General features: G+C 43.4%; 2 protein-coding genes across 10 annotated transcripts; one reads left to right on the top strand and one right to left on the bottom strand.

The window, feature by feature from the left end:
• The first annotated feature begins 2,809 nt into the window (after positions 1-2,809).
• Positions 2,810-30,345, top strand: CNN3 (calponin 3). Of its 2 annotated transcripts, XM_069478248.1 has the most exons (7): positions 2,810-3,122; positions 23,684-23,805; positions 24,018-24,084; positions 25,045-25,182; positions 25,532-25,648; positions 27,399-27,545; positions 29,225-30,345. In XM_069478248.1, exons 1-7 carry the CDS (start codon positions 3,066-3,068, stop codon positions 29,564-29,566), a joined length of 990 nt encoding a protein of 329 aa, XP_069334349.1. In that variant the 5' UTR covers positions 2,810-3,065; the 3' UTR covers positions 29,567-30,345. The 2 variants fall into 2 exon arrangements, with proteins under 2 accessions (XP_069334349.1, XP_069334350.1); XM_069478249.1 differs by lacking the exon at positions 25,045-25,182.
• Positions 30,346-32,131: 1,786 nt separating this feature from the next.
• On the bottom strand, positions 32,132-105,652 carry SLC44A3 (solute carrier family 44 member 3). Of its 8 annotated transcripts, none has more exons than XM_069478241.1 (15): positions 105,589-105,652; positions 105,022-105,129; positions 101,588-101,730; positions 98,788-98,924; positions 97,792-97,885; positions 87,927-88,087; positions 85,993-86,082; positions 84,330-84,454; positions 79,628-79,814; positions 67,503-67,668; positions 60,882-61,038; positions 58,027-58,110; positions 36,168-36,305; positions 33,848-34,084; positions 32,132-32,323 (listed from the first exon to the last, which is right to left on the bottom strand). In XM_069478241.1, the coding sequence occupies exons 1-15, from the start codon at positions 105,613-105,615 to the stop codon at positions 32,219-32,221; spliced, it is 1,959 nt and encodes a 652-aa protein (XP_069334342.1). In that variant the 5' UTR covers positions 105,616-105,652; the 3' UTR covers positions 32,132-32,218. The 8 variants fall into 8 exon arrangements, with proteins under 8 accessions (XP_069334342.1, XP_069334345.1, XP_069334346.1 ...); XM_069478244.1 differs by having other exon boundaries at positions 97,792-97,907; positions 98,882-98,924; XM_069478242.1 differs by lacking the exon at positions 32,132-32,323 and adding an exon at positions 32,680-32,822.
• Between the last annotated feature and the right edge of the window lie 18,409 nt (positions 105,653-124,061).

Genomic DNA, 124,061 nt, shown 5'->3' with positions numbered 1-124,061 from the left:
CGTCATCACTTATTAGGGAAATTCAAATTAAAACCATAATGAGATACCATACTTCACACTTATTAGAATGACTAAATTTAAAAAGATTTACCATACCAACTGTTGGCAAGAATGCAGAGGAACTGGAACTCTCATACACACTGGTGGGAATGTAAAATGGTAAAATCATTTTGGAAAAAGTTTGGCAGTTAAAAAGTTGAACATATACATTTTACATGATCCAGCCATTCTACTTGTAGGCATTTATTGGAGAGAAAAGACTTGTGCATGAATATTCATTGCAGCTTTATTTGTAATAGCCCAAAACTGGAAACAACTAAAATGTTCATTGATAAGGGAATGGATAAACACACTGATGTATCCCTACAATGGAATACTACTAGATAATAAAAAGGAATGGACTAAAGAACCAATGAATTTCATAATAATTTTGTTAAGTGAAAGCAGCCAGAGTATACAATATATGATTCTATTTATATAAAATTCTAGGAATATAAACTAATATATAATGACATAAAGCATATTAGTGGTTGCCTGGTAAGGGGGGTGGGGAGAGACAGGTTATATGAGGAAACTTTTGGGTGTGATGGATAGGTCCATTGTCTGGTTATAGCGATGGGTTTTAAAGGTGTATATATGTATTTATGTGTATGCATTAAAATGTACACTTTAAATATATATAATTTGCTGTATGTCGATTATACCTCAAAGCTGTTCAAAATTATCCAGAATTTTAAAAGTTTTTCTCATTTTATTTTTGAACATAGAATTGCTTATTCCTGCTCAATGAGTTAAATTAGAAATGAAGGAAGCCTCTGCAGTACTGATGGAATCCATAGGACCAACGATACTTTAGTAAGTTCCAGTGGCAATGTCAGAAAGAACTTCAAGTACCTTGGGGAAGGTAACAGTTGACCAAACAGAGTAAAAGTTAATGTTTACTTTAAAGCCATATAAGTGTCCAGTGGCATTAAGTACATTTACATTGTTGTACAGCCATTGCCGCTATCCATCTTCAGAACTTTTTCATTATCCCGACTGAAACTGTGTACTCCTTACATAGTAACTCCGTTAAACAATAAAATTTACGTTTTTCATGACAAAATTGAATAGAAACATTGAACGTTCTACCAAGCATGACCTTTAAGTAGATAAAATGATTTTGACCACGTTTTCCACCGCAAAACGGGAGCAGTCAGGCTTAGAATGCTACAGGAAAGCTGTGCAGGTTGCGCACTATGATTTGTACCTGGAATCTGGCAGCCAATTCTCACGCTAGTAGGTTCCAAAGAAAATTGAGTGAGGTCTTGTGGATGCCACACCGCCACTGTCGCGCTACTGGAAAAACAGCCCAAACAGCTTGCTCCACTAATAGTGGGCCAATTGTGTCATCTTTGTGTGGGAAGAATGCCCTAATTATCATCATTACCTCCGGAATAAATTAGCAAATCATTTAAAAATCATTTCACTTTCCTATTTTCCTCTTCCCCTTTCCTTCAAGCTCCACCCCCAATGTCATTGGGAAAATCCTTGAAAAGTTAAATTTAATAGCAGTTCTGTTCGTTTCCTTTTCAAGGCACTTTATTCACTTCTATTCCAGGACGGAAGCAGGTGGCCACACCTGGTTCCACGATCTCTTCAGGCACAGTAGCTGGTAGTTGGCAAAGAAAGCTCTCACACTAGGATCTCAGAGATTGAAACCCGTCCCAGGTGTGTGCAAGAAAGTAGTGGCAAGGGTGAAGCTTTGGAGAAGGCAGACCTCAGACGGGATACTTGGGTCTGTGAGTTTCTAAAACGGACATGAAGTCTACCTAGCAGTCTTCTAGGGGGAAGTAAATGAGATAACGTTTGGAAAACATCTAGTACAGCACTAGGTGCGCAGGCTGGTTCCCTTCCTCCTATCAAATGATCTGAAGAAAGAAAGAAAGTGGTGAGTAGGAAAAGGGACCAAAGAATGGAGGCCGCTTCTGGTCTAGAGGATACTTTACTCTAGACAAAGGACTCCTGATTCAAAGAGGCCCCTGGATTCAAACAAACAAGTAGAGCAATAGCCACCTGGGGTTTTGGACTAGCTGAATTCCGGATAAAGGTGCTTGTAAAGAGGAGCTGGTGCGAATCCAGAAAAGAACTTGAAATGCCCCAGGCTTTGCCATGGCACATTCCCCAGTTTTTTCCGCACTGCATTTAGAGGTTTAGGCAGAGAGAGTTCGAATTTGGCCAAAAGCCTCGACTGTTCCGTGGCGGCAGCGGGGTAGAGGTCAGGCCAACAGGTGTGGGAGGCTGCGAGGTGAGGGAGGAAGGAGCAGGTGTCGGTGGAGGCCCCCCTTGCTCTGGCACAGGGCCTCCAGGTTGCTCCTGGTGTTTCCAGCAGCGGGTGGAGGGGCCCTGTCCTCCATCTGGCCGTGTTGGGCCTCGCTCCGGGAAGGGGCAGACGGAGGCGGCGGGTCAGCGGCGGGCCAGCCCCGGTGGGCTTCCTCTCCCCTCCGCCGGCCCGAGCGCCGCGGAGGATGCCTGGAGGCTGACGTGAACCCCGGCGGCTGGGAAGCCCTCAGGCGCCGGGCGCGGGCTCGGGGCGGGGCTGGCTGCCAGTCCGCGGGGCCCGGCCCGGAGGAGGGGCCGCCTCGCCGCGGGCCTCGGTGGCGTGAGGGCTGGGGCGGGGGCCCGGGACCCGCGCGGGGAGGGAGCGCGGCCCTTCAATTGGCCACACCGGCCCCTCGCCGGAGAGGCGGGAGGAGGCGGCCCTCCATTGGTCGGGCTCGTCGGCCAATCCCCGAAGGCCTCGAGGAGGAGGTGGGGGCAGTTTGTGGGGAGCCGCGGTGTGGGCAGGGAGCGAGGCAGCCAGCGGGATTCCGGAGCGGACCGGGAGGCTCTGCGGGACCCAGTCGGACCGAGTCGCCGAGGGAGGCACTGCCAGCGCCCCGCCGCCGCGACGGTGTCCTGCGCCGCCCAGAGGAGCCAGCTCCGAGCATCTCCCGCAGCGGTCACTCTTCGGGGCCAGGAGCGGGAAGCCAAGTGCCATAGACCCCCAGACCCGAGCGCAGCCTCTTCCCGCCGCCCGAACCACCATGACCCACTTCAACAAGGGCCCTTCCTACGGGCTCTCGGCCGAGGTCAAGAACAAGGTGCGCCCGGGCTCGGGCGGGCGGGGGTCCCTGGGCGAGGGGTGTGAGACGCGGCCCGGGGGGCGCTGAGACTGGGATGGCGCTGGGCCGTGCTTTCGCCCCTCGCGCCTTGGCTGACTGTCTTCGCGGCGCGATGTGGAGGCGGCGCGAGTGTCGCTGCACGCTCCCGTCGCGTCCCGTCCTGGGCTCGGGGCCCCGGCTCCGGGGCGCTCTCCTGGCTTTGTTCCCGCTCGGTGGGCCGGGACTGGCGGCGGGCGGTGGGTTCCCGGCGCCCGGAATCCCGCAGCGTCGAGCTCTGTCTGCGGGGACTGTTCGGTGTCTGCAGGACGGGTCCCTCCGGGAAGGGGGCGCTCCCGCGTAGTCATTCGCCCTCAGGCGGGGCGAGTCCGCGCGCCTGGGGACCCAGCGAGCAGCTGCCGCGGCCCCCGCCATCCGCCCCGGCCCAGGCTGCCGGCCCCGCGCCTCCTCCCACCTCAACCCCCGGCCAAATTCAGCGGCGAACGAAGTTAGGCGGTTACGTGGCTAACTCGGGCCCCTCATTGTTCCTAGCCTCCTTCAAAGGAGGGAGACCGCTGAGAGCCCCTTCGACCCCAGGGTCCTCGAGAGGAACGAGGGCCGGTCCCGGACCCTTCAGGGTTCGAGAGGCTCAGGGCGTTGAGGCGAATTGCTGCTGCTTCTGCGGAAAACGGAAACAAAGCCTGAGCGCGCCGCTGTGGGACTTCTATCTGCTGTAGACTTGAGACTTTTCATAAAACACTGAGAAGTTTGTAGTACATTAGACTTTAACCATATCAAGGAGTATTTTTGTTGGGTTGCTTTTGTTTAGGGTTTATTTGCTGAGGCGGGTTGTAGTTTGGAGCGATTGGGATTTGGTGACGCTCAGCTTTGCCACTGAGCCTAAGAATGCGTTGGGTTTATCTTTGGGACTTTTGACCTGGGAAAGAGATGAGAGGCGTCCCCCTCCCCAAATCCTCTCCTTCCTTCCTCCCTCCCTGCATTCCAAGCCCATGACATCAGGGGTTTCTGGGGGGAGAGACCAGCCAATCGGCGCGGAACTGCGCACAGAACGCTCATTGTCTCCTTTCTGCTGTTCTGGCCAAAGCTCCACAAAGGAGGGCTGCTGTGGTTTAATTCCCATTAACCTCCCGGGAGCCGAGGCATGTCAGGATTGCCACCGCGCCGTCCGACCGCTGGAAGAATGCGCTGGCATTGTCAGATCTGTAACATCCCAGTGCTGCGGGTGTAGGCGGTGTGACGTGAACTATGTAGAGGTAACGAAGCGCACCATGGTCAAACCCCAAAGGAGAGTCGTGGCTCTTGTATAGTCTACGCATCATATTATAATTCAGTTGTTAATAGATTTTGAAGAATCTTTGAAACAAGGAGTTGATTTTAGTCTTTGTATCTAAAATTGGAATGTTTAGATCCTTTGCCTTTTCAAATGTGCTACCCATATTAGAAAACAGTGTCCTAAACATTTTTAAAAAGAACAGAAAGGTGAGTGGTTTGTGTATGATTTAGTACAAACTTCACCAACTGAAAATGTGTAACAAAATATTTTTCCCTTCCTTCCAAGGTTTACAAAATGAGCTTTCGGAAGCCTTTCAGAGGAATCAGTAATACTCTGGCCTGGCTTGTGCACATTAATTATAATTCGCTCCAGTGATTCTTGGCTACTGCTGAATCTATTTACTACCTTTTGCATTGTAAATGAGGTACTGATAACTTTGGCAGTCCTTCAAGTGACTCACTTTTTTTGGATGCTAATATCCACGCTAATTTTCTTTTTGCTGACTAATGTAGCAGTTCTGCCCTTTTCCTCCTTAATATATTGAACACACCCAAGGAAATGTAGAGATTGAGGCTTAATCACTGTAATTATTATAAATATTTAAAAACAGTAAAACCGTAGTTTTCAGAACCTTTGGAAAGACTGTAGGTTTATCCCTTTAAGCACCAAACCCATTTTTTAATAACCCATTTAATTTATGTGGTCCTTTCTTATACTGCCCTTTCATAGGAAGTCTTTTGATCTTAACAGCAGAGCAGTCCTGCAAGGTGGGGAGGATTGCTGGGATTATCCAACATCATTTACAGATCAGTACACTGAGGCTCAGAAAGGGTGTAATTTGCTCAAGGTCACAGAAGTTGGAATATTCTAAGATTTTTAACTCTAAAAGTGATGTCTTAGCTTAATGAAGTACTTAGAGATGTTCTTCTACACAAGTCACTATTGTCTGTCCCCTTCCCCCCATTTTTGCTATCCACCTGTCACTTGACATTGTGATTATTCATGTAATACTGTTTCTGATCTGTTCTGGGTTTGGAAATCAAATGTTACTAGGTCTTTGTATGAGATTTTTGCAGACAGGGTCTCACTCTGTCACCCAGGGCTATAGTGCAGTGGCATCATCATAGCTCACTGCAACCTCGAATTCCTGGGCTTAAGGGATCCTCCTGTCTCAGCTTTCCAAATAGCTGGGACTATAGGTGTATGCCACCACGCCCAGCTTATTTTTCTATTTTTTGTAGAGACAGGGTCTCATTCTTGCTCAGGCTGGTGTCGAACTCCTGGCCTCAAGCAGTCTTACTGCCTGGGCCTCCCAAAGTGCTAGGATTACAGGTATGAGCCACCATGCCTGGCTGAGATAGTGAATTTTGACTAAGGCTCAGGACTGCAGAGTGAAGAGTGGGTATATGGAAATGTGAACTTCAACTTTGCTTGGTTTGACACTTTTTGTTTCCTTCCTGTTTTTTTCTTTATGTGTTGCATAATTGATATTGATATGTTGCTTGAATGCTAGATTCCCCTGTCCCCCCTTAAACCTCATTTACCAAGTGAGAGAAGTATAAACGTCCTGGGGAGGCATTATGGAGTAGACCTGGGGGTCTAGCATATGTGGTTTCTAGTTCCCCTCTGCCACTTACAGCCTTGTATAATGCTGGGAAAGTTATTTGACATGGTTTCCTACTCTGCAAAATGGGGGAAAATGATAGTTACCATCTCCAAACACTGTTGCGGAGATGTGTCTGGCTTACAGTAAGTACTCGATGACTTGGTGTTATATTTCTTTGATTTGTATGTCCCTGCCTCTTTAAGTATTCAGTTTGTACTAATAGTTTTTGGTCTTTTTATACTCTAGCTATGAAAGCAGTTCATCAATGAATTGAGGAAGTCTTTGACCTTAAATACTTTTAATCAGTGAAATTTCCGGGAAAAATCTTTAAGACATTAAGGAGATTATAATACATGGCCAAACACACGAACTTACTGTTTTTAAAATAGGCAAGAAGATGTTTGAAAACAGCCTAAAAAATTAGAATCAGCCTGGAACCTATGAACAAAGTCTCTTTAATAATAATAAAAGAAAAAAATGACCCCAAAGGATCAATAACTTGCAGTCTACCAAAAAACGTAAGAAAGTAGAAGGGCCAGGGAAAACACAGACACTGGTGTAGATGGTTCAGTGGAGGATGGAAACACTCATGAGGTAATGGGCCTGCAGGTATTCACAGGGTGAGCCAGGCCCTTGAATCCATCTTGGGAATGCAAATGAGAAGTGAAACAGCTCTGTGCCTCATACGCCCTGAAAAAACATAACAGGTCCTCAAGGGAAGCACAGCATTTCCTTGACTCTGAACAAAATGCTGGAGTCAGGGTAGTTTCCCCTGAAGTTGAGGATACAATGAAGCATGTCCTCACCAGACTTAGAGCAAATGCTTCAGGGAACTTTTGTATAGGTCTCAGGGAAAGTAGAAGAAATAAGTTGACAGGTGGGATAGGGAGGCAGAGAACTGAAATAATCTTACCTTGGTATGTTTTTTGGGAGGAAGCTAATTGAAATATTAAGAAGAATGGAATTGGAATGCACATTCTTACAGTCTTCTGCTCTCATGGAATGTCTGATTTGAGCAAATTAGCTTCTCACAGAGTCTTTTTGGTTAGAAAAATGGTCTTCCTCAACACCTAAAAACCATTTTGGAAAACTTATTACTAAAATCTTTGAAGAGTAAATGAAACAATCATATAGTAATAATTAGATAGGACCCAGTACCTCATGAGGTCCTCCTAGCTTGTCTGCCTAGTGTCCTTTGGACAAGCAGCTGCTCTAAGGGCACCTCTGATAAGAGTAACCTACAAGTTATACCCTAGGTGGTCTGCTTTGTCTTGCTGCTAGGGCACCAGAATCTTGGTAAAAATGTGTAGGTGGGTTTAGATTCTTTTTTTTACCTTTGATATTTAGAAATAAGTTTTTAATTAAAAACTTTTGGTTTATTATCTCTCTCTTCCTACCAGAGATAAGGATCGCTATCTTATTCACTGATGTATCTCAAGATCTAATTTTAGAATACAGTTTGGCACATAGTAGATGCTCAGTAAATATTTGTTGATTTAATGAATGTATCCATCAGAAATAGACTTTGCTATCTCTAGAAATTAGAGATTGGAAATTAACCCTGTTAAAGTACTTTATATAAGAGAATTCTGTAGTGCAAGTGTGATATTTTTTAAGGATGAGGTGATTATTATAGTTCCTTTTTCTTAAGCAGTTTGTTTTATTAATGTTACATTGAAAACTTTCACTAAGGTAATTCCTGCTTTGCTGCTGATTTGGGGATTATCTGTTAAGGAATACATTTGGGCTACATTTTTTCTTTAGACTCCCAAGTTAGGAAGGAATGGTAGAGGTGCCCCCTGCAAGGCTTTGTCCAATGCCTGCGTTTCCCTGAACAGCATTGGAGAAGTGGCCATTCAGCTGGACCAGGGGCCTTGCTCCTGGTAGCAACTGGCCATTACTGTTTGTTTGCTTTAGTTTTTGTTTTCATGTCTTGATCAAAACAGATAAAGAAGATACACTTTGCTGAAATGAAAAGAGGTACCATGCTTCCTCTTTAAAATGCTAAGCTTTATTTACTCCGGATTTTTTTGTTTGTTTATTTTTTTGAGACAGGGTTCCGCTCTGTCGCCCAGGCTAGAGTGCAGTGGTGTCATCATAGTTCACTGCAAACTCAAACTCCTGGGCTCAAGTGATCCTCTTGACTCACCCTCCCAAGTAGCTGAGACTAGAGGCGCACACCACCAAAGCCGGCTGATTTTTTTTCTATTTTTGGTAGAGACGGGGTCTTGCTCTTGCTCTTGCTCAGGCGTACGCCTCAGTTTTAATGAGGATCATTATCAGCTCACTGTCCCATGACCTACAGCTTTTTACACTCCTCCACTTGTGGAAATTGTACTATCTGTCTCTAGCCAGATTTAGATTTAGATTTCAAAAATTAGTGTGACAGTGATGACATTGCTAAGACTGTCATCAACCAGAGGTATATCCTTTTTTTCCCTATGTCTGTTTCCCTTCCAGTTTGAGACATGAGAGTTAGTGTTTCCTGCCCCTGCTGCCCGCAACAATGAAGTGCATCCTGAGCCATGATTAATATGTTCTGTGACATAAGAAAAGGAAACACAATTGGGTGGTCTTGGTTTTTCAGCCTGTCACTGCCAATATATCCAGGAGAGTGAGGAGGTGCTCTATCTTCCTTCTCATTTTGACCAGGTGGTGGTGGGAGGAAGCTTGTCTTTAGAATTTTTTGGCAAGTTCTGTTTTATTCTAGGCATTAGCCTCCAATAGTATATACCGTGTGCATTGGTTCTCCTTAACTCTGAACTCGTTTTATAGCCATCAGTGGGCTCCTAACTGTTACTCATATGTACTTGTACCCTCAGATTTTTGTTAAGGATTTCTAGAGCCCGTGGATAAATCCAGTTTGTTTTGGAGACTGAAGCTTATACAATTTTGGGGTCCTCATTACTAAAAACACAAAAATACCTTGCTAGCTTTATAAAAACATATGACCATGTGAACCCTTGTGAACTTGAAGGTGTCCCGGTAGCTGTCATCCAAGGTTCTTGTCAGGGAGAAAGTAGAACCTAGTGGTTAAGAACGTGGACCGTGGAGACTGGGTTGGAATCTTAATTCTGGTTCCAAACAGACTCTAATCTATAGAATCTTAAATTTTACCGTGGACTTCAGCAAGTGACTTAACCTGTCTGCCTCGTTTGTAAAATGAGGATATTGTAACACCTTTCCAAGGTTGTTGGAAGAAAGAATTAAGATAGATAATCCATGTAAAGTGTTTAGAATAATACCTGGAACCAAAAGTCCATGTCATACAAATATTAGCCATTGTGCCGTATTGCTGGCTGGTTCTCTGCTGATTAGGCTCAGTTTTGTGTTGTGAGCTTTCTTCACAAAGCAGTTGTGCCCTGTTTAGTTCCTGTGTCGAGTGTGATCTGTAATACGCCCCAGAGTCTCTACCCCAGACTGAAGTCCCAGGTCGCTGTCCCCACTCTGTTCTGTCCATGTTGCCCTCAGGGGCCAGGCCTTTCTTTCCAGTCATGGTGGTATTCTGCTTTTTCTGCCTACGAGGTAGATTCCTTTTAAATAAGATACATCTTTTGGTTTCAGATAGAGCTCCTATTTCTCCATAGCTGACTGGTTAACATATTTACCTTCAGGTGTTTGAATTTTGCTTGTCACGAGAGGCCTTCAGTGTAAGTCTCCTTATGAAGGCACTACCGAGACCTGTGTGAGGCAAGTCTGTGAGCAGAGAAGAGTAATTCTTAGTTTTCCCCCACAAGGTAGGCAGGGAACTTCCTCAATGTCTTCCCTACGCCAGGACCAGGAAGCTTCAGGGTGTGGGTATTGTATCTGCAGTGGAGGGCCAGGGATTGGGGACATGAATTTGGAGAAAAGAGGGGGTCTTTTGTGCTTGGAATGACTCTTCTGGGTACCTCATAAACTAAACATTTATGATTATTTCCCCTTTCTCTCCCCAAGAATTTTCCAGCAGACACTAGTGGTGGAGTGGCTGCACTGGACGGGTTATGGCTCCAGCATTGTTTCTTCCCCTCTCCCCTCCCAAATGCTTGGACACTGATCTTTCTCCGTTATCCCCAGCTTCTCAGCCCTCCTTAGTGAAACGCAGGCTCCACGCATGGATAGAGAGTGTGTGTGCTTTATTATTGCACTTTTCTCTCTCTTCCTTTTGTTTCTTGTGGGAGGAAATAGGAGAGAAAATAATCAATACCATGTGTGGCAAGTCTCCCTCATGCTGTTGGTTAATTCAAACATGTGATTCTACTTTGAATGCAAAAATAGCAACAGCAATCATATTATACTTCTAATCCAGTATAGAAATTATATGTACATTCAGCATCATATTGCAGGCTTGCTGGGGTCCCTGGACCTTGGCAGCTGAGCCGGAACCCTAGGGCTGCTCTTCAGAGTCCACATATGGCCAGATGCCTTCCCCTGAATGGTCTCATTCTCTGCTCTGAAGACTGGGGTGTATTTGTTCCTGGTTTTTCCTTATCTTTCTTTGGAGACCTGGATGTTATATTTTAAAACCCCACATCCCCGACCTCGCCCTGCTCATACACACACACACACACACACACACACGCACAAACACACGCACACACGGATGTGTACTTTGCCAGCCAGGTTTTCATTTCTAATTTTCTTCTTCTCTGGGCTTGACTTTTTCCCCCTTCTTTTTCTTCTTTTCACCGTTTCCTGCAGTCGATCTTACAGCTCCTTCCGAAACACCCATGTGGCAGAAGACTACTCTTTATAGAGGCCAGTGGAAGAGTTAAAGTGTTTTTAGTCAGAGACATCTCTGCCAAATATCTTGTTATGAACTTTTGAACCATGCCGGCAACGCCCTTTGAGGCTACAGATTCCCGTGGGCTGGTTTGGATCAGTGCTCTCTTTGCTGGGCAGTATATTCATGTACGTCAGTCTGACACAGTGATATTGGTGATGGGTACTTTTGGATATATTCCCACTTCTCTGTGAGTTAAGAGGACTTTATGTTAAGCCAGAGCTAAGCACTTGCAGGAAGGTAGCATAGTTGCCGTGCTAAGACTGTGTATGGTATAGAGAGTTCCTATCTCTCAGCTTGGTCAGAGTATGGGAGGCGCGGGGGAGGACCATCCAGTGGTGTGAAAGGCTTCAGCTTTGTAGCCAGATTTGAGTCCAAATCCGTGCTGAACCCACAAGTCATCTCTGCATGAAGTCAGTGCATCTACCTTAGGGTGCCATCTTCCTTGCTTAGGAGAACCTCTTCTCTTTATGCAAACAGTCTCCAAATAAAAGTAAAGAAGTGAAAGTATCCTGGATCCCTTACCCCTACCCCAACCACTTGCACTGCTTTGAATATCATTCAGCCATTTTAGAAACTGGATTATAGTCTATTGTATGCATTTCCATTATTTACTCACTGTTTCCCTACTGGCATATATTTCCTTTAAAGCACTTGTGTGGAAAAGTGCATAACTTTTGACCTAACATCTAAATGTATGTTAGGTATTGCCAAATTGCTCTCTAAAAACATTAGTTCCTACCAGTGATATGAAAGAGAAGGAGGAGCTCCTTGATGTTACAGAAGTCACTTGCTTTAGTTCTTCATACCAAGTCATGCATGGCCGACACCTGCGGTCCCTCCTCCGTCTCTCACCCCCACCAGCCGCAGGTGGGAGTTGGCCATGGGATGAGGCTCTGGTGTGGGGAGAGGGTATCTCTTTCACACATTATTTGGTAAGTAGTTTTTTAAATAGAAAGCTTAGGCAGCATCAAAATGATCTCTTACAAAATGGCAATCAAATCACATCAAATAATTGGTTTTTAATGATATATTGAATTTAAAAGAGGAAATCCTTCCAGTATCTGGATAGGAATGGCCAGCAAAGCATAGACAGAAGGATATGGGTTGACATTTATTGAGTTCTTAATTTACATGAATTAACTCATTGATTCTTCCCAGCAACCCTCTGATGTAAGTGCTATTAATGATCTTTGGTTTACAGGTAAAGAAACTGAAGCAGAGGAAACTTGAGGCTTGGTGGAGGTGGGATTCTAACCCAAGCCTCCAGTTTCCAGAGCCCATGCTCCTAATCATTTTACTCTGAGGCCAGAGCTCAGGGAGAATTGGCGTCTTTCAAGGGGAAGAGGAGAAGGGTGCCAAGAGGGCAGGCCAGAGCAAAAAGTCCCAGGACGATATCCTTTAACAAGAAGCTGGAGGAGGAGGGATTGCCGGGGGCCTCCAGGAAAATGCTGCAGAAAGGCCAGGACGAGGACTGGAAACCGGCCACTGGATTTGGCCACTGAGAGGTTACTGGTGACCTTTTGAGAGATCGTCTTCAGTAGAGCAAATTTCCAGGGCTTAGAAGGGAGTACTAAGTGAGGAAATGGAGAGGCTTGGCGTGAAATAAAAGAGAAACAGGGCAGTGTTTGAGGCTGGCAGCAGGTTCAATCAAAGGTTTGCTTGTTTCAGAAAAGATGGGGTAGCCTGTGCCACTGAAGGGCCGAACAAAGGGGAGGGCTCAGGACAGGTGGTGGGTGGGAGCAGAGCTGCAGAGCGGGGAGGGTTCCTGTGAAAGAAGGGGCCAGGCTGGGAAGGGGAAAGGCGGAGAACTGTGAAAGCAGAGCACTGGTGTGGGTCAGACGGCTTCTTTTCCCTTGCTGCTGCTGTTCCTCTTCTCATGTGAATAGGAGTGTTACTTTGTTCCTGACCTTGTTCTGGAGCCACTGACGTCTGATAGTGAAGGGCACAGGAATAGGAATAGGAAGAGGTGGTCCAGGCTAAGGCCTGTGTATAGAACACACACTGTTGATTCCTGCTTCTCTCTGCTGCTGCTTGCTGAGGCCTCTTTGCAGCCCGGGCATGTGTTTGCTCTCCTCATTCCCTTGGCCCTGGATCTGGAAGAGATGGAAGGTTGGGTTTATTTTGTTCATGCCTGGTCATCTATAGCAAACCTTTACTATGTAATCTCAAGTCACCTTTGTGTTGGGGCATAGCACTCTGGTGGAAGATGCAATGCTTCCAGGGGAATTTATTTTCTCTTTCATGCTCTCAGATTGCACTGCAATCATGTAAAATATGGAGTAACCTTGACCATGACTGTGGAGATCCCCTGTGCCCTCATCACAAGGTCCTCTCAGGCTTCAAGACAGGAAAGGGGAACCATGTTTAGATTGACTTTCTTTTAAGGAGCTCTGCATCTTGTAGTTGATTATTTCCCTTTTTGTCTTGGTACAGAAGAAGCTTGGGCTCCAGTTTGCATATAGCCGTCTTTGGTGGCATTTGTGTAGGACTTGGTGGCATGCAGGTGTTTGAACCTTACTTACCTCTGACTTCATCATTTTTCATACTTCCCCATTAAAGCAAAGTGAACCAAATGCCTCAAAGGGACTCAAAAGGTATCATATATTTTTGTATGCAATTTCATGAGGCACAGTAAATTTTTTAAAAAAAAAGAAATGGGAAATTCCATCCTACTTTTTAATGGCAATGTCATATCCTCTCATTTTCATGGGGGAACGAAAGTGGTGCTGTCTTACACAGTTAATATATCTGTAAGACTCCTATGAAATCTCACTAACCCAGCATCTATCCCACATTTAAAATGAGGTGCTTCAGCTATGTTTGTAGCTGGTTGTGAAAAGCCATCCCTCTCAAATGGACAGACTCCACTGTAGTGAGCAAAAAAGGCACTCACAATCCAAGATCTAGCTCTGGGTGTCTGAGAGGAGCTCCAGGTTTACCGTGGGCAGACTGGAGTGCTGGGATCCCATTTCCCTTGGGCTCCTTTCCCGCCGTGTCCCTCCGGTGCTCACAGTAGGGGAGCGTGTGGTGTTTGACTCTTTCGGGATTGGCAGGTGGGAGCCCTGGATGAATGCGGTCAGCACTCTGGGAGTGAGGACGGTTTCCCACGTTGGTGGAGGCCAGTTCCTTCTTGGAGCAATACCTTTAACTTCTGGGCCAGTAATGTTGAGGTGGATTCCATGCCTTCCTCAGCTGCAACGCATGCCGTGAAGCGAACTTGCTGAAGAGTTGATAGTGGGTATACGTCCCAAAACTACAGAAAAGTTGCTGCCACAACATCCCTGTGATTATGGAAAAGATAATTTTTTAGTGTTACCATGTGACCGACTCAGAGGTTATTTTGGAGGCATCTAGAGTCCTGATGAAGAGACAAGTGCTTGAAAATCTGGGCAGCGGCAGAGAGCTGATACCTGCCAGTGCTCTGACGAGTTTGGTAGGCTCTTAAATATTCTGGTGGTGAGACAAAGAAAACAAAAACTTGAAAAACATATAGGTTTTCATCTCTTTTACCTATGGGGCTTCAGCTAAGATCCCCTTCCAGAATAATCTCTACAGATCTCTAAAATTCAAGACCCAGTGAGAGAACGTTCCCCAGCAAGACCTCTTGTGGGCCATCTTCCTGCCCGGCTTCCTTGGCACTCACGTGGTACCTTTCCACTACTGTTTGCTTTAGTCCATCTCCCTGGAATTTCTATGTATGTATCCTGGTCTGCCCTCAGTGTGTCACCCAGGGTAATCCACTCCCTCTTCTATGTGACTTCCATCTAAGTATTCAGGCGGTAGCCAGACTGTTTCTCCTAAACCCCAGTGTCCCTTCTAGGTCATACAAAGCCACCCCTGGCTAGCCAGTTTCTCCTAATAGGCAGTGTATGATTTTTCTGATCCTTTCACCATTCAGTTTGCTCCTTCTACAAACTGCTGTCAGTTTGTCAGTGTCCCCTTTCAGAATGCATCACTCAGAATTGATCATAGTAATGCCACAAATACATTTAGCCTACCAGACTACAGGGGATTATTAACTAACTTCCTTTGTTTAGCTACAAAGCATTAACTCCTGTTTTAATCAATGTAATAACCTGGTGAGGTAGACGAGGCATCTCCATGTAGAAGGATTCTAATCCTTGCTTTGGCAAGTTGATTTCCCCCTCTATAAATTAGGTGATAATTGTGGAAGGTTTGGGGGCTCACATACTCCTTTCATACCCGTTTCTTGGAAATAATGCTTTCTGTGGCTACCTTACGGGGTTGTTGTGATTCAAACCAATAAGCTAAACAATACTATTTCATAAAGAATTGTAGATCTATGCAGACCAAGATAGCATTGCCTTTGTAGGCAGAGAATTTTTTAGTTTTGACTTACTCAACTCATTGAATATGTAAGTAAGTGCTCGTTCTAGAATTTTGGGGCAGGATTTTACATATATCTTGAATATTTATTAAACTAAGTAAGATCTTTCTGACTCCCAATTTCTTTAATAAGTACACTTAATAGTTTCCAAATTATTAATGACCAAAACAGAAGAGAACAAATCTAAATCTAAGCCTTGAGGTACACATCACTACAGGCTCCTTCTGCCTTAATGGTAGATAAGCACAGTGAGCATGGTGTTCCTTCTGACTGGACCCTACTTCTTGGATTACTAAACTGGACTTAAGGAGTGCCATAGACATAGGGACTTTGTTTTCTTTTTCTGAGACAAAGTCTTGCTCTGTCACCTGGGCTAGAGTGCCGTGGCATCAGCCTAGCTCCCAGCAACCTCAAACTCTTGGGCTCAAGCAATCCTCCTGCCTCAGCTCCTGAGTAGCTGGGACTACAGGCATGCACCACCATGCCCAGCTAATTTTTTTTTATTTTTAGTAGAGACAGCATCTCACTTGTGCTCAGGGTGGTCTCAAACTCCTGAGCTCAAGTGATCCTCACGCTTCAGCCTCTCAGAGTGCTAGGATTACAGGTGTGAGCCACCACGCCCAGCCTCACATAGGGACTTTTATCAGAAAGTAAAGCAAGTATGTCCCTAGTGGTCCATCTAAGATTACCAGATTGGAAGATCAAGGAGATCAAGGAGATGTGACATCATGAAAACCAGCAGCATTCAGATGCAGATGTCTCTCTGTAACAAGACCGATCTTTAGATCTGAGGCAGTTCCCTAGTCTGGTAATACTATCAGTGGGTGAAAAATCACTTGTCAAGTACCCACTGTGCGCCAGGGGTGGGTGTTAGGGGTATAAAGATGAACAAGAGTGTGTCCTGCCCTCAAGGATAGTATGTGGGCAGGTGTTCTTGGACATGCCTTGTTTACTGCTCGGCTCCCAGTGGTGACTGCCCTTCCCCCCAAGTGCTTGCACACTGTCACTCGGAGTCCACTCTAAGAGGACAGCTTCAGCCAGTAGTAGAGAGACCCTTGCTTTTTGAGTGGAGGTGAGGAGGGAATGGGCCTGTCTCTAGGTTCCTGTTACTACTGTTAGCCAAGGTTTCTCTCACAAGAGCTGTTCACTATGCACATCGTTGTTATTTCTGAGTCTAGATTCTTCTGGGAATCTAGCTTCCATATTTATGCCCTCTGTGTTTAAATTTGAACTTTCAAAATCCACTTTTAACTATGTATGTGCTAAACTTTACAGTATGAAGGTCATTTTCTAGACAGAGAAGACAGGATTGACATTGTTCTGCATTTTTCCTACCATTTGCTGCATTTGTACTATTTGCTTTTGGCACTGGACCAACTCCTCTTTAGTTGTTTTTGTGTTTGTTTGTTTTGAGACAGGGTTTCACTCTGTTATCTTGGCTAGAGTGCAGCAGTCTCACCATGCCCAGCTAATTTTTCTAACTTTTATAGAAAAGAAGTCTCACTCTTCCTCAGGCTGGTCTCCAACTCCTGAGCTCAAGCAATCCTCCCACCTCAGCCTCCCAGAGTGCTAGGATTACAGACCTGAGCCACCGAGCCTGGCCCTCTTTAGTTATTTTTAAAGCTTTAATTCTTGTCAGTTTCACAGCATTTGTACACTGAGTCATATGTCTTTGTATTTATCTGACTATACGTATTTGGAGGGAAAAAATTGTGCTGGTGCCACATGCTGATACCTTGATTTGAAGATCCGGCCATGTCTCTGAGGGAAGGGCCCGGCTTTAAAATGCTCTTAGACTTCACTCCTGTTTACCTGAGGTGAGCATGATTTTCCTTGGCTTTTGAATGTCTAGTCATTCCCCATCAAATCTTTAGCAAGTTCACATCATAGAATGAGTCTGATATTCCGTAGTGACCTTGAGGAAGGCATGCAATCTATCTTGACATCATTGTCCCAAATGTAAAGCGATTTTCTCTAGGATTCCCCTGCCTGCCTCCCATAAGATGCTAACCTGCTTTGTAAACAATAGTTATTAATACTTTATCCTTTTCATCAACAAACTGAAAAGGAATGAGAATTTGGGATGCAATGCCATTCTAAGTAGAGACAAGAGGTTTTGCAGACAGGCAGGAGTAAGCATGGGGAAGAGCAGAGATGGGTGTGGGCAGTGGTGAAGGCCAGCATCCCAGACGCGCCTGTCTGCAGTGGGCTTTCCGTCCCATTGCAGTGAGGTTTGGTTAACAGAGAGTTCTGGTACCCTGTACAGAAATAACCCCTCATATAAATGGAGGGCGTTCATTCTGTGATGGGCCACTTTCCTGTGGAACAGGCTTTGCCCTAACAGTGGTCCTGGAAGGAAGGAGACCACCTGCAAAAAATGGGGTGACCTGGGTTAGGTTCGTTACCTAGGTCACACTAGAATTGGGAGTTCAATGTTTTGAAGTTTTTGAAGTTTGATTTCAAAGTATGTGATCTTTAGTACATATATTTAGGATCCATTGGGGGGAGATTTCAGGTAGGTGAAAAATGTTGCAGCCTATTCCTTGTCCTTGCATGAGGTATCAAGAATGGCAAGTGATAACGGAAAGGAAGGGAAGGAGGCATCTTGACATTTAAGGCGGAAATCTGGTTTGTATTTTAAGGCTGTGGTAGCCCCTATTGTTCTATTCTCCCTTTATTTTAAACACCCTGTGTGTGTGTGTGTGTGTGTGTGTGTGTGTCTATTTTTGCAAACATCTTTAACGCACCTTACTTGACATTTGTCTCTTTCCTCTAGAATGTAAACTGTTAGGGCAGGAACTTTGCCTCTGAACTGTGCGTGGTATACACTAGCAATCTGAGTGAAGGACAGAAAGGAGTAAGGGAGAAAGAAGTTGAAAGAAGAACACTTGAGGCCGGGCGCGGTGGCTCACGCCTGTAATCCTAGCACTCTGGGAGGCCGAGGTGGGCGGATCGTTTGAGCTCAGGAGTTCGAGACCAGCCTGAGCAAGAGCGAGACCCCATCTCTACTAAAAATACAAAGAAATTATATGGACAGCTAAAAATATATATAGAAAAAAAATTAGCCGGGCATGGTGGCGCATGCCTGTAGTCCCAACTACTTGGGAGGCTGAGACAGGAGGATCCCTTGAGCTCAGGAGTTTGAGGTTGCTGTGAGCTAGGCTGACGCCATGGCACTCACTGTAGCCTGGGCAACAAAGTGAGACTCTGTCTCAAAAAAAAAAAAAAAAAAAGAAGAACACTTGAAAGAGAAGCTGACATTGAATATGATTTTACTTAGAGAATTTGGGGTAGTGCTGGATTATTCTAGTGGTTTGAAACAGGGAGCCAGTGAGAATTCAAGCATAGCTGAAATTTGGGAGACCATTGTGACCACCAGGGACAGTATTCTGGAATTGTCTGCTTCCAGGTTTTCACAAGCTCTGTGATCAGAATGTATTTTGAGAGGGAATATATTTGAAAGACAAGTCTTCATTCTTCAGTGGACTCTAGAATATCCCTGGGTGTGATTGGGGCCACCAGACAGTTCTTGTACATGACTGTCATCCCTCTACCTCATGACAAGTACACTCTTATCTTTTTTCCAAATTGTATTTGGGCTCCCTGTTACACTGAGAAGCACCATAAATAAAACAGTGCAGGGATCATGCTCTTGGGTCAGTTGGGATGTTTTTGAAGCTCAGTCTCCCTTTTTTGAGGATTCTGTAGAAAGTTTCTCAGACTTCAGAGCCAGGAAGGGCTTGGCTGTTTCTGCAGCTGGTGGGCTTCTGTCTGATCTGTGAGGAAGTGTGGGCCCTCGGGGCCGGTGCTTCTGCAGGGAAGCTTGGTCTAGTGCTGCTGTAGACGTGACTAGCTGTGATACTCACGCATGGGGTCTGAAAGAAGAATTGGCTGGAGGGTAGGTGCTCACCCCTGGTAAGGGAGTGATTTGGGGGAGAGAGGTGAAGAGAGACTTGAACATTTTAGTTTATCTCAGTGTTTCTTATCCTTGTTTTCATTGTCATGTTCCCCAATAGTCAATTTAGGCATTTTCCCCAATTGCCTCCTGTCCCCTGTAAGAGTTAATACAAATGAATAAGATTTTATTAGGTAGGGTTGAACTTTGGAGGTCCTAAGTTTTTGTAATGTCTAAGATATTTTTCACCATCCCCCCCAAGAAGAGGTTTTCACCCCTTTGGGGGCAGTATATCACCCCTGTTGAGAATGCATGCCCTACATACTAATATACCGTTGAATTAAAAATAAAAGTATTATTTTAGAACTACAAAAGAAAGTGAAGACTAAAGAAAGGTCATGCAACTAGAAAGGATTGGTTTGCATTTGAACTTTAGGGTGACTCCAAACTGGTGCTCTTAGTAATTCTGAGAGAGCCCCGGGGATGAGACCTGACCCAGGCACAGGAAGATGAAGAGGAGCATTTGAAGCCGCCCCGAGGAAGGAGGAATGAGAGCAGAGCAGGCACAGCACTGAATGGGAGGGAGGATGATCAACCATATCAAATGCCCTGGAAAGTTTTTTTCTTAGCTGTCATTTTCTCAGCATTTTGATTGTATTTGGTAAGAGCGATGTTGGTGAGCTTTGGTGAGCAGCCTCCGGTAGTTGTGCCCGGACACCTTGGCCCCTGGCTCGCTTGCACGTGTACTTGGACGTGGACAGGGTTGTGAGCACTGCTTGGGGGGATGTGTGTGTGTTTAGGAAAGGAAGGGTGGGCATGTGAGGAGAGGGGCTGCTATGGATTATAAGGAACCAGACAGAAAGTCTGCAGAAGGTCAAGTAAAATACATCTTGAAGAACAAAGAAAATGATGTTTATAAACAACTTGGAAGAGTGATTTTTAAGTAAATTAGAGTGAAATTTCCATGAGGAAGAAAACGTCAGGATTTTCTGCCTGGTGTTCAGAAATTAAAGCTTCTTAGATGAAAATAGTAAATCATATTTATTGGTCAAAGGTGACTTTTTTAAATTGCTCTCCATCCCCTGATTGTAAAAGATAATATTGTTTAGCTGGCTTGACTGCAAAAAGCTCACTTATTAGAAAAATATTAGCAGTATTTGTTTAGAAAAGAAAAACCCTAAGTCAAAACCAACACTTATTTGATGTGGAGGCATACCTAGTTTTAATTTTTAGTTGATCTTGTGGGGGCCTTGAGTTTTGTATGTAATGTATTCTTATGCATTTCTTCTGTGCACATGGTAGTATGGTAAGACCCAGACAACATCACCTGTCCAGAGCCCTACCCTACAACCATTCCTTGCTAGAGCCAGGATTTGAACCCAGGTCCATCTGACTCCAGTGTTTAATTCTTCTGTCTCATCACTTCCTTGATGAGAACTGTCAAAGGAGAAGATGAAAACTCCTTACTGGGATCTACTAGGATATTTCACGTTAGTGATATTTGCAGCCACTTTGTGGTTTGAGGGATGGTGCTGAATCTGTTTGACACATATCGAACAAAGGAAACGTAAATATGCTTTTATGTTTTTCTGGTTAAATAATAATTCGTCTCATTCATTATAAGAATTACCATCACCATCCTGCAAAAATCCCCCAACTCCCTCCAATATAATTTCATCTCTGTATCTGAAAAAACAAAGAGAAAATATGTCTTCACGTTTTTTGATGATTGACCAAAATTATGTCGGAAGGGACCTGGTGCATTCGTTCAATCCTGCCTTCCTCTTGTGTAGACAGGAGTTGGGTCAGGAGAAGTTAGATGAATTAACCTGGGACCCATAGCGAAGATAGGTGAACAGGCTTGGAGCCAAGGCTGAACTCGTCTTACCCTCACATAGTACATTTTTCTTCAGATTCATCAAAATGCATCTCCTAGTTGACAGTGCCTTCACTTGTGAAAAAAATATAACTCACAATTAGAATTTACTTCCCATAGCTAATGCTTAAGGACTACTATTTTTTCCTCTTCTTTTTTCCTATCCTCTTCTGTATCCCCACCTCCAATTTATAGAGAATTTTTCTAGCCACCTAGAATAAGACTCCAGTGTGAAAATATAATCAAAACTTTAAAAGCCTGTCTACCAATTTAATATTTATTCCATTTTCTAATGGTGCCATATATAAATGGATTTGTGTGATATGTTGGAGGAGACACATTATCCGAGAATATTTGAGTTATAATAGGAGTAATGATGGCTTCCTGCTTTCCAGGGACAAGCTGTGTCTCTGTGGCGAAATCTTCCAGCATCTTTATCTCCTCCCTCCCTCTTCCCCTATCCAGAAACTCATAGAACCGAAACTGGCAGGAAATAAAAATAGACGTGTGTTTTTCAGGGAGTGGGAGTCCAAGGGGGTAGTAATCACTGTGCATTAGGTAGCTTTACATTGTACCTAAAATTGTCTTTTATAAACTAACCTCCAGACCAAATATGATCTATGAAACATTGCACAGTGTTAGTTATCTTAATATAAAAATATAAGCTCGTTGGATTTCCTTTTGTAATTCTGGTAAATCTATAGTTTAAGTACATTATCTACTATTCTGTGAAAGCTGTAGCCATTTCTCTAACTTGGGGCAGGGGGTGCAAAGGACCAAGAATTGTGCTCACCCTAAATGGCAGAATAATTAGTGAAATCATTTGCCTTCTCTCAGTCAAAGCAGAAGCCTCACCCCTTGGTGGTGGGCAGCAGGAGGGGGTCACTGAAAGTAGTATAAGGAAGGAGTGGTCTAATCATGAACTGCGATAGCTCAGCCTCAGGTCAGGTCATGGTGAGCCTGCAAGAGGGGAACATGGAATGTAGACTTTTCCACTTATTTGAGCTGGGAAATGGAATCTTTTTGCCACCTTGGAAAGTATAAAAGGCTGTTGACAGATGCAAAAAGGATCAAGTGCGACAGTTTGTGTGTTTAAGACTCAGCACAGGTTTTCACTGTTGGGTGCCTTAAAGGTGAGCTGGCCAGTTTCTCCCTTGTCTGTCCAGATCCTGCTGACCCACAGTTCTCTCTTGGAAAGGACCTGGATGCAGCCCAAGCTCCTGTGCTCTGCACCAGGAACCCAGGGAATTCCGCACAGTTGTGCTTGGTTCCTCCATGACCAGTGCAGACTAGAACTTGAAGGACCTCCTTGTGACTGAAATGTCATGATGCCATTTCATTTCTTGCAGTAACTAATCCTAATTATGTCTTATGGACAGCAAATGTTTTTACTGTTCATTTCCATTTCTAGCAATGCTGTCTGTAGTTGTTTCCCAAGCTCATGGTCTCTATCCCCTGGGCATTGCCTATGTAGACCTGGCATTTTCACATGTGCTGAATGAGAAGACAGATGGTGCATTAGCTTTCCTTGTTCCCAGCTGTGCTCGTCCTGATACCTCTGACTGACCAGACCCTTTACAGACTCCAGGACAAGGAATAGCTTAAGAACTTGAACATGTGATTTTTAACAACATTTTGTTTAATTTTTATTTGAATTCTTTAAAAAATTGAGGCCTGTGAAGCACCACATGTACTCACCATCTAATTGGTATTAACTGATCAACACTTAAGTGCACATATAGTAATAACATTCATCAGGTGTTGGGCAGATGGGAGGGGGGAGGGGATGGGTATATTCACACCTAATGGGTGTGGTGCGCACCGTCTGGGGAATGGACACGCTTGAAGCCCTGACTTGGGTGCGGCAAAGGCAATATATGTAGCCTAAATATTTGTACCCCTATAATATGCTGAAATAAATTTTTAAAAAATTGAGGCCTGTGGTCTTCTTATGAAGAGGTCTCTCAAAACCTACGTATAGCGATTAGTTTTAGCATGTTTAACACCATAGCATGTTTGTAAGTTGCCTTTATTGTAGAATTCTGCAAGTAAAAAGTTAATGGATTTTTTTTTTTTTTTTTTTAGTTTTAATAAATGTTTGAGTGTCAGACACAATGCTAGGTACTAAGAATCCAAAAGTAAATTAAATGTTTTTTCTTCCTGTAAGGAGTCTAATAAGATATAGACCATGTAAACAGAATTTCAATATTGTACTGTAAGTACAACAGTTAGTACTGAGGAAAGTGTGTGGGTGTTTGTGTTTAATATATAGTATGTATTTGGCTGAATAGAAGGCAAACACCAGAACTTTCCAGGCAACAAAACTACTGGAATGATATGTCTTGGCCAGATGAGATACTTTGTGAAATAGTTTTTCATGTGTCAGAATCCTCTCCCCATCTCTTTTGGAATAGGGTGATTAATGACTTGATCTTTAAAGTCTCAGCTGGTGCCATATTATAATACACTATTAAATCCTTGTCATACTTCCTGTGTGTCACGAATGGGAGTCTATCTTTTCTTGATGGTTATTTTCTCTTTCTTAGTCTCACCTTTTCTCCATGTGCTGTTCAAAATTTCGTATGATCCTGTCTTCACCAAAAATGTGTTAGTACTGAAGTAGTAACAGTTGATTAAGTTCCCCATCAACCCCATTGAGTGTAATTTACTGCCTGTCACAGCTGTGGCCTTCATGGATAATGAAAGCAGAGCATGTTGTGAGTCAGCAGTTTTTAATGCTTTAGTGAAATCCTTCTAAAGTTAGTTAACTTGTATTTCAGATTGCTTCCAAGTATGATCATCAGGCTGAAGAAGATCTTCGCAATTGGATAGAGGAGGTGACAGGCATGAGCATCGGCACCAACTTCCAGCTGGGCCTGAAGGATGGCATCATCCTCTGCGAGTGAGTAGCAGCCCCAGGTGTCTGCCTCTGCCCTTCCGTCCTGTCCACGGGCTTCTGTCTTACTCCCCTTCCTGTTCCAGGGAGTCAGACCTTGATATTCTGCATATGTGTTTAATGCTTTCCTTTACTGATGTTCAGGAACCAACTTTGTATTCCATTCCTTGTTTTTGTGTGACCAGTAAATAAGGCATCTCTCATATTTTTCTTTTCAGACTCATAAACAAGCTGCAGCCAGGCTCAGTGAAGAAGGTCAATGAGTCCTCGTTAAACTGGCCTCAGGTAACAGCCAAACCAACAACCTCTGGTTCTAGTTGGTTACTTTTTATGTCGTGAAAACTTGATTTCAGGTTTTTTTTTTTATTTTTTGACTGCAGTTTTAAAGTGGACATTTGAGCAGAAATTTGTTCACATGGCTATGTTTAATTTTTTGGTCAGTTTTTTTAAATGGTTCCATGATTACTTATTGAACTAGTTCTGTAATTATTAGGTGTTTAGCTTAGAAGTTTCCTATATTTAGTCTGTCTACTTTGAGAAAGGATTTAACGCAGCTTACACAGAGAAATACAACCCAGACCATAAGGATAAACAAGGGGAAAAGCAAGGCACTTAACAACTAATGGCCGACTTTGAATGCTGTGTCAGATAGACTCTTACTCATGAATGTGTATGATTAAGTAAAATTGGGTATTTATTTGGTCTTGAGTATATGTTTTGAGCTACGAGAGAATGAGCATTTAGTAACCATACATTTATTTTAAAATTAAAACACATTTATTTATTTTAAAGGAAAAATATAATTATTAAAACTGATTAAGTTAAACACTATATTTTTCTATCAGATCATAAAAGAAATACAAGCCAGAAGTATACAGTTACATATTTTCTTACTATGAATTATTTATTAACATAAGTAATTATGTACCTTTTGACAAAGAAAATTCCAGGCCTGGATAGCTTTGACACAGAATTCTTAAAAGTTGTATAAGGAAGATCTTGCCCTTAGAAAGCTGAAAAAACTTAACTGCTTAAAAATATGAAGACCATTACGTGACCTACATTTAGAAGTACACTCTCTCCTTTTCCAGAGAGAGCTGTGCATAGTATGTATTTGGTTAAGAATCTCTGCCAGGTAGCTTTCTGTCTGGCATCTTGTAACTAGTCATGAAGACTTAGAATCCTTAAATATTATGAATGTCAATATTTAGCTTCAAAAGTTATATTACTCATTTTTCTTTATAGTTGGAGAATATTGGCAACTTTATTAAAGCTATTCAGGCTTATGGGATGAAGCCACATGACATATTTGAAGCAAATGATCTTTTTGAGAATGGAAACATGACCCAGGTTCAGACTACTCTAGTGGCTCTCGCAGGTCTGGTACGTATGTGTCTTTAATGGCTGGTTAAAAAGTCCCTACCACGTTGGTGATGAATTGCGTCATTGCTCTCCCATGGGGGGGCTGTCATTTCTGTAATTATCAGCTTTGTGGAAAGGCTGCTGACATCACCACCTCACACTAGATAGCTTAATTAGAACACTCACATTTCAAAGGGTACGGTGTATTACTGAATAGCCGTAAATATTTTTCACCTCTTATTTGGGTCTTAACCTAATGAAGCCTTCGTCTTTAGACACAGCATTTCTTTGTTGTTTCTTCTGTGAAACTCTGTTGGCAAGATATCTATTTAAATGTTCCTTTTCATTTAGTGTGCATGTTTCTGTCTAGGCTAAAACAAAAGGATTCCATACAACCATTGACATTGGGGTTAAGTATGCAGAAAAACAAACAAGACGTTTTGATGAAGGAAAATTAAAAGCTGGCCAAAGTGTAATTGGTTTGCAGGTAAGTAATGTGCTGTTGCTTATTCAATACTTATGTAATATCATTACTTTTCTCCATGCAAAATGTTAAGTCTCTCTTAAGTAAAGAATAAATAGAAGTACTATAATGTAGATTTTTAGGATAAATATGTGGTTTATACAGTTTATATCTAGTTAAAGCTCGAGAGATGCTGCTGCTGCTGATGATGATGATGGCTTTAGAAGAAACCTCAGATATGCCACCTGACTTGACAATTGTTTCTCCAGGAAATGAAAAAAATTTTTTTAATCATATTGTCTTTTTTTTTTTTTTTAAGAAAATGCACTTTATAAATTCCTAAATGTTATTGACCAAATGAGGCAATTTTACAAAACCTTAATGCCAAAGTCATTTATTTACACTAGTAAAGCATGACATAGCACCACGCCCTATTAGAATTTGTCAGTTTAATTCTTCAGAAATACATAATTCAGATGTTTTCTTTCTCTTCACACTGTTCCCCTGGAGAATGTCACAAAAACATCTTTGCTAAAAGTTCTATGAACTTTCCTCTCCGATACCAGCTTGATACAGTGCCCCTCTCAACTGTGAGGTAGATTTATTTTTATGCAGTATAAAATTGTATCAGTGGTGAGAAATTGGAAACCAGAATTTCCAAACAGTAGACAGTTGGCTAAATTATAACGCCATAAAAGGAACATGTGATGTAAAAATGATACACTAGAGTTTGAAAAGATAGGTTAAGGGGGAAAAAAATCAGGTATCAGGTCATAAAATACTGTAGTCAGTGTGTGTGGGTTTTTTTTTTAATTAAAAAATGCACATTTTTGTATGTATATGTATTTATCTGTATGTGCATCCATTGATGTACACAGACATAAGGTAAAAACTCTGGTGGGATATTCACAAATGTTGACAGCAAATGTCTAGATGGTAGTATTGCAGGGACCCCCCCCCCTTGTTATTGCTTATATATGTTTTCTAAGTCTTCTTAATGAACAGGTTTTACTTTTAGTAATAAAGGTTTTCATTAATAAGTCATATTTTTAACAGAAAAGATCCAGCAGTGGAAACATGCCCCTAACCAGTAGAACAGGGTGTACTGGTTGGGCCTGAAGCCATATTGTTCTCAACAGGGAAGAGAAGTTAATTATTGTTCCTCTGAATGTGGCTGAGTTCAGATTCCCTATTCTGCCTTTCTCCGGCTCTGTCCAGTCATGAGAGAGTTGGAGGAATAAAATGTGGTTCTGTTCCCATGAAAATGTTGGTGATTTTGAAACTTAAGCCCTTATTAAGCTCCCAGAGACACACCTGGCATTTGCTTTCACATTTTATATAAAACATACCTAGAGTAGAATGGCACATTGCCTGGCCTAAGATTGCTTCTGGCCATTTAAATGACTGAAGTGAGTACCTTTTAATTTGGTTATCTGTGCTATAGAGGGTAAGGGGAAAGAGTAGTGGAGGAAGTTATTCATAATTCTGCCACTGTAATAACTTAGTGTGTCCACCCATCTGTCCATGTGTGCATGTATATGTATGATTAATTGTGCTGTGAGGTTTTATGTACAGTGAATTTTTTGAAAATGTTTTTAAGTTAGCACTTGAAATTTGTTTGTAAACGCGTAAAGTTTGTAGTTGACCGGAGTTTCGGCGCCTGTCAGTTTCACCCCTTCTGTCTTTAGTAGCACAGAAAGTTTTGTTTTGTGTTGTGTTGTGTATATGGTTGATATCTGATAATTAATGCTGATTTTATTTTTTAACTTAAAAGATGGGAACCAACAAATGTGCCAGCCAGGCAGGTATGACAGCCTATGGGACTAGGAGGCATCTTTATGATCCCAAAATGCAAACTGACAAACCTTTCGACCAGACCACGATTAGTCTGCAGATGGGCACTAACAAAGGAGCCAGCCAGGTAAGCAATACCTTTTTATACTTGCAGCAAAGGGTACAAAAGGGCTGTTTTAAGTTAGCACTTACTAACTAAAAGTTTAAAGAGGGTATTTTTTGTATAGTTTATTTAGAGTATATTCCTTCAGGAAAGTAGATTTTTCCAGGAAAGCAAAAGAATCAAAGGACCTTTTCTGTAGCAACAAAAGTATGGTGTGGGCTGGGTGCGGTGGCTCACCCCTGTGATCCTAGCACTGTGTTATCCTAGCACTCTGGGAGGCTGAGGCAGAAGGATTGCTTGAGGCCAGGAGTTCAAGACCAGCCTGAGCAAGAGCAAGATTCTGTCTCTGCAAAAAATGGAAAAATTAGCCTGGTGTGGTGGTGCACACCTGTAGCTATTCATGAGGCTGAGGCAGGAGATTGTGCCCAGGAGTTTGAGTTGCAGTGAGCTAGGATGATGCCCCTGCACTCTAGCTGGGGCCACAGAGGAAGACTATCTCCAAAAAAGAAAAGAAGAAAAGAAAAGAAAGAAAGAAAGAGAGAGAGAGAGAGAGAAAGAAAGAAAGAAAAAGAGAAAGAAAGAAAAAAGGTGTGGCTTGTGGGTTTTCTTTTGGCAGTTAGAATAGCTGACCTTTCTACCTAACCTGAAGGAAAAAAGATAATGTTTATGACAGTGTTCTTGCTCCAAAATCCAAGTAAAAGAGTGCTCAATTAAATACTGACTGTTTTTAAAGGAGACCTTAATTAAGTTGGTAGGCAAAATTATCTGTGTTCTACTAAGAACTGTTTAGCATTCCTATTAAACATGTCAATAAAAGTAGATGGAAATGCAACACGATGAAAATACCAGTATTCCAACACCATATCTAAGATAGAATTTCCTAGATAACCAGCACCTTGGAAAGGTGGTTTCTGTATCCATTTGAGAGCAGACAGGTCTCACATCCAATAAGAGTAGGGATAAGGTTTGAAAAACATTTTCTTAATGCCCCCAAGGTGAGATTTATTGTTTGTCTTTTATGAACATGTCCTGCCAGGTGTGGCATCGTATCTCTCATAGCTGCCACTCAAGTTTGCTTTTTTGCCCACTTTTAATCTCTAAGTATGTACTTAAGTGGAGAAATGAAGTATGAGCTACTGTACTCTGAAAAAGAGGGGAGTAGCTGTTCTTAAGGGGCTGGCTCTTCTGTATCTCAGAGCCTTTTAAAAAGACTCAAGTCTTTAAGTTTTGCTTAGCATACTTTTTGTTGAATATATTAAAAGCTTTTGAAATTGGTAACCTGGATAGTGTATATGGTCATAATGGGCATTCAAATGTAACTTTCAGGTATGCCAGCATTATGCTTTGTTTTTACATTTTTTTATGTCTCAACCTTTCCTAAATCCAAAGTAGCCAGCATTGTCTCCATTCTGCATATGAGAAACTCAAAACTAACAGTAAGTTAGCTTGTTTGAGGCTACATAGCAATTTTATAGCAGAACAAGGATTTGAAGGAAGGCCTGACTATCTTGAAAGCCAATGAATATCGCTTCATACAAGTGATTCCGTATCAGGATATTTTGGTTAAACTGTTTTTACCCCTGAACGAAATGAAAGTTATTGTATTAGTGTTTGTATTCAATGTGAGTTTTATAATTTATAAAATATTAACAAGAGTAGATTCCAGCTAGTGTTTTAACTTTTATACTATGTTTTAATACCAGGCAGGGATGTTGGCACCAGGTACCAGAAGAGACATCTATGACCAGAAGCTCACATTACAACCAGTGGACAACTCGACGATTTCTCTACAGATGGGAACCAACAAAGTTGCTTCCCAGAAAGGAATGAGTGTATACGGGCTTGGGCGGCAAGTATATGATCCCAAATACTGTGCTGCTCCGACAGAACCTGTCATTCACAATGGAAGCCAAGGAACAGGAACGAATGGGTCGGAAATCAGTGATAGCGATTATCAGGCAGAATACCCAGATGAATATCATGGCGAGTACCCCGATGACTACCCCAGAGAATACCAGTATGGCGACCAAGGCATTGATTATTAGATGCAGGCAGAGGAGCCCAGTATTTAGTCCATTGTTTTTATTCAGTGAGAACCAAGCTAGCCTTGAGTAATTTTTATCTTGTCTTCCTAAAACACTATTATGCTTATTGTACCTAATAAAAGAAATTGCCTTACATACATTCCTTTTTCCTTTTTCTGCCTCTTCCCTAAATAGTTGCCTTTTAGTGCTGTAACAGTTAAATCCTACAGCATAACCAATAATTCGCATATGAAGTAAAAAGTAATACTGTGAAAGGGGAGTACTCTTGTACAGCCAATTCTTTTATTAAAGATCTATGCATTTTTACAATCTTAAACTGGTATTTTCAAACAATAGGAAACTTTTTTTTTTTTTTTTTTTTACAGTTTAGCGTATCTGGTTCGTACATGGAAGACTAAACTCATGCTTATTGCTAAATGCGGTCTTTGCCAATTAAATATAAGATGCAGCATTTTTTAGAAATTTACATATGGATGTTTCTACAGTATTGTTTGCTAATTTTTAAATAAAGTCATGATCAGTGTGCATTTGTGATTATACGTGTACTCATTCTCTTACCTAAGCTGACAAGGTCTTTTCAGAGTGGTGTTTCTAAAGGAGCATGTACAAAAATGGCCTGCAGACATTTAGGTCTGGGTGGTGCGTTTGCTCTTCGTGTTTGTGCCAATGTATCGATGTAGAGTTGCTCTGTTTTCTTCAACTGTATTTATTGCTGCATTTCTCAGCATAAACTTATCCCATTGTATTTTTTATAAATAAATATTTTTTTTGAACATTCATATGAACCACAGGCTGATTATTTTCTGACTAGCTTCTAGATAGGAAGAGTCAGATTTTTTTTAAAAACTATTTCCTCACGTACTGTTATAAAGTAACGTCATGTTACTTAATCCACACAACCTGCAATCCACTTAAGAGAGTGAGGCTTAGAAAAACGAAGGGCGTTGCCCAATGCACGTAATACGTGCCAGCCAGGATTCAAGTCAGTATCTGACCCTTGTTTATTTCACTGTGACTTGGCTGCCTCAGCTTCATCTTTAATTCAACTTAGAATAATCTTAAAAATCGTCTTCAGGGATATTGATAGGAACAGTAGGGAATTTTATACACATATCCTAGGGTGAATAAATATGAGTAGGAAACATACTGGATCAAGAATAGGATGTGCTGTTTGATAATAAGCTAGGGTGTGTAGTAAAAACCTTCAGTCATGACAGAAAAAGTCAGTTAAATGTAATGGAAAAAAATGCAGTCAGTAAAATAAAATTGGTAATTCACACAATGACATTGTCTCAGCCAAAAGATTTCTTCTGATAGGATTGGCTCTATTAGATTTGGGGGTGAAAATGTGCCTGTTTGTTTCTTTGCTAAGACAGATAAGAGGGATACATGTGGTTTGAAAAAACCTGTAACAGTGAAGTTTACTTGCTCATCATTCCACAGGGACTAAGTTTAATGCTTCTGAGGAACTGCTCTGTAAATCTCTTTTCTAAAGGAAACTGCTGGGCCTAACCTAATTCAATGGTGCTGTTTAAGAAAAAAGTAATTTGCATTTAAAGTAGACCTGGGCTGTCAGGCTGTTTCTTGTCATCTTTGAAGAGGTGTTTAGGGAAGGGAAGCCTTATGTCTTCCTACCTTCCCTGCCAAATAAAGCAGATTGATCCTCCTGTTAGGAGAGTAGGTAATCTATTTATTGCCCATGTAACAGACACAGGGCTGCCAGTCAACATGTTAATGTTCTCTTTGTTTAAAGCTTTAAAAAGGGAAAGCTCCCACTCCTGCCCCCCACCATCTAAATAAGTGTCTGGGGGTGGGGTCCAGGTATAAGTGTTTTTAAAAATCTTTCTCCAGGCAATTCTCAGGTGGAGCGGTAGTTGGAAACCACTTCTTCAGAATGTCTGCTAATTTATAAAAGAGACTGGTGCTTTTACCAACTAAGTCACAGCTGGTTAAACTCCTGCCCCTCTCCTGCACATGCCCAGTTCAGGTGGTAGTTCTGGTTAGAGTTTAAACCTTTGGTTTTTATTGTCACTAAGAATTATACTTGGAAAGTTAATATATTGAGCATATTTCCAGGATTGGATGAGTAGGGAAATGTCCTACCCTATATAAGAGCAACATTCCAGGCTGGGCATAGTGGTGCATACTGTAGTCCCAGCTACTTAGGACACTGAGGCGAGAGGATTTCTTGAGCCCGGGAGTTCAAGACCAGCTTGGCAGCCTGGACAATAGCAAGACCTCTCTACTGAAAAACAAAACAGAACATAACAAAACAAAAACCACCACAATAATGCTCACAATATTCCAGAGATTTCTGCTAACAAAATCTTTTTCTTAAAAAGGTTTATTGGTTGTACCCTTAAAAACAAATCTCAGTTTTTACATATTGTGCTTTTTAATTGATACATATAAACATGGTTTTAAAAGTCTGTCCTAATTGGTACAAAAATAGGTTGTAAACTTTTATGGCTCCAGTTTGTAATCTGGTCAAACATTAACGACAAAAACAATGAGGAAGAAGAATAGGGTCTATCAAGTCTTGCTTTTTTTTTTTTTGTTGTTCTAACTTTTCTCTAATAGTTTTGTCTTTTATTCTGTAAATGGCTCCTAGAAAGAGGAAACTTTTTCCAGGTACAAATATCTACTGGGCACCTATCTCACGATGGGCCGGAGCTCTGTTCCCTCTTCATTCCTTAAAGAATTCTTGTCTTGCTGTGCACTCGTACTGTTTAGTTTGTTGCTCCTTTTTACAAAACTCTGAAAAACGAAAGAATGAGTTGGATCAGTGTTATGCATCTGCACTGTTCATAATATAATGGCTGAGGGCAAACTTCTCCTTTGCCCTCTGAAGTTTTACTGAAAACTTACAAAAAGCAGATTAATAGAAAAGGCATATAGGTTTATTAGCATGTAGAGGGGAGAATCACAGAGTGATTGTCTAACCATGCAATGGGCTTTTTAGGGGAAAGGGAGATGAGGAAGTGTGAGTGATTTTACGGAAGTAGTAAGTGATTTTCAGGGGAATTTAGTGAACATTAAGAGCATATAATGGCCTAGGACAAAGCCTACTAGGCAGAGCAGACAATGATTTCTGACAAAAGTTTGTCCAGGCATATAGGTAAACTTTAGTCTTTGTTCCTGCAATATGAGTTCAGTTAATGAAAACTCCGGGAAGTGACCAGAGGTAATTGTTTTCTTCTTTGGTGGGTCGGGACTTTAGGCAGACAAGAGGACTTCAGGGAACAACTTCATCCTGCTTAGGGAGAGACAAAGAATTGAGAGGAGACGGGAGGAAGGTCAGACCTCAAAGCTGCTTCAAGTCAGCATGTCAAAGCACTGTATTTTGGGGTATTGGTTTCTCAGCCCCAACAATAACCATTTATATAATTTTGGAGAACTGAATCCTAAAGAATATTTTCCCTATTAAATATTTTGAGGGGTAGATTTCAAAGTGGATTTTTAACTGGAAAAGTGTGAATCAGGGAATGAAGACCTAGCTGGCTTCATACCACCATCATAAACACTTTCTTTAGAGTACTACAAATAAGTCAAAATAAATAAGTAAAAAAGTAAAAATTGCAGTTTTCTATTTTATATGGAGAAGGATAGTTGTGCTTGTTAAACTTCAGTGCCTGAAGAGAGCTTTGAATGCTCTGCTTAAAACAAAAAGGGCTTTCACACTTAAGTTTAATGGTAACAGCATAAAAGAAAATTATTGAAATATCAGCATAAAATATCAAGTGGCTCAGACAACGCAGATGAGACATGTTTCAGCTGTTAAAATATCCCTGTCTACCCAGGATAAGGCAAATGAGCAACAACTGTGTTGCAAAAGCTGTTAGAAACAGCTGCCTGCTATTTCCAGATATAAGCAGTATGGGGGCTGTGCTCACACTGGGTACAAGGTGTGGCTTTTCTCGTGAATAAAGGGCCTGAGAATTGCAGATCTGTCAATACTGGCACAGAAGGTGATTAGTCTACATTAGAGCGTGCTCTCCCTAAAATACCGTGGGCATGACATGATGCTTGGGGATACAGAAATGCTTTAGAAAAAGATCAACCGTTACATTTCCACCCAGGGTAGAAGTGCTGCTCCTACTAAGGAATCCAATTCCAATTGTTCGTGGGACATTCAGGCCATGGGGTAGTAGAAGCCTACACTAGAGCCCTCTGAAAGAGAAAGTGAGGCTGGGTACAGAACCTCCTTTGTCCATGAATCTTTTCAAAACTTTTGAGATTGTCAGGATGGAGACTGCAACAGGAAAGGAAATGTCTGCTTACCAAAAACTCCTGGTCCATAAAGTAGGGCTTCTCCGATGATCCATCATTTGTTTCCAGATCAACAGCAAAACACAGGAAAAGTGCGTCCAGCACAGTTTCAAACACAGATAAAAAACTATGGGCTACTAAGTATGCAAAAAAAGCTACCAGTAACAGAGGGATTGCCCACACCTGGAGTGCACGGTTGTAGTTAAATGCCATCAGTCCTCCAAAAACAGTGAAACACACCACCAACACCTGTCCAAAACAAGAGGGTGTTGAAAATCTTTATAAATTGGTTCGTTAGAATATTTTTTAAAAGATTTTTTGTCAGTTACAAGTAATAATTTCATATATGTGCACGTGTGTGTGCACAATATTGCAAAGAATGCTTGTCAGAAAATTTGGCAGAATGAAATAGAAGAAAAAATGAAAAGCTATGATATCAATAGAAAACCCAGTTAATAGGTGGGAAGGGCATATGTACTTTCATTTTATCTGTGCCTAGCTTTTGTATTAACACAGATGTAATAATACCTCAAAATTTTTATTGTCTTTTCACTTAATATTAATCCCACAACAAACATTTTCACTTAAAAACTTTTTTTTATAAACACCATTTTTTAACAACAGTGCAACAATCCATTGAGTGGCTATACTGTAGTTTAACAGGTGATTAGTTTTACCCTGGGGATTGAGGTGAGAAGGCTTTCCAATGGTGGTGTGAGGAGATAATAGGTTTGGTCCAGGCTTTTGCTGTATGTAATTATTATTTCTATGCACAGGATTATAGGCCATGATGTACCAAGTTCTTTAACAGATGTAATGGAGTCCATCTGGGGTCCCCGTTGCCCCTGAATGTCCACAAAGATGAACATGGAAATCTGAATGCTACTTCATTAAAAAAATCAAAGACTCACTGGTTATCACAAAATCATTAAAAGCTCATTAGCCATTATATATTCCTTTTGGGAAACACAGGAAAATGAGTTGATCTAAAGTAAAATAAAAAATAACTCTATTAAAAAGATGAAACATCATTTGAAACATTTTTGGAAGCAGTTATTATTATAGAAACTATATCATCCACAATCCTACCAAGCTAATGGAAACAACATTAGCCATTTAAATACAGCTACAACTTAAGATTATTCAGGCTATTTTGAAAGGCATAATTATTTTGTATTTCTGTCGCTACCGGCTACATGAAATGTGTTGGGCCCAGCTGAGACTTAAATGTGTGTGTGATTAACACAGACCTGTGAAATCCAAGCATGTTGTAACATTACCGACACCACCTGTGATAGTAATGCACCAGAGACCTACACCAAATACCACAGAGGCACAAAGATTTAAATGAGCAAAAAGTCCCCACATTTAGCACTGGCCAGGTCACAACTGGAGACTAAGAGCTTGTTCACTTTTGGGCACTGCTGAAGGCTGCGGTGTTCGCGTCAGATATGGAGGAGGGGTTGAAAGAATTGAGGAATGTTCAGCTTGGAATGCAGAAGGCATGGTGTGAAGGGCAGGGTGTCTGTGGTCAGGCATTTGAAGGGCAGTCAAGGGGAAGCAGGATCAGGCAAACTGAGATTGCAGAATTAGTCCCAGAGGGTGACTGTGGCCCAGTGTAGACAGACTTCTGACTTGAGCATGGTCAGATAGGGACAGGGTGGGAGCTGGTCACCACTTTGAGCAACATTTCAGTTACTCTTCCCTACAACCTAGAAAGGGCATGGGGTCATCTTTATTTTACAGCTATGAAAACTAAAGTTTGAAACTGTGCAAGGATCCAGGGTCAGGGCTCTGTCCTTTATACCATGTAATGTTGTGGGAGCTCTGAGGTGTTCCTTCGCTACACAAGACGACATGCAATTTCTTAAAAATTATTCAGATGACGGGACAAATGTCATTTTGGCTCCATTTAGGATATTAAGAATTCTGTCTTACTTAAAGTCTTAATGCACTTAAATAATATACAAGTTTCATCAAGTTTCAATACTATTTCTATCTATTTTTAATGAAAAAACCCTATAAACATTTATGTTCTAAGGTTTGTAGCATTTTCGTTTTAGACATGAAGAAGTGGGAATCAGAATGATTGAACTGATCACAGGTAAGAGAGTAAGACTAAGATTAAAATCCTGGCTACACCTATTGTGGAACTCTGGACAAGTTATTAAATCTTAGTTATAACCCAGGGATTGAGGATTTGAAGGGGCAGTGAAGCGCGGCATCTACTACAGAGTAAGTACTCTAGAAATATTAGTTCCCTTTCAAACTAATTGTTGCAGAGCTTGATTTTCTGAATGCTAGCCTCCTTTGTTTAGTCAAGGCATCTTACCTTTCCTAGAAAAATGACGAAGTCTCCAAACCAGTTAACAGATGTAAAATGACTTGAATTCTTGGACAAGATTTTGAATGCATCTTTTGCTGATGTACAAAAATCTGTCCCATTAATGGCAGTTGCAGTATATGCATTCTGAAACAAAAGACAAGATTTTGAAAATGATTTGTATAATTATTATTTAAACAAAATATGACCACAGAGAATATTTGCAGAATAGAGAATGATATTTACTCTACCACTATCTCTACCCATAAAAAATAATATCGTTTTCAAAGACCCTCCAGTCTCTGATTATATTCACATATGTTTTCATACAATTGCAGTAAAAGAAAAGATAAATAAGTATTTCTGGTCAATATGGTGGATTGAACATCCCACTGCAAACATATGGAAATGATGGGTAAAGCATAAATTATTTATTTTTATTATTTTTTTTAATTTAAATTTTTTTAAAAGTAGAGATGGGGTCTCGCTCTTTCTCAGGCTGGTCTCAAACTCCTGAGCTCAAGCAATCCTCCTGCCTCAGCCTCCCAGAGTGCTAGGACTACAGGCGTGAGCTACCTTGCCCGGCCTAAATTATTTCGTAATGCACAACAGAGTCTGAGCACAGAAAGGAAGTTTAGGTACCAGAAAGAAAGCAGGCCCTAGTAATTTGTGAGAGCTGAACCCAAAGGTCCAACAGGCATGGAATTAGGCCCTTGCTAGAGAACTGAACTCCCTGAACAAATTCAGGATTCCTAAGCAATTTAAATGCAACCAACCATCCCCAGAAAGAGATAAAGAAATGCACCATCTGCCTGGGACCATTAAAATTACTAAGGTCTGGGAAAAGACAAAGAAAAACCACCTTCCCTCAGCCAGGGAATAGTGGAGTCCTACGGACAACTCTTGCAGAAGATGAAGGATGCTCACAGGAAGAATTTACAGATGACCTAAGGAAATGAACAGTGCAACAAACAAAAACTGGAAAGAACAATCTGGAAAAAAGTATTCAGGAACATATGTTTAATATGGTGAGGAGATAATGGAAGGAACGATAACCATAAGGAACAAACAGGATGGTATAAAAAATGAAAAGGTAGAGTAGAAAACAAATTGAATAGAAATTCTAGAAATGGGGCTGAGTGAGGTAGCTCTCTCCTATCATCCTGGTACTTTGGAAGGCTGAGGCAGGAGGATTGCCTGAGGCCAGGAGTTTGAGACCAGCCTGAGCAAGAATGAGACCCCTGTCTCCACAAAAACCAGAAAAATTAGCCAGACGTGGTGGTGCACACCTGTGGTCCCACCTACTTGGGAGTCTGAGGCAGGAAGATCACTTAAGCCCAGGAGTTTGAGGTGGCAGTGAGCTATGATGGCACCACTGCACTCTACCTGGGGCAACAGAGTGAGACTCTATCTCACCAAAATAAAAAAAGAAATTGTAGAAATGAAAAATATACAATTTAAATGGGACAGTGTCATGATTATATGTATGACTTTCTTCTTTTATATAATCAGCATTTTCATGTTACTACATGGCCTTTATAATTTTAATTTTCAATAAATATTCTGTCGGGGTGCATGCATGTATACACACACGTAGCTGGAACATTTTGACTGTTTCATATATTTTGCTATTATAAATAACTATGAAATGAATATCTTAATTTCCCAATTTTGGATAATTTTTTCAGGATAAATTTGCAGAAACAGGGCTACTAAGTCAAAGACAACAACTCTGTGTGTGCGTGTGTTCATATGAGAAGATTTCTTAGGTCATTTTTCTGAAATATCTTCTCCTTATAACTATATGATAATTTCAAGACCATCTATTTCTCATATGTCTCTTGAAATCTTTAAAAATGCTACTTGCACTGATGTTTACAATGAAGAATTTATAACTTTCTTGGGAAAATACACTGGAATACTACCTGCTTGGGTTGTTGTCATTCTTTTTGGCCTGGATAAAGGATGAAAGTTTTGTATCCCATGATGTACATATTAACCCTTCCGTACACTCCTTCAGAAACATCATAAGGGAACCAGTGTGGCGTCTAGGAAGTGAGCCAGACCCAATGGCACAGGTCCCAATGGAGTAAGTGGAAGGGGTGATGAAGGGGACTAACAAGATTAGGGAGTAGAATGAATTCCATTTATCAAACTCCCTTTTCACCAAGGCCAACTGGAGAGGAATGTTGGGTTCTCAAAGACGAAAGGCTGGTAATCATCCCCCCAACAGGGTACCACGCTTGCCTCAGAGGGGATTCTCAGTAAAGTCCCTGCAAAAATGCCTTAACTGTATTTCACAAAAAACTTCTGGCCTCTCCCTTACAGAGACCAGAATGCATGTGAAATTCGCTTTCAAAATCCCAAGCCAGCTGTAGGCGGAAAGCTGCTCCAGTCCGGGGAGTTGGGTCTTACGTAGGGAAGTGGAAACTCACTTGCTCACACTATTTAACTAGGCATCTTCAGTCACCTAAGGTTCTCGGAGGCCTGATGACCAATCCATTCATCCTCAAAACACAGCTGTGTGGGTGGGTGAAGAATAGCATAATCATTCTTTTATAGACTGGAAACCAAGATCAAGGGCATTTTCCCCAGGTCCCCTGGTGAATCTGTGAGACAGAGACCTTTTTTAAAAAAAAAGTCCTAACCTTCTGGACATTACACCATCAATTTTCATTAGGGCAAAATGCTATTTAAAAGCAGTGTGGTTAAGGTAAGCACAGGCTCCATAGCCAGACTGTCTCTGGGTTCAAATTCCAGTCCTACCACTGACTAGCTGTTGGTCTTGGGCAAATGATCTAAACTAAGAACTCAATTTCCTCATCTATAAAGTGCGTTAGAGCACGACCGCAAAGGGATGTCGGGAGGATTAAAGAACATTTTCCCTATAAAGCATTCGGCAAAGCGCCGGCACATGGGAAGTGTGCAATAAAGGGCAGTTGTTATCATCCAGCCCTCATGGAAGACGGTCTCATTTACAACTGGGAACACAGAGGCAACCTTTGAGCACCCGTTGACGTACATACAGAAAGGACCCGTGGTTTTTTTATCCATAGGCTTTAAACCCTCACACCCTCAGGGACGCAGGAAAGGGCAGGTCTTGCTTCTCACACCACGTTCTGGTCCCCAGCGTGGTCTTGTTTTGCAGCCACAGCCCACCGCGTGCCACTCTGCCTTCAGCCCCTCACCCCTGCATCTCTTCCCCCTCTAAACATCTCAGTGGGCTTTCTGGGTCATATGGGGAAATACAGTTTTCGTGGGGACTTCTTTTCCCTGCACAGCACCGCCTCACAGTCAATTTAGCACCATTGCTCATAAGCAATAAAAATAGATTTTGCTCTTTGGCTGAAATGATTAAAGGTTAAAATGGTACTTTCTCATGCATGTGTTGACTCCACAGATTTTTCTGGGCCCATAACCATTTATCTTTTCTTTAATGTACGAAGCCCACTGAAAGAGGGCATTAAAACCACACTGACAGGGAAATTACATATGCCTTCCCGCAGTTACTACGCCGCTAGCATTTTACCGCAAGACTCAGGCCTGAGTGCAGCAGGGAGACCTAGAATTAATGTCTGAATGAATAGGTGGAGGAGGGAAGAATCACTCGACCCAGGACCTGGAGTGAACATTTCTGCAGTTTCAGCATTAGCTAATTCATACTTATTCTGAGCAGCAGCTGCTTCCCTGTCAGGCAGCTGGAAGATAGATTGTGCTAAATTTTCAATACTGTAAGTCCTTGCTCGGAGCATTTGCACTTGCCTGGGCTGACAGAACTTGGAGTTACCGTGCAAAGGCAATCTGCAGATCCTAACAATATGTGGAAAGGATTGGCTGTAATAAGGATTAGGAAATACGTTTTGTTGGTTGTGAAAGTTAATCAGGAAATCCTGAAGGCTAATATTGAAGCAAGCAAGAGGTAGTGGCATTTGGCTTTTGTTTTAATACCAGACAATATTCAGTGTGTGTGTTTTTTTAGCACCACAAAACAGGTAGGTATTTCTATGTCTTGAAATGGTCATAAAACACAAAATAGAGGCCAGGCATGACGGCTCATGCCTGTAATCCTAGCACTCTGGGAGGCCAAGGAGGGAGGACTGCTTGAGCTCAGGAGTTCGAGACCAGCCTGAGCAAGAGCAAGACACCATCTCTACTAAAAATAGAACAAAAATTAGCCGGGCGTGGTGATGTGCGCCTGTAGTCCCAACTACTCGGGAGGCTGATGCAGCAGGATCACTTGAGCCCAGGAGTTTGAGGTTGCTGTGAGCTAGGCTGATGCCACGGCACTCTAGCCTGGACCACAGAGCAAGACTGTCTCAAAACACACACACACACACACACTAGAAACAAGGAAGAATGCCCAAATTGACAATGGCAGCACCTCAATATTAGGTCCCAATTCTCACTGCCTTACCTGGGAGTAAAGACTCCTTCTAGGTCCAGTTGATTAGTTCTCAGACTTTCATGGAATGTCTACCTGGGACTGTCCCAAGCTGCCAGGGAGCACAAGAGAAAGGACACAAACAAGGATGGTCTTGTGTGGCTGAGGGGACATATGTCATTATATGTAAATAATGACATACAATACCAGTGCAAATGTGAGAGTGACAAGAAGCAGAGCCACAGCTGGGGTGAAGTGAGGAGCATGGGGGGAATTGGGAGGACTTCATGGAAGTGGCGTTTGAGCTGGTCCGGATGTTGTGTCTCCAGCAGGGTACGAGGTGGCCGCAGGTGTGACTGTGAGTGCACCTGTGCAGGCACTGGTGGGCCACGCAGGGAAGTGCGGTGGGAAATGGGGCCGGAGGAGTCGGGAGCCAGACCTCTGTGGAGCGAGGGGAGCAACAGGACGCTTTAGGAGGACTCGTAATCTCCAGCCTGTGCTTCTGACAGGGCCCCCAGGCGGCCCTGGGGAAGTTCGGGACAGATCTCCCTCATCACTGCCATCTGCTGAGCCACAAAGCCCTGTACTCCCAAGGCTTATTGCTACCCAGATCTAGGGGAACCCCTAAGTACCCCCACAATGCCTGCTGGGCTCGCTGGAGCTGTGCATAAATGCTGTGTGACCAGTCGTCCACTGAGCACACACCCCACTAGCAGTCACAGCTGGGAGCCAGGCCCAGGGAGCTCCTCTCTGGGGGGAAGGCAGGAGTGTTAGGAATTGTCACTCTTCCCCAGCACTCTGGCTCCCCCTCCCCCCCACCTCAGAGATACCCCAGTGATAGGTCCCAAATGGCTTGGCACAGACTTAACAGTAGCTTCCTAATTTATATCTGTGGCCTTTTTTCCCCCTAGTCAGTAAGCAGATACGTATTACATAACTTCTGTTTGTAAATAAATAAAAATGACAATAAAAATAATGGCAAACAGTCATGGAGCGCATACTATGTACTCTATACTTTATCTCCCTGAAAGCATTAACTCATTTAATCCTCTTAACTCCAACCCGGTGAGGTAGCTGAGGACACTCAGGCACAGAGAGGTTAAGTAGCTCTGACGGACATTGTGTCACTCGCACACAAAGTGGACCTCTGACTCATTTGGGCCCATCTGCAGAAAAACATTTACTTTCAGCTGTACTTTGTGCTTTTCCTTCGGAAAGGTTCAAACTAATAAAGTGGTGCTCTCATGAGATCTACCGTTAAAAAGAGACAGGAATGTGGCCGGTTGGTTTAGCAGAAAGAGACTGGGTTCCAATCCCGTCGCCTCCAGAGACGTGCTGAGTGGCTTCCGCTAAGTCACGTCACTTCTCAAGTGCCCGTTTAGTTGCTTGGAAAAGGTGCCCAGCAAGCCTAAGAGTCTACGTCAGGGATGCTCGTGTGTGCAGCGCTTCACAGCGGCCCAGGCGCCCTCACGGTTACCCTCTCATCGGCTCTCCTCTGCTTTTCCCCACAAGGCAGCCAAATAATCACCCTGGGTATTATTCTTCCCATTTTGCAGAAAATTCTAATTATTGAAGAAAAATGAAAGAGATTTAAGTGTACTTTTAGGTACAGAAAAGCTGAGTACCTCTTTACTTTGAGTTATCTGAGAATGGTAATTGCAGCTTTTACACAGAAAGAACATTTTTTGCTCCTTAAGTCAAGACCAAAGCCTGCACAGCCCGGCCCTCCGCCCACGCTCCGCTGAGAGCAGCGGCTGTCCTCCCACTGCACTCAAGTGGCTGCTTTTGGTGGCACAACTGTGAACCTGAGTTTCTGTTGACTCTTCCAAAAGGTAAACAGAGTTTCCCTCCATAGAGGAGGGAAGGTGTTTGCCAAAAATCATGCCATGAATAGCCAGCTTTATTTCTGGAATGCTTTCCTCACAGAGTTCTGATATTTATTAACTCAAAGCAAGAACTACTAAAACAAACTTGAGGAACAGGATGATGAATAAATAACACCGGCATTCATACTTCCCTCAGAACTGAAAGGAATACAGTGAAATCTGAGTCCAGCTACATCCCCACACATCCAGGGTCCTTCCGTGGACCTACAGTAAAACCCGCAGGAAACATCCCAAACCAGTTTCGTCTCGGGCTCTGTTTTTATCACAAACACATGTGGAGTGAGGCAGGGCACAACAGCCACTGGGCCTTCCAGGGCCTCGCATTCACCATTCAGATCCCTTCAGGAACTCTCTGGTCACCAGGTTGCAAACAAATGTCCAGTGAGATGGTGAGGGAGGAAGCTGGGCAGCCCCTCAGGGCCGGGCCAGGTGGGAGGCAGGGTGGAGGGGGGACAGGAGAGCTGCGCTGCCTGGAAAGCCAGGCCCGGGACAGTGCTGTTCGGTTTGCTCTTTTTAAATTGATTCGCTTTTTGCTTGATTTTTAGGATAATGGCTTTATTATTTTCATGCTCATCATAAAAAATCAAGCAACACAGAAGAAAGCAAGAAAATCACTCCAATCCTACTTCTCAAAAATAACCACTGCTAACATGCCCCGGACCTCACCCCAACATTCCTCTGCGAACACACACAGACAGAAGGAAGGAAAGAGGGGTGGACACATGAGCATGTTATAAAAATGGATCCGTGCTCCACATGGCATTTTAAATAAACATACAAATGTTAATTTGACTTCCATAAAGGAAAATGAAACTGAACTAAAACTGAAGGAATATTTCAATTTCAGACAAATTGTATGTTCCCATGCAAGACTTAGGTCTTCTAAAAAAAAATCTTTCTGGTTTTTTTTTTTTTGACAGTGTCTCACTCTGTCACCCAGGCTGGAGTGCAATGGTGTGATCGTGGCCTACTGTAGCCTTGAACTCCTGGGTTCAAGTGATCCTCCTGCCTCAGCCTCCCAAGTAGCTGGGACTACAGACACACACCATCATGCCTAGCTAATTTTTCTATTATTTTGTAGAGATGGGGTCTCACTAAGTTGCTCAAACTCCTGGCCTCAAGCAATCTTCCCACCTGAGCCTCCCAAAGTGCTAGGATAACAGGCATGAACCAGCATGCCCAGTCTAAGAAAAATCTTTCTAAAACGATTATGAAAAATGTTAAAAGGTTACTTATTTTTTTAACACTGGGTTTGTCAATGAGAAAGATGAGTCCTCTCACACTTTCTCTCCCATCCTGACTTTAGTGAGTTATTTTTCAGACTTTGTCAGGGTTTTGAACATTTATAGCCTCTTTGATGATGAATCTCCATGTCTGAGCAGTCTTCATTTGTTAATGAGGTGTGCCCAGCACTGCCACCTCACACACCTGTTCTGCACCACCTGCATTTCCCATCTATACCATCCTGGAGGGCCCTTGCAGTTCCTCTGCTTGTAGATGCTGTTCCCTCTGCTCAAATGCTCTTCCAGATCCCTGCCCTCTCTGTGGGGCTACTGTTTGTTGAATAGACAAAGGAAGATGCTTTTGGCAAACCAAAAATGTCTTCCAAATGATATTTCTTCAAAAAAAAGACTCAAATTCAGTTAATTTGTTTCTTTGTTCCTTCAGTAGAATGTTAGGGTTAAAAGGCACCCCAGATATCACCTGCGAAACCTTCTCACTTTACTGGTAGAAATGGCAATCTCAGCAGGCTAAGTGACCACCAGAGGTGATGAAGATGGGACAGAAATCAGGTGCGCCCAGCCAGCTCTTTGTGTTAGGCCCTGCCCCTTGCACAAATCCAGAAAGAGCCAAATTAGGCAACCGCATCTTGCTTAATGTGACCCTTCATTGATCTGCTAGCAAAGCTCTGCACTCTGCAGTGAAACCCACCAGGACAATGACATGAGTCTTCATGCCGAGCATGTCCAGGATCCAGGACCGTGTGGAAGTGCTGTCTTCATCCAACAGGCTCTTTCCCATTACAGGCCGCTGTCCCATCCGTTAATCGCATTTGACCTGCATAACCAGTGGAGGAAATGAGCAAACCAGAGGGAGGCCTGGTGTTCTGCAAGGCAAAATTAAACTGTGGTCCTGTGAGATGGGAAATGGGGCATGCTTGTACTGCTACTGACTTCAGGTTTTCTTAGAGAGAAGATTAAATAGATGCACTTGTCCCTGGTTAGTGAGAACCGTTCACTGGTTTCCTCCTCTTTGCCTGTATCCTTGACACGGAACTCCAGGCAGCACGATGAAGCCAGCAGGCCACAGCTTTTGGAGCCATATGGATTAGCACACAGTAGTGCTGCCATCCTAGATAAGCTCTTCAGCCTCGGGGCCTCAGTTTCCTCATTTACACAATGAGGGAAATACCTGCTACACAGAGTCCTCGAGAGGACAAACTCAGTGTATGCCAAAGGTTTGCCGTGGTGCCTGTCATACTGTACAAAAGAAATGACTGTGGGATTTATAGACTTTAGAGGATTGGTTCTTTAGTTAAGAGAATGCCAAACATCTCTGATTTGAAGCTCAGAGCTGAGGAAATGGCAAGAGGGAGATGGAGAGCAGAGATGGGGATGTTCATATATTGTACGTTTTGGGAAAATAATTTTAAGTCAGGCATCTGTTCACGTGCACACCGTTGGTGGGCACGGGGCCGTGGAGGCTGCGTGAGGAAGGCTGCTGACACAGAGCCTGGCAAGAAACCAAAAGGTCGCTGATCACCGCCGGGAATAATTATTGCTCGGTACCACGGTATGGTCCACCTTGCATGAAAACCTCTTATAAGAAAAATGCATTTGCTTAAAAGACATTCACTATAATAGCATCTTTCTTTTCTTTTTATCGTGGTAAAAAACATATAACATTCAATTTACCATCTTAATCATTTTTAAGTGTAGAGATCAGTAGTGTTAAGTCTATTCACGTGGTTGTACAATAGATCTCTAGTACTTTTTCATCTTGCAACACTGAAACTCTACCCCCACTAACCACTAATTCCCCTCCACCTCCCCCTCCAGCCCCAGTAACCATCTTTCTACTTTCTGCCTCTATGATTTTTGACTACTCTAGATACTTCATGTGAGTGAATCATACGGTATTTGTCCTTCTGTGACTGGCTTATGTAATTTAGCACAAGGTCCTTGAGGTTCATCCACATAGTAGCAAATGACAGGATCTCCTTTTTAAAGGCTACACAATATGACGCTGTAGGTCTGTATCACATTTCCTTAACCATTCATCTTGGGTTGCTTCCACATCTTGGCTATCGTGAATAATGCTGTGATGAACCTGAGTGTACAAATATCTTTGCAATCCTACTTTGAATTCTTTTAAATATATACCTAGAAGTGGGACTGCTGGATCATATGGTAGTCCTATTTTTAATTTTTTGAGGAACCTCCATATTGTCTTCCACAATAGCTACAACATTTTAGATTTCCACCAACAGTGCACAAGGGTTCCAACTTCTCCACATCCTCACCAACATTTGCTATTTTCTGTTCTTTTGATAGTGGACACCCTCATGGGTATGAGGTGATGTCTTGTGGTTTTGATTCACATTTTCCTGATGATCAGATATGTGGAGTATCTTTTCATGCGCTTACTGGCTGTTTGTATAGCTTCCACGGAGAAATGTCTCAAGTCCTTTGCCCATTTTTTAATTAGGTTGTTTTGTTGTTGTTGAGTTGTAGAAGTTCCTTACGTATTTTGGATCTTAGCCCCTTATCATATATGATTTGCAATTATTTTCTCCCATTCTATAGGATGACTTTTGACTCTGTTGTTTCCTTTGATGTGTAGAAGTTTTAAAGTTTGATGTAGTTCCATTTGTCTATTTTTCATTCTGTTGCCTGCGCTTTTGGTGTCACATTCAAGAAATCCCTGCCTATTCCAATATCCTGACACTTTTCTCCTGTGTCTTCTTCTAGGAGTTTTATAGTTTTAGGTCTCACTTTTAGATCTTTAAATTATTTTGAGTTAATTTTTGTAAATGGTGTAAAGTAAGAGTCCAACTTCATTACTTTGCCTGTGCATAACCAGTTTTTCCAGGACCATTTGCTGAAGAGACTGTCCTTTGCCCATTGCATAGTCTTGGCATCTTCCTCTAAAGTCATTTGGCTATTTTCGCAATGTTTTATTTCTGGGCTCTCTATCCTGTTCCAATGGTCTATGTGTCAATCTAGCATAGCACATCTATGTTTATGCCAGTACCACACCATCTTAACGACCGTGGCTTTGTCGTATGACAGATGTTTTCTTTCTGAACCTCCATTTTCGCCTCCTCTCTCCACTGGCAGTTCTGCTCAGATGGCAGTTTCCCCTGCAGTCAGTTCTAGGCGTGGTTAGGGCAGCTCCGACAAGAAAGGGCAGCTCTTTTTGAGCTAGTATTTCTTTTTTCTGTCTTGCCTCCCCACTATTCTTAGCAGACGTTAAAGACTGTGTGAAGGCAGCGGGAGCCCAGCACTAGTGCTGAGGCAGTCGGCTCCTCATAGTCATCCTTCCATCCAAGGACACGTATGGAAGGTCTGCATCGGCCACGCGCCAGGCTGGGGCCTGGGGACTGGGCACTAAGTGAGGTCAGTAGCCTCATGTTCTCTGGATCTCACCAAGTTTCCTTGTTGTTGCCTTGATGGCAGACATGCCGGAGAGCCCTTCTCTACCCCCACCGAGACGTGTCCCGATGAGGTCATTCAGCCTCAGCTGTCTCATTCCACCGATGAATGCGAGTCTAGCAAATGCTCTCTTTACCCCACCCTGTGCCCACTACCGAGCCATTCTATAAAAGGCAAGAGAAGGGGGAAGATGAAACCACTTGAAAAATTGTCAAGGCCTAGATCCACTTGCTAAAACTTTTAGGAACTTTCTAGCCCCACCCAGATAAGAAAGCTAAATGAACCAAAATTCTTTTCATTGCTGCTTCTGCTACTTTTCATAGAACTTGTTTCTCAAATGTCCATGGAGATAAGACTCTGAATGGAAGGACTGGCCAGCTCTCCCTAATACATTTATGATGGTTTCCTTTGCTCTCTTGACTCTCATCCCTCATGTATTTTCTCCTTCCTTCCTCTCACATTCTCCATTCCAGCAGGACTCAGGCTCTGGCTCCTTCCCCCAGGTGAGGTCAGGGGGCCGTTGGGGAGTGGGGGTAGGAAGACATCCAGTCTGCAACTCTCACTGGCTTTTGTTTTCCAAAATTTTAGACTCTAAAATTTTAAGCCCTTACCTAGCAGTGGAAAAGGTGAAGGAAGGGGATTCCCAATAGGAACCGACTATCTTGGAGCAGCGAGTAAAAGTGCAGGTCTTCCTCCAACCCCAGATTAGAAGATGAGACTCCCTTGGGCTGGGGGAGGAAACAGAGGTCTGTGCATGCTGACCAGGGGTTCAGGTCCGCTTTATCTTTAGCAGAGCATGGAGAAGCGGCAAGACTCTTCCATGGGCCCCAGGGTCCTGGTTTGCCCAGGTTGTGAGAGGGTTCCAGAGATGGGGGGCCTTTAGGTGACCAGGACAATTAGTCGCCTGCTGCTAGCTCATCCAGGCAGACAGGACCATAGCTGGCCTTGTAAGATATTTCTGCTTCCCAGGCAGAGCCTGAGGAGCCACGTGGATGGGAAGATGGATGTGTCAAGGGCAACCTTTGTCTACTAATGCCTGGGGACACCTGAAACTCAGATAACCCCATGGGGTACAGCCCAAGAATAACAGTTTAAATTTTCGGCCAGTTCAGTGGAATGGGAGCTCAAAGTCAGAAATTAGGTTGAGACATGACACAGTCCTTCCTGCACATCTGAGTTTGTGGCTAGAGTCACACCCCGGTGGAAGTAGTTCAAAGACGAGACTCTGGTGGCAGCAGCCTGGAGCACTGAGGGATCCTGGCTTGACACGAATCCGCGACTGCTAAATCCAAGCGGCTTTTATCCCCTCAGCCGCCAAGACTCGCACCTCCTTTCGTGTTTTTTTCTTTTTATGAACGCCTTCTCTAGTCTCTGGCCAACAATCGCTTCCTTCTCCCAACACACCTCAATGTCTAGGACAAAGATAACTGGAGAATGACAGCTGAGGAACGTACCCCACAGTCAGTGCCTTGCTTGGAAGGGTATGGGAGGGGGTGGGCGCGGGTGGGCTTCAGGGTGAGCAGTCAGCGCCCTCCGACAACAACTGTTCCAGAAGAACTAGACACAAAGAAATGACAATGAAGAAACCTGCCCTCCACCATGAGGAAGATTAGACTTGGGGTAGGAGCTACTCGGTGGTTTATTTTCATTTTCCACACGAAGTCAACTTGGGAAATGTAGAAACTAATCTATAATCTTTACATTTCTCAAGCCCCTGGGGTAAAGCTGACAACTTGGGCCGTGAACATTCCCTCCTCCATCCTGAGCCACCTCCCCCAGCGTCCCAGCCCAGCCTGGGTCGCCAGCAGCCACTGACCTGTCCTGGGACGACACGGGAGGAGCCAGTCTGCGGCTGCCAGACCCCCACATCCAACACTGCTCACCACAGGACAGTGTTTGCACATGTCACCTGCTTCCTTATTTAGGAGGAAATTAGATTTTGCTGACTCCAAAGTGGTTTTCTCAGATCAAAGTTAAAAACACAGCAGTCTCCCTCAGTATTTTCCAGTGTACCTAGAACGTGTCATGACAGGAAGGTACAAAGAGCATAAAGGGTTGCTCCCTGCCCTACATGGAGCTCAGGCTTGTGAAAGGAGTCTTATTAGAGTGATGCAACGGCGACTCCTTGGATCGGATGACCTTTTAAACCAGCGTTGTTGGAAACAGTCCCCGTTGCTCTTGCGAGACAGACACGACTGCTCTTGACTACTGAAAAATGGGAGCAAAGAGAGAAAATGAGCACTAGATGCAGAAAGAGAGGTCAGAGGCCAGCCTGCTGAGAACATGTGCTACGCGGGGCATGTTTTCTCAATCTGCAGACCACGGTTATTCTCTTTCTTCAGGACTTGAGTGCTGAACTTTTTCACATCACCACCCTTCATGGTGGGGGAAACTTGGGCATTTTTCTGGACTGCAAGGACCAGATGGGCAGCTCTTAGCAATTCAACTCCCCCCAACAAGTGATTTGTGTAGTGGTCTGGCTTGAGGTGGGGTGGGGAGAGAAGGGTGCATTGGGAAGAGAACTCCCCATGGATGCTGATATATCCCTAACTGAGCACTATCCTAAGTACCATGGGATATAACCAGGAGCTCATACACTAAGTGCATTGATAATAATGGTAATAACTTCCATTTATTCAGCAAGTACCTCTACATGTGAGGCACAAAACTAAGAGCTTTGCAAATATTCTCTGTTATAATCCTAGGAGATAGGTATTTTCATACCCAATTTACCTGGCACATAGGCTTCTAATATTTGGTGAGCAAATGAGTAAACTAATTAAACTCACCACTTCCCTCCCAAAGAAACTAACATTACAGTGCCTGTACTTAGAGCCAGACACCATGCTCTAATGTTTATATGTATCAGTTTATTCAACCCTCTCATAATACCTCTATGAGGGAGATACTAAAAATTTTGCTTTATATATTCCATATCTATCTTTCTATCTGGAAACAGAGGTGAAGTAACCTATGTAAGGGCATAAGAAATGGAGGAGCTATGATTCAAACCCAGATCTGTCTGCCTCAAAGTCTGCACTCTTCTCACTCTGTCACACTGCTGGGAAAAGGGGTATGTGGACCAGATCCAAGCAGGGGGACAGCATGGGAAGAAGGAGCTCTTGTAAGATGTGGGCAATTGTCCCCTGGAAGAAGGGGAGGGCTGAAATGTGAGGAGAGTAGGGGAGGCTTGGAGAAGGAAGCTGCGGGCTTGGTACCATTAAGAAAAGGTGAGACCCCAATCTTCCTAGGACCCAAATGTTCCTCAACCTCCTGTCCCTGTGAGCACAGCTCTGTCTTCCATGTCACCCAAAAGATGGGGAGATCTACATAGAGCTCTGCTCAAAAGGTAAGTTCAGGGCAGCTCATATTGACACGTTGGGTAATGCGACATATCTGTCTGTCCTCAGTAGCTAAGTGAAGCTCAGAAGGAAAGAGGAAGAGAAGACACAGGATAGAGAAGAGGGAAATCCTGTCACCCCGTAACCGTGCAACGCTGGCTCAGGCCTTCAAGTACTCTAGACCCCAGATGCTGAGGGAGCGTGTTCCACGATCTCTCGAGTTCTGGGGCTCCGAGTCCCTGCCCTGTGGAAGGAGTGCCCTGATGGACTGGTGGAAACCTGGGTTTAAATCCTGGTGTGGGGGTGACCCTGATTGCCCTGGCTTTGTGTTCCCATGGTCAGGGGCTTCCTTTAGGGTAATGCCTGTCATTCATTCCCAGGGTAGGAGGCTGACTGAAGGGATGGGGGAGTTTGGAAGGAGAAGCAGAGCACAGGCTGGCTCAGTCCCTTCTGCACTCTCTTTGGGGATCCACCTGTCACCAAGAACACCCCTCGTTGGCTGGGTCTGGGAGAGGGTGGGCTGGTCTTTCTGATTCACTGGTAAAACCTTAACAAATCTATTTTCCCACAGCTGTTCCTGTAGCACATTTTCCAATCAGATGATTTGGTATTCAAGGTGATTTTTTTTTTTTTTTTTTAAGACAGAGTCTCACTTTGTTGCCCTGGCTAGAGTGAGTGCCGTGGCGTCAGCCTAGCTCACAGCAACCTCAAACTTCTGCCTTAAGCGATCCTACTGCCTCAGCCTCCCGAGTAGCTGGGACTACAGGCATGCGCCACCATGCCCAGCTAATATTTTTCTAAATATATTTTTAGTTGTCCATATAATTTCTTTCTATTTTTAGGAGAGACGGGGTCTCGCTCTTGCTCAGGCTGGTCTCGAACTCCTGACCTTAAGCAATCCACCCGCCTCGGCCTCCCAGAGTGCTAGGATTACAGGCGTGAGCCACCGGGCCCGGCCTCAAGGTGATATTTTTAATCTTCACCTGCCTGACTCTTGCATCTCGATTGTTCAGAATTTGGACAAGGGAAGAGGGAATGGCGTACTGGGTCTTCCGAATCTCAACAGTCAGCTCTTACTTTCCTCCTCTCTAACCTAGGGCAGGCTATTACTTAACTGCTCTGAACCTAAGCATTATCATCTGTTTTTTAAAAAGATAATAGTATAGCTCTCACAGGATGGTTTGTGAAGATATAGGTAGATAATACACATAAAGTAGCACAGAACCTGGCATATATTATTTTATATATATATAAAGTAAGTGCCCAATAAATGGTAGGTATTCTTGTCTTCAGGAGCTGCACCCTTTGGAGGAAGTCAAGGCAATTAATGCCAAACACTTGGTAGCCTCACAGGAGTTTCCTGATTATCTGAGCAGGATAATCCTTTCCTATAGCTATGCAGTCATTCAACAAAAATTAATTTCCTCTCCCAGGAGCTATAGCAATTTCAAGTCAGGAAGGACTCCAGAGTCCAACCTAAGATGGCAGCTGCTCACGGGGCCTCACCCCGGAGGACTGAGAGGGCGTTAAGGCCCACTTGGAGAAGAGGGCTCGGGGCCTCGCCCTCCAAGCCCTGACCCTGTGACATGCTCACAGCAGGTGGGAGCTGGGCTCCAGAGAGGCTGCTCCCAGGAAATCCACACAAAGCCATGGCCATATGCCTGACAGCTTTTGAACCATACACCAGGAAACATGAGGATTCAGTTTGTTTTCTCCCAGACAGTCTGGGGCCTCTACGAATAGGTGTCTCAATTCCTTTCTATTTAAAGCCAGGATAGTAGCATTTGCCATGAGACAGCTGGGTGGGGGGATTACCGCTGTCTATAAATGAGCCTTAATGCAAACTATCATATGGACACACGTGTGAGTTTCTTTCTAACACATGCACACGAGGCATCCCTCTAGTGCTCTCCCCATCAGCCGCATGCCCAGAGTAGCTCTGAACAGTCAGTGGGGACGCAGGGGTCAGAACCACTGCTGTCACTGAGACAAGGGCTGGCTGGCTGCTCCGTGGCGAGGTTACCTCTCATGGCAATGTCAGATACTGAAAGAATTGTTTCTCCTTAAGAACATTTACATCATTTTTGTAACTGAGTTAGAGAAACTGCACAATGTCCATTATTTTTCCGAGATGCACATGCTGCCCTGGGAGAGGAGTCACTGGAGATCTGCCATTTGGCTTGGGATGAACCAAAACCTGCCATGGAAAAGTCACCAAGTGCTTTTGCTATTGATGGTCTACAAGAAAGAGTATCATTGAAACAGAGCTAACTTCAAGGAAAGGGGGCGGGGGGAAGAGAAGTCTTTGAGATATTACAAAGTCAAGTCTGCCACAAAGGCTTAGGAGACAGAGACCAACATTATGTTCACTGAAAAAAAAGTACTGGCAGGCAGGGCAGGGTGGGGAGGGGTGTGTGGGGTGGGGAGGGGAGAGAGGTGCACATTTCCCAAGCAGCAGCAAGTTTGTCTCTGCACTGGACTCCACAAAGGTATCCAGGAGCTTTGTGACCAGTGCATGTGTCAGGAAGACAGGAAGCTGCCAACATTTCCAATTAAGTGGTGATCTGTGCATTTGCATTCATCCAGACGGATGCCAAGGGAAGGTGGGCTGCGCGCCTTACAGACTGCATCCAGGTGCAGCGGGCTCCCCTCACCCCTCCTTGAGTGGATGCAGTGCAGATTCATCAGGTACCCAGCCACCCCTGCGCACTTGACCTTGGCAGAAATGGGGTGTGACAGTGGTGGACATTACAGTACTCTCCCACCGCTCAGACTGACCAAGGCACTGGCGACTACCAGAATCCCATCGCCAGTTACTTTGCTTATCACTGCATGGCCGCACGGCTGGGAGAACTCCCGAGAGTGAGCACAGGTGGCCCCTCCTGGCCCACTCACGTTCTCAGGCCCCTCTGCAAGATTCTGGCAGCTCTGAAGGGGGGCAACATAAAACATCGCTGATGGTTGTGATACCAGGGTAAGCCCTGGTGAAGAGGTACAGCAGGAAAAAATGAGCCTGTCATTTTAGAACACAACAGGAAAACAAACAGTTCGGATTTTTCACATTCTCCCCCATTTCCCACACCAAGCATCTCACAGCTCCAATGGAGCAGGGTGGCACCTGTGTGCCCCAGCTTGGGCTGGACACCACAGCAAGGCTCTGAAAGCTGCACAAGAACCTTGGAGGTCACTTAACCCAACCCCCTCATTTTGCAGAAGCTCAGTAAGGGGAAGAGGCTCGCCCAGGTTACACAAAGAAGGGAGAGGCAGAGGCAACTGCTGCTCCACTTGACTAGCAAGTTGCCTTTACCCAGGAGCTTCTCCCAGGAGACTGGTATAGAAATGATGGTTCTCACACTTTTGCGACATCAGCCCGGAGCTACTGCCTACACCCCTTCCCACTTCTGCTGGAAGAACAAAGGATTGAAGAGGAATGCAATGCTTAAAATGATAAACATATAATGAATTAAATAAGAACCAAATAATCAACAGAAGTAAAATGTTAAAAACGCCTGCAGCTGGACAACACAGTCAACTCAAGGCAACACTGGTGTTAGCAAAGAGTTCTTTCCCCAGTTTGCAAAATCCCAACTCCCTGCATACGCACACTCACAGACTTTTCAGGGTTGCCAGGCATTGCTTCGGCAGCTAGATGGTTAACTGAATAATGAATCTGTGTAAAACCCCAGTTTCGGTTCATAAAGAACATATTTTAGTAAGCTTTAATAACACATGGTCTACTTTACTGATTGGTAAATAACCACTTGTATGCAAAAATGAAAATCTGAGAAATTCGGCTATTTGCCTATAAAAATTGAAAAAAGGGATTTTCTGGCATGTTCAGATCAGTTTGAACCATCAGGATGAGTCCCCAGGTGGTGGTTGTGAGTCCTCCTCTGTCTGTTTAAAAAATGCACAGTCACTAAGGGATTGGGTCCCGGGGTTCAAACAGACTTGGATTCAAATCCTAGTTCTGCCACTAACTATATGCCTTCTCTAAGCCTCAGTTTCCTTATCTGTAAATTGGAGACACTATCTCAAAGACTACCAAGTAACATAATGCACAAAAAGTACTTAGCATAGAACTGGCAACACAGTTACTCCAACCCACAGCTATTGTTGTTGTTACTGTCATCAGCTGGTGATCTCCTGGGGGTGCTCTACACTTAGGTCCACCTCTTCTATGACATTTTCCCTAACTGCCTAGTCAAATCACCTCCTCCAATTAGCAAGATTCCCCTTTTCCGAACGTCTGCAGCCCTCATTCCTGTACTTAAACACGAACTTTTCTGTAGTGTTACATAAATGTTTCACGCTTATGCCTCTTACTGCTTCACCCATCCCACCCTACCCCTGCCCCAAACTAGCTTGTCAATTCCCTAAAGGCCTGGCTTATACCTTTTCTTTCTTTTCTTTTTTACAGATGGCGTCTTGCTCTGTCACCCAGGCTGGAATTGCAGTGGCACAACCATAGCTCATTGCAGCCCTGAACTCTTGGGCTTAAGTGATGCCCCCGCCTCAGCCTCCCGAGTAGCTGGGATTCTAGGCACACACCTTTACAATCTTTTTTAGAGACAGGATATTGCTATGTTACCCAGGCTGGTCTTGAACTCCTGGCCTCAAGCAATCTTTCTGCCTCAGCCTCCTAAGTAGCTGCTTATGCTTTATACAGACTGTGTACCGCCATGGTCTCTGCTCCCATTATGCCCAGGTTGAAATGGCTTGCATACAGCATAAATAAACAAATGGTTGTTGGATAAATGCATGTGTAAGGTGAACACACAGTTTTTTTCAAGAATACACACATCTGGGATGTATGATGTAGAGAGACAAGTAAATGAGAAGTGATGAGACTAGGGGTTGTATCCCCCACTCTGCAGGGGAACGACTGTGCAGCCTGAGGCGGGATATCTGCAAAACGCAGTAACTGCCACCTGCCTCCCTACTAGGACTTGGTGAAGATGGATTAGGCTTTTAAAAATCAATGGTAAAACACAACCAGCTCCTTGATGTTAAATAAAGAAGAGCATCTGGGCTTTGATGGTAACAAATGGATCACATTCTCTTTTAGCATTTCCCAGCTCCTATTCAACAAGGAAAAAATAGGCCTCCGTTCTTTTAAATCTGATTTCTAGAGACAGAGATGCCAAAACTTCCCCTAGTAACTCATTCCAATGCCAGGAAATTTCTCAAAAGGCCAATCTAAATTCCCGTTCTCACTTTACCCTTACTTTCCTCCATCCGCTGCCAAATGAGATCAGCAAAGCTCTGATCACCATTATACAATCATTGTCTTTATTCTTAAAAATCTTTATTTCACTTGTTTTCCAGTAGTCGATTTAGACAACTGGAGACCTTTAGATTCACAGATGAATTCCATTAATGTGAATTCATTAATATTCACATCAATTCTTTCTCTTTCTTTTCCGTTCTTCCTCCTCTTCTTTCTCAATCTTATAACCTTAGGCCTCTGAGCATGCCCTCATCAGCAGGCACTGCCCAGTTTTGTAGGAGTCACCCCCAGGTAAAGATGCTATGTCAGCTAGGTTAGCCACAGCCTCCCGCACAGGCACCATGATTAGAATCTGAAAGACCCATCCCTGTTTGCAGTGCTGAGTCATTACAGGAGCTGGATCAAGGCTAACTTAGTCTTTTTGTGAATCAAGGATAATTATTCCCATTGTACACGCCTGTTATAAGGGTTCATCACCTTTACAATGGTAATTATAGTGTGGTTAACATTAACATTAATTGTGATCTTGGAAACATTTGGAAATCCCAAGGGAAAAAGGTCCTGGGTTAATATAACATGGTGAAATTTCAAAAGGCAGAAAATACATCTCAGGATAATAAGGCAGAGAAAACAAACGTGAAAATGGTATACAAGTGGTTTTCAGATGTGTTTTAGCAGCAGAGTCCTGTCTTCAGATGAAACATTCAGTGGACTCCTCCCCTACACCACACACAGTGGAGCTGTTCTGTTGCAAGGCAGGGCCAGCGGGGAGTGGTACAGAGCCAGAGCCCACCCTTCCTCCTCCTCACCCATTTCTCTCCCCTGGTGGTCCCTGCAGCATCCCCAAGGAGCCTCTAGGCTTCCATGGGGGCAGTATGAAATCCAGGAGTGAAAGAGGGATACAAAAAGAACCTTAATTTCCATAATACAGTGAGGGCGGGGGTTAAAAGTCAACCTTGGGGCTTGTAGGACCCTAAAACCAACATATTTGTATATCAGTGGTCCCATTCCTGGCTTTTGTCTTTCTAGTCTGTTTCTTAGCATTGATTTTTCATGCACATATATTTTATCATAGTTAATACATTTTTGTAATGCAACCCAAACTCTTTACAGAGTTTAAGTTGGTGTATGGATACATGCACACAGCTCTAAAGAGAGAGAGAGAGAGAGAAAGAGAGAGAGCATCTTACACTATACAACAAGAGTATTCACAGGGCTTGGCTTGATTTGTTATATGACATGGCATTATGAAAGGTCCTATGGTATTTTATTGTGTCTTATATACACTAGCCTGTAGCAATCCAAATGAAAACTAAATACACTCTAAAATATACTTCAAGATTCTTAACAGCCTTAAAAATAGAGCTTTACTATAAGAAGGCTACACTTTTCCCTGAATAATGAGAGGTGTTATGAACACCCATTATAAGACATTAAACGTGGATGGTCTAATTAGTCCCTTTACTTCTAATGGTACATTTATTAGGAAGAGGGGAAATAATATGAAGCACTTTTCTAAGTGAGATTTCTGTGAATATTTAAATTAAAAAACTGCCTGCTAACTTACAAAAATACTGCTTTGTGTAAATTTGACTAAGGGCTATTAAAATTTCCTAAATGCTCTACAGAAAAATAAAACATTTAAATTTCTATCAACTTGAAAAACTCAGGAAAGATAAAACAAAAATCCCTGAAATTCAAACAATTGCAGGATATAATTTTTATGATTTGTAAAGGAATATTTATAGCTTGAAAAGGAAAGGCTGGTGACATATATAAAAATTAGGGAGGCAATTCTTTTCCTAGTTCAGGAAAATTATAGTTCTTAGAGAAGACACTGAAAATTAGCTCTTGGTTGATATATATTCATTATGCTAGGGTTTCTAAAGACTTCCTCCCCTTTTTATTTCTGAAAAGAGAAATATATTTCTTTTAGAATGTGAAGCATAGCGTTCATGGCCCAAGGTTCTAGGGTAGGGGTCTGCAGACTGCAGCGCGGGGCCCAGCTCCATCATCCCTGCTGCTTTCCTCTCGTGGGAACCAAGAATGACTTTTACAGTTTTAAAATGGGGAAAAAAATATAAGAAAGAAAAATATTTCCTGATATGTGAAAATTGTATGAAATTCAAATTTCAGCATCCATAAATAAAGTTTTATTGGAACCCAGCCATGGCCATTCATTTACATTTTGTCTATGGCCGCTTTCTTGCCATGATGGCAGAGGGGCGGGGTTGTGACAGAGACTGTTGGGCCCGAAAGCCTAGGATATTTACCCAATTTGGCCTTTTACAGAAGAATTGGCCAAACTCTGACCTAAGAGCTGGAACCCACCTTTGGACCCTGGTGTGTTCCTGGGCACACAGTAGGAGGCGTACCTGGTTGAGATGGTGCAGGTATTTGTCAAGACACCAGAAACAGCAGTTGCAGCATCTGAACATGCACTGTGATGATGCTCTGCGCTGTTGGGATCAGGTTGAGACAAAGGAATAGAGTCAAAAACAACACAGGAAAGAAAGTAAGCAGGAGCTTCTGAGGAAACACTGTTTCCACTTGCAGACTCTATACCTAGGGAAACACTAGTGCAATTCTCATTTGGTGTGGGAGAAGTTCTTCTATTTTGTGCATACTGCTCCTACCACTAATTATTATTCTTATCAGTACTGATGAACAGAGTTTCTCTCCTGCGGGCTTACCGGTTATGGTTGCTGGTAACCTCAACAGAAGGGGGTTAGTCCATGTTGAACGGCGAAGGAAAAGTAGGCCTTCCGGCTCCAGTACACAGAATCTCTCTCCCCCACTCACGTGTCCCTGAGTGTCTTAAATGGCACATTTTGCTTTTTCAAACTAAAATTTATATTCATGAAAAATTCACATGCCAGAGACAAAAACACAAATAATACATTGTTGATACTAGATATGTGCCCACATAAACAAAGAATCACGTTTAACTTTGGGGAAAATAAATCCTGTAGTGAGACTTTCGGGACTAAATTTCAAGGGATAAATTAGTCCTTTGAAATATAACTTGAATTTGTTCGTAACTCAAGAATGAATAATTTAATGAAACTCTTGGGGGAGGGGAGATTGACCACGTCCTACTCACTCTCCAGAGTGAAAATAATCCCTCCAAACAATCCTGAAATAGCCTCAAATGAGGACCCCAGGCATAACTCAGCCTTATATGGGTATTTTCTTAGCCCAGTGTTAATTCAATTGGATGAAACTTGATCTGGATCCTTTTCAGCCTAGCTGTGGTGGTGAATGGACCTATTTAATGTAGGAAAGATCACACCGTGGCTGCGTGAAATGTTTAAATTGTAGACACAGTACCGGCCTATAAGCCTGCTGAGAAAGACAACTTTTTTTAACTTAAGAAAGGACACATTTTCCCACCAGTGACATCACTAAAAGAGAGTTTGGTCCCTTGGTCCTTATGGGACCTGGGGAGTGATAAATAAATAACCTTTTAGACCTCAGTCAGAGAGACCTTTGGTCTTCCACTGGCTTCTCTTTCAGATTTATAGAAAGCTGTTTCCCTGAAGAGTTCAACATGCCTAGCTCAAGCAGGGATCGCAGCTCCCTGTGATTATCCATGACTAATGCACACATACACGTACACGTACATACGCCACACACACATATACTAAAATAAAATGCTGTTCTGCTCTTCAAGAATTATTTCTCCAAGTTCCTTAAGATTGAAGGACTGATTTCAAAATGCAGGAGCCAGAAGTTGCTAGATTTGCCCTGGTTGTGGAAATGCCTCTTCCAGTCTCCAAAATGTAGTCAGGCAAAATTTTATTAGATACACACAAAAAATTCTACCATTGGGGCAACCGTTTAGCATGCATTTCAAAATAAGGCAGCCGGCTGGGTTTGGTAGCTCACGTCTGTAATCCTAGCACTCTGGGAGGCCAGGCGGGAGGATCGCTTGAGCTCAGGAGTTCGAGGCCAGCCTGAGCAAGAGTGAGACCCTGTCTCTACTAAAAATAGAAAAAAAAAAAAAAATCAGACATTCAACTAAAAATAGAAACAAAAAATTAGCCCGCTGTGGTGGCTCACGCCTGTAGTCCCAGCTACTCACAAGGCTGAGGCAGAAGGATTGCTTGAACCCAGGGATTTGAGGTTGCTGTGAGCTAGGCTGAGGCCACGGCACTCACTCTAGCCCAAAATAACAAAGTGAGACTCTGTCTCAAAAAAATAAATAAAATAAAATAAGGCAGCCAGATAATTTTCTATGACACGCAATCAATTATTTCTAATTGCTATACTAACTTGAAATCTTGATTAGAAATTTAAAGATATCCACAGTTTAGACTTGTTTTAAAGGAACAAAAACAGTTCTAAAATATAATATGAACCCACATGTAAAATTTTCTCAATTTGCTAAGGATACACGGCAATACCCAAAGGGTTGGAATCAGGTAAGTTTGTGAAACTCTGACTAAGTCACCAACCCTGAGGTGGCAGTAGGGGTTTGGGGAGGGCGGGGGAAGAGATTAACACTGTGTGAAAACAGAAAAGTTGGGAAAAATCCAATCTTCTCTTGCTCGGCAGGCCAGAAATACCATGAGAACAGCTGTTTTCCTGGTGTTCTGGTTTCCACTGGCATTCATAACCAAATGTGCATGGAAATAAAAACCAGGGAGGAGAAAACCCCCAGGCACAAAAGCCCTACAGTTTTCTGTCCTTTGAGCTGAGATGTAGGTCAGCTTGCCCATTTCTCACTCTCAAGGGCTTGTGCTTCTCACACACACCAGCAACTTCCCATGGCACCCTCCAGCAAACACAAAAGGCAGGGACTATTGTAGCATTAAAACAGAAACAAACAAATATTATTCCTATCTTATAGTGTATTCTCTTACTTAAAAAAAAAAAGTACGACAAATGTTTAAAAAATTGTTTAAATTTCACCTTAAGAATTCATCCCCTTTGTTCAACAGTTAAATAAGAAGGAAAACCAGCTAACTCATAACTACCCCCTCCACACCCCACCTCTACCACATGTTGGAGAAAACCCAATAAACAAGGCCATAAACAAAACAGAGACTGGAAGACAAAAAGGTTTGCTGGGGAAGGTGGGGGGATGGGACCTGAGAAACACAGGAGTTTTCTGAATGGCTGCTGTCACAGGTCACATTCCTGTCCCGGGACCCGCTGTAGTTTTCCAGTAATTAACTTCTCTGCAACCCAAACATGCAGCGCGCTGTGTATTAGGATGTTGCCTTACCTTCTCTTTCAGAGCGTTATAAATGCACATGAGAATGATTCTTGGAATCCTCACCACAGCGATTAAAAATGACCCTTTCACGACTGTTCCTTGATGGTAGCACAAAAGAATGGAGAGAGACGAAAGGATCGGACGATCGGGAGGGTCATTTTTATTTCTGGGAATAGGGAAAAAGACAGCATTTTAAAAACACTATTTAAAAAGCAACAAAAAACTTCTCTCTGGTTCAAATCATCCATGGTACTAACAATTTATAAAGCAGTAATGCAATAAGCATTTGGCAATGTTTTATACTCCTTGGTAGCTAAGGTTAAATTATTTCTTGGACTAATTTAATTCCTTCTGGTGACACTCAATCCTGCAAACAAATACAGAACAGAAAAAAATATTTTAATACTGATGAGTTGGAAGTTTCCCTCTTTATAATACCTACCCCTTCCATCAACCCTTTAAGTTGCCTATTAATCTCATTTTCGTTTTCAGAAGTTTAATTGTATCACAGTGTCCGAGATTTAAGTTACACAGGAGCATAAGTAAATATTGCCTACATCAGCTTGGTGATTAAAAGCATCACCAAATCACGTGACCAGGATCAGCGGCCAGAGAGGTGACAGTGAGCTCAGCCTAACAGGAGGGGACAGAGGGCCCTGGGTGTTTGGCTCCTGCACTGCTGCTCCGGCCTCCTGAAATCCAGCTGATTTCTCCTCTGCTCTCGAAAGGTCACTTCAGTGTGAATCATTTACGGGACTTGTCATGACGCAGCTCCCAAGAATGTGTACACGTCAGTTTCACAGGCAGGGGAAAAAAGGGAAAAAGAACAGAATGGGCACAGCCTTCACCCTACCCCAAACCTGAAGGATAAAACAAAGGCGGGAGGGCCAATGTCATCCCGAGGGTGACCCTCGGAATTCCCGCTGGAGCCAGTTCTGGAAAATGAGGCCTTTCTGAGAAGCAACTTAGCAGATTCAAAGTGAAGCTTGGTTTCTTCATAATGGATTATTCTACAACCTGCTCTGGTCAATAATAAGTCACTATGAATTAAGGTTTTGACAACAGCCTAGGTTTTGAGGGAGGAAAAGGAAGGCAGCCAGAAATGTTTCAAAAGTTGGCAATGGCTGCATTTTGCTGTTGCTTAAATCATCCAGGAAGAAAAAGAGAACACGAAAGTGATACTGAGAGCTAGAGAACTGCGACCCAGTTGTCCCACGAAAAGGGGGATGTGTGTTTCAACCCAGTATTATTTAAAATAGGAAAAGCCAGGGAAGCTATTGCTGATAGGAACTCATTTTGACCTAATAAACTAGAAGAGCAGGGTAGGCTAGGAAAATCTGACACATTTTTTTTCCCTTTCCTCATTTCTTTTTAAAGGAAGAATGTTTACTTTTCCACTGAGGAGATTTATGTGCCTTAGGACTTATGATGGTGCTCAAGAGGGGATGCGAGGAGAAGAGGACAACACCTGCTTTCCATCTGGTAGGGAAACAAATGATTCATAGGCCACTGTGCACGGGGGCCTTGCGGTCTAGTCCTCCAGGTACTGAAGTCTGGGGTTGGGCATCAGCTTTCTGAGGTTTCACTGTGATGGGATTAACCATTTCAGACAGAGTGTCTGCACCGCCTCCACTTCCCCAGCCCATAGCATATCCAGTTAGGACTCTAGGCTCTGCAGGGCTTGGCTAGAAGAAGATGCAGAGGTTCCAGGAGCCGGGTTATCACATGATGAGAGCGAGAACTTAAAGAGAAGGCCCTTTCAACCCAAGCCAGCTCATGGAGCCAGGAGTCACTCAATAGCTGCCCACAAAACAAGAAACAGAAAAAAAAAAAAAAAAAAAAACCCTAGAAACAGCCCTACCAAAAAAAGGCTGAATCAAGGAAGTGTCTCTGAGGCCCCCACCTTTTCCTCTTAGACCCTTTTCCAAACATCTTCCTGCCATCATCCTTCCCTGCTGTGTGTGTAGCTGGCGGCTTCAGCTCCGTCTCCCTCATGACCAGCAAAACTTGCCTTCAGGAAGAGGATCTGATTATACCCAGTGAAGCTTCCAATATACTTACCTCTGGACTTAACCATATTTTAAGAATTGACCTAAGGGATGGCATTGCAGTGTTGGGCACAGTGGGCAACTCAGCAATGAGTTTGTTGGGGGCCCGGGGGGCTCGCTCACTGGCCTCTGGGGAGTACTACGTGTTGAGCACCGTCTGACTGGGCCACATCCACACCAGTTCTGTGGGTGATGGCAGTAAGGGAGACTCAGGCAGCATCAGGGGGTAAATGACTCCAGGACGTGCCTCCCTTCTTTTAAACCTGTGGCTGCCTCGAGTGCTAACAGGTGCCTGGCCTCAAACCACAGAGCCAGGTCCCCAGAACACCCCATCGATCCAAGTCCATGGGCAAGGGTTTAATGGTCCCACCCATCCAAGTCCTATAACACCTTTGGGTCATGGTCCGTAAGTGCTGTTGCACAACTCCTCATCCCATCAGACACCACAAAACATACAGCCAAATGTGCCACTTCAGGGTCCCAAGAGCAAGTTTTAGCTCTAGTTAGATCCAGCCTCATGCTCACTGAAACCTCTTCAAACAAGGAAAAGTAATTTTATGCTGGGGCTCCTGGACAAGGTGTGGGCTGCATGGCATGGACGGCCTCCATGTAAAGCTGGTTCCGAGCGAAGGAGACCTGTGTGGCCCCCACAAGGACCACGTCCCTTCCTGATATTTCTTTCAGCAAAATCACTGCAAGATGGGGTTTGGAGGGCCAAGGAAACTGTAAGGTTCTTTCCAATTCTACAGAACATGTAAACTATCTTTATTATAAAGAACAGGATTCTTTCGCTGCCCTGGGTAACTCGTTAGGGTTAGGAAATTCATCTGTCTCTACCTAAATTCCTCCAGCCCTGTGATGAATCCATTTCCTCTCTTCTTTCCTCAGAAGATCCAGGACAGCTGGAAACCATCTTCTGTGTATTTGAAAACCATGATGAAGTCATGCCCCCAAGCGTCCCTTCTCCAAGTTGAACAGTTCTAGCTCCTTCTATCACACCCCTAGTAGCATCTTTATGGCTCTCAGTTGACCGCTCTTCAATCAAATGGATGACAATTTTACAGATTGTCCGTATCCTGGTACTTGATGGTCTTTGTGTGAATGCTTTGGCCCTCTTAGTGCTTAAATGAATGACAAGGATGAATGCGCTCTGGCTATATTTAATCTTCACCCTGAGTGCAGGCAGCCGGAAGATGGCATAAGGAATTGTGAACCGGGAGATCAGGAAAAGCCTTGAGGCTCCAAAATTAGGCAGAAAATCAAAAAGAAAGCAGAGCTCTTTAATAAATGAAATAGTTGTGCTAAAAATAAATCATCACACATTTTATTTTAAATTTTTTAATCAAAGTAATATATAAAAATCTCTTAATAAAGCCAAATAGTAATGCTGGGCTTATTAGGAAAAATAGCAGTTTTCTTCCCCCATTCCTAATTCCCTCTCCCTAGAGATAATATTTTAGCTGTTTATTCTGGCACTCACCCCCACACTTCAAAGTTGCATGTTCTTACTGCTATCTCCTGCTTTTCAGCTTCAGATATTGTCTACTGACCTTTCGACCATGGAAGATTCTGGTTTTATTTTCTTATACACCCTGAACCCGTCCCCCTCAAACACACTCTCATTTTCCCACCCTCTCTTCTTCCCAGCATAATTTAATTATACTGAAGTTTTTAGTTAATGTTTAGTGTTTATGTTTTTAGTACATAAATAATACACACTATGAATTATATTCACAATTGATCCAAGTACCATATTACAATTATATTTCCTTTCCTGTACAACTTTTGGTTTCTCCTTAACTTTTTCACATTTTTTGTTTGCTTGGATTTCCATGGGCTTCACTGAATGCTCATCAAAGTGTGAATCTTTTCTCAACATGTTCAAACACACTTGGTAGTCTCTCCATTTTCTTTTCTTTTCTCGGGGCCATGTCTCCTGGAGCCTGCTGTCCTCAGGTTCCACCCTGGACTGGATGTTTTCTACACCTGCTGCTTACCTACCCTCCTGGGAATTCCCTTCTCTTCTGAAACTCATGTTTTCCTCCCTGGCTTACTTATTATTAGTTTCAGTGGGGAACAGCCTTCCTAGAAAGGATGTGGGGAGGAGAATCCTTTGGGACTTTGTGTGCCTGAGTATGATTTTATTTTTCTTTACCCTTGACTGGTAGTAGGCATAGGTACAGAATTCTAGGTTGAAATAATCTTTCACTGGAATTTCATAGCCTTGCTCCACTGTTTTCCCAGTTTCGCGTTGCTGTTGAAAGTCAGATCCCATCTGGGTTCGTGATCTTTTGACTGTGATCTTTTTTTCCCTTGAGAAGCTTCTGGGATCTTCTCTTTACTCATGTCCTCCATCCCTGGAAAATTTTCTTTGATGATTTCCTTTTTTTCTATTTCTGTAACTCATATTAGTCAGATGTTGGGTCTCCCAAATTGATCCTCTAATGTTTTATCCTTTCTCTCCTATGTTCCGTTTCTTCATATTTTTATTCTACCTTTTGAAAGAGTTCTTTAACTTTATATTTTAATCTCTCAATAGAAAATGTTCACTTTTGCAATCATATTTTAAATCACTTAAGGGTCTTTCTTGTTCTCTCATTGTTCCTTTCTTTGGGGGGAGTTCTTGGTTTATAGATACCGTATTTCTTTGTTCTTTCTGATAATATTGTAGTTCCTCTGATTTTGTTTTGTGGTTTTCTTTTGCAACCTGCATTGTCTCTGTTATCCCTAAATTCCTTGGTTTTGTTTTGTTCATTTTGATCTCTTTCTTTTACTCTGAGCCTTTCTTCATATGTTTAATAATCGCTGGTGAACAGTTTAAATTTAAGAGTGAGGCTGTAAAGAGTAGCTTGGAAGCTCTGTGTGAGGGCACTGCTGTTGCCCGGTGAGCTTCAGTGTTTGGTTAGGAGTCAGGGAACCCGTTTCATTGGGGGCCCCCATGTGGCACTATCTGTAGGTCCTTGGGTTAGACAGTTTCCCAGGGAAGAATCCTCAAACCTCCTCCTAGGGGATATCAATGTGGCTGCCGACATTCTGGGAGCTGAGCCGTGGAATGTGGGGTGTCGTGGGGTCCTCGTTGTTCAGTATGTAGACTTCCCCATCTTCTGCTGGTGTGGAGGACGGGATCTGGGCATCTAACTGCTCCATCGGAACACTTTCAGCTCATCTTCAGAAGTACATTTTACATGTGGATTCCTGAGCCTCTCTGGGATCCTACAGCTCAGTTCAGCCTGCATCGTACTCGTCTCTCCTCACCCGGCCAACACACACAGGCTTCCTCAGCCTTCCCCAGTGCACTCGGAGTCACTACCCACCCAGCCTCTCTCCAGCTCTGCTGTCGGTGATGCTTCTCACCTGCTGTCATCGCCGCTCTGTTTCTCACTGTCCTTGCGTGTGTACGCCTTTTTCGTTCTTTCCTGATTTTTTTTGAGGGGCTGAAGAGAGGGAAGGGACTAGGAGATTAAATGCATATGCTTCACTGAAGTCCAGATTAAAAGCCCTCATTGAAAATGCTTTGGTTTTGTCACTAAGTAACACATAATTGCTCTGTCAGATAAATGGTACCTGCTGGCCAGTTTGGTTAGAATACTCTGCTTCCCTACTCAGGAGCAAGCAACACTCGGCGCCAAGGGCAACAGCCCCTCTATGAGTCCTCCAGAGTCTCTGATGATAGAGGTTCCCAAGGGCACCACTACATTAAAAACCCACAGTGCTTGTTATCATCAGGAGATAACCGCTCCACGGCATGAATCACCCCAGCCAACTGTCCTACCCCACGAAAACTCATGTTTATCTATTCATTTGGTTTGAGAGATTAGAGGGTCAGCCCTATCCAGAGTAAACTTCCTGTTCTGAGTCCAGCCCTGTCATTGTCCTGGCAGTGCTCCTGGGGCTCGTGGTCTCCACACTGCCCCCTGGAGACACATAAACACACACACACACACACACACACACACACACACGAGGTAAAAAGTGTTCAGGGTGTATGTGCTTGCATGTTTATGTACCATGTGTGCATGTCCTCAATTATTTTCATGAAGTAACGGGGTATAAACGTAGAAGCAAGAAAGCAAGTAATTAATGTTAACTAATAATTAAATGTGCATAAATTATACTTTATAGTTACATACAATTCCTTTAGGATTTAAAATTATTTTCTAAGCAAACATCCTGATATTACAGAGGACAAAGTGAGGTTCACAGAACTTACTGAAGTGTGTTCAAAATAGACCAGTAATTTTTTTTTTAAGTCTGAAGTCAATAAGAATGGATATTTACAGGGGAATTCAACCTTTCCTTTTAATCTTTCAATTCTAAGCAATATGATCACTTCCCTGTTTGGCTTCTTTCTAAATTTTCTAGCTTAAAGCAAGAGAGCTTGGAAACATGACAGATGTAAGGCATAACATTTCTTCTCACCACCAAGTGAGCATCCAGCCCAATCTTCAGCTTAATCTTTTACTCTTGCCAATCCCTTTTAAAGGGTCAAGTCAAAACTGCCAAATATCTTTTGAGATACACAACATGAAGCATGTAGACAAACCACATACACAAATCAACAGGAGAAAAACACTGGACCTACCTGTTGAAATAACAAGTCACCACTGCCCCAGCTATAGTCATTTGCTGGCATGCAAGGATGAACTCGCTAGTCCAGATGAGGCCAATTAAATGGTACCACCACATACACCGAATGTCCAGGAGAGGCTGATACTCCACTCGGCCACCTTCGATAACCTGGGCAGCTCCTACAGGTTAAAAACACAAACCTACTTTATCATCACTGTTTTCCTAAGCATGTAGGTGGTTCAACAGGCCACATTTCTTCATGCTTAGCCTTTGGCATTACACGAAGCACAGATGGCAAAGTGAAGTGTGAAGCGCCTACCATAATTTAAAATCTCCATAGCAAAAACTAAAAAATTGAGAACACACATTTAACTTCTAAATAATATCAACAATGATAATTACAGTGATGATTGGTAGGCAATTTCCAAGACACTTGACATATACTCTGATACTCATCCCACTTTCTAGATGTGAAAACAGGTTTGGAAGAGTTAGGTAACTTTTTGTAAAGTCTCATTGCTCATGATTAGTGGAAGAAGAATGTAAACCTGAACACACTGGACTCTAAGACCCAAGGTTTTGACTACATCCCTTTGTGATACAAACCAAACTTGTTACATTGATGAAATGACACAAAGCCATTAGAATCATGTTATAGAACCTTACTTGGCCAAACGCATAGACTTTATAAAAGAGAAAGAGACAAGGGTCTTTGTTTTCTCAAAGGGATTCAGTTCAGATTTCACTTCAAGAGCAACCTCTTCTAGCACATTTAAAATGTCTCCTGGACCTCAGTGTTAACCTTTCTAGGTTGAAATTCCAGCTTTACCCCTTTATGGGTAGCCTGGGACAAGTTATTTGGCCTCTCAGAGTTTTAGCCACCTTACCTAGAGTACCTATGCCCTGGTAGTAGTGTGAGAATGGAGTGACGTTACCTGGAAGGTGCTTGGTATAGTGCCTGCCCATAGAATTATCACTCCATCTGTGATGGGGGGGGGAACTTCCCCTTTGCCCCAGAAGGTTTGATGAAAGATCAACTCAAAGTAAAGCAGATTAGTAAGAGAAAGAGGTTTATTTACCATGTGCACAGGGATAATCACAGAGTGACTACCCAATATCCCAGTGGGGTCCAGAAAGTTATATACTGTCATTTTAGAAGGAGGGAGAGATGAGGAATATAGGTAATTCTCTTTAGGGGCAATTAATGGTTATTAGGGAGGATGAATAGATACTTGGGAGAATGAATGGGGGAAACAGATTGACTTGTAAATGATTCTCTTTGGAAATTAACTTAACCTAAGGGACAGGTATTATATTTAAAATGATTTGGGCCAGGTCTGGTTGCATTTTTGATCTTCTTTCCTATAATAACTGGGAGGGGAAGGGAAGTCGATTATTCTTTTTGATGGGTTTGTTTTTTATGAAGAAAGAGGGAAAACCTGTTGATTTCTAAGGGCCTTTAGTTCAAAAATACTCTTTATATCAAGGAGTCGTATTTTGGGGTGAAATTTCCTGAGCTCCTTCAGTGATGACGATGATGATGATGGTGATTAAATTGCAGGATCACAGTACTACATTCAACTGAGGCCAGCAAGGAAGTAATGTTCTGTCACTCACGTGGATACACACTGCTTTCCTTTCCCTCATCCAAAGAAGACCGTGAATTAGCTCTGCAGACACTGGTGAATCCAAACCCCAGCTTGGCGGCTGCATTTCATTTCTAGATGTTTTCCCACCATGGATTTTAAATCAACTACTGTCAGGAAGGAGATGGGCACTTTGGTCTTTAATGAAACCTACAACTTGAACAACATTTAAAGACAGTTTCACATTTCCTGTCATAGCTATAAATTGACTTTAGATTCATAATTCATGTGTCTTTAGACACTCACAGCAGGGTCTGTGAGAAGGAAAAGGGAGAAGATAGTCATGCTATAGAGCAAAACTGATTCTACAGACTAAGGCCGGTCTCAATTCTCTGTGCTGTATGTTCTGTGGAACAAGAGTCACATCACAAAAATAGTGGAACAGCTTTATTTACAGAGAGAAGTTAATCTTTTATCGAACACTGGGCTAATTTGGCTTGGAGGCAATCTCTGTTTCGGGTAAGGCAAGGATAAATGCCTATGCTTTTCCAAAATAGGCACGTTTCAGAAAACATTCCCAATTCCAAAGCAGGTGGCACCTCCCAATGAGAACACATGTTTAGGCAGATCAGGTCAGTGGGCTTTGAGAACCACTCTGGAATATCAGAAGTGCTCCGGGCCAGGGAACAAGCACACTGCTCCTCCTATAAGGCCCTCGAGCATCAGGGACAGATTATGGCTTTGCAAGAACAGGTTTATAATATCACATGGTGGGGGGAAACGCTTTCACGGAACAGGAGGGATGATTTCCTTAGACAGAGGTAAGTACCCAGGCCCTGGAAGCTGAGGGGCGTGGTCTCTCCCTTCGGCCGCCCTGTGCTGTCAGGGCACATGTTCACTCACCTCCCAGCTCAGCACACCGGTGGCAACAGTCAGAGAGTGGGGCAGCTCAAGTGATAAGATCTGCTTAGACTTTAAAGCCTTTGGCATTCCCCAAAGCGGAACCCATACCTTATTTTTGACGGATCACACTGTTGTTTTTGAACATCCTTATCAAAGCCATCTTCTATTTCTTTCCTGAGGTTCAGTCAAACCAGGCTGTTTATGGACCTCCCTTCAGGGCAGGGTTTCGAGCCCTCTCCATGCACCAGCTGACGTTCTGTTGGGGCTGGGGCCTTGGGTCCAGCATTTAGCATCACGCCTGGCCTCCCTGCACTACATGCCGGGAGGATCTTCCCTCCCCTCTCCGTTATGACAACCCAAAATGTCTCCAGATATTGCCAAATGCCATCTGGGGGGCAAACAGCTACGTGGGGGTGCTGCTTGAGAACCGCTGCTTTAAGAGAACATTATTGAAGAATCAGGCATTCTGGCTTCTGGGCAAAAGCCTGGAAACAGAAGTCGGATGCAGCCGAGAGCCTGTGCGTTACAGAGCCTGTGGGTGGGGCAGATGCGCTTACACGCGCACGACTGCCCTCTCCTGGATGGCTGTGTCAGTGCAGGCGACATCCCCTCCACACCACGCGCTGCCTTGCTACTGTGGACTGTACACCACAGCTCCTCCCACGGGTAGCTAGCGGGTGCCAGTGGGAACTGGGCCAAACATAGATCCCAAGATATGATGGATCTCGGAGGATGGTGGTGAAAAGGGCACTAAACTGGGAGAAGACGTGGTTTCAGGCTCAGCTGTGACACGTGTGACAAGCAATTTGGGCCACAGTTCTCTCACGGTAAAGATGAAGATAGTGAAGAAGACAAGCTTGAGACAGTGATTACAGGCTTGGGCGTGAGAGTCACACAGGCTAAGAGTTACCTCTCTGCACTGTCTTCTAATGGTTGAGCAAGCTCGGGCAAGTTGTGGGACCTTTTAAATAATCTGTTTCATCACCTCTAATCTGAGTATAGTAATACCTACTTCTCACACCCTTGGTGATCTCATCCTGTCTCGTGGCTGTAAATGCCACACATGCATCTGTCATGAGTAAGCACAGTAAATGCGTAAGGTGTTAGGAACGGTAGGTGCCATAGAGGGTCAGCTATAAATGAGAAATAGGTAGGTATGATTCCACTTCTGAAATTAACTTAATCATTGAGCATCTACTGCATGCTGGCATTACGCTGGACATTAGCTGTCGGGAAAAAAATGAAAGAGGCAAAAAAAATCACAAAGAAAATACCATCTGAGTGACTATCAGGAACTCAAATGTTCCCACGTTGGTCTATTTATTTCTCCTTCTTCGAGACAACTATTTTATAATTTTTTTCTGGAACCTCCAAGAGTTTCTTTCCCATCCTCACTCTTAGCCTATGACCTTACTTCCTGTTTCTCTGAGAAAACTGAAGTAATCAGAAAACCTTTGCTAGTGCCCACACGCCCCACCTACCTATTAATATCAACATATGTCCAAACTCTGAGCCCCTTCCTTTAATATGATAAACTGCCCACGATCCCGAGGCCAACCCCTCCACTAGATCCTACCCCTTCTTGAAGATATCTCTTTAGCAATTCTCTCCCTCTTCATCAAAATATTCCTCTCTAATGAATTATTCTTTGTGTGTTTTGTTTTTGTTTTTGTTTTTGAGACAAAGTCTTGCTCTGTTGCCCTGAGTAGAGTGCAGTGGTGTCATCATAGCTCACTGCAACCTCACACTCCTAGGATCAAGCGACCTCCTTCCTCAGTAGCTAGGACTATAGGTGCACACCACCACGCCCAGCTGATTTTTCTATTTTTAGTGGAGATAGGGTCTTGCTCTTCCTTAGGCAGGTCTTGAACTACTGAACTGAAGCAATCCTCTGTCTTTGCCTCCCAGAGTGCTAGGATTACAGGCATGAGCCAGCCCGTGGCCTTTAATGAATCATTCTTACAAATCTTTCACTTTTAAGAAAAATCTACTCTGGACTCTTTCCTCCTCCAGCTTCCTCCCTATTTCTCTGTTCCTCTTTACAGCCAAATTCCTCAAGATTGTAATTGCTTTTTCCAATTCTCTTCCTCCCACTTTCTCTTAACCTACTCCCATCATGAGCCCTTCTTTGCTCCACCCTGGGTTGCTAAATTCAGTGGGGAATCCTTAGTTCTGACCTTATTTATCAGCAGCATTCGTTACATTGAACCGTTCTCATCTCCATGAAACCCTTCACCTGGATCCCAGGGGCCATACTGAACCCTCCTCCTCTTCCTCCCCACTAGCCACTCCCTTTTGGTCTCTTTGCTTGTTCTTCCTTCTCTCCAGGGCATCTCAACGTGGAAGTGCCTCAAAGCACAGTCCTTAGATTCCTTCCCTTCTCTATCTACACGCATTCTAATCTTATGGTATTAAATACTATTAATATGCTCCCAAATTCCCAAATGTAAATCTCTAGCTGGGACATCCACCCCCGCCCCCAACTTCAGACTCACACAGCTAACTGCTTACTTTACACCTCCACTTGGTTGTCTAAAAGTCATCTCAATTAAAACCATCCCAAATTAATTTCTGATCTCCCCCTAAAATGCTCCACTCAAATTCTTGCCCCATCTTCATTTATGACAATCTCATCTTCTAGTTGCTCAGGCCACAACCCTCAGAGTCATCTTTAGCTCCTCTCTCTTTCACGTGCCTAGAGCCTATTAGCTCTATCTTCAAAATAGACACAGAATCCAATGTCATGCCCCTTGCACCATTACGACCCTGTTCCAAGCCACCATCATCTCTTCCCTAGATCACTGCTACTAAAATACAAGTCAGGCCAAGTTTCTATTCTGCTTAAAACCCTGTAAGGATTTCCATCTCAAACTGGAAGCCAACGTTCCTATAAAGGCCGGCAGGGCCCCAAGATCCGACCCTGTGCCTCCTCTGGTCCTTCCTGAGCCATGCTCTTCCTCAACCCCCATTCTGCCTGAACAGGCTTCCTTGCTGTGTCCTGGAACCCTGGCCTCTGACAGGTCCCTCTGCCTGGGATGTTTCCCCTTGCTTCAGACAGCTTCATGGCCCCGCCCTCCCTTCCTGCCAATCTTTGCGCAAGTATCACCTTCTCGATGGGGCTCCATCGCCAAATTTAAAATTGCACCCTCGCCCCATATGCATTTCCTATTCCTCCTTTCTTCTTTATTTTTCTCCATGCCACTTATCAGCTTTTAAAGTAAACTATAAAATTCACTTGTTTTATTTAATGCCTGTCTCCCTCCACCTTCCAAACTGGAAAGAAAGCTGTAACTCCAACATTTTTAACAGGGTCTCTCTAATAGTAAATGTTCAACAAATATCTGTTGAATGAATGAATGGATGGATGAATATATCTTCTTTAAGTAATATATTCTATCAAAGTGATTTGGAGACAACTTTCTAGAGATCTTCCAAGAGGACATCAGAATAATTGGGAGGAAATCTGTTGTGCGGCTAGCTATAAATCTGGATATTATCAGCAAGATTTAAAGCATTTCAAAAGACTAAGGTGATATAATGATCATTGTAAATGGCAGTTTCTTAAGGAAGGCAGCCCAGCTAGTTGGGATAATTCCCTAAAGGAAGCAGGCCCAACTTGGAAAGGCTTTACTTTCTAGCACATTCTGTGTACTTGGCCTCTTCCAGCCAACTGGCACAAGGGTCCTGCCAGTCCCCCAAGCCTGCTGGCACCCGTCCTGCCTGTGTCTCCCTGTGGCTTCAACTTATGCTCTGGCAGCATGAGGATTAGGGAAAAAGAGAGGAAATTCTCATTGACAGAGAGCCTATGACTTACTGAGTTCTTCCCATGTGTACATTTCATTTAATACTCAGGACCCTGGTGTAAAATTACTCACTGAGTCAGCACACCCCCACTAAACCCATTCAGCTGTGGCACTTCGAGCTAAGAGACACAGAAAGAAAAAGACACTGAGTCCCTGTCCTCAGGTATTCTTACTCTCGTGGGATAACAACACATCTTGCTTTATTGTTCTTCATAGCACTTGTCTCCATGGGACTTAGAATACACTTACTTTCTGCCTCTCTCCCCCCCACTAGAACGTAAGGAGAGCAGGGCCGTTGTCTTGCTCACTGTGGGCACACAGTAGGCACACAACGCTGACATAGTAGGCATGCAATCAATATTTGTTGAAAGAATGAAGAACATAAAATATGCAAGGAGAAAGTGAAGAAGAAATATCTAAGTATGGCTGAGAAATTTATAGATTTTTAAGAAATATAATACTTGAAACCAATCTTGAAGGATGGCTAGTTTGAGAAGAAGTTTGTGGCAGAGAGTTGGGGCGAGAGCTGGGCAGGGCAGGGGATTCTAGAGGAAGATGGCCCGCAGGAGCAAAGGCGTGGAGGGGTGCGTGGACCCCACTCTCCTTTGCACCTTCCCAAAGGGACCACAAGCTTCTGAAATGCAGGAGCTGTTTCAATCTGTCCTGTGCAACCTCCCTTCACTCCGTTCCTGGGACGGGGCTGGACTGCCAGCAGCCTTTTCCAAAATAACTTCAATAATATTCTAGATCTCTGATAACTTAAAAAAAAAAAAGAAAAGAAAAAACAGTTTTCTTTTAAACCGTGTTCTCAAATATGCCAGGCAGATCTGAGAATAAACCACAGAGCTGAAGGTAGTACTAGATGTTCCTTAGTAAACACTAATTCCTAATATAAAAAACACATATGGCCCCTTATTTGCAAAGCAAAGCTCTCATCCGGTCTCAGCTTCCTAACATCCTTGTGAGGCAGCCTCATGTCACGGTTCCATTGCCAAAATGGCAAAGAGGGAGCAAGGCAGGCCAGAGCCAGCCGGGTTCTCAGGTCATCTGATGGAAACCCTGTCTGACCCTGCCGCCTCTTTCCAAGCCTGGCTCTGTGCCTGTCCCAAGCACCCCGCGTATGCCGTGTACAGCCCTGTGACCACTCTTCCGACCGCAGCACAGACCTCGAGGGAAGCTCTCAGCTCCTGCCAAATGGGCCTCTTCCATTGCACAGGCTCTGGGGCTGCGACTCCTTGAGGACCTCGGGGGTAGCTGCATCATCCGGCTCTTTCCAATGCATCCATAGCACCTGCTGGATTCCCAAGGTCACTACAGTTTCCACCTTCTCCACTGGATTCTAGTAGTCACTGTCACATTGCCGGTTGCAAACAAGTCACAATGGGCTAATGTATATCACTGCTGGGGGAGCCTTGCTATGCTCTGCTGAAAAAAATCCCCAAACAAGACACAACTTGTCACCTAGTTCACAGACTGATTAATAGTCACCGGCGAAATAGCTCATCTGGGCAAAAACAACAAACCTAAGTTCATACCTATCTTTTTTTTTAAACAGTAAAATACTAATTCATTCCACCATCTGACACAATTAAAAAAACTCAGAATTAAGCCCCACACACACTCGGGCACTAGGCTGAAGAGTGCGCGTGTCCTCCCTGTCAGCACCTGTGATGTTAAATGGGACAACCGCTGGGCACTGTGCCACCCACATCACGTGGCGGGAAGGCGGCTCACAGTCTCTCTCAAGGGCAGCTGGGGCAGCTTCCGAAGATCAAAACATGGAGTAGCTGCTGACCTGCCGGCCGAGAGCCAGGGCATCCTGGCAGGGGTGAAAAGGCCTTTGCAAACAAAGGGGATTCTGTGCACCTGGGTCGGCCCCCAGGCGGGTGGGAGGGAGAGCCAGGCGGCCTGAGGGGACGATCTGGTTTCTGCGATGCCCAACTCTGGTGGGAGGGAGGCCGTGGCTCTGTGTCACACCTTCTCTCCCGAAAAGCCTAAAATAACCTGCACGCAGACAGATACCTGTTAGGTCCCGGACCCCCTTTCCTTCCCTGCCCTTCTATTGCTGTTGCTCTCTCGGTTTGCTCCTTGCCCTGATGGAGAATGTCACTCTTCAATGCAGGGCCCTACAAGCCGGTGGTAGAAAAACCTGCTATTAATACCTTCAACCACGAAGAAGAACCTCGCGTCTCCCTGTGCTTCCTGACCTCAATGCCTGGGGCTCAGGGAGGGGAGGTTATGTGGCACATGCTGGCAGCTCACCCCCAACTCAGCCCTGGGGCGTGTTCCTCTCTGACTTCACCCCACAACTCTCAGGGCTGGGCTCTCCCCTTGATTCTGTGAGCAGGCCCTGTCCTTGTATTGCCCTGACCACCCCCAAGCCTGAATCCCCTTGCTTCTTTCTGTATTTTCTGACATGGCAATTTCTGGCCTATCCTCTGAGAAGCCTTCCCTGTCTCACAAAGTGGGTGAGAGCCTCATTCTAGTGCAATCAAAGCTCCCCAAATTTCTATCCTCAACCTTTACTGCGACCACATGTTTACCTGTCAGTCTGTCTGCTCAGCTCTAGGCACCATGGGCACAGAGACCACCTCGGTCTTGTTCCTACCTCTCCCCAGGGCCTCGCCCAGTGCCTCGTCCCCATAGCCCTCACCAAGTACCTGTGAATTCAAGGAAGAACAAATGTGTCCGACTCTGAGACATCGGGAGTCTCCCACAGACGCAATTCCCTTTATCCAGCTGCACGGCCAACAGGGGCCAGCAGGCTGGGCTGGCTGGGGGAGGAAGGTCCCTCACTGTCCTGAGCCACGTTCCCTAAGACCTCACCCTTTCTCCAGTGACTCTCCAGCCGCAGGGCTCAAGGACTGCAGTGCACCACGCCCTGCCACCTCCTGCCATCCTCCCTGAGCTGCCTCTGGCTGTCAGTTTCGGCCCTGTTGTGTTGCCCGGAGGACGCAGGCCCCAGACACCACATCATGGGCACCACCTGCATGTGCCAGCCTGCTGCTGTGGTCCCCAGCACTGCTTCATCTTGAACAGACAGACTGGAGGAGGCCTAGGTTTATTTCCATAGCTTTGTACCAAAGACACAAAGGAAGCGAGAGGCAGTAGAAAGAGCACAGGTTCTATTTTAAAGCTCTGGAGTCAGGGGGAGTGTCACACTTCCCAACTGTGTGTGACCCTCCGCAAATGACTTACTCGGAACCTCAATTTTTTTACCTGTAACTTGAGCATAATGACACATCCGCCACAAGGGGGTGAGACGTTTAGAGCAGAGAACATCAGAAAGCACTCAGTACAGAGCTTAGAATCTAGGACATTTCCAACAAAGGCTTGTTCCCCTCCACGAGCCAGGCCCTGCCTTCCCTTCTGATCATGACTGAGAAGACTACAAGTGAGCTGGAGGACTGCTCACTCTTGAGGCTTCTGCCTGTCTCACAGTATCTGTTGTTCCCTCTTTTCTTGGTACTAGACCCTCTAATTTTAAACCTGTGCGTGGCTGCCCATTTCCTGGCCTCCCTTGCAGATAGGTGTTTCCATGGAACTAAGATCTGGCCAACGGGGTGCAGGCGGAAGGCCGCCTGTGACTTCTGGAGGGGCGAACTCATCCTCCTCCCTGGCGCCTTCCTACCGGCTGGAGTAAGACATGGTGGGGGAGACTGACCCAAACTCAGCTACTCCCAACTACAAGGTGGAAGCAAAGGGTGGAGGTTGTAGAACAGGAAAGAAGGCGCCTGAGTCTCTCACCTCTGGAAGATGATGCTGGTGTTGGGACTCAGAAAACTATACCCCAAAATGAAGGCCTCAGAAGCAGCCTCTGAAGCAAAAGTTTCTCTCTGGCCTTCTCCTGCCTGCCTCTCAGTCCCATTCTCCCCGAGGCCGACCATAGAAACCAGAATCCCTCTTCCCCAAAGCCAGCCATAAAACCTAAAAATATCACTCTAACTTCCTTTCCACCTTTCTGTATAAAAACTGGCCATAAAGAAATCATCAGACCTACCTTGTCTGACTGTAGGTCATAAGACCCCCATTCCAGAGAGGGCCCTGCCCCACAGCCAGAAGGAAGAAATGCGCTCAGGGAGACCAAGAAGAGTCTACACAGGCCTTGCTGGATTTCCCCACTCAGTCTATCAGGATTAGATCACACCTTTTTTGTCCAGTCACCTTTCTACATGGCTGTCCATACTTCGTTGACCATAAGCATAAAAATGGACAATTTCTCCTGTATCTTTGGGTTTTCATTCTGAAGGCTCCTGTGTACGTGTTAATAAAATTTGTATGCCTTTTCTCCAATTCATCTGCCTTTTGTGAGTTGGTTTTTCAGCGAACCTTCAGAGAGAGGGTGAAGGGGAAGGTCTCCCTGCCCCTGCCCCTGGCCTGGATCGCCTCCTCAGGGATTCATCTGTGCAAGAGAGAAATTATCTCACGTCTTGTTTAAGCCACTGTTGTTTTGAGTTTTCTTTTACTCCCAGACAAACCTCATCCTGACTAATTATAGCCCTGTCCCTGTGTGACCAAGGCTCCTCCCGGGATAGTCATCCGGAGTTCATCGCAGGCCTCCAGGGAGCATCCGGAGACCCCAGCAGAGGGTGTGGCATCTCTGAAGCTGGCAATGGGGGTTCCCAGCGCTGGGGCCGCGGACCATCTGGCCTCCGAGGCAGCGGGGAACTCCAGAGGAGCGGGAAGGGAACGGAATTCGCTAAGCACCTACTACATCGTGGTTGTTCTTACAGATGACTGGAGCACTAAGGGACAAAATAGGCTGGATAAAGCGTGAAGAAACTGCACTGGCCTTGCTGATTTGCCATCTGCTGTGGCTCTCATCTGCCTGGTGACAGTCTCAGAAAGCAGCTTACTCTTTTGTACCTGCATCCAAGTGTCAATCTGGGCCTTAATCAAATCAAACAGTGGCATCAGAAAAGACCTGGAACAGTGCCACTCGGAGTGTGCTCCACAGACCAGCCGCCTGTCCTCACACTGCTGGTCGCTGCTCCGCAGGGACACGGGAACTCAGGCCTGAACGCACCAACTGCCTCCCTGAGCGCACCGTTTCCTTTAGCTGATGTTTTTCCCCATAGCGAGACAGTCTCAGTGAAGGAAGCAGTGGAGTGATCGCATTCTGGCACAAGCTCCTTATCTGGTGTCAGACAACACTGTGAATAGCGCTGCTTTAGAATATGGCTGCCCTGCCATGGAGCTTTAAAAATAGGTATTACTATATACGTGGTCCCATCCCAAACCAAGTGAATCAAAATCTCTGAGGATGGGGCCCAGGTATCTGTATTTTAATAAAGTACTGAAGCTGATTAAGGAATACCCCTGGGGGAGAACCACTATTTCCATATGCTAGGAGGATGGAGGAAACGGTATTATCTTTTCAGGGCCAAAGCAATGTGACCTTCTTTCTCTATGTACTTGCTTTAAACTTAAACTCTGCTGGGCACAATAAATTTTTAATAGCATCTTTCCTGGGTTCTTCTTTATCACCTACTGATTGGATAGGGGTTGGCGAATTACCTTGGATAAAATTTATACCTGGAGACATTTGATAATATTCTTTCCCACAGTTTCATACTGTAGTTTGTCCTAAAACTTTTAGTCCTTACTGAAGTTATTCTCTCATGAAACACAAACCCAGCTTCCTTAAAGCCAACACAAAAGAGGAAAAAGACCCTCCCACTTTCTCCCAGGACAGAGCCCCCAGCACCACCACTGTTGTGATCAGACACCTCTGGTGGCACGAGAGGGTTGGTGCCTACAGAAACAGGCCCATCAATGGCCCCAAGACGGTGACGTCTGGTGTGTATGACTCTAAGGAGCTGGAACCCACACCCACTGTCCCTTACCTGCTGTCCCCAGGCTCAGCAGCACAGCCACCCAGAGGACCCAGAAGAAAATGAGGATGGCAAATGTCCACAGCGGCTGGAACAGCAGGAAAGGAGAGCTGCTGATGGCTTTATTTGTGACTTGGAAAAGCTCGACTGCCAATTTTGTTCTCTTTCTGAGAACAAAAATCAAGACAAGCAGGACTGCCTGGTGAGAAAGGGGTTAGAGCAAATTATTTCAAGATAATGCAGAGCTGGATAGAGCCAAAAACAAACCCTGTTTTACTGATATCTTGGCAAACAGCTCTTTTAAGATAGCTACTCACTACTTTTCTTATAATTGAACAGATACATTCTCAAGCACTAATTGAGCATCCAGTGTGTGCTGGCCCCTATGCTAAATCTTATAGACATACCAGTGAACAAGACACAGTCCCTCCCTAAGGGACTTCGTAGTCTGCTGAGAAAGCAAGAGAAAATGAGAATAAGGTCCTCTAGGGTCAGGGAACTGTCTTGCGTTGCACCTCCCCATCCACAGAGCCCAAGATGATACTGCAGACGGGCAGGGGAACGTGAGGCTGCCTGGGGGGGGAAAGACAGTAATTATGTGCCTTCTTCTCTACTGGCTTTTCCCTTCCTGAATATAAATATCTACAAATCTCACATATTAATGAAGCAAACCATTTTGCACCCCCCATCTCCATCCTGCCACTACCATCTCTCTCTCTCTCTCTCTCTCTCTTTCTCTCTCTGTCCCCACAGCCATGCTTCTTGGCTCGTTTCTACCCACCATGCACTTCATATCCCACCTCATTCTGGAACCACCCTCAAACCTCCAGACCCCAACACTCTCCCGCAGCTGCTCTCCCTCAGGCCACTTCCTGTGACCTCCTGAGTGTTTAATCCAATGGAAACATTCCAGGTCTTGCTTGTCCTCAGCCTGGCATTCCAATCCTCTGTCCACTCCTTTCTCAAAACTTCCAAAATCTTCTCTCCTTTGGCTTTTGTGATCTTTCTTCTGGCTCTCCTACTTCTTTGGCTGCTACATCTTGGGATCTTTTGGGGGTGTATTCTGCTCCTCTGTGGTTTTAGCATCCTTCCTAGATGCTGACAGCCTTCAAACCAAAACCCCCAGCCTCCCCCTTCTCCAGGTGCTGGATGTGTAAGCACCTCAGTTACTGACAAGGCCGTGGATGTGCTAGAGTCTCTCAAACTCTGCTTGTCCTGGATCAGTCATTGTCTTCCTGCTAAAGCCTCCTCTTCTCCCTGCATTCCTCAGCTCCAGTGGCCTTGATTTTTCTGGACTCTCCAAAAATAAGTTAGGTTCCTCTCTTGTATACCCCCATTTTATCCCATACTTACATTATTATAATGCTTAATAGATTCCATAAATGTCTACTTGTCTGAGTTTCCCATGAGATTAAGCTCACAGAGAGCAGGGCCATCCCCTATGGTCAAGGACTGGCAGAGTACGCAGTGCAGTCCCAGTCACCTCTGATGATTCGGTTTCCTAAATACCTCTCACGTGTCCTCACTGCTGATGACACAGCTCAAGTCTCATCCTCTCTTCCACACCCTAGTAACCTCCTCCTTAGCTTTCTGCATTTTCCACCCCACCCTCACCTCAATCCCTCCTCCATCCCATAGCTAAAGGGACCGTTGTGAAGGGCAATGCTAGGGATCCCGCTTCTGTACTCAAAATCCACCCATGGCTCCCTAGTGCTCTGGATAAATGAAGATCAAACTCATTATCATCGCAGACCAGGACTTTCCTGACACGACCCCTCCCTGCACCTGCATCTCAGGCTTTCAACAAGGGAACTTCCTGCAGGTCGCTCTCTGGCCCCTGTGACCCCACACATGCTGTCCCCTTGGCCTGAGATGCCCTTTCTCTTCCAGGTGGGTGGAACATCCCTGCCCGCAATGATCTCACAGTCAAGTGGAGGAAAGATGGCAGAGGACAGTGGGATAAACTGCAGAAGCAGCCACAGACCTGGGAGCAGAGACTCCTGGCCGTGCCTGGGAGCGGGTGTCAGGAGAGGCCCAGGGAGACACCCAGAGGAGACTGTTCCCTTGAAGAGGCTGCGGAGGAACTCCCATCTGTGTTCTCACTGCCTACCACTATCGACAAGGAGGAGGGACTTGTTTTTTATTTAAAATTGTAATGAAACAAAGTGATAAAATCATTAGAAACTTGGCTTCTAGCTGCTCAGTGGAATGTTGACATATGTGTGCATTTAAATGGGTCTGTGTTTTTACAGCTTGTGCTAGATAAGCACATGATGCCCTTCTGGACACGCAGCAGAAGTGGTGCTGGGCTGGGCAGCGCCAGCGCACCACACAGGGCCAAGACTGGACTTCACTCTGCTGGGCTCTAAGCTTCTAAGCTTCGGGGGGCTTGTTTCTGCCTGTCCTCCTGGACTGATGCCCTGAGGTGAACATTTAACACCATTCACCCCATATTCCTCATTGTTGCTAGCAGTTATACAGAAACTGCCTAAACATAAATAACGTTCCCAGGTGGCCCCTGTGTTCCCAGAATAATGGTCTCAAGTGTATTTGTATGGCAGCTTCTGGGAACTCGGGAGGCAGGAACACACCCCCACCCAGGTGGTCCAGGTAGTGGATGGGGATCTCTCTGGGATTCAGGCCACCAGGTGGGGCTTTCTGGGTCACTGCTGGGCTACAACACGGGAGGGGGGATTAAGATGGGGGCTCTGAGGTGAGTGAGAAGGGGCAAGGGAGGTGACCCTTGTCCTTGTCCTCTCCTGCTAATGTTGGTTTTCCCCTTTCTTTCCCTTCTAGGAAGCAGGAGTGGGAAAGGCGGGTGTGGAGGGGAAGAGGAGCAGTGGATCACTTCTCTTCCCCTTGGAGACCAGTGCTGGGGCTGGGAGTGGTGCCTGACCAGGGGGACAGAGCGTGGCCCTCCCATGCAGGCCCTGTGCAGGGGTGTGCGGGAGCAGCAGGGCGTGGAGCAGGGCAGGCCGGGGCTTCCCTGGGCAGAGCCGCCCTCTCACCTCACAGCCAGCCCTGCTTCCCCTGACTCAGTTCTCCAGGTGAGCAAGTGAGGGCCGCCCGCCGGCCAGGTCGCCTCTCTGGGGAGTGCTGAACTTCGAGGTGGACGGGCCCCTGGGGAGGAGGGAGGCCCACACGCTGTGGGCAACGTTGCGGTAGCATTCCTAACAGACAGGGGAGGAGACGGAGGCGTGCAAGGCCAAGGCACTTCCCCTGGTCACAGAGCCGGTAGTGGGGCCTGGATCTGAGCACAGGCCTGTGACTGCAAGGGCTGGGCTCTTGCCCTGTGCGCGGCGTCATGACACCGCTTGCTGTGTAATTCACCTTGTCATGGGGCGTGGGCTCTGCGTGCTTTTGTGCTTTATGCCTCGCTGGCTCCGCAGCCGAGTGCAGAGCCCTGTGCATCCCAGAGGCTGCGCATAAACGGCGATGATGGCGAGGAATCTGGGGCCCTTCTGAGGACGAGTGGAGGGGGCTCACCCGGCACCCGGCACTCTGTCGGAACTCAGGCCAGATGAACGGGACATGAGCGCTGGCTCCGCTCTGCCCTCTGTAGCAGCCCCTGTGCGGAGCTCACCCACACAGGCGAAAACTGCCTCTCTCTGCTCTCACAGCCTCCCCTCTCCTTAACCTCAGCCTGACCCTGGCATCTGGGTGGCGGGAAAGGTTCAGTGTGTGAAGACAATGGGAGGTCTCCCCAGCTCCCAGCCCCTGTGCCCAGCAGCCCCACACCCCGCCTGGCGTGCGGGAGCCATTTCCTCTGCAGCCTCCTTCACAGACCTGCTGGGCTGGGGACAGGCCCTGCCCGAGACGAGGTGAAACAGGTGCTTCACTTTATGGTACCTGGCACATTTTATGTGAAGAACACAAACCTGAAACTGTACCGTAGAAAGAAGAAAACGTGAAAACTGCACCAAAGACGGGAACTGAAGGATTTCCTGAGGGAGGCCTGAGTCGGTGAGAGAAGCTCCATTTGCTGCAAGATTTAACAAGCATGTGGAAATCCTGCCCTGCTGCTTCTCCATCAAATAGTCAGTGACACAACACGCCAGCAACAATGACCGTGGGTCACCTGAAATCAATTCTGGACTCTTCTCGGGGTCTTGTGATTGGAGCACTCGTAAGGCCACCTGGAGAGTGACCGGCACGACTTCTGTGTTTCAACCACCCTCCCCCAACAACCAGTATCTGCTGCCTCAATGTTCTGAGTGAGCCTGTTTTCAACCAGGGAGTTCACCGAGGAGGCAGCAGGTTCTCTGGAAACCAAAATAAGCCGGTGGCCAGCAGGCTTGGAAACAAAGGGCTCTGCGTGCTCGAGGGCAGTGGGAGCTGTGTCCCCCCGAGAGCCGGGCATCGTCTGGCTGGCAGGGGCGCTGCGCCTCACAGGCAGGGGTGGGGACCGTCATAAGCCTGCCCCTGTCCATCCACAGTGTCACCTCATAGCCCCTTGGGGCTGAAAACAGCCAAACAGCAAGGATACCAGATCAGTCCCTGGGAGATGGCCGAAATGATTCAGAAAGAACTAAGACTGTTTTTCTTATTTTTTGAAGGTTTTGATTTATGTCTGTACAGGTATCTCAAATCCAAAGAAGGCACATTCAGAGGTGAAGGACAAACAAATTCTAGTTGTTTTTGGCCAGAATTCAATGATCTGGAGTGCAGTGTTCTGGCTGGCTACTCGACCTACTGCTGGAAGGGCGTTTCTTACCGTGGTAACTGTGGATACAATAGCGAACCCCAGCACACACTTCATATTTTCCCTTTCTGTGTCCAATTCTATGCTGAGGTCGTTGGTGTAGTCATAATACAGCCACCACAAGACACCGCAGACAACTGGAAAGCAAACAGCAGTGGAGCTCAGCACGTGTGCCATGAGATAACCTCCCCCGGCAGGCAGAACCAGACCAGCCCAGACACTGCCAGCGCCTGGGTGGTCCCGGTCAGGCAGTGGGTCCCAAATCCTGAGGCGCTCTACAGCCAACTGCGACCCCAGAGAACAGGTGCCCAGCCAGGTCGGGTCTGGATGTGAGCAGGAAGGAAACCGCACAGAGAGGATAGTCAGGTGACCAATGTCAGAGTCCAAGGTCTAAACTGTTCCAGCAAGCTCTGCTGGGGACAATCCTATGGGGGCCTGGCTATTGGTTTCTCACCCACAAAACCAGGTGGATGTGCCTGGCCTGCTGGAATTACGTAAGTCAGAGAGGCTCACTCTGAAGACACCCTGATTCTGCAAATACTCTGCATGTAGGTACGAAATACCACCTTTTGCCGTATCTACAGTAACTATAGAAAGGTCAGTTGTCTTTACGAATTGTAGATGAGGAAAAGCGTCCCTCACAAGTTATTGTACCTGTCCTTCAAGACAGGGCTACAGGGGCTCTATGTGGATACGGGAAGAGCTAATTATTTAGGGGAATGAAACATTATGGTCATATCAGTTATTAAGACTTAAAATACAGTCATGCACCACATAACGATGTTTTGGTTAATAACAGACTGCATATATGATGGTGGCCCCATAAGATTATAATACTGTATTTTTACTATACCTTTTCTATGTTTAGATGTGTTCAGGTACACAGACACTTACCCTGTGTTACGGCTGCCTGCAGGATCGAGTACAGTAGCATGCTGTACGGGTTTGTAGCCAGGCTGCTAGGTGTGGAGCAGGCTATGCCATCTAGGTTTGGTTTTGTAAGTACACTCTGTGATGCTTGCACAACCACCAAATCGCCTAAGGGTGCACTTCTTGGAAAGTAGCCCCGTTGTTAAGCGCCACATAACTGTGCCCCCTACCAAATGGAAAACAGCTGCGGCCTTGAGCCTCTCCCATGACCTTGTCCCTCCAACCCCCTGTCCCAACAACCCCAGTGGGACCCACAATCTAGCAGCCAAAAGGGAAAAATGGTCACAGTACAGGGTCTCCAGGACTCTGTTTCCACTCAGGCCTGCACCTCTTCAGGCTGATCGGAGCCTTTGCATGACAACTGTGGGCACCCACGTGCCAACGGGGGGGGGGGGGGGGGGGCGGTGCGAGTTCAGAAGGAAGCCTTTGAAATGCTCCCAATAGGTGCTGGAGTTCTCTTTTATGTCACGGATACCAGGATCACTCACTCAGCTAGCGAGCTCATCTCAGGGGCGGTATAGTGTAGTAGAAGAAACCACAGACTGGCATTAACTTTGCTGCTACCTGTGGGACATAAGCAACTACCATTGTCCTCCTGGGCCCGAGTTTTCTCACACGTAAAAGGTCGGGGCTGAATACTCTCTAAGACCCCATTTAGCTAAACAATGGTAACTGCTAAGTTCTATACTTAATGGAAAGGCTTTTCATTTAATCAAAAAGAAATCAATCAAGTAGAAATACTTACACAACAATCCCAAGATAACCAATGAAATGAAAATGTGAACCAGAAGGGTGGTGAGGAATCGGAAGGTAAACATCATGGCCAAAGACAAGGCTGAAAAATCAAGCAAAACATATAAACTCAAAGACGACAAAGGGCAAATGGTAGGATCGTCATGACCAAACCCTCCAGAAGAGGGAGGACTGAGGATTTGATTCAATCTCTAAATATCTTGGGGTACCAAACACCAAGTGAAAATAACAAGCTACACCCAGGGCACTCTGAAGCACACACAGGTTCAGTCAGCTACGGGCAGCCAGCCTCTGAAAATGCCAGCAGTCTTCTTGAATTAAAAAAAAAAAAAATTAAAAAGGAGATATTATTCCCAAATAACCAAATCTTTTTTTCTTACAAGTCCAAATGAATCATTTAAAAATTTTATCATACTTAAGTTTTTTTACTTCATACTGGGCTTAAAGTTCTAACTTAAAATGTTCTTATAAAATATGAAAGATTAATGCCTTTAAAATTATAAATTTAAGATTCTAACTATAAAGCAAGCTATATGTATAAAATATTACATTTCATTTTCCACTATTTGAGCTTTTAGACTTATGATTTTTTCTAAATATTTCAGTGAATCCCCTATAAATACTATTTTATTTTTTTTTTCTAAACAAGAAATCAGGATTGTGTACAGATATTTCAGTGTGCTAGTTAATAACGTAGTTTTGAGATCAGAGATCTGGGTTTGAGTCTCAGCTCTGCCACCTATTCTATTGGATATAGAAACTTGGCCAAGTCCCTGAACCTCTCTAAGCCTCAGTTCCCTCTCCTACAAGTGGGGGCAGGATTGTGATGAGGTTTCAATGAGTTGAGAATAAGCATAATGCCTGGCACTTGATAAGTGCACAGTAAGTGACAGCTGTTAACACCATTATGAATCTAAAAAGTACATGGTCCTTGTGGGGCCATTCAGTCATCACATGTGAACTCAGGACTAACCTGGATTTTTTTTTATATATATGGTCACCATGCCAGTATTTAGCAATCAAAGCATCCTATTTGGGTCATTTGAAGTCATTCTCGGCCTAAGTAATAAGTCTAGAAGTAACATAATGGTGACCAGTAAGTATCCCCAAGCATTTAGGAGTTAGTAACCTTTTGGCAATGAAATTATGGAAAACTTAGTTTATAAACTGGCAGAAATATGTTCATGGCTGACCAAAGAGTTTCTTTCAACCAAGAGGCTGGAGGGCTGCCGCTGGGAAAGGATAGATAACAGGCTACTACGACCGTCTAAAGGAGCAGAGTGTGTTAACCTGCTCAAAGAGAAAGCTGGCTCTTAATTGGGATAAAACATAGAAAATGGAGAGTCAAAGGGTCAGGAGTGGGTAGCTGCTTCCAGAAAAGCCCAGAGAAGGTATGTCCTGGCTCAAGGACTTGATCTGCCCACAACCTAAAGCAGGTGTGTTCCTTTGAGGAGCTGGACACATCAGGCCATTGCAGCCTGATTCTATTTCACGCGGGTGCACACAGCTCCTTCCCTTGCTTGCCAAGCAGCCTTCACATCTGGGTCACCCACAGGTAGAGGGCACACTGGCCAGAAGACGTGGTTTCTGGTCCCCCTGACAGTTGTACTTTTCATGGGCAATTCATAAATTGGGAATATGCTTTATACATCCATCCCTTGTGCAGAGCTGAGGACCAGACACTGCAACATGGTCAGGATACTAAGGCAAGCCCACCCACTGAGGCTTCTCGGCAGAGCCAGCTGTTCTTCCTCCCATTCTTATTGCCCCCCACAAACCTGAAACATTGAAAACACCTACGAAGAAAATAAATATGAAATTTTATATTTAAATCAAGAAACTAATTTTCATTGTACAGCATACAAAAGAGCTCGAAATTTTGGCATTCCAGAAATAGTTACTAAAATCAAATTAACTAAGAATTACCTAATGCGAGGATACACAGGCCAAGGATTGTATCTTTTCCAGACATTATTCCACTTAGAATTCGATGGAGGGTGTCAACATCATTTAACAAAACGGATGCAAATAGGGAATAGCACTCAGGTGTTTGAGGGATGCATCGGTTAAACAAGGGAAAAGACTTGCTAAAAATAGAAGAAGAAATGGAAAAATGTTTACTTTATTATCTTAAAAAAAGATGTTTATTTAAAACTCTCAACAACGAAGATAGCATAAAATCTGCAGTAATAAAAAGGGTTTAACACCCTGTTTGCAAAGTAACGGGAGCTGTGCTCTGCTACAGTGATTAGTCCATGCTCTGGGCGGGAAATTGATCATGGGGACCCATAGAGACCAAAACCCTAAACCTGGGGCATAACATTTTAAAAAATTGTTTATTTTGAGGTGTACAATGTTAAGTTTTGATATACATATATACTGTGAAATGATTACTATAGTCAAGCTAATTAACATACCCATGACTTCACATAGTTACAATATTTTTATGGTGAGAACACTTAACACCTATTCTCTCAGCAAACTGCAAATATACCACACTGCATTATCACCTATAGTCAGCATGCTGTACATTACATGTCTAGAACTTACTCATCTGACATAACTGAAACTTGTAGCTTTGACTAACATCTCCCACTTCCCCCACCTCACTACCCACCCCCATCCCTGCCCTTGGTAACCACCATTCTAGTCTCTGTTTTCATGAATTTGGCTTTTTTAGATTCTACATATAAGTGGGATCATGTAGTATTTGCCCATCTGTGCCTGGTTTATTTCACTTAACATAATGTCCTCTGGGTTCATCCATGTTGTGCAAATGGCAGGATCTCCTTCTTTTTCAAGGCTAAATAATATCCCATTGTATATATACATGTACCACATTTTCTTTATGGGGAACAACATTTTTGACTGTCCTGTCTTGGTCCTTCCTAGACACAAACTACCAACTCCAACATAAGAATCCCATTTCTTTAAGGAACTGTTAGGGATGTGGACTGGACCAATGTGTCAATGACTCTACTAGCTTTATTCCATCCTCTTTAGGAAGGAGTATAAGGCTTTGCTATGAACAGAGTGAGTGCTTGATAAATAATAAGTGTGTGATTGATGCTGCAGCTGATAAACACCTTGGGTTGATGAGAAAGTTGACCTTTTGATCCTCTTCCTGAAATATAAAAATGCCCCAGAATATACATTTGCCATAGTTTGGATATTTGACCCCTTCAAATCTCATGACCCCCAATGTTGGAGGTGGGGCCTAATGGTAGGTATTTGAGTCATGGGGGCAGATTCTTCACGAGTAATCTGCTCGCTGGGGAGGGGGTGGGTGAATTCTCTATTAGAGTTGGTTGTTAAAAGAGAGTCTGGCTCCTCCCTTCCCTCTCTCTTGCTTTCTCTCTTGTGTGCCATGTGATCTCTGCGTATGCCGTCTCCCTTCTGCCTTCCACCTTCCACTGTGAGTGGAGGCGGTCTGAATCCTCACCAGCAGCAGATGCTGGCATGATGCTTCTTGTACAACCTGCAGAAACGTCAACCAAATAAGCCTCTTTTCTTTATCAATGACCCGGCCTCACACGCTCCTTTATAGCAACAAAAACAGACTAAGACAACATTCCAACCCATCCTGATGAGGCCACCAATACTTTCACAGGGTCCTGCTCTTGCTGCTTTCCATGCGCTCCAAACAGTTGAAATAATTTCAACCCCAGAAGTGCCAAATAACTTAATAAATTGCTCAAATCCTTGTCACCAATCATTCTGTGAAACGTATGAGGATGAAACAAGGGAGAACCCAAATGCAAACAATATCACATTGCCAAGAAGGAAAAAATAACTTCCAAAACTTCCAACGAAGCACAAAACAGAACATGTGGAAGAATCTTTCTCAGGAAGTCACGATACTACAGAAAGAGTTCCTGATTCACTGGATAGTGGTTCAATAGAAGAGTAACACAACAGAGCAGTTTTTAAATAAAGTTTTTGCGTATATTCACACAACTCAAATTCCAAAAGGTATAATAGGCTGAACCACAAGAATCTGCCTGGGTCCCCAGGCCACTGAAGGACCTTTCCTCATAGGGATCCACTGTTTTTGATTGCTTGCATATGATTCTAGAGACCTTTTTTAGCATATGTAAATGTACTAGGAAGTTTAAAGCTGAGATCAAAGATGATAAAAATTATGCTCTGAAATGAGACACCAGATCTTACCATTCAGGGCTTGCCAAAAAAGAGGTGGGAGTAAACTGTTTAGATTATTCTTAAACCTTCACCCACAGAGAGAACATAAAAGGGCTGGGAGTTGATGAGAAGAACATTTAAAAAAATAAACTTTTAATTTTGGGGATAATTATGGGGTTACAGAAAGATGGCAAGATAGGGTACAGAGTTCCTGTGTTCCCCTCCCTGTCCCCTAATGTTTACATTTTACGTAGCCACAGTACATTTGTGAGAGCTAGGATTTAACACTGGTGCTATACCACTAACTAAACAACAGCCTTTACTTAGATTTCACCATTTTCCACTAACGACCTTTTTCTGTTGCAAGATCCAATTCAGGATACCACATCGCATTTGGTTGTCATGTCTCCTCTTTGGTCTCTGAGGTTTTAGTTTTCTTTATATCTCATGACCTTGGTATTTCTGAAGATCCATGGTCAGGTAGTTTGTAAAATGCCCATCAATGTGTACAATTTCCCACATGTTTTCTCATGATTGGACTGCAGTTATGGGTTTTGGGGAGCATTACTACAGAGCTGAGGTACCCTTCTCACAGAATCCTATCAGGGAACATGACAGCACCATGACATCGCTGGTGAAGTTAACCTTGATCATGTGGTTAAGGTGGTTCCTTCCAGGTTTCTCCACTGTAGAGTTACTACTGTTCTCTTTCCATACTCTGTTCTTTGGAAGTGAGTCACTAAGTCCGGCCCACTCTCAAGGGGAGGGAAATTAAGCTCCACTTCCTGGAGGGAGAAGTATCTACATATATTATTTGGGATTCTTCTGTAATGAAGATCTATCCCTTCCCCCCATTTATTTTATTCAATTATTCATTTATATCAGCATGGACTCATGGATATTTATTCTATTCTTTGGGTTACAGGCTAACATGATTGTTATATATTTTTTTGCCCACACTCTTCTGGCTTTGGCCACTAGGAGGTCTTTCAGGCTGGACCCTGTGTCCTTTTCACATGCCCCATTCTATTTTTTTTTTTTTTTCCTGAGTACTTCCTTACTTTCTGGCTTTACAAGATAATGCCAGGCTTGGGTGGTATTTTCCTTATCCAAGCACCAGAATTAGTCATTTCTCTAAGGAACCCTTGAGGAATGATAATTAGAAACCAAGATCTGGGCATTGGGTACACTCACTGCTCCTGGGGTATCACTGACCTGGGCCTTCCTATAATCAGCCCTAGTATGCAGTTTAGGAATTGCTAACCAGTACCCCTGTGATAAACAAATTTTCTAACTGCAGTACAGTGCTAATGTACAGTTCTTTGTCTTTAGCTTACAGTATCCAGTCACAAAGCTATTTGCCAAAGTTATATAGGTCAGCTCCTTTTCTCTCTACCTACTTCAGTGAAATTATCAGACATTTGTAATTTCATTTATTGTGGTCTACATTCTATCCTACGAGCTCCCAACACCTTAATTTTAATTTGCATACAGTAAAGTTCACTCTATATAGGTATTGACAAGTGCAGAGAATCATTAGAAGAACAATTTGGAAGAGTTTTTTAAAAGAGAACCGTCCTGTGACTCCATCCCTGTCCCCAAAAGGAAGAGGGTGACAGGTGCTACTCCTGAGTCAGATGAGAAGGGTCCCATGGAAAACTCATAGAGCTTAGGGAATCCCATGGCCAAAGGTCTGAGCCCCCCTGAGAAATCTGGAGGGTGAGTGGCTTTGGCAGCAGAGTAGAGGGCTACAGTTAGGGAGCTGACAGCCCTCAGGGCATTTGTCAGGGCGAAGGGTGTGTGAGGGCTTCCTGAGGTCCAGATGTGGGCCAGGTGTGCACGAGGCCCGGAGTGGGGTTGCCGTGGATCGTGTCTAAGACAGCCACATGGAAGGCTGTGGTGACCCTGGAAGAAAGAACCTGGAGGTGGCTGCTATATGCCTCAAGACTGAAGAAGGCCTCCCAAATGGCCAGCCAGAGCAGAGAGGCATTCGACTACGTGTAGGGCACTGTAGCCAAAGAGCCCCAGAGAACCCAAAAGATGTCCATGAGAAAAACAGCTGGCTGGGACAGCTCCCAAGCCCAGACAATGCTGGTGCTAGCAACAGTCAAATAAGGTCTTTAGCTTTTCTAGATATTTGGAATAACCTTGTCAATTCCTTAAAAAAAAAAAAAAAGGAAAGAAAAAAAAATTACACTGGGGGAACTGCATTATATCTATAGAACAATTAGGGAGAAGTGACACTCTAACAACATTAAAGCATCCAGTTCATGATTAAGATGTATTTCTCCACTTATTTTGGTGTTCTTTAATTTGTCTCAGCAATGTCTTTAAGTTCTCAGTTGAGGTCTTACATGTCTTCTGTTAACTTGATTCCTAGGTATTCTGTATTTTTTCAATTCTGCTGAAGATGGACTTAAAAAATTATTTCCTAATTTTTTCCTGCTAGTATAGAGAAATACAATTTGATTTCTATCTTTACCTTTGCTCAATTCTTTAGTAGTTATTTTGTAGATTCCTTGGGACATTTCTATGTAAACAATAAGGTCATCTGTAAATAAAGATGATTTTACTTTTTACTTTCTTTATTGCAATTCCTAGGACTTCCATTACAAAGTTGAGTAGAAGGAGTAAGAGCAGATATCCAGGGTCTTGTATCTAATCTTAGGAGGAAAGCATTCAATACTTCACCATCAAGCATAATATTAACTGTAGATTTCTCAGAGACGCCCTTTGTCAGACTGAGAGAGTTATCAGCTATTTCTAGATTACTGGCCTCTCATTTTTTAAAAAAGCTAAATAGTGTTACATTAAATCATATATGTAACTTAAGAAGCCCTCTATTGACAGCCATTTAGATTATTCTCAATCTTTTGATATTATAAATACTACAATGAATAACGCTGCACAAATGCCATTTCACACTGGTACAAGTATACAGGTATACAATATACCTGTGTATTAAATTTCTAGAAGCAAAACTGCTTGATTAGAAGATATGTACATTCATAACTGGATACGGATGAATTAAACGCCTTAGAATACTGCCTGAGCAATGTGAGAAAATGCCTATTTCCCCACACCCTTGCCAATACAGAGCATTATCAAACCTTTAGACGTTGTCAGTCTACTAGGTGAAAACATTAAAGAATTTCCCCTATCATAAGGGAGGCAGGCCTTTTCTATATTTAAGAAATGTGCTTTTTCTGTAAAGCATCTATTCACATTCTTATCCAATTTTTATATTGAGATGGTCTTTTAAAAGTTGATTTATAAGACTTTTTATACAGAAATTAATCTCTTTTCTTATATGAATTGCAACTGATTGGCCTGTTAACTTTGCTTCTAGTGTTTTTTTGTTATGCAGAAATGTGTTTTTTATGTAGTCAAATTTATCCATTTTTTCTTTTATGTCTTCTGGGTTTTAAGTCATAGTTAGAAGCCCACTCTACTCTTAGCTTATAAAAGAATTCTCCCGGCCGAGCGAGGTGGCTCACGCCTGTAAACCTAGCACTCTGGGAGGCTGAAGCGGGTGGATCGCTCGAGGTCAGGAGTTCGAGACCAGCCTGAGCAAGAGCAAGACCCTGTCTCTACCAAAAATAGAAAGAAATTATCTGGCCAACTAAAATATATATAGAAAAAATTAGCCAGGCATGGTGGCGCATGCCTGTAGTCCCAGCTACTCGGGAGGTTGAGGCAGTAGGATCGCTTAAGCCCAGGAGTTTGAGGTTGCTGTGAGCTAGGCTGATGCCATGGCATTCACTCTAGCCCGGGCAACAAAGCGACATTCTGTCTCAAAAAAAAAAAAAAGAATTCTCCCGTGGCTTCTTCCAGTATTTTCTGGCTTCATTTTATACATTAACATCTTTAATCCATTTGGAATTTATCCACATAAGGTACAGGGTATGGATCTAGCTTTTCCTCCAGGATGTCTACCTGGCTGTCCCAACATATTTATTGAATAGTCCATCTTTTCATCACTTATTTGAAAAGCCAGTTTTATCATGTACTAAATTCCTATCAGTATTTGAGTCCAATCATGTTTTTACTGCAGTCACGATAAATTTATGGATCAACTTATATAGGGAAAGATGACATCTTTATAATGTTGCATTGTATTACCAAGAACACAGTAGGCTTTTCCATTTATTCAAATTTTCTTTATACTCAAGAATATACTACAGTTTTCTTCCTATAGTTCTTGTATATTTCTTGTTAAATTTATTTCTAGAGACTTGTGTTTTTGTATGTGTTATCTGTGTTGTGGAAAAGGAATCTTTTTAAAATATATGGATGCTACAGATTTTAGTGTATTAATCTTGTTCCATGCCACCTAAATGAGTTCTCTTATTGTCTGTAGGAGTTTTTCAGTTAATTTTCTTAGGTTTTCAGGTCTATAATCATACCATCTACAGAGTAGTAATTTTATCTCCTGCTTTCCAACTTTAAACCTCTAATTTTTTTCTTTTCTATTACTAAACAGATTTTTAACACTCAATAAATCTAAATTGTTTTAAAAGCTAATGTTTTATGAACTTTCATTTAGTGTTTCTGAAAAACAAGATCAGATATAGATTGGATGCTATTTTATTTGTTTTCCCCCAAACATAATTCTCCATAAGACCTTAATTTTGTCAACACGGTTTTGTTAACTATGGCGCTTTTTAGGCATTTAACAACACTGTGCTGGTAAAGAATGACCGGTCTCAGCCCTGAGGGTGGCACAGAGAGGCATGCAAAGAGTGGGTCCCCCAGGATGGGTGGCTGACCAGCTGCCTACTATTCCCTTAGCTGCGGCAAGAACACATTTTTAGGCCATGGCCTGAGGCTTCTTCACCACTTCTGCTTTTACTCTTCCCACGGGCAAAGCCACTCAGGCTGGCAGGAAGTAATCTGAAGAGCTGCCTGTATATTTAGAGGACCCTGTATATGGAATTCATCTGAGCAAGCCAGGCCATGACACGCACGGGCACCTATGTGGGAGGCTAAAATTCAAATTTACTAGCGGAAAACCCAAGCCTTTTAGATTTTAAATATACGAAGGACTCAAAATACAGTATTATGTTGAACACCAAAGGGAAAGAAATAGCTTGTTATCTTCTGCAGTACTTTTTCACTATTCTTAAAAGCTCATACCTAGGTACACAAACCTTGATATTCAGCCATTGCTCTAAAAGGGTATGTTATACCTCACATGATCGACAGAGGAGGAAGAAACAATCAGTTCAGTCAAAAAGAGGTATTTGGAAAATGTTCTTTGGCCCTATAGTCACAGTTCTCATGTTTTCCAGCTTTTCAATCTTGGCACTGTTCTTCCATGATAAACAGGATAATTTCCACCTTAAACAAACACTTGCTTGTGTAGGTAAAGGAAATGGAGCCCTCACGGCTATGTCTATCTCTCACTCCCTCTAAGAAAGGCCAATCAAGTTTTGTCTTCACTTGAAAAGTTAGTATTGGAAATGTCTGTATTTAAGGGTGAAAAGGACTAGGACCAGCTTGAGAGGGAGAAAAAATAGCGACCTTAGGACACACAAATTAGGAGTTTTCCCCCAGCCTGGTGTGAGCCTAGGGAAGCCACTTGCCAGGCAAAATAAAACCAACCAAGCCTTGACTGTGTATTTTGGATTACTGCAGCTGAGGTGCACCCTGCTTGAGTCTGAAGGCCAGCTTCTCCACTTGCTGCTTGTATTGCCTTAACCCTCTCTGCATCAGCTTCCTCAGTTGTAAAATAGGGATGAAAGGAATACCTACAACACAGAGGTTTTCTGAGGCTTAAATAAGTTAACACATATCAAGAGCTTAGATACTTGCAAAGGACCTGGCAAGTATCAAAAGCTCAATAAATATTCACCATTATCATCATCGGTATCAAGATCTAAGCTTCCTATGGAATTACAGTTGCCATCCCATTTGCAGGAAGAGGAGAGTTTATCCAACACTGGTTAAATTACAACCTTAAAAATTCCATTCTCTTTCAACTCCATCTGCAGGCATAGTTACAAATAGTATTATAGCATACAAATAGTATATAGAAAAAAATCTTTCTTTCCAAATGTTAATTTTCCTTCAACCTATTAAAACATTCTAGTTTTTTCCCATAGGTTCAGTTACGTTTCATTGAGACATGTTTGAGATTTGACAATAACCTGAATTTTGAAAATAAGATATTAGAGAAAAATGGAATGGATACTCTCCTCTACAAATAATTCTTTCCTCCTTCAATTACTTATAACATGAAGTATTTATTTTAAAAGAAGAATGTCAAAAGGATGGCTGGCTATTTTCTGCCTCCTATGCAGTTAAAACCTACTCAAGTCTTTTTTGTGTGTGCACCTGCTAGATCAATGTTTTTTGAGCTGCATTTGCAACCAGTTAGAAGACTATGAAATAAATTATTTTTAAAACATGAAATAGAATAGGAACTATTTGTGTGAATCATATGTAGTAAGGGGAAATCTTCTTTTGTAAGATTTCTATTCCTGTTTTATATACATAAGCATGTATGAAGGTATGCTGTGCATTGGGGCTGGGATGTAATAAATTTCTTACTGTGGGTCCCAAACAAGAGTTCGATAAACACTGTACTAGATGGTTGGCATAATGCCTTGTTTGACTTAAATGATTATTACTTATCAGGGATTTTGCACAGAGGTCTCATACATTGTAAACATACTTACACCTTTCAAAAGAATGGCAATGCAGAACAAGTCCTCCCTCAGGACATCTCAGCACCCTGATGGGGGCAATAAATATTCACTGTATTTTTCCCCTTAGCCATCTGCCACGGCATTGCAATCACTGCTGCATCATTGCAAATTTATTCTACAAATATTTGTAAGGTTTCTACCACGTGCCAGGTACTACACTAAGTGATGGGGATGAAAGACCCTGCAAGGAGTGCACCAAGTATATTCTTGATAAGGACCTGTGTTTCTGTTTTCATCCAGAAGAAAGGTGTGGTGCCTACTTGGCTTTGTCCACCTGGCCTGTTTCTTATGAAGAAATCTAGAGCCATAAAAACTAACACTATATGGTTGCAATAAAAAGGCAAAAGTAAATGATTTCTACTTTGTGGTTTAAAAAAATTTGTTTTTGTTTTATTTTATTTATTTATTTTTTTTGAGACAGAGACTGTTGCCCAGAGTCTCTGTTGCCCAGGCTGGAGTGTCGTACCAGGATCATAGCTCCTCACAGCCTCCTGAACTCAAGTGATCCTCCCACCCCACCTTTTGAGAAGCTGTAATTACAGGCATGAGACACCAGGTCCGGTTGATTTATACTTTGTAATAAATAGTTGGCATAGAAAAAAATACACACCAACTACTTCATAAAATCATCCCCTTGGTAATAATTCATATTTTACATTTTGCTAGCTCTAGTGTTGTTATTTGAAGACTTGGTATATCTGGATTGTTTGCTGAGTTTTCTCCTCATTTAGCCGGATTTCTAATCTATTGTTAATAGGCATATTGCAAATAGTCCCTGCTTGTTTACCCCTGGCCTCCTGCAGATTGTAAACTCTCTGCAGGCAGGGGCTCTCTCAGATACCTCCTTTGTGCTTCCTACAAAGCCTAGAAGAGTAACAGGAACACACCAAGCACCCGATAACTTTTGTTGATGGTTAAGGGAAAAGTGAGGAAGCTTTTACCTTGGCGGAACTGGTAGCCTGGGGCACAACAAGTCTGCTTTTGGCCTCTGGGTGTAGTTGAAGGAATTCAAACTATAAACACACAGAAAGGACCCTGGAAGCAGAAGATACACACACTGTACCATCTTCCCAGGTGAGTCAGTGAGGAAACCAGAGCCGTTTAACCACCAGGAAGGAGACAGAATAAATTACCCAGATTTAGAAAACAGGTCTATGGGTGACAGAAACACAAAAAGAATAGGTATACAATCTGAGGCCAAATGAGGGCCTATCTTTCTTACTCTCTCTTCGAACCCCAAATTCAAAACTAAAAGTCATATGATTGGTCCCGAAGTGATTTGAAGGTTATTTGAAGATGATTGATTGTGGAAGCTTGATATTTTTAACCGGGCTTTGCAAATAATTTTTAAAATCTGGCAGATAAAACTTGCAGTGGGTTGCCTCAAATTTCTTTTTGCTTTCCTTGTTTAAATCCTTACAACTAAATCTGAACAGCAGGCCCAGAGCAAGGTACTTCAGTTACACAAATGCTTTTGGCACAACTTATGATATCCCACTGGTCAGAGAAAGTATCCACTGGCTCCAACAATGTCATCAAAGGACCCACTCATAGGCAATTCAACCCAAGGCCTGCCACCTCTCTAGGACTGGACGTGCCCATGTGCAGAGAGCTCTCTGACCTCCACCTGACCCTGCCTTTAGGCCAGAATTGTGGGCTGTCCCCTCTCTGCTCTCTTTGGAAGGCCATTCCCTTGCATTGGCGGGAGCACACACAGAGCAGCTAGGGTTCAGATAAATCTAGACAGACCTGAATGAAATTGCACAAGCTCAACAGAAAATGCGTATGGCCTTTTCTGCACAAAAAGAGGCACCCACAAGGTAGTACAGTTTCCAACTTTCCAGAGAAAGCAGGGTCAGAATAAGTTATCTCATCTAGGTCCCCACAGGTCACCCCCTTCCCAAGGGGGAAGAGGGAATGGGTCCCTCCGTGCCTACCACTGGTGTGTGCAAAGTGTTGGACGTCTTCCAGGGTGTCGAGCTGCACTTCAGGACAGCTGGAGACGCAGAGGGCCATGGGGCCGAGCCTCACATCTTTGGCTTCCAGGTTGCAGGAATTCATAAAGAACATGTGTCTAGGGAGACAGATGAAACAGAAGAATGTCTTACAGCAGTGGTCCCCAATATTTTTTGCACCAGGGACTGATTTCATGGAAGACAATTTTTCCACGGACTGGGGGTGGGAGTGGGTACCAGGGGAGCTCTGTGGCCCAGTCCCTAACAGGCTGTGGCCTGGTACTGGTCCAGGGGTTGGAGACCGCAGTCTTAGAGCATTGTCTCTCATAGGGCATAATTGTAGGCCTTGAAAAAAAACCACATGCCATCAAAGTCAGGGATTACTAAGGCAAACTTTTATAATCAAATGCTTCAGCATAATTGAGCATTTATTATGCCCATAGAGGGGTCATCTGTGCAGTTGTGCAGCTTAGGAACCATTTGCAAATGTTAACAGAACTCTATCTCCAGATTCAGTGTTTTCTGAGGATAACACTAGAGACTTACCTGAGGAAGTCACTGAGGAAGAGGAGGATGGATTAAACTGCCCGTGGATTGCTAGATCATGCTAATGTACACACTACTCAACACAATCCACAGAAGGCATATTTGTACACAACAGTGTTCAAACATACCTCAGAGAATAACTGAACACAGGGAAGAGGGAATGAGAAGTGGAAAAGAGGGGGCCGAGGCTGAGAATTAAAGGCTTGCCCCTCCCCACTCGCCCCAGCTCGAGAGCCAGGACACGCAGGAGACCCTCCCTGCAGCCACTCAGCTGCTGGGCCGGTGGGCACCAAAACCAAACTGGTGTTGCCATTAGCAGGTCATGTGCTAGTGGTGGCAGCTCCCGGACCTTGGCCCCACACTTATCCAGGCTCCTGAGATCACAGGAATGTCTGAGAAAGACCCTGGAGGCTGCCTCTGTGGGAAGGACCTTGAGAAAGGGTCCCCAGAGCTTCTTTTCCTTCCAGCTGGGGATGGGAGAAAGGGACAGGGTGCAACAGGAGATGGGGCAAGAGATTTCTTGGGTGTGTGATAAACATTTTATTTTTAAAAATGTTTAAAAATTATGTTAAAATATACATAAAATTTGCTCTCTTAATCATTTTAAGTGTCCAACTCAGTGGCATTAAGTACATTCACACTGCTGTGCTGTCACCACTACCATTCATCCACAGAACTCTTTTCACCGTCCAAAACTGCAACTCTGTCCCATTAAACAATAACTCCACACTTCCCCGATACTGTCCTTTTTTTTTTTTTTTTTTTTGGAGACAGAGTCTCGCTCTGTTGCCTGGGCTAGAGTGCCGTGGCGTCAGCCTAGCTCACAGCAACCTCAAACTCCTGGGCTCAAGTGATCCTCCTGCCTCAGCCTCTCAAGTAGCTGGGACTACAGGCATGCGCCACCATGCCCGGCTAATTTTTTCTATATATTTCTACTTGTCCAGCTAATTTCTTTCTATTTTTTTAGTAGAGACGGGGTCTCGCTCTTGCTCAGGCTGGTCTCAAACTCCTGAGCTCAAACGATCCTCCCTCCTCGGCCTCCCAGAGTGCTAGTCCCCTATACTGTTTTACTCTTTGTTTCTATGAGTTTGACTACCTTAGATATCTCATATAAGTGGAATTACACAATGTGAGTCTTTTTGTGACTGGTTTATTCCATCTGGCATAACTTCCTTAAGGTTTATTCATGTTGTAGTGTGTGCCAATTTCCTTCCTTTTCAAGGCTGAATAATATTCCATTGTATGTATATACCACATTTTGTTTGTCTACTCATCCACTGAGGGACACTTGGGTTGCTTCTACCTTTTGGCTACTGAGAATAATAGAATACATACTTTTCACTTCAAAAAGGGATGATTGTTTCTTAGTATTATGTCATGAATACAATGTGAAATGGGAGCGCAGGTCTTTGTAAGTGGCTCCCATGGGTACAGGAGGAAATGCCCCCAAATACTCCACGCCCAGCAATGGCAAAGCCTCCCACAGGAGCAACACTCAGAAGGATAACAGGCCTGGGGTGAGATTTGTATTTGGTGACTCCAAACTTACACTCAGGATCTAGTTAGACTCTTAAGGTTTCTCTGCTAGGGGCTGTTGGATCAAGCCTCAAATATTCTTGCAAGGCAGTCTCCATCTTAGAAAATTACAGCCAGGGACTTCTCTCCCCTCTAGGGGACTCTCATCTCTTCTCTCCCCTTTCTGTTTCCACGTTGGAGGTGGCGGGAGAGAGACTGCAGCACCACAGTGCCATGGCCAAGCCTGTAGGCTGGGAAGGGGGCACGACATAGGTCCCCAGCATTCTGAGTTGGGATTCAGGTATTTGACATAGAAATAACACTGTGAATGATGCAGGGTTCAAACATACACTGGTAACATGATTCTGATAGGTTACGGATAACAATGGTAATAATTAACATTTATTACATCTTAGCTCATGCAGTGTCTCAGTGGGCCCTTAAAATGACCTTGTGAAGTAGGTATAATAGCCAGTTTAAAAAGATGAAAACTGGGCTCCGTGAGGTTAAGTACTCTGCCCAAGATCACACAGCTGAAAAGTCACAGAGGCTGAATTTGAACTTAGGACTGAGGATGCTAAAATCTGTACTCTTACTACACCACACACAGTGCCTCCCTTTCTATGAGACAGGCCGACAGAGTTTTGAATGGGAAAACTCTAAATGACTAGTTTATGCGAAATACAGCCTCTCTGTGTTGGGGAATTACTTAGACACTTACTTCCTCAGGGTCATGTCCTGCCCTGAAAGAGGGGCCCCTTCCACTGGGGAGTTCTTCTTGCCACACACGTTGCCAAAGCTGTCATAGCCGAAGAGGAGCCTTCCTGCTGCTCCAGCCACCACCGAGTAGCCCATGATGAACACCTAGCAAAACCCAGAGGGCACGTGAGAGCCCGGTCAAAGGGCTGAAAACACGGTCCCCCCACATGCCGGAAGGCGCTAACAAAAATGGAACCAGGTCAAACACGAATCTCTCCGGTATCACTGCACTTCTCCCCTTCAGCAACAAAGTCACAGCTCAAATCTATTAGGACCTGCTCTTCTAACACTGGTCTTGACAGGCTAGGGAGGGAGAGAATTCTAATCCACTGGCACACATTCCACTCCATTTTCTTACCTTTTTGTGCTTCTTACCCTTTTAAGAGTCTGTCATTGTTTTTCTTTTTAGTCTAACTTCAGTTAAACAACTCAATTTTTCTCCTCTTGGGGTTGGCTCTTGCTTTATCTAAGTGCATCAGGGCTATGTTAATCCTTTCACTGAGTATTTTCCCTTTTTATTGGTCTTACTTTTAGGGGACTCTGTAGAGCCGACACAGTTGATATGTACCAAAATAGTGTTCACAAGTCTGAAAACAGTGTTTTGGAATAACTGTTTAAAATACACAAAATAAAGAATCTCAAGAATTGCAAGAACAACTTGCAATCTATCATTTTTATACAATCTCATAGTGAATGTGGGATATTTGAAATTTCCGCTCAAATATTCCATTAATATGCATTAACAGGCCTTCTACCAAGATTTAATATGTATCTTCCGATAACACAAACTAGTGTTGTAAGTTTCCTGATACTGTATACAATACATAAAATCTTTTTTAATATGTTATATTGACAAGTTCATTCCAGGAAAGAAGATACAGTAAGCCATTCAGTAGCATAGTGTTGATACCATATGTTCCAAAGGTACATTGTCTCAAAGTCAAATATATTTCAGATATTTTGCATTCATTACTAATTTAGAAATAATAAACATTCTTTAAGTGCCCAGTGTGTGCCAGAGACTCTGTTACTGGGGGACACAAAGATGAACAAAACCTAGTCCCTGCCCTCAAGGAACCCAGCCTAGAAGACAAGCAGGATTTACGGGCTGCAGACCTCATGGGGAGGGAGGCTCCCTGTCCCTCCCTGCTCCTCCTCATCTATCTGTTCAGATTCTAGAATGAATGGGTCACCGTTGCTAATAGACAGGGTTACTCACCCTTTACTTAAAGGCTGTGGATGTAGGTGTGACTGTGTGTGCCCATGTGGCTGGCATGGCAAGCTGACCCAGCCTTGACATGCTCATCTCCTGTCCTTCCAGGTTGGAGTGTAGTAAGGTCCTGATTGGACTCAGGGGAGGAATGGGGTCATGTGCTTCTGCCCAGCTCACCAGTGATCTAATAATGAAGTGATAGGTTCATTTACCATCTTCTTTATGTGCTATCTCCCTTGGAAAGTTTGTGGGGAGGAATGGAAAGTTGTTTGGGGAGGGTGGGGTAGGATTTGGGTATTCCTGAGTCCCTGCCAATAAAACCACTACTTAAATCATCTTCATTCTAATTGCAAACACGCAATTGCAATCCCATATGACAGGTGATACAAGAATTGTGGCTGGTGAGGCCACCAAGGAGGTCACTGTCAACTGTGCCTGGGGAGATCAGGGAAATGGAGTCTTGAAAGGTGAATAGGAAAAGGCAAGGTGGGAGGGGTACTGGAGAGGTAAGTAGAGGTAAAGATGGGCCAGACTTTGGGAGTTTCTGTTCTATGTGTTTTATGCGAATATAAACACAGGCTGGTGCTCTTTCTATCTGTAAGAGACCATCTCTGCTCGTAACTCTGGCCCCTTCCCCTAAGCCTCCTTTGTCCAGCCCTAACTCAGGGCAGCACCATCAATAATAATCCTGTCCGGCACATCACCGGTCAGGAGATCTGTCACAAGAGCCAGAAGCAGAACAGCAGAGGCAGAAAACACACTCCTTGCTGTGCTTTAAGTATCTAGAACTAAAGAATATTGCAGAAGATACTAAAAGCCGGTCAGCTAAAAAAGGACTCTCATTAAAACGGAATGCAGTAAAGAGAACTTGGGCATATTGAAACCTGAAGATTTATTTTGCAATTGAAAATGTGATTTTAAAGCAGTTTCCAGCTTTGTACTGCCTCTCAGCTGGTTCATAATTCTTCAGGCTGTGACAGGCCATCTACAAGTCCCTTCCAGACAGCGGTAGGGTCGAGAGTTCGGTAGTGATGTACTAGGTTTGAATCATGGAGGTGCTAGGGAAGATCATTAAATCACATTAACAGCCTGAGGTCAAAGCTGCCAGGCACACAGCAGAACAGCTGCATTTATACAACAGCAGACGCAGAGAAAAACACCAAGCATCTGTAGAGAAGCTAAGCAGAAGGCATTATAGGTGCACTGTCTCTCTCATTTCCTAAAGGAGAGTTCCAAGGGTCACAAGATACAACAAAAAAAATTTGTGTTTCAGGCCCAACCTGTAACCACATCTGTCCATGTAAAATCAGTAAGCAAAGTCAACAAATGAACAAATGCATTTCTTACTTGGAAAGAGAAACAAATATGATATTTTAGGGTCTATTCAAATTGAATTCTTTTCATTTCAACAAAGGTAGTTATTATGAAGCTTTATAAGTTAATCATTTACCACATAGCAAATAGCATGCCTCAACCTGGCATGGATTTCATGAATACGGCCTTTGAAAAAGTTGGGTGAGGCTTTTTGTGCTGTTATCTACAACTCTAAAATAAGTATATAAGCATCAACATTCAGCATTCAAGAGACTCTCCCAGGGCTACAATGGCATCGGCTGATGAAGTTTACCAGCAATCACAAACACCTGGAAACTAGAGTGGGAAAAATCATTACTTATCTAACTAAAGGCTTTTAATATCAAGGGCCCGTTTACCTATTAGCTGCTGAACACAATATACCGTGTGTGTGTTTAATGTTTAGCTAAACGAAAAGTAGTTTATTTCTAGGCTTATTCTGGCTTTTCCTTCATTAAAGAGGTGCGGCAAAAACTTGAGGAACATTAGATTCGGGGGTGTGGCAGACAGTCAAACTGCTTAGCAAACTTGGGTAAGAGGAGACACGCTGAGGTTCTGAACAAGGATCCCACTGAAACTGCAATTGCCATTTCCTAATGGAGTCATCCGGCAGAACGTGGCCTGCAGCAAGAAGACAGCCTCCGCCGCAAGTCTAGGTTAGGAGACGCCTGACAAGAATTCTCCCGAGGACTAACTGATGTTTATTCCGGGCAAATGACAGAAGTCTCTCATCGCAGCACTAACTTTAAGCTATTTACATTTGGGGCACAGTTATTTCCGGACACACCACACACACTCTGGCCTCTTCCTGGCCAAGCACTCGCACTTACCAAACCAGTCCAAAAGAGAAAGAACAGGAATAACCATGCCGTATCTGTGCATTTCCTATAAATCTGGGGTCGCCACTCTCTTTGCCTGGGGGTGCTCTCTGCAGAAACCTTCCAGAAAAAGGGAGAGTTGAGAAAAAGAAGACAACCAGGTGGATTCAACCTGGAAACTGAAGCCTGCTCAAAGTAACCAGTCCCACCCCTCTCCTTTTTTTTTTTTTTTTTTTTTACGTGGCCACCTGCAGCTCTTTCACCGAGCCTTTGAAACACCTGCTCTGTGCGGAGCGGGTGTTAAGTCCCTAGCCTCCAAGTCCTTACCTGGAGGCGCACCTGAAGGCTGCCCCAAATTCGTTTCCCGCGGCCAGGGGTCTTCCTTCACCCACCCCAGTACCTGAGCAGGGTCCAGGGCTCTCCCCGCCAGGTGTCCTCAGGGTCCGGTGGTGCCAGGGCGGGGGCTGGATCCCCGAGGGCGGGAAGGCAGAAGCGTCCCAGCGGGGCAGGTGAGTGCAGAAGGGGGCCTGAGCCTTCCCCCGGCGCTCATCCCCGAGGGCCGAGGCTGCGGGCACTTACCAGGCAGCTGGCGCCCAGGCAGTGCATGGTGCGCTCGGCGGCGGGTCCGGGGACTGGGAGCGCAGCGCCCGCGGCGGGCGAGCCGGCGGCGGCCGAGGAGGGGCGGGCGCAGCGCCGCCCCGTGGCCTCCTCCGCGCCGTTCCCCGCGGCCGCGCGCCCTGCCGCCCCCCGGGTCCGGCTTTGGCCGCGCTGGGTTTCCGCCCAGCTCATCCTGCGGTCGGCTGGGGTCCTGCCGGTTCGAAGAAGGGGCCCGCGCGGCGGCTCCGCGGACGTGCGTTTCACCGACGGAAGCGCGCAGGCCGCGGGGCAGAGCCGGCCCCGCCACGACCCGGGGCGCGTGCTCGCTGGGGGCTCATCAGGTGGTCTGCGGCTGCCGCTGCGGCAGGAAATAGAAAGTCTCGGCAAATCCTTCCTGAGGGGTGGGGAAGCGGGTAGTGGTGTGTTATAACGTAGCCAACGGGTAAGTAGCATTTACTGTGTGTCGGATTCTGTTTTGACAGCTTTACAAGCATTCTTAAATGATCACCAAGGCAGAAGCTATTGTTATCCCTGATCGACAGAGGAGGGAAACTGAGGCACAGGACAGCGGCGATGCAACTTGCTGGAGGGGACACAGCTAGTGAGCCGTAGAGGCAGGAGTTGAACCCAGACACTCAAGAAGACAGATGCTCTCAAGGTGGCTCCTCTGCAAACACTTCAGTGTCTCCCATTGAGCTTCGGTTTCTACCAAAATGGGGCCCGAGTAGTTTATCCCGGAGAACCACGGATTCCAGGAACTAAAACAAGAGCAGCCCGGAGCGGTGGCTTAGACCTGTAATCCCAGTGACGGGGAGGCGGAGGTGGGAGGCTCGCTTGAGGCTAGGAGTTCGAGACTAACCTGGGCAACATAGTGAGAACCCCCGTCTCTACCAAAATTTAAAACAAAAACAAAAACAAAAACAAAAAAATCAGCTGGGCCTGGTGCGCCTATAGTGTCACCTACTTGGGAGGCTGAGGCAGAAGGATCAGGAGGATCCCTTGAGCCCAGGAATTCCAGGTTGCAGTGAGCTATGATGACACCACTGCACTCCTGCCTGATCGACAGCGCAAGACCTTGTCTCAAAAAACAAACAAACAAACAAAAAAAAAGAAAGAAAAGAAAAGAAAAGAAAAGAAAAGGCAAGGCAAGCAACTTTCAGGAGCCTGAAGACTGCCTTGATCTGTGAGTGTGTAGGTGGCAGGTGGGATGAAAGAATTTTAGATTCTGCTCTGACTTCTCTCCCACCTTGCCTTGGGACAATCATTGCCTGACTTCACAGTGGAAATGGTAGCAATCACTGAAGCTCTGGTGGAGGCACCAGTGCAAAAGCACTGTTGGGGTGAGGAATGAATAAAAACAACTGCAGACCCACCTTCCCTCCGCTACCCCCTCTTTCCAATTCACACCTCTACCCTTTCCCCTGCACACTCTCGGGACTGCTAGGCTATGGCTTCCTTTCTGTGCTGCTTCCCCCTAAGGGTAGAAACCTGACTGGAGGATTGATCTGGTAACATGTCTGAAAATGGCAGTGATAGTGTGGTTCTCTGAGCCAGAGACATCCTTCTGGGCTCATCACCACCCTCCCACTCCAAACTCACTGGCCTTCCTGGATGCATGTTTACCAGACAGAGTAGCTCAAGGGGAACATGGATTCACCGGACAAATAACTAAACACCTGAGCAGTACAACTGCTATAAAAAGACCACAGTTGGATAATATATGCCATCTGAAACTGAATTAGTAGAGCAGGTGGACCAAGATTTTTAAAGAAGCATGATAAATATATTTAAGGAGATGTATGATATTAGCAGTATGTATTAGGTAAAGTATGAAATTAAAACAGATTAGGCATGAAAAATATAATTAAAATGAATACTGATGCTATTTAGTATAATAATAATGTGGTATAAATAGTAGAATAGATGTGGCTGAAGATGAAGTAGGGCTTGGAAGAGCAGTTTCAGCAACTCTCCTCAGCAACTCTCCAAAGACAGTGGGGAAAGTTAGCTTATTTGTAAATTTTCTATACCAAGGATAAAACTGGAACAAAAAGGGAGAAATATAAAAATGGAGAAAACAAAATATTTAAAGACATATAAAGATATTAATAAATTCCAAAGTTGAAAGAAAGAAACCTCAGATTGAAAGAGCTTATCTCGGGCAAAAAAATTATATATGAATATTTAAGAACAGTAACTTTGAAGTTATAATTTTCTATTAAGCCAGACTGTCATTAGAATGTGAGAATGTAATAACAATATTCTTATGAAAGACTTGGATGACATTCTTGGAGGAAGTAATCAAACAAGAAGAGAAACAAATTCAGGAGATGATACACAATAGATACAGGAAGAGAGAGTGGCCACATATTTAAGCTAAATTTATTGTTCTTGTCTTAAAAAAAAAGGCTAGGAACTTGATTCATAGTCATAAAAAACTAAAACAACCCAAATGTCCACGAACTGGTGAATGGCTATACAAATTGTGACGCACTCACACAATGAAATACCACTAAGCATGAAGAAGGAACAAACTTCTTATTTATGCAAAAACATGGATGGGTCTCAAAAACATGTTAAATGAAAGAAGCCAGATATAATAAGCTACTCTGATTCCATTTATGTGACATTCTGGAAAAGGCAAAAGTATAGGTAGGGACAGAAAATAGATGGTTGAAACTAGTGGTTGTCAGGTGCTGGGGGTGAAGGGAGCCTGGAGTGATGGAAATACTCTATCATCTTGACCATGGCAGGGATTACCTCATCGTATGTTTGTCAAAATTTATAGAACTGCACACTAAAAAGGCTGAATTTTATTGTATATAAATGATATTTTATTAAACCTGAATTTTAGAAACTCTAAAAAGCTAGTCTAGAAACAAAGAAATGAACAAAAAACAACATTTTTATAAAAACACAGAACTAAAATTCCAGACAATATCTATACTGTGAGGGGTGTGGGGCTCAGAGAGGAATGAGAGGCCAGAGTGGCCGGACTGTGGTCTAAAGAAGTGTTATTGGAGGATTGGTTCAAAAACTATTTGTTTATGGTTTTCAATGAAATAGGAGTTTGTACCAAAATGCAAATCAGCTATGTCATAAGCAAACTCTTTGGTTTGGCTGACATTATTTTCACAGCAAGACTTCCTTGATGAAGAAAGCTATGTATTGATTTATATTCAGGCTCAAGCTCCTTATTTCATCCTGGAATGGCACTTTGAGCACTACTGGGTTGCAGTATTGTCTTGTTAGGAGGAAGATGAAAATATGGATAATTTTAATCAATAAAAATAAGCATGAGTTTAGATTTTAAGGCCAACTACCGTAAAAAAAGAATAGAACGTATAACTTTCAAAGAAGCAGAAGAAAATTCTATCCAATGAAAGGCAAGAGAGAAAGGAACAAAAAGAAAGTGTGATATGGCCAGGTGTGGTGGCTTATGCCTGTAATCCTAGTACTCTGGGAGGCCAAGTCGGGAGGATTGCTTGAGGCCAGGAGTTTGAGACCAGCCTGAGCAACATGGTGAGACCTTGTCTCTGCAAAAAATTTTAAAAATTGGGCAAGTGTGGTGGCACGTGTCTGTAGTTCTATTAATAGCCACTTGGGAGGCTGAGGCAGGAGGATCACTTGGGCTCAGGAGTGTGAGGTTGCAGTGGGCTATAATAACGCTACTGCACTCTAGCCCAGGCAACAGAGTGAGACCCTATCTAAAAAAAAAAAAAAAAAAAAGTATGATAATTGGGATGATGTGGGATCTGATAGCAGAAATAAAATTACTAATAACTTACATTTTCAGAGCATTTATTATGTTCCAGATGCTTTTCTGAGTGTTTCTCATTTAATCCCCATAATAACCTTATGAAGTAGATACTATTACTTTTGTCATCCTCATTTTGTAGATGAGGAAATTGAGGTTAAGTAATTTGCTAGAAGGTGGCAGAACCAGGACCTGAACCCAGGTGGTTTGGATCTAGAGCCCATGCTCAGAACAACTATACCATGCTGCCTCCCAAATAGAGTAGCAATTATAATAAATGTAAGTGGCTAAACTCACTAATTAAAAAACAAAGTCTCTCAAACTGAATGAAAACAAGAGATCCAACAATATATCTTCTACAAGAGACTTATTTAAGACAAATAGACACTGAAATGTTTCAAACTAAAAAGCTCAAAAAGGATATACCAGGCAAATATGAACCAAAGAAAGCTCATGTAGTAATCTTAAAATCTGAAAAAATAAAATTTAAGACAAAAATATCATAACAGATGTCATAAAATATATGTGCTTAACAATACAGCTTTAATATTTATTAAGCAGAAGTTAACAAAACTTTAGGCAGAAACAGAAATCAAATTTGTAATTGGAGATTTTTAACTTGCTCCTCCCAAAAGTCAATAGATCAATAGATAGTAAACAATTCCTCTCCTCCCCCAATACACACACACCAAATACAGAAGATCTAGACAATATAATTAATAAACTTAAGCTATTAGATATTTACAGCTCTTATACATTTCCATCAGAGACTACTTGCCTTTTCCCTTTTCAGGTACATTTGAAACATCAAAGCAAAAAATAAACCATATATTAGGTCTTAAAGGAAGGTTCAATAAATTCCACAGTGCAATAAAATTAGAAATAATGAATAACAACAGGTGTGGTTAATAGACGTTAAGGTGCCTATGATTCCCATCTCTTGGTGTTTACACCTTATATAATTTCCTTCTTTCTGTATGGCTGGGATCTGTGCCTTGTTTCTAATGAATTATAATGGTTAATTTTATGTGTCAACTTGACTGGGTCATAAGGTACCCAGATATTTGGTCAAACATTATTCTGGATGTTTCTGTGAGGGCGTTTTTTTTGATGAGATTAACATTTAAATTGGTAGACTGAGTAAAGCAGACTGTTGTCCCTAATGCATGTTGGCCTCAGCCAGTCACTTGGATGCCTGAATAGAACAAAAGGCTAACCCCACACCCAGTCCCTATATGACAAAATTTTCCTGCCTGATGGCCTTAGAACTGGGACATTGACTCTTATTGGTTCTATAGCAGCCTGCTGGCCTTTGGACTTGAACATCAGCTCTTCTTGGTCAGTCTTTGGACTCAAATTTCAACATCGACTCTGCAGATTTTGGACTTACCAGCCTCCATATCCCATGAGCTAATTCCTTATGATAAATCTCTTTGTTATGTCTATCTATCTATCTATCTATCTTCATCTACCAAAGTGTTCATCCTGTTGGTTCTATTTCTCTGGAGAACCCTGACTAGCATACCAATAGAATATGGCAAAGGTGATGGGAAGTCATTCCCATAATTACATTACATTACCTTATATAAGAAAGAGAACCCATTTAGGTTGTGCCTAGACTCCTGACCAACACAAACTGTAAGATAATGAATGTGTGTGAAGTCACTACATTTGTGGTAATTTGTCATGCATACAATAAAACAGCAGAATAGCAACGACAACAAAAAATCTCCCCAAACCCAAAAAACTCTGTATATTTGGAAGCAAAATAACATCTTACTAGACAACTTCCTTGAGTTATAAAGGAAATTAAGAAATATTTAGAATTGAATGTTAATGAAAATTCTACATGTCAAAGTTTGTAGGACACAGCTGAAGTGCTAGTTAGATGGAAATGTATGGTTATATACATCTATCAGGTAAAGGAGCTCAGGAAATTTCACCCCAAAATATGACTCCTTGGTATACAGAGTATTTTTGAATTAAAGGCCCTTAGAGATGAACAGGCATTGGAAAGGGCTTTCCCTCTATCTGCATAAAACCAGACAGATCTATCAAAATGAACTACCGATTTCCCTTTCTCTCCCAGTTATCTCAATATATTGCAGCAAAAAAGATCAAGAATGCAACCAGACCTGGCCCAAATCATTTTAAATATAATATCTATCTCTCAGGATAATTTAATTTGTAAAGAGAATCATTTACAAGTCAATCTGTTTCCTCCATCCATTCATTCTCCCAAGTATCTATTCATCCGCCCTCGTAACCATTCATTGCCCCTAAATATAGAATTACCTATATTCCTCATCTCTCCCTCCCCTCTAAAATGCAGGTATATAACTTTCTGGACCTCATTGGGAAATTGGGTAATCACTCTGTGATTCTCCCTGTGAACACAGTACATAAACCTCTTTTTCTTTCTTATTAATCTGCGTTTTGTGAGTTGATCTTTCAGCAAACTTTCCGGGGTGAAGGGGAAGTTTCCCCTCACCCCAACAAGGTCAAATTGCAGCTTCTTTTTAACCTTCTCAGGGCCAGTTGACTGCACAATTCAATAAATTTTATGACTGGCAGTGCTCATTTGTTTAATCTGAAATGTAAGACTACATTTGCATTTTGACACTAATTGCTGATAAATTGAGATACCATCTATTTTTGCTTCTTGCCAAATATCTGATATAGATATTAGAATTTTTAATAGATGTGAGTTACAAGCTTCTAGAAGGCAGATTGAATTTCAGTTTCTAAAATTTTTTTGCATTTGGTTACCTGTGACTTTTTCTCCCTTCTCATTCCTCAGGTCACCTGTCCATTTGGAGTCAATGTGTAAAGTTGTAAAAACAGGAAAACCACTAACCACCCACAGAAATGTGCTCTGATTTTTAAAATTCAGATCTTTTGATGAGGAAGTTTGCCTATTTATCCTCAATTTTATCACCTTGATAATGTTATCTTTTTCTGCTCTGAGTGAGGGGAAGCAGCCGAGGAAAGGGACGGGAGAGACAGGAGGGAGGAGGGGAACGTGGGGGATGAATGGAGGGAGAGCTGCCCAGCATGAACGTGGAAACCGAGGTACCAGCTGCAGGACATAAGGCAGACTTCCTTTCCCTTGGGCCTCTTTGTAAAATGAAAGAAGAGCCAGGTTCGTCTCAGCCTCCTTGCAGCTCTGAAATTCTGTGATTTAAAATCACATGGTGTATATGTGGAATCTGAACATTCAAAATAAGTAGAAGGGAAAACAAATGACAGAGCAGAAATAAGTGAAATGGAAAACAAAAATATAATAAAGTTGATCAATAAAAACAAAACCTTGTTCTTTGAAAAGATTACAGAAATAAAAAGGCAAGCCCCTGGCTACACAGATCAATAAAATAGGCTGGAGATAAAATATGCAAAATACCTGGTATTTTACCGGTAATAATATTCTACCTGGTAATAAGAGGTAGATACTAATGATACAGGGATGATGATACCACCTCCCTACTTATCTTTTCTTTTTTTCTTCCACCTTCTTTATTTTTCCTTCTCTTCTCTTTTACTTTATTTGTATTTTCCCTTTTACTCCATATCCAGGTCTTAGACACCACCTCTCTGTAGACACCTGTGAAGAGGTGACTAGGCCTTGGGTCAGTGACCTGGTAAAACCCTGGCGTTGAGGGCTGCTGTAGTGGCCACTTCCATACAGCAGATGGCACTGTAGGCCAGTGTTTGTGTGGTCAAACCAGCCATAAATTGCATGCTTTTTTTCATGGATTCTAAGGTATTCTCCACCTTTATTTTTATTTTTAATTGTTTCCATTTTAATATTTCTAAAACAGTGAGGCATCTTACATTCCGCATATATATTTAATTTACTGTTTTATGCTCTCCAAAAGCTATTATTAAGTTGATGTCCTTATTAAATCTTACAATTGTCTTAGAATGGAGGCTATTCAATATGTTACGAATCTTAGCATTGTCTGGAATGAATTGATTTCCTGTACAGAGTATTTAAAAGCATTGAATATAAGTTCTTACTGAAGAATTTTAAATGGTGCATTATTTAGTTGTCTGGGAATCACTGGAGCTTTGGGGTTGGGCTGGCTCAGGAGCTTGAAACCAGATCCAGAGACTTGCCAGCTGTGCGATCTTGGGCAAATTACTTACCCCTCATAAGCCCCAGTTTCTTCATCTTTAAAATGGGATAACAAGGGCCAATTTGGAAAATTGTTATTGTATGCCTGCCACATAATTTGACCCCAAACAGCTTCAGTAATTCCAGCTAGTATTATATAATTTTAAAACGCTTGCAGTAGACAATGAAATACCAAATAGGCCCCTTTAATTTAGAACAGATAGGGAGAGTGTGCCTGTGCTGCTCAGTGAGTCGGCTCCTGCTTGGAGGCTGTGGTATCAGGCCCTTTTTAGCACACAGCCCAGGGGGCTCTGCGTTATTATCCCTAAGGGTGTGGTTCCCAGAACAGAATCTCCTCAGGTGTTTGGGCCACCCAGGGCCACCCAGGCCTACTAGATTAAGATCTCTAAAGGTGAGGCACAGAATCTTATATTTATTTATTTGTTTGTTTGTTTGTTTGTTTAGACAGGCTCTTGCTCTGTCTCTGGGGCCAGAGTGCAGTGGCGTCCTCATAGCTCACTGTAACCTCAAACTCCTGGGCTCAAGCCATCCTCCTGCCTCAACCTCCTGAATAGCTAGGACTATAGGTGCATGTCATGGCTAATTTTTCAATTTTTTGTAGAGCTGGGGGTCTCACTATTGCCCAGGCTGGTCTTGAACTCCTGACCTCAAGCCATCCTCCTGCCTTGACCTCCCAAAGTGCTAGGATTGTAGACATGAGCCACTGAGCCCGGCCACAATCTTTTAACACATTAACTGCCATATGAGTTTTATTTAACTTATGCTAGTTTTGAGCCTGGGCCTTGTGAAGCATATGTAACTCTCAGGTCTCTTTACCTTGGGAGCCGAGTGGTGCACAGGCAACTCATGCTGTCATGCTGTAACATACATGTTATGTTACATGATGAGTGGGGGCCTGGGCAAAACCCTGCAGTTGATTCATGAAAATCTTATTTGTTGATGTTCTTATTTTTACAATTAATATTGACAATTTAATTGCATATAACTCAGGTACAGAAAACAATAAAAAATAACATTTTTCATTAAGTTAGAAAGGATCATTTTATTTCAGAAGTTTTTATTCCATTTCATAATAAAACACCATGGCCCCAAGGAAAAAAAAAATTTTTTTCTAGTGTGGCAGTCAATGTGTTAAACAAGTTCTACACATCGTTTGTAGGGATACAAAAATGCAATAACTCTGACCTAGAGTCTGAATTCCTATAGACTAGTGCTGGGGTTGTATTTACTTGGTGTAATTGCTGTAGTACTGGAATGTTATGGTGATTTTCATTTGCTTATTAGGTGGTGGAAAAATAAAACGACAGGGAAACTCTGGCTCCTTCTGTTCTTTCTGCTTCACCCTTTGTTGCCCATTGTTCATAAGTTGTTGCACTTGTGGGAGCTTCTACCACCAGGATGGCAGGGCCTTGCCCAGTGACTGCAATGCCAGGAAAGAAGTGCCATCTCCATTGTGTAAAATAGTCAGAAAATGGGAACTGTAGATTGGTGAGTAAGAGTTCTAGACACCCGAAGTTTAACCTTTTAAAGGGCTACACTTGTTATGGGCTGAATGGTGTCCCCCCAAATTCATATGTTGAAGCCCCGACACTCAGTACCTGAGAATGTGACTGTATTTGGAATTAGGGTCTTTAAAGAGGAATTGATAATTCAGTTAAAATGGGGTCATTAGGGTGGGCCCTAATGCAATCTGATTGGATGACCCTGCGGAACCCCTCTTCACAGAAACCTCATATGTGTAGACGGCTGACTCCAGTAAAAACTGTGTTCTAGGACACAAGCTAAATGACAGGAGACAAGGCTGTGGTGGAGTAAACCACAGACAGTGCTGGCTACCAGCTCAGGACAGGGCATGGAGGGCTCCCTGGCTGACAGAACTTACAGATGTGAGTTAATGCTCACAGCCAAGTAGCACAGCTGCCATGGTCATGGAGCTTACGGCAGCACTCAGAGCACGGGGAAATGCAGAGCATGGTCTCCCGTGTGGATTGACAGATCTATTTACTTTTATAGCATAACATTTCAGAGACAAATAGCATTAAAATGAAATAGATCAGTATGGCTGCTTTAAATGGGGGGTCGTGTGCCTCAACTTTCTCAATGACATAGAGTCATTATTAGGAACATCAACTACTGTACTGGGTGATGTTTTGAGGATTACTGTGAGCAATTTGTGTGGCATGGTGGTGGGCAGGCCCATTTGCCCTGCATTTAATGTCCTGGGCCTGCCTGCCGCCTTGAGCCCTGTCACAGGGTCTTCTTGTTATTGTGTGTGTGCCTCTTGCTACTCCTGGCACATTTCTGCTCTGTGATGTTCTCTTCCATCTTAAATCACTCTACGACTTTTCTTTTCTTTTCTTTTTCCTTTCATCTCTCATTCTGAATTTTATGGTCTTAGATTCTTTGTTTTTAGAGCCATCTCTAACCAATGAGAATGTCCCCCTTTGTTAATTAAGACAGTTAAATAAATTTCTACTCACCCAAACATCCTCTAAATCTTTTGATGATTTACTGAGTATTAATTTCAAAAAACATAAAACTAAAGATTTAGAAAAACCCCATGAATTAAAGACACTGAAACATCTACTAAATATAAACAGCATAAAACCCAAAACATCTTGCTGTATGTGTTTGAACAGGACACGGAGACTGTATCCTGTTAGATGTTAGAATCAAGTCTCACATCTATCTAGTGCCGCATAGGTAGGTTTTATACTGTAGTTTATTATAGCTGCTTTCATCTGCTTATTTACAGCTCTTCTTGTACTCTTTTAAACTGGCGCTTGTGCTTGAGGCTTTGCTGGGTACTTGTGGGTTGGTGGTTGTCCTAACAGTCATGCGTAGTTGAGGGTAGCGAGGCCGGAGTGCAGGTCATGATCCCATCAACCAATAACACAGCTCAAAGTGTTTCTCAAATGGGAATTGACTGTCTCCAGGGATCCTGTAAGAGCACTCAGGTGGGGTCGGGGGCTGGGGGGCTGTCAGGCTGTCCGTCTGCTCTAGCTGTGGATGCCTTTGCTACTAAAAGGCAAAAGTGGCCTGGATGCACAAAGGTAGGCCCATCCGTCAGGCAGGGCAAATGCTCCTCGCTGGTGGTGATGGCAAACTCCCACCCCAGTGGGCCGAGACAGAGCTATGGGGCTTGGGAGGTGGCACCCTCTCCTATCTGCTTGCCAACACTAGCTGGCACATGGCAGCCAGTTTCCTAGGACAGTCTGGGACCAGAGTAAAGGGAGTGAGATACCCAGGGGGCCTGAGAGCGGGCACCTTCTAGAGTATGACCCCAGCTAGACACCTAACTTGCCTCACCCTCGTCCCAGCCCTGCTCTGGGGACTTTCAACTGTCCTTGCTCCAAATACTCAGAATTCAGCCCAGAAGAAGGAGCCTATAACTTTAAAGAGAGCACATGACTATCATATTCTAAGTGATTATTAACCAGGTAAAACAATGGCTTAGAGAACTAACTCTAGCCTTTTACGTACAGCATGGGACTCTTAGGCAACACTTCCATTAACAAATTGTTTAATTAAATGAAAACTGACCCAGGATTTGTCATCTACCCTAAATAGAATCCTATTGTGTTTTGCTTAGATGTTCATTCACTAAGGAAATGGGAAGAGAGAAAGTCAAACTAAAGTTGGGGCAGGAGAAGGGGAACAAATATGACAGACAGGGATGAAAGCTCAAATTTTAACCAGCAATGCAAAAGAACAAACAGAATAAACAGAAGGCCCACTGTGCGGGGAAAGGTAAACATTGTGAAGATGTGACTTCCTTCGAAATTAATTCATAGGCTTAATGTAGTTTCAAACTACATCCGATGGGATTATCTTTGTGGGGTAGAAGTCTTGGGAAAGTAGTCTTAAAATTTATCTAAGTGTATATTCAGGCAACTCATCAAATTCAAAAGGAGACGGTGCCATTCCGGGCGTACGTACTCGCGTCGTCAGTGCGTATAACAGAGCTACGTCGACGGGAGGATGCTGCTCGGTGGAACAGGCTCAATGGCCTTAAGAGACTGCGTGTTACATACACTGTACAAGAAGTTAGTATGTATTTTACAGAGAAAGACTATATAAATAATAATAAATAAAAATTAATCCTTGCTGCAACAAGGCTGCACATAAGTAAATAAAATAAATCAATAAAATAATAAACAGTAATAATAAAGAGTATAGGTTCTCAGCTCACGTCACGGCCCCAAATACATTCCTGTTGAATTACAGTCAAACAGACATTATATTGTAGAAAAACTTTACAGATATAAATTTTAGTATTTGTCAACTGTCTAGAAGATAAAGGACTAAGTTTCCAAGTGACAGAAAATCATATTGGAAGATACTGGACTATAGACCATGAATTCATGTAAAATTATCTGAATTCAAAGTTAAAGATTATTATTTTTACTGCAAATGGTTTCTAAAAAATTTGTATCTTTATGTTAAGGTATGATCATAAAAATAGGGAAAACAACAGAAAAATGGGCAAAGAAAAGAATTGGCCAATTTACAAAGGAAGACATACAAACACAGGAATAAATTAGCATTTGAAAAAATGCCCAATTCCCTGATATTAAAATGAAAACAACAGTGATACAGGATTCACTGATATAAGCATCTTAACTACAGTATACACATTTAAAAATAAAATGATCCAAATGGGAAAGAGTGTGATGAAATAGGTATGCTCACACTTAGAAGAAATTGGCTTGTGTTTAACTTATGAACATCACGAATCTTCCGATTTTTCTGTCTCTCTGCGCATAGACCACAGGAAAGCAGACTCTTGCTTTGGCTCAGCCCCGCTGTGCCCCAGTGTACTCCCAGTGAAGTGAGGCCTAATGGCTAATAGCTCAAATTCTAGAGTTTGAGTACCTGCCCTGTCTTTCACTGGTTTTGTGAGATTGGGCAAGTTATTAACTTTCCAGGCCTCAGTTTTCTTATCCTTAAAATGTCCACAATAATACCTACCTTTTTGCTATGGGAATTAAATGAGATTATATATGATGAACTTAACACAGTACAGATACATAATAAGTATTCAATAAATGCTAGTTGTTACTTTTCTTATTTTTCTCTTTCACCCTAATTTCCCCTCTTAAAATGGTTTGACTGTGTTTGCTTTTGAAAACTGCTTCAAATCCTTTTTGAAATGAGGCTGTACACACATGAATCCATATTGCCAGTGCTTTCTTAAAGAATTATACCAATTTATGATGGAGAATAATGAGATAACAGAGTCTGTTGTAATACATAACAACTATCCTAAGACTAAATGCTCATGACCTTTGACACAGAAATTCCATTTTTTGGATTCTATACATGTAAAAAGCTGAAACAATTTTACACACATAAAACGCTAAAAATTTTTATATAAAATTTGCACAAAATTTTTTCATAGTTCTATTTATTAATATAACAGCTAAAACTTGAAAATAATCTGAATGTCCTTTAGAAGAGAAATGGTTACTCACTCAAGAAAGTTTTACGCAGTCACTAACATGTTTTTGAAAATTATATGACAGCATAGTGCATGCTTTGCATGTAATACCAAGTGAGAAAAGAGATTTACTCAATTGCGTTTACAATATGACTACAACAACCTAAGATAACTCTACAAAGCAAAAGGCTGGAAGGAAATATACTAACATGTTAATAATGGCCTTTGAGTGGAGAAACAATAGATGATTTTTAAATCCTTTTTTCCATGCATTTCTGTAATTCCCCCTTTTCTTTAATAATGAGTCTTCCCACGCACACGTAATGCCATTTAAGGTCTCTGTTTTTATTCTCATGATTAAACACAAAGGACAGCTCAGTTTGGACTGTTATTTGGACAGGATGTCATCATCATTTCATGAGAAATACAATGATCTAAGGTACAATATTGGGACAGAAAGTAGCTTTGGGGCCTATGTAGTGGGACAACTTAATACAGATTTCTGTTAGTGGGCTCGTTTGGACAGTAAGATAAAGCAGGATGCTTTTAGAGAAGTAGATAGCGAAACAAAGTCTTTGTACCAGTCACAGAAGTTACACAAATTCCAAAATCAAGGAAATAGAATTCCAGAGCAGAGTTCATTGCCTGACTGGGCAAAAGTCCTTCAAACCTAATCTGTCTAAAGAAATAAGCAAAATCCAAGTAGAACATGTTGTTACTGCCATTCCTGTTTATTTATTTTTTAACCTAAAGTTATCAAATTAAAGACATTTTAGAACCCTAAGGGAAAATTACATACTTTTAATTTTTATGTTGTCTTGCCTTTTTCTGATTATAAAATTTAAATGCACAAAATGTGTAAAGAAGATAATGAAATTCGCTGGTAATCCCAGCACCCAGATAATGGCTACTGTTAAGAGTTATGTGAAATCGCTCATTTTCCCTCTGGTCTAGACGGAGCTAACGTTTCTTAAGTGCCTACAAAGCACTTGATAGTGCTGGAAGAATTTTACCTGTCTTAGCTCAGCTCATTCTCACAACAATCTCCTGAGACAGGTACAATAATTTTCTGGTGCAGTGAAGTTTCTTGAGCAAGACGGTGCAGCCGGGAAGTGGCAGAGCCAGGATGTGGGAACCAGGAGGTCATGCTTTGTCTGGATGCTTAACCTCGCTTTTCCATGGCTTAGATATATTTATAAATATAGTACATATTTCCCAAAGTGGGATTATGCTGTGTTTAATGTCTTGTACTTAACCTGATTTTTCTTTTTAATGTGTCTGAACATCATTCCAAGTCAATAAATATAAATCTATTTCATTATTTTTAATGGTTGCATTGTATTTTGTTGCATGGATAATGTATTTAGCCCTAATTGGGGAAGGGTGCTTTTCTCAACATTCTAGAGTGTTTTTCAAATTTTTCACACCTTAACCCACCATAAAAAATACATTTTATATTGTGACCCACTATACACACACATACACATATATAATTGAAACAAAGTTTAACATTTTCCTGACTAAATGTAATGAACTCTTTTTTTTTTGCCACATTTAAAGATAATTTCTTTTTTTTTAATTTCAAAATATCCATGTTACATGGATAGCTTTTATAATGCTTAAGTCAGGACTGTTAGTGTGCCCATCACCCGAATAGTGTTCATTGTACCTGTTAGATAGGTTTTTGCCCCTTCCCCTCCCCCCTTCTTAATTTCCCATATACAATGAACTCTTTTTCTCTTCTTTCCTCTTCCTTTCCTTTCCTTTTCAAAAAAATTTAAAAAAATACCAGATAGAGTCTGCTAAGTTAATTTCATGATCCATGAATGGGTAGTAACTCATGGTTGAAAGAAACACTGTGTAAAGCTGGAAATTAAGATTCTTTTTAGTGCTTGCCTATCTGATAATCTGACATAATGACAAGTTATTGTTTTATTCTTGTTTACTTACTAGAGAATCTGATTATTTTGGAAAATTATATTATTGGAGAGAGTAGAGTTCACTGTTTCTCAACCTCCAGTGCACACTGGAATTAAAAAAAAGAACCCTTTAATTAATTGCTGGACCAAATAATCTCTAGAGATTGGGCTCAGGTATAAAAATTTGTGGCCAAGGCTGAGAACAACTGCTGTGAAAGGTTACAGTAAATTAGAGATTTGTGTGATAGTGTTGTTCATGACATACTTTTACTTTAATTGTTACTTTAAGACAACTGCATTTGGTTTGATGTCTCTTTAAATTTGATATTTATCTTAAATTTACTTGAAAGACATTTAAATAAATAATATGATGAACTTTCTAAAATGTTTTCTTGAATTGTAAGAGTTCTGATTATTAAGCACATGTCACTTCTAAGGGTCACTGTTGGTTTAAATTTAAGTTCCCTAATATTTTTTGCAAGTCTACTATGTGCAAAGCATAGGCCAGACCTGTGAGGTTAGAAGAGAAGCCAGCAGCTTACCATGTATTAGGTGCCCTAACTTTTGTATGCAAATGACTATGACACCAGGAAGAATGTGGTGATTTCGTAATCATATGAATTTAGAAATAAGACCATTGAGAAAGCATGTTTCTGATGTCCTCATAGCATGGCTCCTTTATAGACAGTTTTTTATTATTTATACTAAAAAGCAACAAGAAAATCTAGACACTCATTTAGCTGGATTTGAATAGACTCTGCCCTTTAAACACCACATATTTTAAAAATATCATAGTCATCTGGAGGTTAATTCAGGGTTAAGTATGGAGTTAGAGAAGAATTCTAATTTTGGGTTATGAATGTTAGCTGCACAAATCAGTTTCTAAAATGCAATGCTTATTTGGGTCTCATTTAGTGGTGAATTATGGCAGGGAGACCTATCTTATAGGAGATAGTTTAGATTCTCATGAATAAAATTAAACTGTGAGAGAACAATCGTGCTATTCAGTATTTCAGAGTTCCAGTTGCCTACTGGGAATGCCACCTACATGCTCCTCTGAAACCCCAAATTTAATGTACCTGCCCAGTAGGGTTCTTAGCTTCCTCCTGTCTCTTCCCAAACCCATCTTCCTCCTGTATTTGTGGCACAGTGGACAATCATGTGATTTGCAATAAGACAGAGGTTTCTTTTCATTGCTGATGCTGTTTCTTCAGAAAAATTTATAATTGCTGGCCCGCCAGTGCAGGGTAATATGGATGGGGGTGGGGCAGTGGTCTGCCGGCCTGAGCACTGACCACTGGGATTTCAGCTCTTGAAAGCCTGGAAGGCCAGCCGGGGCCAGCCTGCTCCCTCCCCCATCTTCCTGTTTTCGCTGCTCTGTGGTGCATGGAGAGCACGGCAGGAGAGAAGGGACACTCACAGGAGGCTCTCAGAGGACCAGCCTCTGGGGCACAGGACTGCACTGGAGATGTGAGGACAGCAGACTAGTGAGTCTACAGCAGGTGTTATCCTGAGGGCTGGCAGCGGTGAGAGATGTAAATGAGCTGCAGAAGGGTTTGACAGATTGATGCATGGCAGGTGACCAAGGGGAGATGGGGTCGAGTCAAAGGGGCACACACATGGCACCGGCCTTACCCAGCAATTCCCAAGTCTCCAGATTTCTCTGTTACTACTCCCTTAGAGGTGTGCTGGAGTAGAAAAAGATTTGACCTTGAGCAAGTTACCTAACCTTTCTACGTGTTAGTCAACTCACCTATAAAGTGGAGTAATATGCCTACCCTATTCAGTTTGCAAAGTGTCAGCACAGGGCAGGGCCCTTAGGAGGCCCTTAAGAAATGACAGAAGCAGCCAGCTCTGATGGCCGGGATCAGACCCCCTCAGCACATCCAGCTGGGCAAGTGCCCAGGCTCTCATGTGATGGCTCAGATGTTCAGCCTTTACCTGCCCTTCAACCTGCGGTGGCCCACTTGGGGAGAGGAGATTACCAGTCACCTAGGGAAAGAGCAGAAAGACCAACCATCCTCGAAGCTTGATGGCTCAGTGTGGATTTTCCTCTTGTTGTCCATGGTCACCGGAGGTCAATGATCAAGTCATAAAACCCAGACATCAGTTCTTTAGGACTGGAAAACAGAAAACAAGGGAGCGCTACATCCTGTTGGGTCACATCCTGTTCACGACAGCAGGAAGTGGGGCAGCAGACCAAGACGGAAAAACATGACGCTTACGAGGCATTTGCATGCTATATGTGTACGTGTGTTTTGGTGTACAGTTTTTAAAGACACTGTGAATCAATGCCCATAATCATGCTTTTGGAAGTCTGCAAGCTTCTTGGCCAATAAAACTGGCTAAAAGCCAAGTCTTTGTTATGTAACCGTGCCGGATTTAAAACCATGCCAGTCTAAGAAGTAGAAAAATACCGTTTGTCACCTGAAAACTGATCACAAGGGCTCTGGGTGTTTCCTCCAGGAAGAGGAATGCAATGTTGGGAATTTCTCAGTGATAGTCCTAGCGAGTGTGAGTGTGGATCTTGTCTGGAAATGGGAATGTTGTTGCCTCTGTCAAAGGGAAGGGCTGGACCGTCTCCGTCGTGGGCAGCCCACAGGACCTCGCCTGAGGGGCCCCAGGCTTGTGTGGAATGGCAGGCACACAGCCCTCCCTGCTCATAGCACAACTCGTCTTTCCATCACTCAGCTGCCTTGTCTGACAAAAGAGCTTTTCAGACTCGGAAGGGCAGAAGTCCTTTCTGGTTTTTCCCTTCCCCTCCTCTGCTCTCATTCTTCTCCCTTTCTTCTCTCCTCTCCCTTGATGTGTTTCACAGAGGACACTGGTTGCACCAGGGGCTCCCGTGCTGCTTTTCCCGGGGTGGGATTTAGGAGAAAACAACTGCTGTCTCTTGGGTTTCAGTTAGTAATTAGCATCCTGCAGTCAGCCAGCTGAGGGACCCCCTCCAGTTCTGGACTTTCTGGTAATTCAGGACTGCAGTGCTTTTAAGATGAGTCAAACATTCAGGATGGTGGCTCCCAAACTTTCAGATTACTGGTCCCAAGAATCCAAGAATCTGTCTTTAAGGTTTAAAAATCATGTGCTTTGCAATTTGTTCTCAATGGTTTGCTGACTTTATTTTGGGGTTTCTTTTAGTTTAGGGAAAGTAATTGTGCTAGGACGGGGCTACAATCACCAAAACATTATCTCTTAGGACCGTCC

The sequence above is a fragment of the Eulemur rufifrons genome, chromosome 8 (genome assembly GCF_041146395.1).
Source record: "Eulemur rufifrons isolate Redbay chromosome 8, OSU_ERuf_1, whole genome shotgun sequence".
NCBI classification, from domain to species: Eukaryota; Metazoa; Chordata; class Mammalia; order Primates; family Lemuridae; genus Eulemur; species Eulemur rufifrons.
Note: the sequence above shows the minus strand (reverse complement) of the source record. Positions and strands in the feature narration are given on the sequence as shown.

Bases quoted from the DNA above. Each gene is read 5' to 3' on its own strand.
- CNN3 (XM_069478248.1), top strand. From the start codon at position 3,066: ATGACCCACTTCAACAAGGGCCCTTCCTACGGGCTCTCGGCCGAGGTC. The intron at 25,183-25,531 runs GTACGTATGTGT...GTTTCTGTCTAG, and splicing joins TAGTGGCTCTCGCAGGTCTG to GCTAAAACAAAAGGATTCCA. The intron at 27,546-29,224 runs GTAAGCAATACC...TTTTAATACCAG, and splicing joins CTAACAAAGGAGCCAGCCAG to GCAGGGATGTTGGCACCAGG.
- SLC44A3 (XM_069478240.1), bottom strand. From the start codon at position 105,615: ATGCACTGCCTGGGCGCCAGCTGCCTG. The intron at 97,886-98,787 runs GTAGGCACGGAG...TTCTGCTTCCAG, and splicing joins ACACTTTGCACACACCAGTG to GGTCCTTTCTGTGTGTTTAT. The intron at 79,815-84,329 runs GTAAGAAACGCC...CTTTCTCACCAG, and splicing joins TTGTATCCACAGTTACCACG to GCAGTCCTGCTTGTCTTGAT.